A 128,427-nucleotide genomic window follows, 5' to 3' on the forward strand; every position below is an offset into this window, starting at 1 on the left:
CTTTCGGTAAAGTCACGTAGAAGGGAAATACAAAAATAAGAATAAAAATTCTCACGACGTTTCGATTGCAACACAAGCAATCATCACACGATGATATGAAGCCCTGCAGTCACGAAAGCTTTAAATCGAAAAGAGGAACTTCGATATATAAATAGTCTGGTAATATACATTAAACATTGGGACCCCACCTGAACAATTGCTGCCCCCCCTGAGCTGCTAATGTCGTCATTACGGCACCGGTTGCCACCTCTTCTTGGTTATTTCGGTAAAGTCACGTAGAATGGAAATAATTAAATAATAAAAATAAAACATAATAAAATAATTCTCACGAAGTTTTGGCCACAACGCAAGCAGCCGTCCTCAGGTGAAGAACAGGTCTGTCGAGAAGACAGAGTCAAGAGTCTGAGAGTCATTCAGACTCTGTCTTCTCGACAGACCTGTTCTTCACCTGAGGACGGCTGCTTGCGTTGTGGCCGAAACGTCGTGAGAATTATTTTATTATGTTTAATTTGCATTATTTTATTATTCCCATTCTACGTGACTTTACCGAAAGAACCAAGAAGATGAATCCCTGCAGTCACGAAAGCTTTAAATCGGTTGCCACCTGTCCCGGTTGGACCAGGCCCGGGATGAGCATCTTTGTACGCGAGGCAGGAATTGATTTCTACCGAGGCTTGGCGGTGGCATCGTGTTTAATTTTATGACATTTTATTCCACACTCAATAACACTGTTGCCCTTAAAGGAAATATATAATAGGCGACGTTTCGGACAATGACCCTTTTTCATAGCACATAAACACGTGATATATTTTTGCTGGACATTTGTGTATGTGTGGCAAGCGGGAAAAATATCTCGTTTGACTCATGAACTGTATGCAATTCCCATGGCAACGCTCCAGACATCGTCTACAAGCCCAGAGAAGATATCTCAATCGTCGGTACCCACCTTCAGTGGCATATCGTTAGTTGCTCCAATTTATTTACGTGGCCATTAAACAGTGAACGATGCCATATAAATTTGAAATTAGTGGGGTTATAAAGTAACTATTATTAGCCGTCTAAATAAATGCCTATTAAGCTTTGCTCCCTTAGGTGGCATCGATATTACTGGTAGGAACCTCCTGGTTACACCAGCCCACAGGGGATTATTGTGTCCGTCCGTCCGTCGTGCATCCAAAAATGGGAGGGGTGGGGTTGGGTGGAGAGCGGAGGGTGCGGAGGTGCTGGGTGGGGGGGTTGGGGAGGGGCTGGGTGGAGAGGGGAGGGTGGGGAGGGGATGGGTGGGGAGGGTGGGGCTGGGTGGGGGGGGGCTGGGTGGGGAGGGGCTGATCACCCCGTGGTGCCCTTATAAAACTCAACGTTTAACCTACTCATGCCGGCTTGTGCCCGCCCTCACAGTCGGCCATATTTGCGGAATACACCACGCCGCCGTTGGCCCTGGCCATTGACCGAGCAACCCAACGTTCCTACCAGCTTCCTCCGCAGGAGGAATGTGTTTGATATGGCCCGTGGACTACAACGAGACAGCACAGAGGGGAGTAAGAGGCGGGGGGGGGGGTGACATTTCTGCTTAGAACAACATAAATAAATATAATCAGTCAGTACATCTGTGACGAAAAATAAATATACACGTAAAAGACAAGTGTGTTTTACACGTCTCGTCAATCACCATACCAGTTTCTGGAAGTGCTGAATTCCTGCAACGCTGGGTCACTTTCGGGAAAAATAAAAGTGTAAACAGGTTACTTTGACAATGGATGAAGGAAGCCAGTCCAAAGATGATCGTGCGTGCGAAACACCGCGTTTCTTATTTTGGCGACAATGGAACCGATGCCATCAATTTAATCGACAATTCCTGTGAGAAATCAGCACGGGGGAATTTGAATGGAGAGTAAAAAAAAACGACCCCGTGAACTCAATCCGCAGGCTTTGGCACCATCCCTCTCTCTCACACACACACACGGACATTTTTCTCTGATACTCAACAAAGTGTACTTTGATGTTTCTCACTTTATAAAAAAAAAAAATGCAGTGCCACATTCAGTATATGCTTTTGTACATGACCATTGGCCTCTCCAGCTATTGATTGCCCTGCCATGACAACGCCGAGAGAGACGCACAACTATCACTCTACTGCAGAGCGGTACTGTCTCATTTGAAGCCCTGCAATTACTCGCCTACGCCTCTTCCGGCGAAAGTGGCTCCCCGCTCTAGAGGGTGTTTTGGACGACTCTTCCACGCCGAAGACGTGGGAGCGACCCACACATTACTCCACCATACGACCTACCGATCGACTAACTGTGGTGTCTCCCTGGGGTTGATAGAAATTTTGGGGGGAGGGGGGTTAATAAACTTACACGATTGTTTCGACTGCCGCGCCGGGCGATAGAACCGGCGACCTACAGCCACCACGTGCTACCGATTACACTGGTCAACAAAAAAAAACATTTTTTTCTGGCCTAGACTTTTGCGGCAGTTTTAGACTAATTTCAGGGTGCCGATTCCAAATCTGATCTCAGATTTGCTCTATCGCATCTCATTTTTATGCTATCGGCATACCCCATTTTCATTGATTTTACCCGAAATTAACTCTGTCACTTATGATTGCAAGTTGTTGCGAGTCAGTGACTGCTTTAGTGTTAAAATGTGGTGCTGTATTTTTAGGATAGTGTGTTTATAATATCATTTTATGTAGATATCCACATTTATTTAATATTTTTCTTCTGCAGTTTTTATTGAAAATGCAATATTTGATATCTCAAAAACCTGATGTGATAGACAAAAACTGATGCCAGATTTGGAATCAGCACCCCAAAATTACATTAAAACCGTTGGAATACCTTATGCCAGAAAAGTGTGTTGACAAGTGTTATACTACCACGGCATCCTATCTCCTATCTGTTCGCATGGAAAATGAGACGTGAAAGGGAATGAGTCTTACTTTCCACTTTTATGAAAGGCTTTTTTTGGAATGATTGAGGTGGCAGGGGCGTGCAGGGGGATGAGAATTGATGACCGCGATAGAGCGTAAGTAGGGGTGATGGAAGAGTAAGTGCATTTTGTTTTAAAAAATACTAAGATGGGTTTTCATTTTATTTATTTCTTACAAAATTTGGTATGCGCGACCAGCTGGAGACCATCACCATCTCGACACGTGGGCAAACTGAAAACCAAAATTCACAACCGCGATCTCGGTAGGTCGTTATTGCGATAATACGATTATCATCTTCTTGGTTCTTTCGGTAAAGTCACGTAGAATGGAAATAATAAAATAATAAAAATAAAACATAATAAAATAATTCTCACGACGTTTCGGCCACAACGCAAGCAGCCGTCCTCAGGTGAAGAACAGGTCTGTCGAGAAGACAGAGTCTGTCGTGAGAATTAATTTATCATGTTTTATTTTTATTATTTTATTATTTCCATTCTACGTGACTTTACCGAAAGAACCAAGAAGATGAATCCCTGCAGTCACGAACGTTTTAAGTCGAAATTTAATACGATTATCGTTTTGAGTCGGACAGCCTACCCCCTCCCCGCCCCCGCGTCTCTCGCCTGGCAGGAACTTGTTGAACGTGTCAGCAACACTTTCAATTGGCGAATGACGTCGTGTTTCCAGCGCGTTGCGCGGGCGTCCGTGGGATTCGCGTTCGGCGAGTGACCCCCACGCGAGATTGAGACCAGCAGTCGTAGCGAGCCCCCCCTGCACTTTCTGTTGCTTGCGGTGACAAAGCGGGATGGATCCATCGCAGCTTCAGGCGCGTTCTGAACTTCCATGTTGACTCAGCCGGGAGTAGAATGTACGGGGAGAGTCGTTGACAACCGGGGTTGCTTGTTGCCTTCAGCTCATGCCAGTGGCGAGCAATATAGATAAAGGATCACAGAGCTCGGGCAATTGTTGGCGCCGGCTCTAGCTATCCTTACGGCTCATCTGTGGTTTCGCAATGCCTCTGAATCATTCTCTATTTCTGAATCGTTCCCTATCCCTGAGAGTGAATGAAAACTGCGAATTACAAGTGAGCTCTATAGAGGGCCCTCTGCAGGCTATTTTGGCCTACGAATTCTTCTTTTATATTGTATACTAGGTTGTTGGGGGGGCTGCGGCGGCCCCGAACAACCACAGCCTGCGGCACCCCCAACAGACTGGTCAAGTAAATCCTTACGATCCACTCGCACAGCGTGCTGTGGGCTGTCATCCAGCAGTGGATTTTAAGCACCAAAAAAACTCGAGTACTAATGTAATGGACAGAGCACGGCTCTCCCCACCCAGTCCCTCCCCACCCTCCCCTCCCCACCCAGCCCCACCCAGCCCCTCCCCACCCTCCCAACCCAGCCCCACCCTCCCCACCCAGCCCCACCATCCCCACCCAGCCCCTCCCCACCCTCCCCTCCCCACCCACCCAGCCACTCCCTCCCCACTCAGCCCCTCCCTGCACGACGGACGGACGGACACAATAATCCCCTGTGAGCTGGTGGAACCAGTGGGTTCCTACCAGTATTATATATGCGTTTTGTTAAAGGCTTTTTCCCCCCACCAGCAGTGACGTGAGCAACAAAATAGCAGGGTCGAACCTTTACCTTTAATCCAAGCAATGACTACAATCATATTACAGCAGCAGAAAGCAAGTTTTGCTGGCTGGATCAATGCATGGATTCCTGCCTGACTGGCGTGCGGCCAATTGCGCTTGCGCGGTGGCGACGTCACTATATCCCGTGCAAATGCGAGGGATACGCTATCGTATAATATACAACAAACTATACATTCATATAATATACAACAAACTATACATTCAAAAACAAAAAAGTGTTCGCTCCATGGCTGGCTGGTGGGACGAGTGGGACGGAGGGACGGTCACGTCCGAAGCACCGCGCAGGGACGCTCATTAATCGTACTCGAAAGGGAACAATCAGTGAATGTACGAGACACAATATTGCTCCAGATTTGTGTGGCGGTCGTGGATGAAGGAACGTGTTGTGAATCTAGTATTGGCTATCAGCACATGTCGAGTTTTCCGTAGTTGCGTATTAAGTCGCGTTGCAGCAGGGGGGGGGGGGGGTTGGTGGTTCGTGATAATTGATTGGTATATTTATTTATTTAGCGGTGGAAGTTTGAAGACCGCGTCCGATTGCCCAAAATCCGAGCGGCAGCGGTTCTGAGTGCGACACCGCCGCGTTCTGCAAAATAATGAGAAGCTGCTGCCTTGCTCGGCTCGGAGCAAACTCTCACTCCTCACTCACTCATGCGAGCCTAACGCGAAATTTAATCTCGACTGAAATTGACTGATACCGTAAAACATATTTCTATTTTGTTTTAAATTGCTGCCCGTAAGAAGATGTTAACCCCCCCCCCCCCACCATTTTTTTTACACACTGATTTCGTGAATAGTTGAACAGTCTTGATTTAAAGCTTTCGTGACTGCAGGGATTCATAATCTTGGTTCTTTCGGTAAAGTCACGTAGAAGGGAAATAATAACAATCTAAAACAATTTTTATTGTTTTATATTTTTATAATATTTTTTTTCATTGTTTGATATTTTTATACCGAAAGAACCAATAATATAGTTAAACAATCGTGACACATTCCCCAGATAACAAGTCGCACCTTTCGACACGTGCTTGGAAGGAAACGCATGGGATGTGTGTGTGTGTCTGCACGCGTGTGTGTGTGTGTGACCAGATTTGGATAACCATGTTGACACTGGGCACAATATTTGTCATGATCACGTTTGCTGACCACATGCCCCAAAGAGGCAAAGTGTCCAGCAACTAACAGCACTGTTAGAATGTGTAACGCTTCGTGTGCGTCTTACTTTCCGGAGCGTCTCAAAAATCCGGAGAGATACGCTACCTTATTGGGAGCCACAGCTCCCTATTTCTGTACAAAAATTCTAATCAGTTTCAATAAAGAAACATAATAATACAAGTATAAAAAATAATCCGAGTATTATTATTTTTATTATTTGTTTCATAATACTCGTATTTTTAAAAAAAAAATATGTATGTTTTACACATTTACAAAGTCCGTGCAATGTTTCCCTTTGCAACTTCTCCACTTTTTCCGGTTAAACACAAATAAATTGTTTCTAGATTTTAAGCTTTCGTGACTGCAAGGAATCATATTCTTAGGTTTTTTCGGTAAAGTCACGTAGGTAAAACATCAAAATTAATGAAAATAAAATAAAACAAAAATCACGACGTTTCGGAGGCAACACAAGTCTCCGTCATCAGGTGGGACCGTCACAGCCGAATTAGCTGCATCAAGTGAGGCAATGATTCAAGAAGTAATCCCTTATAAGCAAGTTGAAGGGGGGAGGAGAAGGGGGGGGAGCTCATCAGAATGTGGTAGCCAATGGAAAAACAATGGACTACGGCTTGGACGAGGTTGCTGCTGTACACGCCAACACAATGGACAGAGAGGGGGGAGGGGAGGTCTGATACACATGATAGACAAAAGAACGAAAATGCCCATGTTTATACCAATGCTGGCTGAGCAATGAAATAAATTGTTGAAATTTGATTCGCTTACATCGATGGTTCTTAACCTTTACTGCAGCCTTGCACCCCTTTGGTTCTCAATCGTAAAGAAAATGTACAATGTTAATAAATACGTAGGGATTTGATGACACAAAGTAAGTTGTACTTACGTGCCCGTGCATAATCTGTGTTTCGATGATAGCCCTTCTAAAAAAAAGTCTGGCCACGTCTCGCACCCCCAGAAAAGGGCATCTCGTACCACCCCCCCCCCCCCAGGGGTGCGTGCACACCAGGTTAAGAACCGCTGGCTTTAATAAAGGTCCCTGACGGTCGATCAATGCAGTGGATGAATTTTGTAAAAACAAAAAAAGACTTGGAGGAGGATGGAGGAGGCGTGGGAGAGGCCTCGTTTGTTGGAGCCCAATGATTGGCGGGTGAGACGGTGGCGATGGTGGCACGCGCCCGCGTGTTCGAGAGAAAATCCCCGCGGAAGCGAATATCACAGAACAACTGTCGACCCCTTTCAAATGACACATTTTTCATCCGCTAATCGTCAACGCAGCCTTAAAAAGAAAAACAAATATATACTTGGAGATGTGTCTTCATACGAAGAAGTACCATTGCCTCAAACGTCACCGACTATATATATTTATTTTGACACCACAGTGTTGTTGACGAATGTGTTGTGATTATTATTTGTGCTAGTGCACCACTGCCAACGCAGCGGCATAAAGAAAATAATGCATCGCGACCACTAGGAGGTGCTGCTCTTTTCCATATGCCGTGCTGCACATTTTAGATTTTACGGCAGCGAAACTGATTAATTATGTCTACTGTATACGGGGTTTATTTCATTATTGAAGTCTAAAACTAAGCGAAAAATTAAAAGGATGTAGTTTTCAATGCAATATTTGGCGACTGTGCTAAGACTACTAACTCGCTTTATACACGCAAGAGCACGTGTGCCATAAGCAGGACGTCACAGAATGTGTCATTACCACCAATTACTTAGGCGCTTTTGTTTAACCGGTTACCCGTGAGAATAAACAAAACACACACCGGGTCAACGACTATCCAATGAACATCTAAAAACACCAGCAATTGTTACTTTAATGTGTGTGTTGAACAGCTGCATGAGCTATCAACAGCCGTCGCCCCATATTGTAAACTCTCGCAGTCTGCCTGCGTGGCCTTCAACGGAGTGTAATAAAGGTCGTGGAAGCGACTTCTGGAATCCGGTCTTTATTTGCCTTTCTTTACAACACTCCTTCACGCTGCTGACAGACAGCGTGAGAGGGATAGAGAGAGAGACGCGCGCAGCCACGTGGCTGCCTGGACCCCCGCTCCCGCGTGGCCTCTCCCTCCGTTCGTTCCAGTTCTGACCACGCGTTGTTCGTCTCCACCCCTATTTAATACCCGGGTCACGTGGTACCTTTCCACCAATCCTGGTTAACCTCTATAGAATCTTCCAGACTCCATCGTAGGCTCCCGGGACCACGCCCCTGACTCGTCTCCCCATTGGCTGTGGCTAAAGCCAGCAGAACCAATCCTCTACTTACAGATGTCACCTTCCCATTACGTCAGGGCCACGCCCCTAGGCTTCCCCCCATTGGCTATGGGCCAGGACCGGCAGAGCCAATCATCGTAACGAGTTGTGATCTGTCAGCGACCCGGATATATCCTCACATTACAGGAGGGATCGCACAACGACACGAACACTCCTCTCCTAATGCCCTCTCGTCGTGGCCATCAAAAACCTCGACATTGGGCAGTTAGCTCCCGAGCACATTGCTGCTGCCGTACGCAAGCAAAATAAGGATCTGTCAACCCCCTCCACCTTGTCCCCCGCCCCCCCCCCCCCCAATCTCTCCCTATCTGATCTATCTAACCCCACACCCCCTTCATGTGCCACTGGCTTTATGTCGGCCTCGTGATAATGCACATGATGTCTATAGACCTATTCATCGGATTCTGGGAATACTTATACGGGGCACCATAATAGAGGATTAGTATGGAAAGGCGTACCGCGTCGTCGAGTTGTAGTGTCTTACGCCGATAAATGCCTACCCCAAGCCAGCCAAGCAGTGCTCCGGAGTATATCGGGTGAGAAATGAAGCCCCCGAGTGTTAGAGAACGGTACGCGGAAGGGGATATCGCAGAGCCACTGCCAGCGTGAGACACGAACCAATTGAGCATCTCGGTACGCTTGCCTTGCGCTCGCCTCGTGGTAGTGCCTTACGCTGCTGATGCAAGTCCCGCAAAGTATCGAGTGAGAAATTGAAACCACGCGTGCCCCCCCCCACCCACCTCCCTGTAACACGAGAGGAAGAGTTGGTGGTGATCGCAGCGATCCGCAGCCAGGGGCTGGCTGTCCGTGCGGTTGCTTGTGCCACCGCACGGACAGCAAGTCTCGACGTGGAAGGGCGAATCGTTGTAAGCTGGTGAAGCTGTGAATCTGGGCTGGACCAAGCGCTGCAGCAAAAGCCCTCGCAAGGAGAAGCCCCGGATCGACCGGCGAGCCCCGCCGTGCACCTGCACGACAAATGTTTTGACGTCTCCTGATTTGTTTGCGAAACTCCCTCTCCTCCCCGCATCCCAACCTTATGGAGACTAAGGACCCCCACCCCCTCTCTCCCACACACCCCCCTCCCGCTGTAACGTTCTCCCAGTGGTGAGACAAATCTAATGACGGATGAGCCGAGTTCCGATCGCTCGGCGCACCTCCGGAAAGACCCGACACAGAAGATTCCTGGCTGCCCTCCTCAACCCCCATACATCGCATCCACGGCACACGAACGATGGCAGCAGTGGCTGACGGGAATACCTGATGATGATGATAATGATGATAATGATGATGATGATAATGATGATGATAATGATGATAATGATGCTAATGATGCTAATGATGATGATGATGATAATGATGATAATGATGATGATGATGATGCTAATGATGCTAATGATGATAATGATGATGATAATGATGATAATGATGATAATGATGATGATGATAATGATGATGATGATAATTATGATGATAATGATGATAATGATGATGATAATGACGATGATGATGTTGCACACATGTTAAATTGGGCATCCGACTGGACACCTGTGGAAAAGAGCTTTACAGCTCATCGGATTCCTCCAGCATGAATAAAATATTCTGATTGTGATCACTGAAAACAACAACAACAACAACAAAAGTCTCCGGCAGTGTGCGGCCGACTGTCGTCACCCAGAACAGAACCGTGGGACAGATGACTCACAAGAGAAGAAGCAGCAGGAGACGGAGGAGGAGGAGGCGGAATCATCACAGCGATGATTCACCACTCCGCGACTCCTGCCACAATTATCAGGCTCAGCAATCTCGATGCGCAATTATAAAGCCGCTCCTGCTGCTGCTGCTGGAACGTCAACATCAGTGTCTACGAGTCGCTCGCTTTGATCGATCGTTCCAACACCATCACGCAACACGTACCAGGGGGGGCGGCCAGGCAACAACGAGACTCAGGGCGGTGAGGTCACCACAGCGATTGTGTCAGGCGATGTCGACTTCGAGGTCACGTGGAGTTTTGGCGTGCACACATCACACACACACACCAAACAAACTAGGTAGGTGGCTAGCACCACGCCCGACCGCCTTTGTCTCCCCCCCCCATGCTTTCACACCGCACCAGCTACGAATGTTTAAGGGCGATTTGACCTCGGGGAGGCAGGGGGACCGGTGCAGATCATTATCTCTGAATTATCTTGTTGGTTCTTTCGGTAAAGTCACGTAGAATGGAAATAATAAAATAATAAAAATAAAACATAATAAAATAATTCTCACGACGTTTCGGCCACAACGCAAGCAGCCGTCCTCAGGTGAAGAACAGGTCTGTCGAGAAGACAGAGTCTGAATGAGACACCCCAGACTGTCTTCTCGACAGACCTGTTCTTCACCTGAGGACGGCTGCTTGCGTTGTGGCCGAAACGTCGTGAGAATTATTTAATGTTTTATTTTTATTATTTTATTATTTCCATTCTACGTGACTTTACCGAAAGAACCAAGAAGATAAATCCCTGCAGTCACGAAAGCTTTACATCGAAATCTCTGAATTACTGTTATTGGTCGTGAATCGAACTCGAATCGCCGGGTTCGTAGCGCGGTGCGCTAACCGTTGCGCCACCGCTCCCGACTAGCCACTGTACCGCAGTATATGCATACACACACAGTATATGCATGCACACACATACACTGTATACGCACACAGTGTGAGTTTTGATGATAGTGTGCTGATCTTTAAAGGTGCATTGAAAATGTTTTATACTCCTGCTGATACTCCTGCTGTTATGGAGTGACTCATGCTGCCAGCTCTATGGCTGCAAAGTTTGGTTGTACATGTCATGTATATCGTGTATTGTTAAATTTGAATCAGAGTTCCTATGATCACCGTTACATTGTTTTTATAGATTTATTTTGGTCATTTCGAAAACGTTTTGGTTTGGCCATATGTGTTTGTTGTAGTAGAGAGTTAGACTGATAACTTTAATCTAAATTGTCTTATAGTTGTTATTGTTTGACTTGCATTCCACTGGAATTTTTGCACACAGCATTGACATACGGTGCTTTTTCTGGAAGACTTTGCTGTTTTTTCCTAGATTTTTCTGTTGCATGTAGTCATTTTAAGATGTTTTCTTGTTTTTGTTTGTTGCGGTTGCACCCGATTCAAGAGCCGAATGGCTCGCAGGGAGGAGGTTGTGGTGGTGGCGTTGGTGGAGGAGGTGATGGTGGCGTTGGAAGAGGAGGAGGTGACGGTCGCGGAGCGTGGGTCGCGGAGACTTGAGGCATTTCTATTATTATTAATAATCAGCGCCCGCGAGCCGAGAGGTTCGAGCCAGCGGAGCGGAGGGGAGGGAGGTTACCGCCTCTCCTCCTCCTCCTACTCCACCTCGCGCAGAGAGAGAGAGAGCCCAGCGCGTGCGTTGCGTGCCTCTGTGCTTCCTCGACAAGGAGTCGTCGGAGTTGCAAGGCTTTTCACGTCTGCGGCGAGGCGAGTTTCGAATTCCCTCGGCGCGTTAAAGCGAGACGAGGGTCGCGTTTTATCGGCACCGCGGCGATGATTGGTCGAGCGATTGACGGCGGGCGATGTTTCGTTCAAATTGTTCTTCTGCGTCGGTGATGGACTGGGGCACGCTGGGATGATGCGACCGGTCGCCAGTGGCGGTGAACATTTTATTTGTCCGGGTCAACTCGTTGGAGAGTGTTAACACTTGTGGGCAAGTGCTCGAGTTAGGTATGTCTGCACGGCGTTGTTATTGTTTGCAAGTTTGTTATTGGGGAAGCGTTACGTACTACGGCTGTATGGTGCGAGGGATCATTTTATCGAACGGACACACACACTGCGCAAACATTTACCGTATTCTCCGGAGTAGAAGACGCACGTTTTAACCCCCCCCCCCGCGTGTTTTTAAAGTAAAACGTTTGATCGGGGGTGGGGGGGGGTGTGCGTCTTATAATCCGGTACACGTGTGACATGATTTGACACGTCACACGAGGACCGGGCACGAAGTTGCGTTGCTCATCTTACTTTGCGGGAGCGTCTTTTAATCCGGACTGTACGGTAGTTACGTGACATTTTAACACCCTCAATATGCATTTTACTGGAAATGCTCACGTAGAATTTGAGTAGACAGTACTGAGTAGTATATGTGTGTAAAAAAGTAAAAAAGAATTTAACAAAAAGTGATTTTTAATGATACGTGACGACGTGCGTGTTTTAGTGAGTAAAATGATAATGTTATAAAAAATAATAATAAATAAAGGTACGCAGAGAGAGAGAGAGAGAGTTAAGTTTACACATTTGTAATCCGATTTACCCCGCACCTCCGATTAGCACGCTTGGCTACGTACGGTGGCAAAGAAGTTCAGCACACGTACGGCGACGGAGATGAATGAACGCTCACGCAGCCCTTTGACAATCGACTGCCGGACGAAGGCATCCCCACACTAATCAAAGTGGTGAAGTATGGTTCTTTCGGTAAAGTCACTTTTTTCAAAACATTTCTTGCTTTGGTTTTCACACCCGATGATGATTGCTTGTGTTGCAATCGAAACGTCGTGTGAATTTTTTTATTTATTTTACTATTTCCCTTCTACGTGACTTTACCGAACGAACCAAGAAGAATATGAATCCTTGCAGTCACGAAAGCTTTACATCGAAATTTGGTGAAGTATGGTCAAAAAACCCTCCCTCGCAGCTGCTACCTCGTCAGGAGGCCTTCATCCAGCAGTGGATTGACAAACGCCTGTGAATTATTCCAAATGTATTATACTGCATGCACTCACTATATATATCATGCACAGAACAGTATATGCAGTGTACGTAATACATGTCTGTGCGTTTACCATCAGTGAAAAACGTACGCCTATAACAACGTAATGATCTATAATGATATCACGCGTATGTCTAATGTTGTAATGACATAGAGCCTTGACGTTCTGAAAAGCGAAGGTAAAAGTGCAGACCTGCAATTGTATAGAGGCCTCCACTACGAGAGAGAGAGAGAGTGAGCCCTAGACCGCCCCTCTAGAAGGGTAATTGGCCTACTCTTCCACGCGCTGTGAGACGCCTTGGGAGAGGTGTGAGTGACCCACGCTTAGCCTCGCCACACGGGACCTTCCGGGAGTATTTGCAATGGAATGAGTAAGCAGGCAAAGCGCAGACGTTGCTCTATATAATATGTCAGTTACAATACAATTGTATCTTGTCGGTTCTTTTGGTAAAGTCACGTAGAAGGGAAATAATAAAATAATAAAAATAAAACATAATAAAATAATTCTCACGACGTTTCGGAGGCAACACAAGCTTCCGTCTTCAGGTGGAACCTGAACAGCACGATAGCTGTACTTGATACAGCTTCCGTCTTCAGGTGGAACCGTCACAGCACGATAGCTGTACTTGATACAGCTTCCGTCTTCAGGTGGAACCGTCACAGCACGATAGCTGTACTTGATACAGCTTCCGTCTTCAGGTGGAACCGTCACAGCACGATAGCTGTACTTGATACAGATATCGTGCTGTGACGGTTCCACCTGAAGACGGAAGCGTGTGTTGCCTCCGAAACGTCGTGAGAATTATTTTATTATGTTTTATTTTTATTATTTTATTATTTCCCTTCTACGTGACTTTACCGAAAGAACCAAGAAGATGAATCCCTGCGGTCACGAAAGCTTTAAATCGAAATACAATTGTAGGTAACATAACACAACAGTTCAGGCCTGAAATGTCTCACGCTACTGCTGGGCGGTGTATGTACCCCATTATTGTACTCCGTCATTGTTGGGACATTGCATTCCACAATTGGGCTCGTTTACTCTTTTCATTAGTTGGTTTATGCAAGTGCTGTCGCGTGTTCATGCGTTAATTTTTTTTTCATCGTGTTCCCCTGACTTTCACTTCCCCGTGCGGTTAAACCGTTTCACTTTACAAACGTGGTCAAGCGCTAGTGTGTGTGTGTTGTGTGTGCTTAACCGGGTGAGAGCTCCTACCGCTCGGCTACGTACGGTGCGAAAGAAGTTCAGCATACATGCGCGTAGGACGTAGTCCACGTGTGCTTGAAGAGTGACCTCAGTGACCAAATAACGACGGACCGCTGTTGCTGAGCTACCATTTGTGGTCAGGTCGCTTCTAAAAAACAAAAATCAGTGAATACCTCGGTGAGCTTTGCCTGGTTCTTTCGGTAAAGTCACGTATAGGTAGAAAAAATAATAGATCACGACGTTTCGATCGCAACACAAGCAATCGTCATCAGGTGAGACAACCACAGCAAGAACACTGCTGAAGCAAAGAGTATGGATTCCGGCAGTCACGAAAGCTTCAAATCAAGATTAGGGTGGGGATGGTTTCGTTGTATTTGTACGTGTTTGGGTGATTTTTGTTCACCTTTCTTGTACTCTGCACGGCTATCATGTTGTTGTACTGTTTGTCGTTGTGACGTTCTTATCCCGCGTGCCCCATACTGGACACTGTGAATAACCATTCTGATTCTAATTCTGAACAATGCCGTGGCATCACGACCACCAACACTGGACTTAATCCAGAGGTCGCCGGTTCGATCTCCGGGTACGGCAGCTGAAACAATGGCACCAGTTTCTCATATGACTCCCCCCACCCCCCACCCGTGCCCCACCTCTCTTCACTCAGCAATACGAGGGGGGGGGGGGGTATAAGCCAGTGGTAAAGTGTGCACACTCTCTCACCTGCGTGGAAGAGTAGGCCAAAAACACTCGACCTTCTGTAGAGCGGGCTCTCTAGAGCTGCCTGTTCGATCCGATCTCCAGGCGTGCGAATTACAAGAGTCGGGCAGTTTTTAGTTTTTAAAAAAAATATCCCCTTCTTCGTCCAAGCAAGCAATCAAAACGGGTATTAACGGTAGGCGCCACAGAAGGTGAGATGTTAACTAAGGAGGTTCCATCCCGACCCTGACGCCTGCTGTATATGTGTGAGTTTGCGTGTCTCTCTCTCTTTCTCTCCCCGTGGATTTTTCTCCGTCTTCCGCTTTTTTCCCCCTCTACATTTAGGGAATCGAGCGTTTTTGAGTATTTGCCTGCTATGCATTTCCACGTGTTGACGATTAGCCACGTTCGTTGGGCTGTATCATTTGTGGTGGCCAGGTCGCTTCTGACAGAGAGCTACATAGCTCAGTGGGGCCTCACCTGGTAAAATAAAATAAAATGTTAATAAGTCGAATGCGGTGGGGTAAAGTGTGGGGTAACCAAACACAAACGAACCTCTTCCAAAACGTCTAGCGTAGAAGTGTCGGCCACAGATCCCTTCCAGGGGTGTGCTTCCTTTCGATATTAGAAGTGGTGGTGTGATCGAAGCAATTGAGCGAGCGTATAATTGCTATTACATTTAGCGGAAGGGAGAAATTGTAATGGGAGGGAGGGAGGGGGGAAAGGTTAAGTCCACTCGTTCGCTGCGCGCGGCTTGAGTCACATTGGAGCTTAACAATGGAGGAGCGGTGTGGGGGGAGGGGGGGGCGCATGCCGTGGATGTTCGCACTTAAAAAAATGTGTCGCCTCCAGAGGAGAGACGTGGATGCAGCGCTGTTGCGGCATTCCATTCGGGCTTTTGCCTTTACAAAACTAAACTGCCGATCAATGCGACAAAGGAGCACAACAACGGCCTTGCATTCCTTCGGGGGTCGGGGTGGGGGGGGGAGGCGAACCGTTGTGTTTGGTTCGAAATTACAATTCAGCAGCATTTTCACTCAACGCAGGCGAAATGCGGGCTCCTAATAATTCGCGTTACTTGAACGGTCTCCATCTGGAGACAGCGGCAGCCACGCCAAAATCCACCGCTGGATGAAGGCCTCATCAAGCAGTCGACATCTACTAATAGGGGGTTTCCCCTTTTTTCTGGCAACAGAACTGACACCTTTTGCAAGGAATCATGCTTGCATTAACCACAATACTTGCAGTCAAATGCAAACAAAAAACAATACTCTGATAATGTATGTCAAAGACAATGCATAAATTATCAGAGTATTGTTTTTTGTTTGCATTTGACTGCAAGTATTGTGGTTAATGTAAGCATGATTCCTTGCAAAAGGTGTCAGTTTTGTTGCCAGAAAAAAGGGGGAAAACCCTATTAGTATATTTTGGTACTGGCAAAGGAGGTCCCATCAGTCGACAACTCTCACGATTCCGCGCACGCAACGAATTGCACGCGGAGCGAACACCCAGCCGCCAAGCTCTCGAGATGTTAACTACCTCGCCTGGTATGCAGGAGGTCGTGGGTCCGATCCCGACCCTGACGCCTTTCGTATGTGGAGTTTTCGTGCCACTCTCCCCCGTGGTCGCGTGGATTTCTGCTGAAAATTTTCCCTCCGGGTTTTCCCCCTCCTCATTTAGAATCGATATGCGTTTAGAGTGATTGTCTGCTACCAATTTCCACGCGATGGGCCACTTTGTTGAGCTATCATTTGTGATAGCCAGATCGCGTCTGAAATGAGCTATATAGCTCAGTGGGCCTTACCTGGTGAAATAAAATAAAAATAAATAGTTTTAGTTTAGTTTTCCTGCCCAAGCCCGCATAATTATCTTAACAGTTTAAACGACACCGCTAGCCTGCGAGCGTTCTCTAATCCTCAACTCGTTCCTCGAATCAAAAGTATCGCCTCTGAGAAACCAGAATTACTATTGTTTACATTAGATATTAAACTGCAGTATTAGGTTTCGATTTAAAGCTTTCGTGACTGCAGGGATTCGTCTTCTTGGTTCTTTTGGTAAAGTCACGTAGAAGGGAAGTAATAAAATAATAAAAATAAAACATAATAAAATAATTCTCACGACGTTTCGGCCACAACGCATGCAGCCGTCCTCAGGTGAAGAACATGTCTGTCGATAATGTCTGTCGATAAGACAGAGTCAGACTCTGTCTTATCGACAGACATGTTCTTCACCTGAGGACGGCTGCTTGCGTTGTGGCCGAAACGTCGTGAGAATTATTTTATTATGTTTTATTTTTATTATTTTATTACTTCCCTTCTACGTGACTTTACCGAAAGAACCAAGAAGATGCAGTATTAGGCTTGCAGCGATTTCCCCTCTCTTAGTAGAATACAACATAGTAATACTTATATAAGCACATCGTTGATCTACAGCCCTTTGTCAATCCACTTTGCTGGATGAAGACCTCCGATCGCCGCGTCGGTCATGGGGGGCTATATTGAGTTATTTGACCATACTTCACCACGCTGGGCAGCGTCGTGCGTGACCGGCAATCCAACTCACATCACCGCGTGCAGTGCAATCCGCTGCTCGAGTTTGCATCACTGCACCACTGTTCGACGCCCCCCCCACCACCACCACCACCCCCTATTTAAATTCCCCGTGTTGGTTTCTCGCTGGACTTGTCAATTTAATTGATGCCATTGGTTGGATTGTCACCAAAGCAGGGACACCTTGTCCCGCACACACGCGACCGCCGTTGCAGTACTTACCTTCATCCTACTGTCAAAAGTAATCTTTATCCCACTGTCACAAGTAACTCGTTGATAGTTTTTCTTTTGCTGGAATTGACCCCAGTGCTGTAGACATAACGCACCGGCCTTGAGACTGAAGATAAGTATGTAAAGACAAACTTTTGTCTTTTACGTAGAGGCGTTGTGTAGTGTGTTTTAAAAAAAACACAACAACAGATGAAGCAGATGCAGTGTCTGATTCATCTTCTTGGTTCTTTCGGTAAAGTCACGTAGAAGGGAAATAATACAATAATAAAAAATAAAACATAATAAAATAATTTAGCGTCTTTCCGACAGACCTGTTCTTCACCTGAGGACGGCTGCTTGCGTTGTGACCGAAACGTCGTGAGAATTATTTTATTATGGTTTATTGTTATTATTTTATTATTTCCCTTCTACGTGACTTTACCGAAAGAACCAAGAAGATGAATCCCTGCAGTCACGAAAGCTTTAAATCTAAATTCAGTGTCTGATTGTTTAAGTTTTTCTAAAACTTAAATTTACACTTACTTAGATGCTACCATCCATTCCATGGGGGGGGGAGAGGGTAGAATTTATTGAGAACTGCCTTTTGTGTTCAGTTCCCGTTGTCCTTCACTCGCGCACGCCGGGAAACTAAAACCAACACGCGCCTGTTCGTGATGCACCGTGACCGTGGGGTTTAATCTCTCCTGCTACTCTGGCCGCGCCAAAAAACAATCGCCGGCGAAATTTACGACGATCGAGGGAAACTGCGGCAAAACTGAATGACAATTCGAGCAAAGTTGAAGTTTATTAACTGCTGAATGATTCTTTTTTTAAATCACGTGGTCTCTGCCATAAGTGTTCGCGAATCTCTCGCCTACAACATGAAGCAACAGTATTCAACAAACCTGTCTCTGCTGACGAAACCCTGAAGGTGGAAACCTGTCCAGAATTTGCCACCGTTAACACTGCAAACAAACACACATTGGCCCAGAAGGCGCAGAGGTCGAATTACACATTTCTTTTTGTTCACCGTTTTGTGCCAAAACAGACCGTGGAATAATATTGACTTTATTATAATTGCGTCAACAGCTTGCACTCAATACTCATCATACCTTTCATATTGTCTCATGTCTTGAGTTGGATTAGCGGCTACGGCTAACGTCAATGGCAAAGTGACACGCTAAACAGCGTGAAGTGTAGAGGCCTTCAAAGCTCATTGATAAAGACGATGAATTATCAATATGTTTAACGTCTGAAAGCTACCACTCACCCGCACCTCCGATTAACACGGTTGGCTACGTACGGCGCGAAAGAAGTTCGCCGTACATACATACAGCCGAGCGCGAGCAATATTTCCCCGCCACCCTCGCCATGGAATATTGTTCGGTGACGCCGTGCGTTTATTAGCCTTTGGATTGCATCTTCTCTTTCCAGACAGGGTCTGGCGTCCGGTCTGTCTTTCTACGGCGATCTATAGGCAATTTTCCCGAATGAAGTGCGCGCGGGCGCCACTCGCATTAGTTGAAATGTAAAGGCTCTGTATCGCGCGCCTTCCTGCGGCGTGTCAAATTGATTCTTCACGGTGTCCCGACTCATCACGGACACTCCGGGCTTCTCATCCGCCAAATCTCCTCCGCGTGATGGCTTCCCTTCCACGCGCACTTCTCATCCGCACACCCGCGAATCAAATTCCAACCCACATTCTCGCAGGCTGTAACCGAGGCCGCACGCGCGCACGCGCGCCACCCAGTTGACCTTTCATTTATTTGGCGACACTTTATGCTCATTGATTGGCCGATGTGTGACACGAATCGTCTGGAATGTTGCACCCAATTTTCGTCCGGTCTCAGAAGCTAGCTTCACCAGGCGACAGCCATCAGGCGACGGTCACAAATTTGGATGTCGCCTGCTGAGGCTAGTTGTAATTATTGGCGAAACGTCGTATGCTCAAATTGTAAATGTTGTGGATTTGCTCTCCAACACACCGATGGTGTTTCGATTTAAAGCTTTCGTGACTGCAGGGATTCATCTTCTTGGTTCTTTCGGTAAAGTCATGTAGAAGGAAAATAATAAAATAATAAAAATAAAACATAATAAAATAATTCTCACGACATTCAGACTCTGCCTTCTCGACAGACCTGTTCTCCACCTGAAGACGGCTGCTTGCGTTGTGGCCGAAACGTCGTGAGAATTATTTTATTATGTTTTATTTGTATTATTTTATTATTTTCCTTCTACGTGACTTTACCGAAAGAACCAAGAAGATGAACACCGATGGTGCTGTACTAGTAACGAATTGGCACGTTCTGTGCACATGAAAAACGTTACTAATTGGCTGTGTCAGGTGGTGGTGGGTTTAACGACACATTTATATATTTACGAGATCTAACAAAAACAATACCTGTATTACCCTTTATGGTACCGTAAAAGATAACGGGGGACAGTCCACTCCAAAGCTGTCCGTTACAGCTACTGGAAATAACGTTCATATTATTTGATTGTTAAGACCACTTTGCTTGTTTACCCAAGAAAGCCCCACGGAGTCTCACAACTCATGTTCAGCAGGGTCCTGTTGTCCTTCCCCCGTACCTCCCGATTGCCACGGTTGGTTACGTACGATGCGAAAGAAGTTCAACATACGCACAGGTGGCGAGATGTTAACTACCTCGTTTGGTCTACAAGAGGTCGTGGGTTTGATCCCCGTGGTCGCGTGGATTTTTCAACCAGGTCCTTCGGGTTTTCCCTCCACATTTAGAACATGCGCTTAGAGTCCTTAGCTGGAATAAATGTATACATGATAAGCTACTTCATTGGGCTATCATTCGTGGGCAGTTTGCTTCTGAAAAGGAGCTCTATAAGCTCACTGATCCTTACCTGGTAAAATAGAAATAGTTTATATTATTGGTTCTTTCGGTAAAGTCACGTAGAAGGGAAACAATAAAATAATATTTTTTTTTAATAACATAATATATTTTTTTATTTTATTGTTTCCCTTCTACGTGACTTTACCGAAAGAACCAAGAATATGAATCCCTGCAGTCACGAAAGCTTGAAATCAAAATAAATAGTTTAGCTCATAAATAGTTTAGTTTATTGTTGCTACGTGTAATATTTCAGCATTTGGATGGTTCTCCAACTGCAGTAACATTGTACGTTTATATAATATATGTTTGTTTTACTGTTTTTATTTGACTGAGCTACCTAGCTCTTTTTCAGAAGCGACCTGGCCACAAATGATCACCTCCGATGAGCACGGTTGGCTACTTACGGTGCGAACGAAGTTCAACACACGTGCATGTGTAGGGGTCTTACGGAGGAAATATGTGTCGAGCTGATATGTATGGGATCCTACGGGAAACTAGCACAGTGGGCGGGGCTACGTCAGTGCACGGGCAGGTGCCCTCTACGACGTCCGCGCTTCGGACGTTACGATCCCCCGGGGCCCCACCCCTCAGGGAGGGGGATGTATAAAAGGGGAATGTATTGGGGGGCTAGAGAGAGTTGGGTTAGCTAAGAAGAGAAGACGGAAGACGTCCGAGATAGAGCCCTGGTCTCCCCCTGGTACGCCGTCCTTGTCAGGACCGCGCAGGCTCGAGCCAGTGGCGTGGTACCAGGGCCAGAGCCAGTGTTGGTCTGGACTCTGAGTACCGGGCCCGACTGACCAGTGTCGGGCCAAGATAGCCTCCCCTAGTCCACGAGAGGAGGACTCTGAGGCAGGCTAGGGTTAGCTAGGAGGTGTGTCCTCAGATAGACGGGTGAGGGGGCCAATACCCCCTCAAGTGTGTATGTCACAACGTTTGCTGTAATAAACCTCAGTGTGCCTCAACCCCGGGTGTCGACCTGTATTCGACGGTACTACACATGCAAACGATCGCTCCGCGAAGTGGCTTATCACGCGGAAATGTATCGCAGACAAATGCTCTAAAAACGCATGTCGATTCTAAATGCGGAGGGAAAAATCCACGCGACCACGGGGGGAGAGAGAGAGAGAGAGACACACACGCAAACTCAAAATACGACGGCTTCAGGGTCGGGATCGAACCCACGTCCTGCTGCACTCCAGGCGAGGTAGTTAACATCTCCGAGCCACCGTGACTACGCATGGAAACTGGAGAACTCAATAGGAAGCCCATGCACAAAAGCAGGAGAACGCACAGAAAGGTGCCCAAATAGGGAATTGAACATGGGTCCCCTCTTGCCTCCGAGGCACGGGTGTGTTTTCCCACCGCTCCGCTCTGCCGCCCGTTGAGACGTTTTCATTGATGATCTGGCTGTAATGTCAAAGGGTAACTTGTATGTCACTCGATCATTAATAATGATCGTGAGAGTGGTGAGGCTCTGGCCACCCTACTTACCACAGTGTTTCATTTACTCTCGGGCTGGGCTACCTGATTATTTAAACACAGTAAATGATTACCGATAGTCACGTTCGAATTCCTCGCTCGTCAGATAACGTGAAAATAGTTGGCAAAAATAAGAAATTAAAAGTCTCACAACAATGCGCACGGCGGTGTGCGCGCGCGTGTGTGTGTGCGCGCTACGGACCTGGTGACCCGGGTTCGATTCCCGCTCACGGCCAACACCAGTGACGATTATCTGAACCGGTTCTGGGTCTCCCCTAGGTCTTCTCAGACTCAAATTAGTACCTGGTGCGGTGCGTAAAAACATCGCCACTAGGGAGCCAAAGGCGGCCGGGAGTGGTGCTGGCCACCCACACCCTCGCGTGCCGTTCTGGCCTTCATAGGTGCTCGCTAAGGGCACTTGCCTCAATAGTCTCTTAAGGCTATAGGGAGATCTTTTTGTGCCGCTGTACGGGAGGTGATGGGCGGGGGCTTGGTGCCATGTTGGGCACCACGAGCTTGCCGTCACGCTGGGCGTGGATCATGGGGCCGGGGGTTTCCCGCCTTCAGGAGGCAGGATATGGCGGTTGGTGAGGGACCCGGTTAACCGATCACTAAACAGGGGGTCAATTACAATTTCTCGGCGACGAATTGCCTTCACAGACGAATGCTCCCAGCTCTGTGACAGCGCTATAACGTCTCGTTGCCGCTTGAGGCTCTATTTGTAATTACGGTGCAATAAAACAAAAACTATATTCTACGTATTAAAAAAAAGGCGGGGGGGGGGTTAATTTCCACCGCGGGGGAGATAAGCACCACTTCAAATGCCCTTTTTGAGCAGGAAACCGCTGGCCTTTTCTTGAAAAATGTTTACTTTGCATTTTGCTATATATCCTGCGTACATTTTAAAACAGTGCCGGATGTATGTTACGTGTACGATTTATAGTTTTTTTGCTGCGGAATTGAAAACTGCCATTTGCTCCTTTATCCGAACATCCTGTCGACAGGTATAGTGAATAGGCAGCAGCAAAACACAGCAATAAGCGCGGTATGCAAAACCTTATCTCTGTGTGGATTCCGAATGCTCAGAACGGCTGTGATTCGGGGATAGAGAGCGGCTGGGCCTACCCAACTAAAGGGTAATAGAGGTTGTTTTGGGTTAGGTCGAGTAAATATATAAATGTGTCGTTCACCCGCCACCACCCGACATAGCCAACTAGTAAGGGTTGTCACGTAAGCAGAACGTGGCCAATTCGTCACTAGTACAGCACTAACCGGTGTGTTGGAGAGCCAAGCCACAACATTTACAATCTGAGTACGACGTTTCGCCAGTAATTGCACCTAGCTTCATCAGACGACAGCCACATTTTTTGGAGGAGTCCACCTGTTTCGTTCCTTATATAGATAGAGGCGTAGATGTGGTGACAACACTTCTACGCGATCTAACCCCAACATCACCTCTATAATGGATGATATTGGTCGCGAGAGCCTACGTGTTAAACCAACTCACTTTACACGTCTAATTTCGCCTACATTTGGCCAAGCGACCAGCTACAGTAATCGACAAAGTAGCATATTTGTTTTGTCATTGATAGATCTCAGAGCTGAGGCCGTCTGGTTAGTCGTTTCTCGGGATGCTGGATTGCCCGGGCATGCACCAGGCGTTTTAGCTTGGGGCTGCCCAAAGTTGGAGCAAATGGACGTCGTTGTGTGGCTGTTACCTCGCCGCATGCGTGGGTCGCCTCTGGCTTTCTCCTCTTTCCATACCCGGACGAAGCGAGGCAGCCACTCGTGTTCTTGGAATCGATCGAGCGCGCCCCCTATCCACTCGAGGGGGCTTTAGCGAGCAAACAGGGGACCCCGTAATTATTCAATCGCAGATCCCGTGGACGAGTGAACAGATGGCCCGACGCGATGGGCACTTGTGATTTTAAATGCAGCGAAATGCCCCTTGTGAGACTCGATGTGGTGGGGAGGGGGGGCTGAGGGTGGCTCCTATTAGACGCATTTATTCGTGCAAATTGCTCTGTCGTATCTGCGCAGTAAAGGTCAAGTAAACGCGCCTATGCGCGCTTACCCCTCTCCGTGTTCTTATCCGCACAAAGGATCAGATAATGGGAGGAGGAATTAGCGCTTCCACCCTGGGTGACTCACCTGTGGACAAGGCACGGACAATTCGACTACTTGAGCACCGCTTCCAAGTGACTCCTCTTATCCACGCATAAGCACGTAGAATAGGAAGGGATCGATATGGAAATGAAAGGGTTTCGTGTGGATTGATCGGGGGGCGGGGGTGTGCTGGGGCAATGGGAGTAGCGGATATTCGGGGGGGGGGGGAGGGGGGGAGCTCCTATAAGTGGAGTCTCCGGCGCACACACGAGGCCCTGGTGACGTGTTTTCGGGCTCCACCGCGTTTTGCTATTGGGCACGACACACGAGGGGTTCCGCTCCACGTTCCGGACCATCGTTCATTTCTCTCCCCAAAAACTCGTTGCCGGCGCGTGGAGAGAAACGTCGGACGCGACGGTGGAACGACGCGCGGTACAACAACAACAACAACCGCCATTCGCCACTAAGTGGCGGTGACGTCACCACGACGCTTGTGCCAGGCCAAGTGCACCTTGAGGCTGTCACGTGAAGTGTCGAACGCCCGCTGGCAGGAGGTCACGGGGCAGACCCAGCAGGTGCCACGGAGTCGACTGACCGAGATGACCGAGATGACTGGCTGACGCGCGGAACGACCCGGGACACACACACACTCACTCAACCGATCGGATGAGCGAGCGAGCAGTCGCACGCAACCGCGGTAACGCACGCGGTTGCTTCACTTTGCTTGGGTCCCGACTCGACGGGTTGGTTGGAACGATGAGGTCGGCACGTGCGCGGACGCCTGGTGGATTATTGCGCGCGCAGGATTGCGGGAGACGGCAGCGTTCGTCCAGAAGTCGATTGCTTGACCTTGGCTGATGTCCGATGATGGGGCGTGCAAGTGCCGAGTGCGTGGGTGATGTTAAGTTAGCCCAGCTGTGGCAGAGCGTGGGAGCGCGTCTAATGGCGACCTCGCAAGGGGTTTGATTCTCCCCATAAATTAAGGAAACCACACCGCTGAGACTTGGCGCGATTTTGGACGTGTACGACGAGGCATTTTCCACATGCTCCAAGCACATCTTTTTTTCATATTCAACTATTTTGACGAGATAAACTCTCCAGATGGAACACCTCCGAAGGTTGGCTACGTACGGTGCGAAAGACGTTCAACATACGTGCGCACATAACTCACCTTTGCAAGGGTGTTCAGACATACATTGTAACTGCATTTAAAGCTTAGATTTTTTTTTCAATGATCGTATTCTCTAGAATATAACATGCTCCGGAAAGTAAGACGCACCCCAGCACTTGTGCCCATTGTCAATAAAGTTCAACAAATCTGGACACACACGCACCCACCTACCAGATAATAAGTCACATCTAAGTTTAAATTAAAAATACAGGGGATTTAGAGGGGGTGCGTCATAATCTAGAGAATACTGTATATCCCAGTTTCGTTACCAGAGATTATATAATTAATTTCACTAAAATCTCGACTTAAAGCTTTCGTGACTGCAGGAATTCATATTCTCTGCGTCTTTCCGTAAAGTCACGTAGATGGGTTAAAAGAAAATAACCAAAAACTACGAGGTTTCGATCGCAACGCAAGCGATCGTCATCAGGAGGAAGAAAAAAAAAGGGTCGTAGTTTTTTGGTTATTTTCTTTTGTTATTTTCTTTGAACCGATCTACGTGACTTTAACGAAAGACCCAAATAATTTCATTTCAATTAATCATATTACTATAAAAAAATAGAATCTATGCCTCGAGTTTCCTGGCTGGCTGCTGGCTAGGCTCCTGTCCACCCCAACAATAACTCTGTAGTTGGTCGCTGCTTGCAGACCGTTGCCACCGCAACTAGCTGGGCAACTGGCTACGCGTATGATCTTTGATGGTGCATTGTCTTTGAGTTGTGCGCCTTTTGGCGTCATCTGGTCGAACCCATGTGAGACTAGGCTCTAAGGAAAGCTGTCTCGGGTGTGGACCAATCAATTTTAAGGACAGTGCATATATTATCAGAATTATGTTTTTTGTTTGCATTATGGCTGCAGGTATTGTGGTCTATGCAAACATGACTCCTTGTAAAAAGAAAGGTGTCAGTTTTGTTGCCAGATAGAAGGGTAAAAAAACAATTATTACACGTAGGATCTTTAGTGTAACGAATTAACGTTGAGTTGAAACGGCGGAAGAGGTGGGAGTAACGGATGCCGATGACAAGTACGGTTCATTTCAAATCACTCGAGCTTTTCAATTTGTGCTCACATGAATGTAATTCTTTTGCCAACATAGTCTTGAAATCCTAGTTACTATATGTATGTAAAAAAACCTTACAATACGTATTATATTGGCATTTTATTATGTAAAAAAGCAAACTACTTTGAGTGCTCCGCGTACAAAAGTTGTCAGAAGAACATGGAGATGATTGCTGTGCTATTTTACGTTGCAGAACCACGGGTTCTCTACGAGTAATAGTGCAAAAACAACAACAATTATTATTTATAATGATCTGTAAATTACTCAATTGGGATTACACGTAGCAACATGGCTCCCGACTGCAAAAAAAAAATACTTGGCAGGACTACTTATAAAGTACGTGACTTTTAACTCAGCGAGGCTTTTAATTCAGGAATGCTTTTGATTTCGTAACATTGCGTGTGCAGACGTTTGGAGAGTGGTGGCACCGTGGTAGTTTATATATTTTATTTTTGTATCAGGTCAGGCCCACTGAGCTTTTAGCTCTTCTTCAGAAGCGACCTGGCCACAAATGATAGCTCAACAAAGTGGATTATCGCGTGGCAACGTATAGCCGCAGCCACACACTCTAAACGCGTGACGTTGATTCTAAGTGTGGAGGGAAATACCGGAGGACCCGGAGAAAAATCCACGCGACCAGGGGGGGCGGGGGGGGGAGAGACAGCTTGATGCAATATTGGAAAATGAACAAGTGCAACAAAAAAGTTTTCAGCAAAATATAAAATACCTAGAGAACGGGATCGGACACGCGCGAGCTCATAGAGTATAACGAGTGGCCAGATCCCATCATCATCATCATCATTTGTGATGGTCGATACACTGCTGGATGAAAGGCTTCCTTCCCCAAACCGCCATCACCTCTCGTGACCCTGGGATGCATTTGCCCACAAACCGATCTCGTCGCTTCATCTCCACTCGGGACGCATTCCAATCCGTGGCTTTCCACTCCAGCTCATCGCTTCCGATGCTTGCGTTTGTAGTCTCTGGTATTGCTCGGGCTCAATGGCCGAGAAAGAGCGGCGGAGATGGGACAAGCACTGATACAGCGCCGCACACATACAAAGGGCATCATCATCTACAAAGGGGTTGGTGTCTTGTGGCGTCACGCATCAGGGAACTTCCTCGGCGGCGGGCGTAAATTATTATTGGTCCTTGCGGGCTCTTTAATAATGGATCAGAGCTTTTTTCTTCTTGGTTATTTCGGTAAAGTCACGTAGAAAGGAAATAATAAAATAGACGCTGTCTTTCCGACAGACCTGGACGGCTGCTTGCGTTGCGGCCGAAACGTCGTGAGAATTGTATTTTTTTTTAAATGTTTTATTTTTATTATTTTATTACTTCCCTTCTACGTGACTTTACCGAAAGAACCAAGAAGACGAATCCCTGCAGTCACGAAAGCTTTAAATCTAGAGCTAGCTTTGTTTTATAACATCAAAAGTACATTTGAAAAAGCCCCACCCCCCTCCTCCCACCACCCTCCTCCCACCACCACCTCACATCCTCTTTATCAGACCCGCATACAAAATTCTAACACGCACAAGATTTTCACATGTCTCGACCACAAACCTACTCTTCCAATCTAGATTGTAAACAAACCTCACTGTTCTGGCATGCTATTTGCATGAAGGACGCTGTATATAAAATCACGGTATTATTATTATTATGTATGTTGATTGCACACCTTCAGTCTCCCCGTGTCGCTGTTGTGAATCAGGAAATATTCCTTCGAAATCTCACCAATTTTTGTTACCTTTTAAGACCATGCGGTGATATTGACGTTGGCGTTTTCACACACGCACACGCAAAAACCCGAATCGTTTGTAAAAAAAAATTTGATTGCATAACCTATTCTTAGGTTTTTTCGGTAAAGTCACGTAGGTAAAACATCAAAATTAATAAAAAAATAAAATAAAATAAAAATCACGACGTTTCGGAGGCAACACAAGTCTCCGTCATCAGGTGGTGTTTTACCTACGTGACTTTACCGAAAAAACCTAAGAATATGAATCCTTGCAGTCACGAAAGCTTCAAATCTAGAATTAATTGCATAACCTCTTTTTCTCTGCATAGTGGAATTTGTTTTTATTGTAATAGCCTCCACTCCTATACGCAGGCTTTCACAAGCAATGTTGTGATTCATAAGTGGGTTATTTTTGGGTTATATTATCGTGGAGGTATGGTGTCAACATGCTTGCTTGCTTTTCAACACTCCGATTTGGCTGACAAAAACCAAATCAATTGGCACAAAAGTACTGATTACAATGTGATGATTGGGACGATATTGGTCGTGAAAGCTGACGTATAAAATGTAATGGCTTCCCCCCCCCACCCATGATGTGACAACTTAGTTTTAATTGCCTCTTTAAAGGTGGTGGAGTAAAACAACATTCCACTTGTACGGCACTCACACCCAAAATAAATTAATTATGAATCAATGGATGACGATGTTTTCTGCGCTTACCGAACGGTGAAAGTTTAACACGGAGGCTTTCGCGGGAATACTCAGATTGTGAATGTTGTGGATTTGCTCTCCAACACACCGGTGTGTTGTACTAGTGACGAATTGGCATGTTCTGTTTACGTGACAAACCTTACCAATTGGCTGTGTCGGGTGGTGGTGGGTTTGACGATACATGTATTTGTATTCAGATTGTGAATGTTGTGGATTTGCTCAACACACTGGTGTGTTGTACTAGTAACAAATTGGCACGTTCTGTTTACGTGACAATCCTTACCAATTGGCTGTGTCGGGTGGTGGCGGGTTTAACGACACATTCATATTTACGCGATCGAACCCAAAAAAAACCTATATTATGGAAGAATGATGAAATATTCCACGCAGTACAGAGGACGTTTTTTTTACGAGCGCAATTTTTTGTCGTCGCGTACCGTACCCGCATGGATTCTGTTCTTTTTGAGATAGCGCAAAAGGAACCCCGCCATGTAATTTGCAAGCTACGGGGGCTGCCTGACGCACGATGGTCGGCGAGGAAGCTCGCGAAGAGCTGAAGGACGAACCGACGTGTCCACGCGGAATATTAAAGAACGTCGAGCCGGCGAGCTTCGGGGGAGATACACGAGTTATTTCAGGTGACCCACGAAATGAGGACACGTCTGGGGTTTCCAGATACAGCTCTGTGTCGTCTGCGCGTGCGTTCGTGGCAACGGAGGCGCTGGAAATCTGGCGGTCCGTTTATGTCAGCATAATGTTGATTTTATTAAAGCAACCAAATACTAAAAATAAAACGCAGTTGCCGAGCACAGGGCTCAGAGGCCATGAACGTCAAACGGCTGTCGACAAACAGCACTGTATCGATGTTGTAATCGATCAAGAGTTGGCACGTTGCTTGGCTTTGAGCGAGGTTAGTGTTGTAGGAGCTCGGGGCGGGAGAGAGACGATGGGAGAGGGAATCCAAAGTGGAGCACTGGGAGCAGTGCGAGGGAAGAAGCAGAAAGACCCTCAGTGGTGTAGCCCGCAGTGTGGTGGTCTGTGGATGAGTGGGTGGGTGAGTGTGTGGGTGAGTGTGTGGGTGAGTATCTGGGTGAGAGTGTGAGTGTGTGTGTGGGTGTGTGTGTGTGGGTGAGTGTGTGGGTGAGTGTGTGTGTGAGTATACCCGACTGTGAGGGCGGGCACAAGCCGGCGTGAGTAGGTTAAACGTTGAGTTTTATAAGGGCACCCCGGGGTGACCAGCCCCTCCCCTCCCTCCCCACCCTCCCCACCCAGCCTCTCCCCACCCTCCCCACCCAGCCCCTCCTTCCCCACCCAGCCCTTCCCTGCACGACGGACACAATAATCCCCTGTGGGCTGGTGTAACTAGGAGGTTCCTACCAGTAACAAACGCTCAATATTGCGCATGAAGCATGGGGAGACGCGTGCTTGGAATTATTCTGGTAGACGGATCGGAGAACCTATGCAAGTTCGGGATAACATATCGACTGCTGGGGCAGGACAAGTCAGTGGTCGGTGGTCGAGGCTGACAGTAGATTGGCAGCCAAAGGAGGGAACACGCCAGAAAGGATGCCCACCACGGAGATGGAGCGAAGGAATCTTCGAATGTGCACGTGATCGATGGCTTGCTGCATCGCAAGAGCGCGAGAGATGGAGAGGCTTGCGGAGGCCTTCATCCAGCAGTGGATCGATCACAGCCGCCTTGTTAAATAATAGGTGCACTTTTAAGTAACGGAGTAGCTAACAGGGCAAACATTTAAAATTGTGCATGTGCACCTTCTGTTAAGCGCAAACATTTTATTTCATCAGCACAGTTGTGATGTTACACTTAGCTATGAATGCTTTGTGCATTCAGTGAACAATCTTCTATCCTAGATTTGAAGTTTCCGTGACTGCAAGGATTCATACTCTTTGGTTTTTTCGGTAAAGTCACGTAGGTAAGAAAAAAAAAATATATATATACGATGTGGAAGTGGCAGGGGTTGTTAGCAGGAGGAGTGAAATTAACGAACAACATTCTTAAGCAACGCACCGTATGCACATTGACCCATGGGACACACATTTTGAATTACATCCGTGTACATGAAATCGAGTGTCAGTTCACAAGAGCATCACACGTTTCGCTCTGTGCTGTCTTTTGCCTCTTTTGGGTTTGACACAGCTGTGAAATATACTGCCCTTGCGATGTGTTCCTACAGATTGAGGGATAAAACGACCCCACGAGTTGGTAGTAGAGCTGAAGGATTTGGGGAAAATATCTAATTGCGATTTCTCTGACAGATATTGCGATTTCATTTGCGATTACATTTTTTAAAGTCAAGCTTCAGTTCAATATTCACTGTGTAATGGATTTAAAACATGTGATGGAGCATTACCACATGATACCATCAACATATGAACTGCTCTATATATTCTAATGCAAGGATGAGAACTTAAAAGATATGAATTGCTTCCAACGTGTATTTATTAAAATGTTTTCATTGAAAAAGAACAATTGCTAAGTTAAATAAATTAAGTTATAATACAAAATAAAACAATTACAATAAGAAAGTAACAGGACTTTTCAAATCGCAAAAAAATCGCAGCCTTTACGATTTGCTAATCGCATTTTTTCAAATTGCGATTTCGTTTTGAAAACGATTAATCGTTCAGCCCCAGTTGGTAGCACTCCCGAGGCATCGCCTTGCCTCGCGATGCTATTCCTCTAAATCCTAGGGACGAGATATGTGGCTCCACGAAAGGCTGTCACTGCCAAAGGCATCGCCAATAACCACGACACCACAAGCTGCTTTGCCGGATTTCCGTGGAGTCTATCAGCAAAGCACACGGCGTCCGCACATTTCATCGCGCAACTGACATACGGCCGCATTAGCAGGATGCAAATAAAGCACTACATTCAATTGCTAAGGTCAGGCTATCAGGGATATCGCTTGCTACAATTAGCCTCGTTAAAATAAAAAGCAACCGGCGCGCACAGGCAGATGCCACGGAGATGAGAACAGACACAGCAGGGCAAGCCGGCTTCACTCACGTGGATGATGCACGGCCACTCGACTGGAAATAGCGTACGTGGCCTTAGTGCGGATGCTAATGGAAAGCAATTAATACGTTCACAATAGGGAAGTCGTGGGGAAGGAATGTAATGGATGGAAACACACGGCCACTCAATTAACTTAGTCCCACATTCTCAAACGGACATCTCGATCGCGGTCGATATTACAATAATCTACAAAGACACACGCTTCTTGCCGTTAACATATATATGTTAAATTATCACAAGTTTATTACCGTTCTTCTTTCAGAGTTATGCGCACACAAATTCTGTCGAGTGTACGGATTCCATGAGAATGGAATGCGCCCTTCTGCCTTTTGAGACCGGCCCTAATTGGAAGCGACTCCCGTGGTCTGTCTTGTCAAAATGTGTAAATAGTTCACAGACGGATGACGATCTTGGTAAAACTAGGACAGGTGGCAACGCTTCTTTGAAACGATCGCAGTCACCTTATTCTCTACTGCGGAGACTCTAGACGTGTGAGACAATGCCAATTTAGCCATGCTGTTTGCTGCATTGGCAGTGGTGCACAACTCACTGTGAATGGAACAGCAGCAAAACAACTCAACACATTGATGAATAACACTGTGGCCTTAATAGATGTGTTTTGTTTTTAAATAGGCAACGTTTTGGCCAACGGGCCACCTTCACAGCACACGGAGGACCATTTCCCGAAACGTCACCTTTCATACATTTTTTAGGGTTACAGTGTTACTGGCGAATGAGTCAGGGCGTGTGATGGGTGACTCATCTTCCCAGCGGTTCCATGCATTGCCACAATCAAGGGCCCTAATTATTTTCTAGAATCATGTTTTTTTTTATATATGTACTTGTGGTGAACCTACAGGGGTCACGTTAACCCATGACAGATAACATAATAATATAAAGTATCACACTCTGTCAATCCGCTGTTGGATGAAGGCCTCCTCAATGCTATGTGGTGGTCATGGGGCTTGCTTTTTTGTACCAAACTTCACCATTCTTTGGCACGTGTCGTGAAGGGTACTGCAAGATCCGACCATGTCCGTCGAGTGCTCGCTGAGATGCATTGGCTTCCAGTTTGCCCAACGAATACATTACAAGGTGGCATGGATACCGTGCAGGATAAATATACCTTGTCGATCACATCAAGAAGCACACATCATCACGCAAACTCCAGTCATCCTCGCCCGTGGCTTTTTAACCAGCGAACAAAGACGGTCACCGCGAAGCGTTCCTGTCAGATGCGCTTTTGCGGCCGTCTGGAACGCTCTTCCTTCCGATATTAGGACGCCACTGGAGCTGTGCACTTTTAAATCTAAATTGAAAACTACATTTCTTAAGAATTGCATTTTTGTGTTTAGTTTCGTTGCCCCTTCCTCCGCACCTCTTTATTGGCACGGTTGGCTACGTACGGTGCGAATGAACTTCAACATGCATATATGCCACACTGGTTAGCGCGAGTTGTTGAAGCAAGATGGTGGGGGGGGGGGGCGGTACGGGTGGTGCAGGGTGACAGATATCACTGTGCAGCTGACGTGAGCGCTAGAAGGGCCTCCCCTACCATGCATATTGCTGCCAATTTATATGTTCAGAATGGCCGTAATTGCTCCACTGTGGCAGTCATTATCTTTTTCTTCTCTCAAGGACAGAAAGTACACATCCCACAAATTCTCAATAAATTGAATATTGTAAAGCATTCTAATAATTCATGTGCAAATGACCGCACGCATTGTCAAAGAAAGGGTGGCAGTGTTTGGTTATCAAATGTCCCCAGGCATGCTGATTGCTGTAACTGTTGTTTAATAAAGGAGACGTGAAGAGAATTCTGTCAACTGCTTTTTACGAATGACTCCTGGTGCGCAAAGAGGTATCGTGGGTTCGACCCTCGACCCTGACGATGCCTGTTGTTGTATATTTGGAGTATCGTGTGTTCTCTTTCTCTCTCTCCTTGCGACGGTCCCGTGATTTTCTTCTCCTCCGGTTTTTTGTCTCCCCCCCCCTCTTCCACATTTAGAAACAACATGCGCCTTTGATTACACAGGTCAACACACTTTTTCTGGCATAAGGTATTTCAACGGTTTTAAGGTAATTTTGGGGTGCTGATTCCAAATCTGGCATCAGTTTTTTTGTCTCACATTAAGTTTTTGAGATATCAAATATTGCATTTTCAATAAAACTGCAGAAGAAAAATATTAAATAAATGCGGATATCTACATAAAATGATATTATAAACACACTATCCTAAAAATACAGCACCATATTTTAACACTAAAGCAGTCACTGACTCGCAACAACTTGCAATCATAAGTGACAGAGTTAATTTCGGGTAAAATCAATGAAAATGGGGTATGCCGATAGCATACAAAGGAGATGTGTTAGAGCAAATCCGAGATCAGATTTGGAACCAGCACCCTGAATTTAGTCTAAAACAGCTGCAAAAGTCCAGGCCAGAAAAAAAATGCTTTTTTTGTTGACCAGTGTTATTTGGCTCCTGCTATACATTCCCACGTGCGACGATGATGAGATGAGCCACTGTGACGAGCGATCACGTGGTGGCCACTTCGCCTCTGAAACAAGAGCCAATGGCTCAGTGGGGCTTTAATACCTGGTACTGGTAGGAACCTCCTGGTTACACCAGCCCACAGGGGATTATTGTGTCTGTCGTGCAGGGAAGGGCTGGGTGGGGAGGGAGGAGCTGGGTGGGGAGGGGAGGCTGGGGAGGGGCTGGGTGGGGAGGATGGGGAGGGGTGGGGCTGGGTGGGGGGTGGGAGGGGTGGGGCTGGGTGGGGAGGGGCTGGTCACCCCGTGGTGCCCTTATAAAACTCAACGTTTCACCTACTCACGCCGGCTTGTGCCCGCCCTCACAGTCGGCCATATTTGCGGAATACACCACGCCGCCGTTGACCCTGGCCATTGACCGAGCAACCCAACGTTCCTACCAGCTCCCTCCGCAGGAATGTGTTAAGTAAAACAGTTGTAGTTTTACAAAGTCAAAAGTCACGGCTGCTCGTACATAATGAATGTTATAGAGTTCGTGTGTGTGGATTTTCATGTTTTGTTTTCGATGACAGGGAATGTATACAATCCACAGGAGGAGAAAACATGACTATAATGAACCAATTGAAGACTAAATGTATATATATATAAAAAAACAGTTACCGTATTCTCATGATTATCAGACACTTTTTCCCACTTTCATTTTAAAGTAAAAGTTGGTGGGTGCTTCTGATACACACGGTAGGCATGTGCTTTCGTGTGTGCGTGTGCACAGTATCTGACCAGATTTGTATAACTTCATGAACACCAGGAATATATTTGGGGTGCAGTGTTAATGTTCGGAGGGTCTTGTAATCGTCAAGAATACGGTACTCAAATATGAATACGGTACTCTTTAGGGGGCTCACCTCTGCCATGTATGGGCTGCGTTTCTCAACGTGCGATCCTCGCAACCAGTTTGAATCTAGGCAGGATTCGTTATCGATGATTTTCTTCACAGTCTTAGTCGAGTCGAGAACAACCTGCAGGGAATGCCTTCAGCTTCACGATGGGGGGGGGAGGGGGGAAGTGAACGTGATTTTGTAAAAAAGAAAAAAATTCACACATTCGTCGCTCACATTTTGGATACTGGTAGTTTACTTATCTTGGTAGTTTATGTATGTATGTTGATCTTCTTTCGCACCGTACGTAGCCAATCATATTATTGTATTTGCAAGCACGTTACGACTTTGGGCATGTACTCATTTGAAATGCAACAAAAATTCGGACCAAATATTCGATAAACACTCTTTTGTCCTCATTTACCAGGTGTTTTCTAGACGACGCTGACAAAAGACGGGTCGCAAACGGCGAAGCCGCGGCGCCTGCGTGAACGTTCGTGGTGGAGTAGGCAAACCAACGGACTTGACCCCCGCGTGAGAAGATCCACGACTTGTCGCCACGAGCAGCTGGCCGCCTGAGGACGGCGAAGCGACGGAATTGAGCAACGTTTTGAAAGAGGCCCCCTTCAAAGTCCTGCAAGAAGAGAGAGCGCAGCGGAAACCGCTTTAAAACAAACACGCGTCCTGCGCGAAGGGTCATACCGCCGCGACAGCGGAATTTATCGGGTGAATTCAAGACCAAAATCGAGCAGGTGAAGTCTACTTGCCATTCATTGCAATTTCTTTTTTTCCTTTACGAAACCCGAGTCTAGAATCACTTACGGGTTGACCTTTGACAGATGCGATGCTTTGTCCCTCCCGAGTGCACAGGCGCATTCGCATTTTCCGTGGATGAATCGCAGCACAGCTGTTGAGCACGAGGCAATGCGAGAGATCGTGATTCACCGAATTCACAGGCACAAGCCAGTTTATGTTCGTTGATGGGACCAAACGTAAATGGTGAAGTCAAGAGGTTATCATTGTAAATTTATTTCATGCCATCACACCTTATCACCATCACCCGCTTCCATTTGCTAGGCCGCATATTCGCTGTAAAGTCGACACACGACCATCAAGGTCTGCTCTTGCAGGAAGTCACAATCTGGCTTTAGGACTTCAGCTGTCACACCATGGGTCAGACACACCTTCTCTCCCCTAGGGAGGGTTGTGGCATGGATACCGTGCAGGATAAATAAAAACTAAGCTTTTTTTTATTTTACCAGGTAAAGCCCACTGAGCTATATAGCTCGTTTTGAGAGACCACATGACCAACAAATGATAGTTCAACGAAGTGGCTTATCATCAAGTGGAAATTTATAGCAGCCTAATACTCTAAATATTTCATGTGCGCGGAGAATATCAATGCCATGTTGCAGCGGCAAAACACTCGAATGCGCAACGTGAAACGAACGCCTTTCCAACACCGCGTGGACTGGAGTCGTGGACACGTGACCTCTCTGTACATTCGTGACCTGGCGTGGGAAACGCAGAGACCGGTGGTCTCAGGCCACCAAGGTTGAGGCCTACCACCATGGGCCTCCACCTTGGTCACCAACCTCTCGGTGCGGCTCCGGTGACTGTCTTGGTGAGCTGCCCTCTCCCACCCCACCCTGGTGACATGCATCGCTGCCCCTTAGCCTGGCTACGTCTTTCGAGGTTTCCTGCCACGTTTGAGTCCGAACCTCCCAGTTGCTCCTCCGCACCTTCCATGCAGGGTGAGAAGAGAGGGGAGAGGCAGGCGGGGGCGAGTCGAAGGGGGTAAAGGCAACGTACAGCCACGAGCTGTGAAAACAACATTCTTGTCCTTGCCATGTCTCACCGGGACATTTTTTTACGTCACTTTTGGCTGGAGGGACCAGTGGCAGATCCAAGTTGTGAGGGGAGGGGGGGGCGATTTCCACTTGAAATCCATAAAATTGATATGTTATTGATATTCACCAGAGAAAATGTGTTCAATGTTTTAAAAAAAAGATTTATATAAAATGTAGAGCCCTAATTAAATTATAATTTTGGGACCCCGTTGCCAAGTTTCTAGATCCGCCTCCGGTGGGGGCCTTACATTGAGCTGCCTAGCTCCTCAAAATTGGGAACAAATTGTTACAAACTCCGATGCCACAATTATCATCGCTAGACGGGAGTTGATGGACAGAGCTTGGCGATCTAGTCGCCATCATCATCATCATTGGGCGCGGCTAGTCGGTGAGGGGGTTTCCCACCTTCAGGATGGAGGATGTGCGGCCAGTCCAGCAATTTTAAAGGGGCCCCGAGCAATCGACCCCCCCCCCCTCTCCCCCCCAAAAAAGTAGTCGATGACAATTTATAGTCAAACAATCGACTTAATCGACGAATGATAGAAAATAATTGCAAACCCCTCCCCCCCCTCCCCCGGCCCCTTGTCTTCCCTCAGTATGCTCGTAACCTCTTCCCCTTCCCTCTTTCCCCCAGTAAAAATGTCGAATTTGGGCCAACGTTGGCATTGCGGTGAGAACCGTTGGACGAACGTCGGCAAAACTATTGGCCCAACAACGTAACCACGTTTACTGGGAGCAATCCCAGGCCATAACGAAATCAAATGACTGTTGCATTTTGCCTCTGCACGTATCTGCAAACCTAACTCTCTCCACTTGCACACATGTTGCCTCTTCGCAGTTGGGCTGTGAGAGGGAGGATATATATTTATATTTTTATGTTTTTAAGAATTCTTGAATGTGATCGCAAACAACAACAAAAACCCCGCAACAATCGTAAGATATTTCGGGAGGGCCAGTGGACAAGGGCTCCCACCAGCAAGCTAAGTCAACAAGGGCATGGCAGCAGGAATACGGGCGATTGATTATTCCTGGTTCTTCAGAAAAAAAGGTCGATAGCACGGAGGAGCGGAGTGTGTATTAACACCGAGATGGTCCACCCCATTTCTGCGAGCCACGGGAAACTAAGGGACAAGCGTTGAAACGACACGTGCGCAAAAATATCAACACGTCCGTCAATAGCACAGTGGCCGTAATGGAAACAATATATATATACACCAGGTGACATTTAAGGGCAACGACCTTTGTTCATAGCACGTAAAATCATGTATGTGCTATAATTTATGTGCTGTGGACAATTGCCAAATACATTCTCTATGGAATAACTTTGTTGTCTATACAGTAGAGATCTTCACAAATCCGACAGCAATAATAAATTAATTATTAATCTCGCATACTGTCACACATCTCTTCCCCCCCACCCATCCGCCTCAATGCTGCAACCCTCCGGGAAAACGGTCGCCTGCCCCTTCATCAGGACGCCAATAACATCCCTCATCATCGCTTGAAGTCACGGCAAGCCCCCTTTGGATCCATGCGTTTTAACCTTCAACAATGCGAGTTCAACACCCCGATGAAGCTTGGAGAGATGAATGGAGTTCAAAATAACTCACAAATTCATTGTGAGAGACCCAGTGCAGAAAATCCTTGGGTTTGATCTTCCACGAATCTCATGGTCCACTCTAAATCGCATCCACCGCATAAACCTTGCCACAAAATGAAATTCTCTCCAGTGTGTGACTTTGGTCATGCAGAACAGACCGTACAACGTATAACGACGCAATGCCCCGATCCACAACTACAAAAGAGACATCACGGGCGATACACTCCACTGCTCCTGACGCGCTTATCTGGCTTGACCACCTGAATGTGACATTGTAGTTGTTGCTTGCGTCTACATCGGCAATATGAAAGATGATGACTTGTTGTGCCTTCGCTTGTTTCCAAAGTAGAGTAAAGCATTCTCCCTTGCTTAAGCAGTTTGCACTATTTTTTTTTATCATTTTGTCCAGTAAACTATTTGCGTGCGATGGTGTAAACTTACCTTCTTTAGACGTCCACACATGTAACCTTTTCATATACATTCCGCCCTGTGCATAAGTCCCCTGTGTATCGCATGAACGACGTGCCGCGCTCATGCGTTGATTTTTTTTTTTTAAATATCGTTCACATGCACGACGCCCGCCGAATGCGCACGTGGCTTGATTATGCCTCATCCGGAAATAACAAATATTTACGCATTTTGTTGTTGTCCTTTTGCAGACATTCTGGGTATGCAAAGTCGTCAAAATGAAGTTCCATGAAACCGAGGTGATTTTTCCGGAAGCTCCGTTGACACCGACACGGAGACGATGCCGAACGGTGATCGCGATCCACCGGGCGTGAGCGAGCGTGGCCCCCGATATTTCTTGAGCGGAGGACGTTGAAGCACATCTGCCGGCGCCGATGGACCTCATCACACATGGGGCTCAATATCAGCAAGATGTGGTTACTGTTGCTCGCTTCTGCCATGCCGGTGGGTCTCCAGCATCCCACACTAGGCATGTACTGATTCACACCCACCCGGTGTCAAAATTCGACCGATTAGCATTTCAAAAGAAGAGCTGTACGAAATACCGGCTCACGGGCTGGGCCAAATCTGGCCTGCCAAATCATTTTAATCCAGCCGGCGGCATCACTAAGACTAACTGACAACAGCCTGGATTAAATCTGAGATTAAATGAGTTCAAAGTGGTCTCAGCCCCCCGTGGACTTCACACTCTTTCCTCATTATACACAGGGGGTGAGAGCTAGACCAAAGTGCGGATCACATCGTTACTCATTCTGTTTTGCAATTAATATTAGTTTAGCACTGTGTCGCACCCCATTCTGAAACAAAGTTACGCTCCATAGCTACATTAGCTCCTGTAGCACTCGCAAACCGAACTGCAGCTCCGACCCCCGACGCACCTCATAGAATTCAATGTCAAGCAGTCGGGTTGACCGATGAGCCAGCACTCATCAATCGACTCTGGTCACTCGCTCGCCGGCGGTCAGTCGCCTTCCTTATCGCTCTTCTATCGCCGTGGCCACGGTGACTGTCCCCATTGACTCCTCCAACCGTGTTGAGGACTCGGCTCACCAGACCGGCTGCTTCCACCACCGCTCTGTTCCACCGCCTTGTTCCACCACCGTAGTGCAGGTCACAAAGGCTCTTTGGGGACTTTTATTTTCCCCTCGCATTGCTCGGCTTTGGAATTCCCTCTCGATCGACTCTCTTTTCCCAACCTTTGCTCAAATAAAAAAAACGTATTGACTCTTCTCTTTACACATTTATAGTGCCGCTTGGTATTTTGGGCCTTTGAAACCCTTGCTCAAAAACCATGATAAAAAAAAAATCTAAATTACTGTGATACAATTTGGCAGACAAGTGTAAATCTTGATTTAAAGCTTTCGTGACTGCAGGGATTCATATTCTTGGTTCTTTCGGTAAAGTCACATAAAAGGGAAACAAAATAATAAAAATATAAAATAATAGAATTCTCACAACGTTTCGATTGCAACACAAGCAATCATCATCAGGTGTGAAAACCACAGTAAGAAAATTTGAAAAAAATTCGCGTTTTGTGCTGTAAGCGATGAACTGTTATATTCTCGTAAATTGAAGCAGCCCACGGCAGAATGTTTTGTCTTGAGATTTAGTCTTGAATGTGGAGTTGCCATCTCTGGGGTACAAAAAATTGGGGACGTATCAAGGGAAGAGGACTCTGAATGACAGACGAGGGGAGTGGTACGTCTCGAGTGGTACGTATATTATTACGTATGCTACCGACAAATAAAAGGGGATTTTTAACGTCTGTGGAAGACTTACATTACAGATGTCCTCGTGTGGCTACTTCAACAAGAGGATGATCCCGAGAAAACCAGGACAGGTGGCAACCTCTTTGTCGATTGCGGAGAACATAGATGTGTGAGAAGTGACTCATCCTCTTGGCGGTTCTATGAATTGTCCCGTTTAAGCCCCGCGATTCACCTGTAAGGGACAAAGATGGGTCATGTTAACCCATTACAGATAACATAATAATATAGGCATTGTGACGCGGTGGCATTTAGACACAATATAAATATTAATTGTAACGCATTGTACTTACGGCTGGAAATGGGAAGATATTGCTGGGGGGAACTCATGAATGATTCCCCCCACCCACACTAGATCTGAGGAGGAGGAAGAGCTTTGCTCCATCTGTGGGTATCTGATCATGCCTGTGGGTCTCTGTGTGTATGTGGGTATCTGTGTCTATCTGTGGGTCTCTGTGCGTGTCTGTGGGACTCGATGTTAGTCGAGAGGCCTATCTGTGAGTCAAATAAATAAACACATGAATCCTTGATTTCTTTCAGAACGCAGTCACTGGGTTAAAATTGTCATTCCCACCACGGCACCCTGGGGCGCACTGGCCCATTTCCACCACTGATTGTACTGTATTGTGTTCTGCTTCGTCGTTTTGTCAGGGAACAAACAGCAAAATACTCATGGACACCTACACAAAATGGATGCTCTACAGCATGGAGTGCAAAAACAAAATGGAGGTTCAGCCGCATCCGGATGGTAAGGAGCTTTGCAATGTAATCTTGAAGTGTAAATGCATTCGGGATGATAATCCCTAATTTTGAATTCATCCAAAAGAAAAAAACAATCCTAAAATACGAGTGATAACTACAGATTCAGTTGCCGGAGTTTGGAGTGCAGGATGTAGTTAAGTACAAATGTTATATAAACATTCGGTGAGCCCTGGGCCATTCTGGGTAATACATGATGTAACTAATTGAATAAACATATGTTCTTCCTGCCAAGGGTTATTATGCTAATCCATCGGCATTGGTTCAAGCAAGAAAATCCTGGGACAGCTTCGAACTCCTGGGCCTAAATATCGACGTGGCCTAAGCGGCAGCGCGTTCACCACTTTTTCACAGAGGTTCGCGGTTCGAATCCAGAGGTCCCCCTGGTTAATGCGGCCGGTGTATTAACCAGGGCGACTGCTCGTGTATTTTTCGTGAGAAAAAAGAACACGACTACGCGCCGTCTGCTTCACAGTGGACGTTAAAGATCCTGTAATGTCATTCACAAGAGTTCCGGCGTCACAGTCCGAAATCACTCTCCACAAATTACTCAATTGGGATTATACATAGCAATCGCTATGCCCTACTGCGAAAAAAATACTTGACCGGATCCTCCTGAAAATGAGACTTGGGAAACACGTGTGACGACAAAAATAATGAAATAAAAATAGCAGTCAGGATTGCTAAACAAATATTGCTGGCTTACCAGATGGTATTGATAAGAGCACTCCAGATTGGGCCACTAAACCAGTAGTATTGCCATGATGTAGGCTTTCTCCCAGGGCCACAAAAATACTTTGGAGGCCTGCGGCAAGATTCTTGTTGAGGCCTCTTTGTGGCCCTCTCAGCCCTTTATAAAGCCCCCTTGGGCCGTTGTGAGACCCCCTCAGATTTGAGCCCTCACCCACCCCTCCCCCTCCCCCTCAGCCACCACCCCTCACCCCTCATCTCTCTCTCTGCAGCTCTGCTTCCCATGTCTGCACGAAGTGTTGGCAAACCTGTTCTGGTTTTTCCAGGATAATACTCTTGTTGAGGTAGCTCTTCTGGGAAATCTGTAAGTCTCACAGAGACATTGCAAGTCTTGTTTTTTTGTCAGTTTCATTATAATAATACATATATATATACCATTGAAGACAATGTTTTTTTACATGAAGTTCTCCCTTCTTCTGATATTGTGTGATATTCCTATTCCCAGGGTATGTCTCAGTTTGGTTTGTATTCGGTACTCCCCTACGGATTCTACAAGGCTTGACCAATCTTTTTCATCGTACGGCTGATGTAGAGCAACAACTATAATATTTTTTTACGTTGAGGTGGTTGAGGCAAGATAATTACGGTCAGGTGTAGCAGAGTGGGTGCATCGCTGCCGTGATGATGATGCCTCCTCCTCCGTCGTGTTTGTGTTTCGAGCAGAGACTCGTTTTATGTTCCGTGGTTCCGTACCGGGTGGTGATCACAGTCGCGCACTGGAGATTATTATTGTTATTTTATTCCATTTGTGCGTCATTACGTAACAATGATTTGCACAGTTGGCTACATAAGGTGCGAAATAAGTTCAACATCATACATAATACAAGTATCCATATCTGCTACCATGGATTTTGCGGGTGCTGTTTAGGGTTGACCAACATATCGGCGGCAGTCTTGTCTTGCGTAGCCGCCCGGTAAACAGTTACACGTGCTTTTATCTCCCGTTCCTCTCTCTCTGTGCCACTGTGTGCAGCAGGCCTCTTCTGCAATCGCTCATTCGACCAGTATGCATGCTGGCCAGACGGGCAGCCCGATTCTCTGGTCAACGTGTCCTGTCCCCCATTCATGCCTTGGTTTGAAAAAGGTAAACAATATTGGGTAGGCGTTTGCATGTGCACGCGCGCATTAAGTGTAATCGTAATTACAATCGTAATTGTATTTCCGACTCGCTGGAGCCTTTTACAGCAGCCTCCCTCAAAGTGCTTTAAAAAGCCAATGGATATGGTCAAATCAATATGCGTGTCAAACGAACATAATCAAATAATCCAGGAATATACAGTGTAAGCAAAGACAAGCGAAGGAGCGGGTATGGAAGAAGCTGGCGTGGCCTCGTTGGCATGGGCCCTCGTGCAGACAATGAGATGGGGGTCCCTGTCAAATTGTCCCCCCTTTTCCAAAGCCCAGCGCCTCTGGCCCGAGGGGCTTCGGTGCAGTTGCAGTGCCTGTACACTACTCGATAGCTACGCCACCGATAGCAGGGGAATGTAGTGAGCCAGTAGTACAGCAACGGAGGTAGTAACTGTTGCCCTGCAGTTGTTCCATCACAGCTGTGCCAAGCACCTGAAGCCTGTGACACGCGACAACACGAGCCGCAACTCCAGCAAAAAGGTCGGAATCTGAGACGGGGGCAGGAATAAAAGTGAATTACGATTGATCGACATCACGTTGCAGATAGGGGACAGGTCGTCGGCAGAGGATGAGAGGAAGATCTTCAAAAGCCTGGACTTTGAATGAGGGCAGCGCAGACAGCTGGAGAGAGAACTTTGTAGACCGTGGGGGAAGCTACAGAGAAGGTAAAACTTTCCCAATTTGCCAGAAGGCCCGCACTGATTGAGCGTGGGGCACGTGAGGGAGAGCAGAGCAAGACGAGAGAACGAGAGAGATGGGGGAGGAAGGAATCAGCGAGTCCACACGGAGAATCGTTACAGCAACACCGCTCTGCGTTTCCCAGGGCTTCGTTGCAGCCGGAAGCAGCCCGGGACGCCGTTCTGGGAATAATTTCGGCACCCAGCCGCACACCATGTCACTTTATTTATAATAGAAACATAGGGCAAAGTGATATTGGCGATTTGCACGGTTGGCTAGAACATACATCCGTACGTACGTACATATCTTGCACTCCACTGCTAGTGCCTAACACGGATAAGCCCAACGGCAGGTGAGCCTATGGCAGCATTCTGGGAAGAATCAAGTGAGAAATGAAGGCCCTGGTGTTACCCGGTGTGGCCGGCAGTGCGAGGCGGGCTGGCGTTCCGGAGGTGCGGCGCGGACGGGCAGTGGGTGTTAGACGGGGATGACCTGCCCTGGAGGGACATCTCGCAGTGCCAGGACGAGTCGCCCAAAGACGTAAGACACTTCCCACGCTCCGCCGCGGCTGGCCTAGCTCGCTTCACGCTAGGCCTCAGCAAGGCAAGGTAACGTAGAAGGGAAGTAATAAAATAATAAAAATAAAACATAATAAAGTAATGTAATAATAGAATATAATAAAAAATATTTTAGTTATTTTATTACTTCCCTTCTACGTGACTTTACCGAAAGAACCAAGAAGATGAATCCCTGCAGTCGAAAGGTAAGGTAGATTTCGATTGAAAGCTTTCGTGACTGCAGGGATTCATCTTCTTGGCTCTTTCGGTAAAATCACGTAGAAGGGGAATAATAAAATAATAAAAATAAAACGTAATCAAATAATTCTCACGACGTTTCGGCCACAACGCAAGCAGCCGTCCTCAGGTGAAGAACAGGTATGTCGGGAAGACAGACTCTGTCTTCCCGGCTGCTTGCGTTGTGGCCGAAACGTCGTGAGAATGATTTTATTATGTTTTATTTTTATTATTTTATTATTTCCATTCTACGTGACTTTACCGAAAGAAACAAGAAGAAGGTAAGGTAATTTACCCGTTTTACCGACATGCCAAGGGGTAAGGGTAAAAGGTAGGGCAAAGGTAAGCTCGTTGCTTTTTACCTTTTACCTTACCTGCTAAAGGGTAAAAGGTAGGGTAGAGTGATTGTATTGTGGTAAGGTTAAAGGTAGGGTAAAGGTAGGCTCGTTGTTTTTACACTTTTATCTTACCTTGCCGAGGCCTACTTCACGCACCACCACGCCGGAGTGGGTGAATGTGAGTCGGCCTCGATGCTCAGAGGCCAAATCACCGACAGCAGTCTAGGTCAGCGGGCTGACAAGCCCCACTCCACTGATCGCCACTGTCGTTGCTTGATTGGCTTTTGACGGAATCTGGGTCTGAATCGCACACATCTTTGTGGAGAATGGGAGACCGGTAATTACATTTGCTATTTGATGGCTCTGATATTGTACCTACTGTGTGCGGGGGAATATATATAAAAAGCCTGATCAATTAATCTGGAACATAATTTCAATCAAAATGACACTCGTTAAATGTAATCTTAAAAGTGTTTCTGCTCAGATTAACAACCAGTTCATCCTGTGGATGTAACCATCCATACCTCTCAGACAGCCAGCAAAACTTTTAATCTTATATAAAGCCGTGTCTCTATCCAACTTTCTCTTCCCTTCTCTGTACTATACACCCAAATGTATCTCGTGTTCTTACTTTGTCTCCATTTCTATCCCTCTACGAACTCTCCCTCTATAACCCTCTCCTCCCTCCACTGTACGCCACCCACTTCTCTCCCCCTATACCTCTCCATGTGTGTGTCTCTCTTACTCACCCTCGCTCTCCTTATTCCCACCTCTCCCTTTCCCGTCTCCATCTCTCTTGTCGCTCCATAATCCTCCCGCTGCTTGTTGCTTTTCCTTTCCCTACTCTTCGTGTTGCCCCAGTCGGGAATCTGGGTAGGAATCCAGCCAGAAAACCTTTTTCTAAGATGGTATGATGTTTCTTCTCGCACATGATGAGGCTTGACAAAACGTACTAAAACATTTTTGGTTCAGTTCAATAACCATTCAAAGCTCCGAAAGCAACAGATGCCTTGCGTCAAGACGCAAAACGTGTCAAAGATTCTGTTGAAATGGATGGGAAAGTGTCATTCACAAGGAGGGCTGCGTTTGGACAGGAGAGCAACATTCAAACCCTTACATGGGTGGCTTCATTAGTGTCAACCAGCACGAGCATTAACGCGCTGGCGTCCTTTAAACGAGGCAACACTTGAGGTTGCCATGGGTCAATTTAGAACAAAAACATCGTCGCTTCGTTTTGGGATTTAACGTCGTCATTGCTGCTGCGCTTGCCATCAATTTCTTCTCGTGACCATTTGCGCTCCCTGTCTCCGCTACCATCACTCTTCTTCTTCTTGACGTTTTTGCTGACATCTGGGCGGCAGCATGTATGTTAAGGTGGCCTATATGGGCATCCTGTAAACACGCGGCGGCTTCAACGCAGACTCACCTCCGATTAGCACGGTTGGCCGCGTACAGTGCAAAAGAAGTTCAACATACACACATTTCTACATGCGAAAGCCGGGTTCATATTCTTGGTTCTTTCGGTAAAGTCACGTAGAAGGGAAATAATAAAATAATAAAAATATAAAACAATCAAATGAAAGCCGGGTTGTTAAGAATGCCCGATTGCCTTCTTCTTGTGAGATCCGGACATCGTCATCGTCATCATCGGCCATTCTCAGCATTCTCAGTCCACCACCAGATGAAAGCCCCTCCAACCGGCTGCCGTCTCTCGTGAACCCACGATGTAACGATAACGATCATCATCTACCTCGCACACGAGCTGATTCCATCGCTCCATCTCCCCGCTGTGTGTGTGTGTGCATGCGTGTTGAACTTCTTTCGCGCCGCATGTAGCCAGCCCTGCCAATCACGGTGAGTGGGCGCAGTGAGCGCCGCTCGCAGCCAGGAGGGACCCTGGCTTCGAGTAGCGACTCGGGTGCCGTTCTGCGTGGAGTTTTGTACATTCCCCCCCCCACCCCCCCCCCCCCCCCGCTGTTAGGCAGGGATTTCATCCGCGTTCTCTGGTTTCCTAGCATAGCTAAATATAATAATGATAGTAATACACGAAAACAGAAACCCATACACTGTAACCCATCTTGGGACATAAATCCCAATGCTGAAAAATGTCCCTGCAAATTTCTCAAGTGGGATTACACGAATAGCAGCACGACCGCCCCCTTTACAACTACTACAGCAACAAACAAAAAACAAACTGGCAGGACCCTCCCGTCAAAGAGCCCTTGAGACTCGCTGAGACTTTCCCGTGGCGAACGAGCGTGCGAACGCGACGACGGCGTGGTGACTCGCGCGACGGCCACTGCGGGTTTCAGAACGGAACGCGGAGGCTGCTCGAGGGCTTCAAGAAGATGTACACGGTCGGCTACTCGCTCTCGCTCGCCGCCCTCGTGCTCGCACTCGCCACCTTCCTGATGTTCAGGTGGGTCCCTCGCGCGGTGCACGGGGTGGGGGGGGGTCTGTCTGTCTCACGGAAATCCGGTCGCATCCCCACCAAACTCAATGACATGGGCGGCACAGGTTACGGAATAATGTTCGCCGGCTGGCTGGCTGCGTAAAGCGAGCGATACATTGTTGTAAATAAATGCACAGCATTTGTCCCCTTTCCAATTTCTCAAATTTATACTGTTTTTGAGCAAAGGCGTTCCCTCTTCTCTCTATTTTTCTTGGGCAGGAGGCTGCACTGCACCCGCAACTACATCCACATGAACCTGTTTGGATCGTTCATCCTTCGAGCCATGTCCATCCTGGTTAAAGATGCCCTCCTGGAGACGCACTGGGAGGTGGACCCGAGCAACGCCACCGAATGGGGAGCTTTCCTGAGTGCAGAGGTGCGCGCGTGTGTGTGTGTGTGTTTGCGTGCATGAGTGTGTGAGTGTGTGCATGAGTGTGTGTGCACTGCAGGGGGAGTGATAGTGTTGCGATTAACTGAACTGGGCGTGGGTCAACCCCTAGATCGACTCAGCCTCAAATGAGTACCTGGTGCAGTGTGTAAACTTCGCCACTGGGGAGACAAAGGAGGCCGGGTGTGGTGCTGACCACCCACCTCCTCGTGTGCTGTGCGGGCCTTCAGAGGTGCTATTCGCTAACAGCACTTGCCCCAACAGTCTGTTAAGGTTATACGGCGGATCTTTGTCTTTGTGCACTGTGTATGTTCTGGGCCTTCCCTAGGCCGCCACAGGTCCTTTGTCTTTGTTGCGTGTATGTGTGAGTCACTGCCACCTCTTCAAAGGTGTCTGGCCGAGCGTGGAAGAATAGACCAAAATATCCTCTGAAGCGGTGCGAAAGAAGTTGAACACGCATTACGTTCACACATGCGGTTGTTGAAAACGCCCGACTGCCATCTTCCGTGGGATCTGGACATCATCATCGTTGTCATTATCAGCCACGCTCAATCCACCGCTGGATGAAGGCCCCTCCAAGCCGTCGCCGTCTCTAGCGAACCCACGACGGAAGAGGAATAGCAGTACTCCGGCCGGCACTCGCACACGAGCTGATTTCATCGCTCCCTCTCCACCCGTGCATGTACGTATGCGCGTTGAACTTCTTTCGCACCGCACGTAACCAACCGTGCTAATCAGAGGTGCGGGCGGAGGGCAACGGTGGACGGCCTCATCCCTCTGCCCGTCATTGTTCTCCACGGCGCGTCTAAGACTCCAGCTGCGGTCGCCTCTGACCTGTTATAAATAGAAAACAAACGAAGAACATGGTATTCTTTTTTTCACGAGCAGCGAGATGAATGAACAAAGACGTCCCTGCGATCGGAGTGCAGCGTGCGCGTATCCTGCCACCGCGCGTGTGGCTATCGCTTTCTTCGCGCTTTTGCGAGTCGATGCACGACGTATCAAATCCGGCGGAGCGAAAGGTCAACTGTCTAAAGCTCTCGGAGGCGGTGCGTTGCGAGCATCTCGCTAATTAGGCAACCCCCTTCGCTTTGGCCATCGATGTTAATGTTTTGTGGCACAGCTGCAGGCGCCGTTTATTTTTTTGCCATGATCCAGTTGCGAGACCCTGAAACAATGGATAATACTAATGAAGGACAACAAACGGAACACGAAAAGCGGCTCTAAAGAAATTAGTTTTAAATCTCAATTTGAAAGTGCATAACTCCAGTGGCTTCCTAATATCAAAAGAGCGTTCCGGACGGCCGCAGAAGTGCATCTGAGAGCACGCGCTGCGGTGACCGACGTTGTTCGACCACAAGATGCTGCGAGGATGACCGACTCTTTATACCAGTGGACAAAAACATAACGACAAAAACATAACGACTAAACGTTTAATGTCTTCTGCTTTCATCACCGATTCCACGAGAATTGAGCCGGCCATTTTCGTGGGACAGATCAGAGTAGAAACGAAACTAAACTATTTTTTATTTTACCACCCAAGGCCCACTGAGCTATATAGCTTTTTTCAGAAGTGACCTGGCCACGAATGATAGCCCAATTAAGTGGCTTATCACGTGGAAATGTACAGCAGCCAAACACTCTAAACGCATGTTTCTAAATTTGGAGGAAAAAACCCTGAGGACCTGGAGAAAAATCCACACGACCACGGGGAGTGACGTGAAAACTCCAAATATGCAGGTCGGGATCGATCCCACGACCTTCCGCATACCAGGTGAGGCAATTAACATCTCGCCACGGTGGCGACAGAACAGAACCAGCACAACGATGGGCAGGCACGACGCGGCCAGCAAGACCGCCACTCTCATTATCCCCCCTCGTGCCGGGACAGGTGCCACGTGAAGTCGTTGAAGGGTCACGGGCAAGAGGTCACGAGCCCCCGTGGGTGTGGTGGCTTCAAAATGTTGTCTTTCATTGCTTACTTGTTTGTTGCGGTTGCACCCGATTCAAGAGCCGAATGGCTCACAGGGCTATACCTAATAAATGAACTTGAACTTGAACGAGACCAAAAAAAAACCTGGATGCAGCAGCAGGCTTGGCGGACAGCGGAGGGCAGCGAAGACAAATCCATCGCTGTTCGGCACCAGCGCGGTGAAGTATGGTCAAATAACCCCCATGTCCCTCGCAGCATGGGGAGCCCCTCATAAAGGGCCGCGCATGTACACGCGCAACAAAGGGGCATTTGTGGTGCGCCGCGCAATCAAGCGGCCGAGCAGTGATTTGAGCGTAACAAGCGAGGCCTGGAGCTTTTTGACACGCGCGTTAAATCAATTTCCAGGTATCAGACCTTGCGTCGCCCCCGCGCTGCTTGTGGCCCACACGCGCACGTCCTCCGCAAATTAGTTGAAGCAGACACCACTTAGCGCTGCATGTCGACGATTGGAGGAGGTGGGGGGGGGGAGCCACTTGCGTTTCCCTGCGCAGATCAGAGAGAACCTGACGAGGCGTGGGGTCACGTTAACCAGCTGGCCATCGAACAAGGACAGTCACCGCTTTCAGACGCGCTTCTGCGGCGCACTAGGAACGCTCTTCCTGCCAATATTAGTAAGCCACCGGAGGTTTTCCGCTTTTAAATCGCCTAAATTGACAAGCTCATTTCTTTGGAACTGCTTTTTGCGTTTCGTTTGTTGCCCTTGCCCCGCACCGCCAGTTCGCACCGTTGGCTATGTACGGTGAAGATGAAGTTCATTATACATAGATACTTGAGAAGTTGAACGTGCATACGTACAGCGGCGGAAGGTGCAGTGCACGCGCGGCGAACAGAACAGATGCCTCTACGATCGCCATCCGTCAGAGCCATGTTCAAGTTTATTTTGTCTCACCAGGTTGGGAGCTCAAGGCCCAGGATATTGTCTCCTGTGCAACAGTTGCCTGGCCTACCAAGGTGATAAAAGCAAAAGGAAAGATTTGAACAAAAACGACCGTAATTAATGTTTGTTTTGGGTTACATCGTGTAAATATGAATGCGTCGTTTATATTTTACGCGATCTAACCCAAAAAAAACCCTCTATTATGAATAATACTGGTCACGAAAGCCTGCGATAAAAAAACAACAACAACTGTATCACGCTAGAATCGCAAATTGTACAAACGTAATTCGCTGTTGCGCCACAGAAAATAAATCGGGAATTACATTGCCGGCACGTCCACTGCGGAGATGGAGCGATAAAATCAGCTCGTGCGCAGTTGCTGGGTGGATCGTTGCATCGCAGGATCACAAGAGGTGGCAGCGGCTTGGGGAGGCCTTCATCCAGCAGTGGATTGGCCGTGGCTGATGATCGATCATCCCGTGCGACACTCCTTTCCTAGCGGGTTTTCTTTTTTCACCAGTAACATTTCATCGTTACGGCAGGGAACCCGGAGGAAACCCATTCAGAGCAGGGGGAGGGAGAGAACTAAATACAAACAAACTCAACGCACCATTGGAACCTCATTTGCCAGTAAATAATATGATAATTGTTTTTGTACTCTTCTATCTGGCAACAAAACTGACACCTTTTTTATTTTTTTTACAAGGAGTCATGTTTGCATAGACCACAATACCTGCAGTCATAATGCAAACAAAAAACACAACTCTGATAATGTACGCCTTTTGGCGTCATCTGGTCCAACCCATGTGAGACTAGACTCTAAGGAAAGCTGTCTCGGGTGTGGACCAATCAACTTCAAGGACAGTGCATACATTATCAGAGTTATGTTTTTTGTTTGCATTATGACTGCAGGTATTGTGGTCTATGCAAACATGACTCCTTGTAAAAAAAAAAGGTGTCAGTTTTGTTGCCAGATAGAAGGGTAAAAAACCAATTATTAAACTCAACACAGACAGGGACCCGAGTTAGGGAGTCGAGCCCCAAGGCCTTGTCACTGCACCAGGTACTCACTGTGCTGCCCTGCCGCCACATGTAACCGATAGTCGATGTCGCAGGGCTGTGGTGTATGCATACTCTTAGTTTTTTCGGTAAAGTCACGTAGGTAAAATATAAAATTAAAATTAATAAAAATAAAATAATATTTTTATTTGTATTAATTTTTATTTCATTTTTTACCTACGTGACTTGACCGAAAAAACTAAGAGTATGAATCCTTGCAGTCACGAAAGCTTCAAATCTAGAAATATGGTGTATGCGTTTGAACCATTATAAAGCATTCGGTATATTTTTCCAAGACACAGCCACCAAGAGCCCCCTGGGTTAATCTCACAGCCGTGGCTGTGAACGCAACGGCCCACGCCCTGACCAGCCGTTATCAGTGCGACCAGCAGTCACCGAGCCCTGCTGACCCCGAGTGGAGGATTCGAGTAGGCAGGGATTGGTTGCGTAAAGCAACCACGACGGTTTGGTGCAGATAAAAAACAACAACAACACAAATTGCCTTGTGCAGAGAGCCCGCCGTTCAATCATGAGAATTGACTCCAAAAAAACCACGCTGGAAATGAGAGCAGCAACCCGCACGTATCTGTGTGCGTGCGCATCGATCATCGCTGCACCTGCGCTATGATTGCGGTGACACGAGCTCGTTTTCTAGGCCATGCCGTGTTGCTTCAGTGGCAATTAGAAGCCCGAACCCTCCAGCTTGGCAGGCTGTGGCTCGCGTCACCATTGGCACCGGGGGAGACAAAGGCGGACGGGAACGCCGTGCTGGCCGCCCCACCCTCTCGCGCCGCATGCCAGCATTCATGCGCCCTTGCCCCAGCAGTGTGTAAAGGTTAAACGGTGACCCAGTGATGTTTTTACATCGATACTTCAATACGTCATTCATCATCGACAACAAAGTATCGGTTTGTCTTACATTCCCACCCGACCCCCCACCCCCCACCTCATGTCAAAACTCTAAAGGTCTGGCATCGGGAGTTTTATTCGGGGAAGTTGATAAGGGAATTTGTAACATTGATACGTTAAAATGTACAGGCTTTTATCATCGTGGGGATTGTTCGACCATTCTTCACCACATTGGTCAATGCGGCTTGGTGACGGTGGGGGGGGGGGGGGCAAGGCCGGCTCGTACAGCACTCCCCATGCCGATGTTAGCCGTGGCTGGGGATCGAACTCAGGCCACCACCGTGCTCGAAGAGCAGCGTGGCAGCTCTCGCACGCTGACAACTCCGCACTCCAGCGCCAACACCATTTCGCGTAACGTATTGACGCGTCCGCAGTGTACTCTCTCGCGCCGCTGTATTATGCTGTATTCGAGCTGTCGGGTAGGCAACCTGCGACAGAGAGGGCACACGTCAATTTACTCTAGAAAGTGAATTGTCACGGCCTCTGGTGTCCCCATTGTAAGCGAGCGCATGCTCTGATTTCGCTCCTCGGTATCGCTGGACGGAGGTGGGATTTGACCCGCTGAAACCCTGGCCCTAATCACTATTGACTTTTCATCTGTCCCACACACTGCACAGTGTGTGTGTGTGTGTATATATATCTGGGGTTTACAAGGGCAGCCTTTGCTCAAAATCCTCAAATTGAGAAATTGTAAAGGGGACAAATGCTGCGCATTTATTTATAACATTGTATCGCTCGCTTTACACAGCCAGCCAGCCGGCCGGCGAAGACTATTCCGTGAGAAAATAATATCTCGCGTAACCTCTGCCGCCCATCTCATCGAGTTTGGTGGGGATGCGACCGGATTTCCGTGAGACGGACAGAGCAAACGCGTGGATTTGGGAAGAGACGCGAGTGAATGACCCGATAAGAAACTGTGATGGAGAAGTACGTTGTCGGCTTCGGGCAGCAGCTTCGTCGCTCGAAGGGAACGATGGACGAAGGGCAGCCGAGGCAGCGGGACGCGTTGAGCCGCGGCGACCCGAGTTCAACTCCCGCTTAACGACCCAACACCGGGGACGATGATCTGAGCCGGTGGTGGGTCGACCCCAGATCGACTCAAATGAGTGCCTGTTATAGGGCAATTATACTGGTAAGGAACCCACCGGTTCCACCAGCCCACAGGGGATTATTGTGTCCGTCCGTCCGTTGTGCAGGGAGGGGCTGGGTGGGGAGGGGAGGGGCTGGGTGGGGTGGGGAGTGTGGGGAGGGGCTGGGTGGGGAGGGTGGGGCTGGGTGGGGAGGGGCTGGGTGGGGGGTGGGAGGGGTGGGGCTGGGTGGGGAGGGGCTGGTCACCCCGTGGTGCCCTTATAAAACTCAACGTTTAACCTACTCACACCGGCTTGTGCCCGCCCTCACAGTCGGACATATTTGCGGAATACACCACGCCGCCGTTGACCCTGGCCATTTGACCGAGCAACCCAACGTTCCTACCAGCTCCCTCCGCAGCAGGAATGTGTTAAGAAGCCCAAGGCGGCTTGGCGTGGTGCTGCCCTCCCACGCAAACCCCCCCACGCTACCCACCGCGTCCCTTACCCGCACTTGCCCCAACAATGTGTTAAGACTCTCCGGGGTGGGGTGGTGGGAATCTTTACCTTATTATTAGGTTTTTTCGGTAAAGTCACGTAGGTAAAAAATTAAAATTAATAAAAGTAAAATAAAAATAAAAATCACGACGTTTCTGAGGCAACACAAGCTATCGTGCTGTGACTGTTCCACATGAAGACGGAAGCTTGCGTTGCCTCCGAAACGTCGTGATTTTAATTTTTTATTTTACTTTCATTAATTTTTATTTTTTACCTACGTGACTTTACCGAAAAAAACCTAAGAATATGAATCCTTGCAGTCACGAAAGCTTCAAATCTAGAATCTTTACCTTCTGTGCGTTGCCCTTGCCCCCCGCGCGCGCGCTCTCTCTCGCCAGGCGGCCGTGAGTTGCCGCACGGCGCAGGTGCTCATGCAGTACTGCATCGTGGCCAACTACTGCTGGCTGCTCGTCGAGGGTCTCTACCTGCACACGCTGCTCTCGGTCACGGTCTTCTCCGAGGAGGCCCACTTCCGCCTCTACCTGCTCATCGGCTGGGGTGAGCATCGTGCGTCTTCTTCCTGCTCCTCCTCCTCCTCTTCTTCTTGTATAATGTACTATATGTGTAATGTTCAACAATGAAATCAAGCATGGCTACTTTTTTTTTGGCATGCTAATCGGTTGCGTCGATCGCCCGACCGGGTTGCAACTTTTGGAGCGGTTTTTGACGGATCGAACCCCGGGACCGCCGAACAATATCGGAAGCCGGATAATCGATTATCAACTTTATTTGTTGTTTTGGGCAGTAGAGGGCAGTGCAGAAAGCACGTGGCGGGATGTGTACCGCAGCGGAGGGATCTACGCGTGGGTACTGTTTCGTGGTCAGTGTTAGACACCTTTGCCGCAGACCAAACCTTGGACATATTTCTCGTGCCAGCGTTGGTCTATAATGAATCACTGCGCAGTATTATGTCATGAAGTTTTAAGTGTTCAAGCTGCAATAAAGTTTCAACGCGGCAACGCCGGTACCAGATGTCGGCTCAAATTAATTCCTGCCACCCGAACACAAATGCCAATTCCCAGTCTGTCTGGGTCAGGGTATATATATATATTTACACACACGCGTCAAAACCGCTCCTGAGCAACCACGGGTGTTTTGGCTTTACTCTGTGAGTTTCCAAAATCGCACTTGTATTCTGTACACCGGTGATGTTCATTGCATGGCCCGCGGGCCACTGGCGGCCTCTGGTAGCCTTTAGTGCGGTCCCCGACAATGCACAAATCCAAACACCCCCCACACCCATCATTATTGTGCTGTCAAACCCCCCAATGGTTTCAAATGGTGTGGCGGCCCTAACGTTGATGTCTTATCAGCGAAAGTGCCCCCCCCCCCCTCTGAAAATTATGTATGTTGAACTTATTTTGCACCGTACGTAGCCAACCGTGCGAATCGAAGGTGCCGAACACAACACTGATGTACACCAAAGGAGGGTTGTAGCAGTGTGCTCGCCGAATGTATAATGCATCGCCTATTGAGGTTAGAGATGGACGCGATTTGTTTATTCGAGCAATAGGTAGAGGTCACCTGTCGGAAGAGGTGGAGTCACAAGGGCCCGTTGAGAAGTAACAGAAGATTTTGAGAATCTAACTCCCGGGTCCGTGTTTTCTTAAGATACCTTTGCTGTTGATGAGGTGCGCAAAGAGGGGAGGAGGGGGGGAGGGGATAAGCGAGGAACCGGTGTTTTTAAGAAAAAAGCGCAATTGAGGACACTCTACCAAATCACTATTAAATATCGCCTTGCTTTACAACGAAAACAAGTCATCGCTCGCCGACCTCAACACTATACAGCGACGCACGGCTCACCGCGGGCCGTAGAACAAAACCTAAAAAGGAGGGGAATTCTCGACCGTGGCCGCGGCCTTTCCAGAACGGACGGCTGAGGGACGACGGGAAATCGTTCCCTTCTAAACGTGTGCATGCCCGCCGCCGCCGCCGCCGTCGCTGCGCGTGTCCCTTGGCACGCCGGGAGGGATGGAACGGGGCGACCGAACTTGCTGGTTTTTGTGACCTGCCTGTGAGGGACACCCGCGGCTGTTTAATTCTCCGGCCACGGGCCCAAGTTTACAGCAGACCGACGGGGCCAGTTGTCAAACGCACCTGACGGATTGTACACAGCGCAGCGCGCAAAGGGAAACTAATTGTGTGCTCCTTAGAAGCGTGCGCGCGCGCGCGTCCGAGTGTGTCATTCGTCACCTGTAATTGCTTACGCTTTCTGCACGCGCGCAGTTGCGCGCGTTGATGTACGCTCAACGGTGTTTATGACCGCGATGCGGGGGCATATTCATAGTGTGGCAGACTTTACAGCCCCTCTCTGTCTGTGCTCTGTTTGGTTAAGGTACATCCACGCGCCATGTCGGGTTTGGTGGTTATTTGACCATACTTCACCGCACTGGTCAAGCGCAGGTCGGCGAAGGAGGGGAGGGGAGGGGAGGCCCAGGGCCCGTTGAGATATCACTCGCCGCTGATGTTAGCCGCGGCCGGAGATCGAACTCGAGTTGGAGTGCTGTACGGTATGCCAACCACTGCACGTACCGCTGATCTTTCTGCACAGGTAGCAAAAAGACAAAAGGTAAAGGTGCAGCCCTGCAATGCCTTGCTGGCTCCACTGCTGGCTGAATGGCCTCCACTCGAGGGAGCTCGAAAGTGCTCCCTCTCCAACGCATGTCCGCCTCCTCTTTCAAACTGAGCAGACTTGTTGGCAGAGGTCAGAGTACCCACACTGCTTAACACGTAGGCTTTCGCGACCAATATTGTTCATAATCAACGATTTTTGGGTTTAGATCGCGTTATTTATAAATGTGTCGTAACCCTCCACCACCCGACACGGCCAATCAGTAAAAAAAAGTGTCACGTTGACAAAAGACAAATAGTTCACTGCTTTAGCCCACCGGTGTGTTGAAGCGTGAAACCACAACATTTACAATTTTTACAACACACCGGTGGGCTAAAGCAGTGAACTATTTGTCTTTTGTCAACGTGACACTTTTTTTACTGATTGGCCGTGTCGGGTGGTGGAGGGTTACGACACATTTATAAATAACGCGATCTAAACCCAAAAATCGTTGATTATACCCACACTGCACCCCACCGCGTCGAATGAGGTGCGGTGTACCGGTCCATACTGCTGCTTGGGCGGTAGAGACGGTGCAGGGTTCGGTGTGCGTGTGTGCGGGTGCGCTTTAAGCAACATTACCATTGTTAAATTTCGATTTAAAGCTTTCGTGACTGCAGGGATTCCTCTTCTTGGTTCTTTCGGTAAAGTCACGTAGAATGGAAAAAATAAAATAATACAAATAAAACATAATAAAATAATTCTCACGACGTTTCGGCCACAAAGCAAGCAAGCAGCCGTCCTCAGACCTGTTCTTCACCTGAGGACAGCTGCTTGCGTTGTGGCCGAAACGTCGTGAGAATTATTTGATTATGTTTTATTTTTACCGAAAGAACCAAGAAGATTACCATTGTTTAAACTGACACAGCTGGAGATTCGAACCGGCAGCCACCACCTGGACTGCAAGTCCCATCCGATGTGCTAACCGTTACGCCACGGCAGCGTATGCGTGTTGCGGTGTCGCCGCGCTTATCATACGCTTGCGATGCGTTCAGATGAATGTTGGTTTTCCCACTCCGTTGAGCATCAGATGGCACTCCGTCTCTTGTGGTGCAGCGGTTAGAAATGCCTCGTCCCTGTGCGGCACATCCAATGTGGTATCCTCGTTGTGTCGACACCGGAGAGACGACGGGCCAAGGCGACCCACCCACTACGAGCCACGCAACGCTCGCTTCAGTGCTAATCTTCTAGATCGTTCTTGTACTTGGCCTTAAATTGGTTCCTTGTGTGAAGTGTATACATCAGCACTGGGGATGCAAAGGTGGGCAGGCATGGCACTGACCACACTACCCCCTCACGTGCCATTCCGGACTTAATAGGTGCTCGCTAACTGCACTTGCCCCAAAAGTATGTTGAGGCTATACGGGGGATCTTTGTCTTTGCACCTGTATGTATGTACCGTGCTTGTACATGTATGTGTGATGACTCTCGAACAACTTCTGTCTTTTTGCTTGATTTATTAGGGCATGTCGTGCAGACAACATCCACTCATATCCCACAGTGCTCAACTAAGGCTAGCATACAGCACTTGGGCTAGAATCACAACAGATACTTTGGATAGGACAGCACCCAAGGGGCCGTCCATAAATGACGTCACGCACCTGGGGGGGGGGGTCAGAAATTTGTGACGATGTGTGACGAGAGGGGGGGGGGTGAGAAATGTGACGTCACATCAAAATGCGCAACTTTAAATAAACATAGACAACGCGTTCTACTTAATGAAATAGACTTTTTAATACAAAATTTCTCCTACAACATCAGAGTGCAGCGCCACATTAAATACGCACTACAATGACAATAGTTTAAAGCGATTTTAAGCATGTTTTATTTTCAAAATGGAAATGTGGTTTTGGGGGGGGTAGAGCTTTATGACGTCATATTTGAGGGGGGGGGGGTCTGACTTTTTGTGACGCCGGCATGGCCCCGCCCCCCCTGGCCACGCCCTCTTTCCCCGAACTGTCTCAGCCAATCACGAACATCCCCCCGTGGTCCCCTGCTGCAATTATCTCTGGTGACCACCTGGCCGCGCACTGTCCCTACATTATGTGTGTATGTGTGTGTGTGGGGAGCGGTACTGTAGCGGTGAGTGTGTTGCGCTATGAAACTCGGGAAGCCGAGTTCGATTGCCACTCACAGCCAACACCAGTGACGAGTATCCGAACAGGTCCTGGGCCTCCCCTAGGTCGACTCAGCCTCAAATAAGTACCTGGTGTGGTGTGTAAACATCACCACTGGGGAGACAAAGGCGGCTAGGCGTGGTGCTGGTCACCCAGCCACCCCCTTGCGTGCTGTTCCGATCTTATATAGGTGGTCACTAACAGCACTTGCCACAACAGACTGTTAAGGCTGTACGGGGTGTCTTTGTCTTTTGCGTGTGTGCAAATATTAATGAATGTTTGGTATATATACATTCATCACTTTAGCTTTACTAAATCAGTGGGGTAGGAGAGTTAATTGTTTTTATACGTGAATATTTATTGGAACCGTTGTTGTTATTTCGGTGAAATAAAAAAACACCTCAGAATTATTATCTCGCGGATGCACACACAGCCCAAAATAGGAGGCAGTTCAACAGCCCTCCTCCTCGTCGAGGCAGAATATGTTACGGAGCATTTGGCCGAGTGTGCCCAGAAAGTGGCAAAGCTACACACACACAGGAGTTATTTGGCCGCAGGTCTTGCGACTCAATCACAGACTCCCGAGTTTAGAATAAACAAACTCCCCGCCACCGCCCCAAAATAGAATAAAGAATTGTTTTTGGAAACGTTTTTAAATATTTTTTTTGAAATAATCGGTGTTAATGGCTTTATATGGCAGTTTCATTAGGCCGTGTGACTCACGGTGTTATAATGAAAAGCCAGCTGTTCACTCTTGGATGTGGATGGTATTTTCCGTCTTCTCTGGATTACGAGACACACTTTTTTCTCACCCTGTATATTAGAGCAAAAAAATAATTGGGCTGCGGTCTTATAATCCAGTAGTTTTATGTGTGTGTGTGTCTGTCCACATTTAAATAACTTTATCGACGCTTGACACAAGTTTGATGTGCGTCGTACTTTGCGGAGAGTCTTATAATCTGGAGAAAACGATAGTAGTGGTCTAACGAGTCATAGATTCATTGATATCTGTTATCCCCCCCCCCCCCCCTTGCTTCAACAACTCACACTGACCAGCCGGGTATGTATGTATGTGTGTTGAACTTCTTTCGCACCGTACGTAACCAACCGTGCTAATCGGAGGTGCGGGGGAAGGACAACTTAACACGAAAAGCAGTCCTGAAGAAATTAGTTTTAAATCTAGATTTTACAAGTGCTTAGCTCTCAGTGGCTTCCAAATATCGGAAGGAAGAGTGTTCCGGACGTGCTGCAAAAGCGCATCTGAAAGGGGGCGATGCGGTGACCTCCTTGGTTCGATGGCGAGCCGAAAGCCACCGCAGCTGCGACGGTGACCGCAGTTCGCCTGATGATGGTTTATGCTACTTGGTGACGAGATCAGAGAGAGGTGTTTTAAAATCCTTTATATTAAGTTCACTTGCTTGCTTGCTTGCGCGCTTACGACCGTGCAAATCTTTCGGTCGTTTTTTAACCCACTTCCCGTGATCCAATCGAGCTGACATTTTGCACACAGACTCGTTGTGCGTGACAATTTATTTTCGTGGAAAAAAACTTTCCATAACTTTACACTTTTTAGGAATTTTTTTTAAATATTTAATTACCAATTGCTTAATGGTGGCAGGCAATCATCTGACCCATAGGTGGCAGCCATCGCAAGCCAGAGGACGAGAGGACTTTAGCCGCCATATAAAGGATTTATAGTGAAAAACTGAGTTTTTACGGGTTAATTTTTTTGTGGTTCATTTGTGGCAAGCAATTTGCGTGTAATGAGCGCGACCTCGTATAACGCATTCGTTACGAGGTCAGCCGGAAGCCAATGGCTGTCTCTTCCACACGGCACACGGCGGTTTGTGGCGAGGACGTGTCGGCGAGAGGGGCCGGAGCTTATTTTTGTGTTTGCCAGGCCCCGTCGTTGCTCCGCCGATTAGTTATTTGCAAACGCAGCTGCGAAAGCGTTCAACGAGGTGGAGTCGTGTGGAAAGTGCTGTGATTTTTGCCAAAAATTGTTCTGTGTCATGGGAAGCCTGCTTTTTTCAAGATACATTTTACACGTGGCCTCACCGGTTTGGGAATGTACTCTCACCAGAGCCTACAGTTTGTTAAATGTCTCCCGCTGTTCAATCTTGGTACGGATTATTTTTCTTTACAATTTGAAATGAATGCTTTATCACTGTTTTGAGACACTTCATATATATTACAAATTGGGTGTGCTCTGTTTCAATTGCCACCAACAACATCCCGCATATGTATGACGATGATTACATCGGCAGTGGGTGATCATAGCCGAGGTGATGATGATGATGATGATGATGACGATGATCAGAATTTTTATTAATTTGTCCCCATCACCATTTTCCACCTCCCTCTGCCAAAAATCAAGACACTGCAAATGCGCGTCTATATACAGGGCGGTGCGTTTCATAGTTATCCCAAGCTGCTTAAATAGCACGTGTGTGTGTGTCGGCGGCTTCGTCGAAATTTGAAGAAAAAAGAACTGTAACCGCGCAAAATAACTTCATTTTGGATAACCGTCGGAAACATCGCCACCTACTGGCAGACGAACATCCCCTTTCAGGCCGGCGCCGCATTCACCGTGTGCCACACAGGGGACAGCAGCCATCAGGATGACAAAAGCTGCGTTCGCATCAGTACCGGATTATCCTCGTAGCAAAAGTAGCTACACATGTAGTAGCTACGGGCCCCACACTTTCAAGGGCCCCGCACTAAATGCTTTCAAGCTATCAATTTCGGCTCAGTGATTCCGCACTTGCTCTATTACTATAGTACTATACCGCCTTCAATTTTTATTATCTGGCTGTATTGCAAATAAAAAAATACAATTACTTTACTGTGCAAGCAAAAAAATGTGTGTTTTAATATTTACGTGTTTTTAGGGCCCCTTTATCACATATGCTACAGGACTCGCACTCGCTTAATCCGGCACTGGCTTGCATATATATACGTTACGCTTCTGGGCGCAATAGAAATGCGAGTTGTTGTTTCGGTCCAAACCAGAGTCTTACTTCGAGAGGTTTACTGCTCGACTGGTGATTTAGGAGGCACTGGCGAATGCTGATCGCAGTTGCAATGTGGATTCACATGAACTCATTACAAACAACGTGAATTAAAAAAGGAGTCTATAATGCTTAAGACTCGATATTAATCAGTGAATATATGCATTATCAGACCCCTCGTAAGAATGTACGCGTGTGCACGAACAGAAAGATCCCCCTATAGCCTGAACAGACTGTTGGGGCAAGCGCTGTTAGCGAGCGCCTATGAAAGCCGGCACGGCACACGAGATGGTGAGCAGCCAGCACTATGCGCGACCGCCTTTGTATCCCTCGTGGCGATGTTTACACACCGCACCAGGTACTCGTTTGAGGCTGAGTCGACCTAGGGGAGGCCCAGTATCAGTTCAGATAGTCGTCACCGATGTTGGCCGTGAGCGGGAATTGAACGCGGTTCACCGGGTTCGTAGCGCATTGTGCTCACGATTACACGACTACTGCACACACGGCGCACTCAGCTGACTAATCTTGACATATCAACTTTGTATATATAGTGTAAGATTATACTTCGCGTTTCTAAGAGGTGGCGATGGGCGTGATTTGCACTTACGATACTAACAGGGGGGGGGGGGGGGAGATGGGAGGCGATGACATCGGGATGAAGGGTTCAGTGAGTACACCCTGAGTTGTTGTAGAGAAGCACATTGTGGTATAATAAGATATACTTGTTCCTTGGCAAACGAGGCCACTTACTATTCATTCACCAGTCGAGGGTGTACTTGAGTAAAAGGTAAAGGTGCAGCCCTGCATTGCTTGCTTGCTCACGTAACAAAACACCACATTTTACCAGGTAAGGCACACTAAACTATATGACTCTTCTTCTGGTTCTTTCGGTAAAGTCACGTAGAATTGAAATAATAAAATAATAAAAATAAAACATAATAAAATAATTCTCAATATTTCTCACGACGTTTCGGCCACAACGCAAGAGACTGTCTCCTCGACAGACCTGTTCTCCACCTGAGGACGGCTACTTGCGTTGTGGCCGAAACGTCGTGAGAATGATTTTATTATGTTTTAATTTAATTATTATTTTATTATTTCAATTCTACGTGACTTTACCGAAAGAACCAAGAAGATGAATCCCTGCAGTCACGAAAGCTTTAAATCGAAATATATGACTCTTCTTTTCAGAAACGACCTGGCCACATATGATAGCTCAACGAAATGGTTTATTAGGTGGATACGTATAGCAGCCAAATTCTCTATTCTTAATGTGGAGGGGAACAACTAGAGGATCCGAAGACAAATCTACGAGACCACGGGGATAGAGACATGCAAACTCCGGGATCGAACCCACGACCTCCTGGAAACCAGGCGAGGTAGTTAACATCTCGCCACCATACATAGCCAACCATTATACTGGTCACCCCGTGGTGCCCTTATAAAACTCAACGTTTAACCTACTCACGCCGGCTTGTGCCCGCCCTCACAGTCGGCCATATTTGCGGAATACACCACGCCGCCGTTGACCCTGGCCATTGACCGAGCAACCCAACGTTCCTACCAGCTCCCTCCGCAGGAATGTGTTAATAGTAGGTGCGGGGGAAAGGACAAAAAACTGAACACAAAAAGCAGTTCTACAAAAAATTCGTTTGCAATATAGATTTAAAAGTGCATAGCCTCCAGTGGCTTCCTGCCAAGGGAAGGGCCTTCCGCTACAAGCTATCTATAGAAGGTAATTTTGGCCTACTCCTCCACACACGATGTACTTACAAAATAATCAGCAGACTACCTGCTGGATCTCGTCACTGTTTCGAAGAACAAATGTGACCTAAGGTCTTCGCTCATTTAACAGCTTCACATTCCTTATTGCCGTACAAATACTGGAGGGAAGGGCCTTTGCTGTTGATGCCCCCAGGGTCTGGAATGCTATCGTCAATAAACTGCAACTTGGATCGCTACCTGTGAGATCTTCACTCAAAACTGCTCTAGAGGAGTTGTACACCCCTAGCTGCCAGTGCTATTCAGAATGGCCTGAAATCAAATGTATCGTTTTGGATGACCGCTGCAAAGTACGATCTTGAGTTTTGATTATAGTGTGCTTATTTTTAAAGGTGTATTGAAAAATGTTGATCCTGCTACTGATGCTCCTGCTGTTATGGAGTGACTCATGCTGCCAGCTATGGCTGCAAAGTTTGGTCGTAAATGTTATGTATATCGTTTATTGTTAAATTTGAATCATAGTTCCTATGATCACTGTTACATTGTTTTTATAGCTTTATTTTGTTGATTTTGAAAACGTTTTGGTTTAGCCATGTGTTTGTTTGTTTGTTGTAGTACAGAGTTAGCCAGTAACTTTAATCTAATTTGTCTTATTGTTTGACTTGCATCCCACTGGGATTTTTGCACACAGCGCTGAAATAGTGTGTTTTTTCTGGAAGACTTTGCTGTTTTTTTACTGGATTTTTATGTTGCGTGTAGTCACTTTAAGATGTTTCCTGTTTGTTGCGGTTGCATGGCTCACAGGGCTTAACCTAATAAATGAAACTGAAAAACTTAAACTGAAAAACATGGCCTGCCGATCGACTTAACTGTTGCGCTCCCATTTATACTGCTGGGTGGACAGAGGTGGGACCAATTTAAGAAACTCGGCCCATTGTTTCGGTCTGCTAACCATTACGTTATGGCAGAATCCCAAATGTACGTACGTACATAACGTCAGTCGCAAGCTGCCTCTCATTTATTTACTGTCGAACTGACCTAGCAGGCGGACAGTCCTGCGGAGTCTTGCTTTTACGAGCAGTTCAACTGAACTCTGTGTTTGGTTAGGAGATCGGGATAACGAAAAGGAGACCTTGCTTCATCAAACAATGGCAATACATATGTGCGTTCGTGTGTTGAGTTTAATTTCCCTCCATTGCCAACAAAAATATGGCTCTTCTTTTCTGCAGGCACGCCAGTGATCTTCGTAACGCCTTGGGTCGCCATGAAATTCCTGAGAGAAAACAGCGAGTGAGTATGACATAAAATGCTTCGTGTAAAAAAAAAAGAAATCCCCCCGTAGTACTAAAAATCTATTGGCAGTAACTTCTGTTTAATATTAGAGAGCTTGCGGCGTGAGTAATGGTTCATCTCGAAGGCGGCAGTAAATTATATTGACTTATTATTTTATTTTATTGTTCATGGAAATCCTTTTCTATTTAAGGCAAGTTAACTTTTGCAGTGCAAGATTGCGTAGTTTATTCTCTCGTGGCTCATTTTATTTGCCGGTTGGATGTCGGGACACATTTTTTAAACGGTTATGTTTTTATAGACGAAGTTCATGAAGCCTGTCTTCGCCGGGTAAAAGTTTTCAATTGATATAATAAGTAATCTGATATGATTTAATTTTTTAACAATTTTTATCTACGATCCCACACTAACTCGTCCAAAAATTTGTATTTTTCCGCCAAAAAAATGAAATTGTTGACGACTTGATTCAACTTCTTATATTTGAAGACGTACCCATCGGAAAACCGCTCAATTTAAAGATTCCATTTTTTTAATCGAATTTTTCAGATTTGAACATCGTTCAAACCCGCTTGAATCCGAAATATTTAAAAACAATAGAAGAATGAACAATGGTTCTCGCTTTAATTTTAATTTCAATGTAATGCTCTATCAAAGGAAACCTCTGCAATGTTACATTTTGAATGGTTTCTGAATGACACTCACAAACATTCTAGATTTGAAGCTTTCGTGACTGCAAGGATTCATACTCTTAGTTCTTTCGGTAAAGTCACGTAGGTAAAAAATGAAACTAAAATTAATATAATAAAACAATAAAATCACGAGGTTTGGAGGCAACACAAGTCTCCGTCATCACATGTTAATGGGCCACTTAAAATCGAGATTTGGAGGCCTTAAAATGAAAAGTCTCGGATTTTCGAATTGTTCCTGATATTTGTGTTCTAAAAGCTACCTTTGTACCAACATTCAGCTTTCTACCTTGTCGGGAAGTACCCTAGAGGTTTTTGAGACATATAGATTAAGGTCCATAATACAGGTTTTTTAAATTAGATCGCGTAAATATAAATGCGCCGTTAAACCCGCCACCACCCGACACAGCCAATTCGTGAGGTTTGTAATGTAGACAGAACATGCCAATTCGTTTCTAGTGCAGTGGCATCAAATGAGTCTCTGAAGCGCCTAGCGCTGGGGATTGGTAGAACGGGGTTATGGGGAGCAGCCCGGTCTAACCAGTGGGACACGTGGGCGAGGCCCGGAGCCTTCTGGGGGATCCGGAAGGGTGCGTGGCCGTGGGCAGAGCCTGGCCACACTGGGGAGGATAAAAGGCGAGCTCCGACTCAGAGTCAGGGCTGCTTCCATCTGGAGTGGAACTCCAGATATACAAACATAGACATAACTTCAACCGTGATGATGGGTACAAATTGAGCAATCATTGGAAAGATGTTATTAACCATGTAGAAAAGATTTAACTACGCATATTTGTACCATCTAATTTGACAGGTACTGGTCTATTTTACCGATTTGCTGACATCCCCAGCGTTTAACAGCGCTGCTATTTTGGTTTTGGCAGCTAACATCGGCCGTACCCCCTGTGAGGTTCCTCATTTGTTCCTTCCCTTCTAGCCCCGCCCATCTTCCCCTTCTAGCCACGCCCACATTCCCTTCTAGCCCCGCCCCCCCACCCCCCCAGTCCCTGACTGCCACATTTAGATAAGCCCCTCCCACCTCCCCTTAACCGGTATTTAAGATCTTGTCTTTTGGATTTCTCTTCACTTGATACAGTAAATTTAGCTGTGACGGTCCCACCTGAAGACGGAGACTTGTGTTGCCTCCGAAACGTCGTGATTTATTATTATTTTATTTTATTATAATTTTTTTACCCACGCGACTTTACCGAAAAAAACCCTAAGAGTATGAATCCTTGCAGTCACGAAAGTTTCAAATCGAGAATGGAGTGGAACTCGTCGTGCTGCCATCGTCATGGTCTTGACCTCTTCGAAGCTGTCCTGACCCGGTGTGTAGTGATCCCCGATGGATGTGAAGGTCGCAATAAACAAGAGAGAGAGAGTGCCTCCTACAAGTGTCTCTGAGTTAGTACACTACACTAGTACAGCACACCGGTGTGTTAGAGAGCAAATCCACAACATTTACAATCTGAGTACGACGTTTAAACTAACAGATTAAGGTATCTTATTATATCGATAATACACGTATAGTATATATCTTGTGGAACAAATACGCTGATGCAATTCACCAGATGCATTTTTTTTTGGGGGCTTACAAAGTGTCCCATCGCGTCAAACGAGCGCCGTGAAATTCGAGACGGGTCGCCGCTGCGTGAAGCGGCGATAACAAAATAAATCTCTAAATGGTCATGATTGTGACATCGTTAAGTGCCGGTGCCCAACGAATACGTCCCAGCAAATAAAATCACGACAATTACATTCGTAGCAAAAGATGATCTATATCTAAATATAAAAATGGAAAAATTTGTGTCAGCGAAGAATGATGGATTTTTGTTTTTACCAAATATAAATAATGCTGCAACTCAAGTTGATTTTTCCAAGGTGTGTCAATGCCAATAGATTGTGAAATGTGTGAGAGAGCCGTGTGCACTCGTTGCGTTGTTTCAGCGCATTTGTGAAAAGGGCAAAATCTATCATTTTGTAGTGTGACACATTTTTCGTGAAATAAAATCTCTCAAAGTCATCATCATCTCACGTGGCTTCTATTCTTTCACTGCCATTCCATCACCAGTCCTATCCTTCTGCCATGAGTCCTGCGCAAGCTCACTTAGTTTTCTTGGAAGTCGACACGATGCCTCTGTACAACTCGAGTGCCTATTTATGTCTATCGGTGTCATTCACGACACACAGCTCACGATGCTAATTTGTGTCCGGTACGTTTCGCCGATTGATCCCACCTTCTTCGTCACAATGTCCATGTCTCTGATCCGCGTGTCACAGCAGGTGGTACGGCACAGTATATTCACGATTCTCTAATAGCAGTGCATCATCGCCTTATGTTGGGGAATGGTCCGTGGAAGAAGATATCATAGAACTCATTCTGAAAGCTTTGACCTCTTATCCATGCCTATGGGGATAGCACCTTCCACCTGCCCTGCTATATATATATTATAAGAAAATTATATATTCAGTTCTGAAATTGACCAAGCTTCAAGTTTATTTTGTTTAACCAGATGAGAACTCAACAGTATCGTGTCACGTGCAAGAGTCACCTGGGGCTTTAGTGGGAAGTGGAGGCAGTGTGTGTCACCCAATGAGTGAGTGACAAAGGAAGAGCTACGGCAACATTTGCCACCTGTGTGTTATCAGGTTGGTTAACGCTGCCTGTGTGTCGATTGCCTGCGCTGTGCAGGTGTTGGAGCCAGAACAACAACTTGAGTTACTGGTGGATCATACGTTCCGCCATTCTCTTGGCCAACGTGGTAAGCATCAGGGTAGACTTAATTGAGGTATTCTATCAGAAAATGACGCATGTAAAACGAGCGGTTCAGGTTATGAAAACATTTTAATTAACTCAGAGCTTAATATAATGCTGCCCAAGAGAATGCCATCATCCGATTCACCGCGTTAACACTTCCCTGCATACTATGAACACTAATCATTTCCGTGATGAGACGTATCGAAATTAATCCCACTAAACTCGATATATTTTAACGTCGCAGATGTTTTTAATTTGTTCTGATTTGCATTTGACATAATTCTGATGGTTAAAGTGATTTATAAAGGGAACACTAAACTTCACGATTTCAAACTGATGTTTAGTCTTTGGTTTGAAACTATGATTCTCAACTTTGTAGCTTTAAAATTCTACAATCCATCGCTTGCGTGGTGTGTAAGTTTTCTGGAGCGTAGAAGTATGCCTGGCATAAATGAGTTTCTGACCAGATGAGATTTCTGATATTTTAAAATCCAGTGCCGAGAATTAATTTTCCCGATTAACTTTTCTCCACTGCACTTGTTGATTTTACCAGATGAGGGGTCACCGCGTGTCTACGAAGGGATTTCGCATGAAAAATTCAATTTGCCCTCATCATAAAGATCACTGTGTATCAGCAGGATTAAAGGAAATGTGATCAGGAACAGCTAAAGGCAAAGCAACGCGATGTGTATACATTTGACAAATGTACAGCACATTGTAGATGTTTCGTTCGGTACCTGGTGGGTGCTGCCATGCTGTGACGGTCAGTGCCACGTGACCAGCAATGCAGAGGTCGCCGGTTGAATTCCATCTCCCGGTGCGACGGTTGAAATAGATAAGGCCAAGATGATTAAATCAACCTCACCGGCAGGCCACCCTGCCGTACCAAATGGTCATACCGCAGTGTGTCAGTCGGCAGGTCGTGTGTGGTAGGGCAGAGTGTGGGTAACTGGCACTTCTTCCATGATGTCTGGTTAGTACGAAAGAGTCGGGGGGCTCTCTAGAGCTCGCTGTAGTGGTGGCTCCTTCCGGCAGCAGTGGCCGTGAGCAGGCAATTGCAGGGCTGCACCTTGACCCTTGCTTGTTTTCTAATAGGAGATTTTGTTGTGTTATTTCAGATAAACTTTGTGATTTTCATAAGAATTCTCAAGATTCTCATCTCCAAGCTGAGGGCGCATCAGATGGGGTATACCGACTACAAATTTCGGTATGTGTGAATGTTAAATGCTGCGCGCGCACACACATACACAGTGCGTACATTATTTGCCAACCCAATTCAAATTCAAGATTCAATAAATGACGCTCGGTTCTAGATAAAAAAATTTTAATCACCGCTTTAATCGCTCGTCAAATATATGAATTTGAAACACAAATTTAACGTCGTCTTTTGAAATATAATTACGCTTCACGTGAAGCGGTGAACTTTTTTCCTGCTGCTGTCAGTATCCCACGAAATGGAGATCACATGGCTCTCGGGTTCAGAAATTGAAAACCGTGCCAGTAACGATTCACCCTCTATCCCGATTCGATGAATTTCAAGATTCAGTTTTGCGATTTTACTCAATCGTCGATTATTATTTTTATGATAATATTTTTCTAACGCGATGACTGCAGGGGTCATAGCTGTAACATTTATTTGATAACGTAATTTTTTTTTCGATTAATCGATTAAAAGTATAATCGATTAGGTCGATCACACAGGGCCACTTTAAAACAAATTATTGCGGCAGCCCCTACAAAGGCACGCCTAGCGTGACGTGCCTGGTGATGCCGATGACATCACCAAGCCCCACCCATGACCTCCCGTCTAGCAACACACACAGAAACAGAATTGAAACTTTTTTTTCCCCTGGGTCCTCCGTAATTTTTTTCCCTCCACGTTCAGCAACACGCGTTTAGAATATTTGACTGCTGTACATTTCCACACGATGAGCCACTTCGTCGAGCTATTTCTGGCCAGTTCGCTTCTACAAAAAGAGCTATACAGCTCAGTGGGCCTTACCTGGTCAAATATACATTTTTAAAAGTTTACTTGAAGTGGATCCCGTCCGCCCGCAGTGGCAAGAGCAAGCAACTGCAGGGGTGTGCCTTTTACCTTCGAACAATCGATGAAACCTAACGCATCGTAACATCGTCTTCACACGCCCCTTGGTGCCCGTGCCCTGCGTTGAGGTTGGCCAAGTCGACGCTCACCCTCATCCCGCTGCTGGGCATCCACGAAGTGGTGGTGGCGCTCATCACCGACGAGCAGGCCCGGGGAGCTCTGCGGATACTCCGGCTCTTTTACCTGCTCTTCCTCAACTCCTTCCAGGTGAACGCCGACTCGCACGGGAGCTGCGGCCGGACACGCTGGAAAATTGGCACCTGGGACAAGCTGCAATCCTTGCACACACCCCCCCCTCCCCCCACCGCAATGTCACGGGGCGATCGCGCAAGCCGCTGGGAGATTACTTCTCGGGAAAGGAGTGATGTTTTTTATATAAAATTGTGGGTGAATGACTTGAACTAACCCCCATAGTGCCGCTCCTCCCCCCTCCCCCACCCCACCGGCAAATCCACAAACGGTCCACCAGAGCCACCCGGCCACGCTGATTCTGAAACAACCGACGGCGTCTGTTTCGTGGCGCCTCGATAATCTCGCGCGGTGGGGGGGGGGGGGTTGGGTGGGGGAGTTTGGGGGGGGGGGCACGACCGCATCGCGCGCGCCACTGAGCCACGCCGCCAGAGGTCAACTCGTTAACCGGAGCAACAGCACTGGGGCCGCCGCCGCCGCGGTACAAACAAAAAAAACAGCGAGACAATTTCCTCCGCCCGGCGACCTTCCCGCAGGAGTTGCCCACCGAGGCGGCGGTGGTCTCGATTTTACGCCCCCTTCGAGGTGAAACATTCGCCGACGGCTCGAGAGGCGGAGAGTTTTTTTTCCTCGCCGGAATGAGAATTCTCACGGCGACCTCGACGAGCCGAGTTCATTTCCCAGCCCGGAGTGCATTACCGGCGGTCAATCGGCTCCTTCCCGCACAAGGGGTGATGCGTCTGTTTGCGAGTGATAGCCCAGCTGGTCTTAAAAGAAGCCCGCATACTCCGTTCACCCGCTGGCAGTTGGACTGACAACAGCGGGGGGAGGGCCGGTGCTGATTGCCTGGCCATAACAGTTGATCGCTAAGGGCATGCGTACTAGCAGCTTTAAAAGGAGGGTAACGTTGGTAATTGCACGCGTGTTTGTGCCCGCGTTGTTGCACCGTGAAAACATTTGATTGCTATTCCACTCAGCACTGCGGTGGGTCGGCTTGACATCAACCGCCACTCCGATTCAAGCACCCATTTTTCTGTCCTCACCGACAAACAATAAGGAAACTCGATAATTGTTTTTTTACCCTTCTATCTGGCAACAAAACTGACACCTTTTTACAAGGAGTCATGTTTGCATAGACCACAATACCTGCAGTCATAATGCAAACAAAAAACATAACTCTGTATGCACTGTCCTTGAAGTTGATTGGTCCACACCCGAGACAGCTTTCTTTAGAGCCTAGTCTCACATGGTGTTGGACCAGATGACGCCAAAAGGCGCACAACTCAAAGACAATGCGTAAAAAGGTGTCAGTTTTGTTGCCAGATAGAAGGGTAAAAAAACTATTATCATATTTTGTACTGGCAAATGAGGTTCCAATGGAATAAAGAAACTCGTTGATAATAATAATAATATACAACAAAGACTCTGCGACTTAAATAACACCGTGATGTTTTTTTTGTTCTTCGTTTTTGCGGGGGCTGCAGGGTCTTCTCGTGGCCATTCTGTACTGCTTCGTCACAAGAGAGGTACATGTCGATGGTCAAGCGCTGGCACTGGCTGGGCAATGGGCCGATAGATGCGTGGGGTCTATTGTTGGTAATTACCGGTGAGAGTGATCAAAATATGGAGTCTCGTGTTGTTACTGTTGTTACTATTAATTTTAATTTTATTTTTTTACCTACGTGACTTTACCGAAAAAACTAAGAGTATGAATCTTTGCAGTCACGAAAGCTTCAAATCTAGAATTGTTGTTACTAGCTTGTACGAGTAATGGATGTATGGGCTCTATACTGCTCGTGTTGGGGCTAGGGTTGTTGCGATATGATTTCTACGATACATTGTGTAATATAATATCAACAATAATGATAAAGTCTGTTTTGCAAATTAGCGTTACGTCGTGATTGTTGCTGCTCATTAAATTTTCCACGGCATTTTATTCCCTGATATATAATTATCCAAAGCAATCGACAACGCGGTGATTATACGAATCGGTCATTTTTGTAATTCGTGTGATTGTTACGTTATTTTTGGTTTAACACGCGGGTAGGCTTTCGCGATCAATATCATCCACAATCCCGTTTTTTTTGGGTTAGATCACGTGACGAATTGGCACGTTCTGTTTACTTGACGAACCTTACTAATTGGCCGTGTCGAGTGGTGGCGTGTTTAACGACACATTCATTTATTTACGCGATCTCACCCAAAAAAAAAACACCTGTATTACGTCCGTTATTTTTGCTTGCTGTGACCGAGAGAATGCACATTGTACAAAAGAATCTTCGTCGTTGTGGGGAATATTAATAAAATAGGCAGCCAATGCATTTCATTCAAATCCTCATCCCTTCACGTAAAGCGAAAAAATTGTGTTTTTTTTCTTTCACAAATCCCATTGGCCAACACAGCCTCCTGCAGCATTTCAGCAGCGTTGGTATCGACGCAAGCAAAACTCCGTACCGGCTCCGACATTCACTGTCTCATCATAAGTGTGTATATCGTGTGCTTGTACGCCGGTACTGTATATCATGAAATACGACACCGTGGCAACCATAGCTTGGGCCTCAGTGCGCTACGGACCTGGTGACCTGGGTTAGGATTGCCATCCATGGCCAACCATCGATGGCGAGTGGCGTCTGGACCGATCCTGGGACCCCCCCTGCCTCGTCATTGTCGTCAACACACACGTTGATTTAGAGGGGTCAAACGTGGTCAAACTTTCATCCAGCTGTAGATCCGCAGATGCGGATTTTTTTTTCTTTTCCTCTGCCATTCCTCCTCTGTGGATACCAATAACGCCTCCACGATGTGGTTCTTTTTTAAATCCTTTATATTAAGTTCGCTTGCTTGCTTACGACCGTGCAAATCTTTCGGTCGTTTTTTAACCCACTTCCCGTGATCCAATCGAGCTGACATTTTCCACACAGACTCGTTGTGCGTGACAATGAATGTTCGTGAAAAAAAATTCCAAAATTTTACACTTTTTAGGACAAAAATATTATATTTAATTACCAATTGCTTAATGGTGCAATGCAATCATCTGACCCATAGGTGGCAGCCATCTCAAGCCAGAGGACGAGAGGACTCTAGCCGCCACGCATATAAAGGATTTATAGTGAAAAACTTTGTTTTACGGGTTAATTTTTTCTGGTTGTACTGTGTGCCGAACGGCCACGCGGTACAACGCGAAAACACCTTGGAGGTCTCCGACAGCGCAGACGTGACAAACCTTCGCGGAGTTAAAAAAAACCTATAATTTCTATTCGCCTGTCTGGGGGAACAATTGAAAAAAAGCGTCGAAAAGGGAGCAATTTAAAAAAAGTGATGCCCTGAGAATTTGACTTCCATGACACTTGGATGTCTCTGCCTTAGAGCACAGAGAGAGAGAGAGGGGGCAGAGCATTTACGGTGGTTGGAGATTTATAGGACACCGGAGATAGGTTTGGGACGATTCAAGTCGTCTGCATCTAAACTTAAACTAAAAACCAAACTATGTTTTATTTAACCAGGTAGTATGGTCCACTGAACTACATAGCTCTTTGTCAGAAGCGACCTGACCACAAATGATAGCTCAACAAAGTAGCTTATCACGTGGAAATGTATGGCCACCAAATTTTATAAACGCATGTTGATTCGAAATATAGAGGGAAAAACCGGAGGACCTGGAGAAAAATCCACACAACCACGGAGAGAGAGATACGCAGACTCCAAATATGCAGCAGGCGTCAGGGTCGGGATTGAACCCACGACCTCCTGTATACCAGGTGAGACAGTTAACATCTCCTAGCCACCGTGATGATGATGATGAGAGATAGAGAGACACGCAGACTCCAAATATGCAGCAGGCGTCAGTGTCGGGATTGAACACACGACATCCTGTATACCAGGTGAGACAGTTAACATCTCCTAGCCACCGTGATGATGATGATGATGAGAGAGAGAGAGAGAGACACGCAGACTCCAAATATGCGTCAGGGTCGGGATTGAACCCACGACCTCCTGTACACCAGGCGAGGTAGATAACATCTCCTAGCCACCGTGATGATGATGATGAGAGAGAGAGAGAGACACGCAAACTCCAAATATGCAGCAGGCGTCAGGGTCGGGATTGAACCCACGACCTCCTGTACACCAGGCGAGACGGTTAACATCTCGCCACCACGGCGTCTTCGCAGGTTCAGGCCGAAGTCCGCAAGCGCTGGCACCGGTGGCGGCTGGGCCAAGACCTGCAAGGGCGCCACATGTACATCAGTGTCACGCGCCTGCGCCCCTCCATCGGCCGCGCAGGCAACGGCGACGCCGGCGAGAAGCGGGACGACGGCTCGGCACCCTTCGGTGCGGGGCCGGAGGCGGCGGCGGCGGCGTTCCGCACGGACCGCGAGGAGTCCGCGAGGCCACGCGACGCCCCCTTCTCCAGAAGCGACCGGGTGCCACGGGGACGACTCGGCGGATATCTGAGCAGGGATGAGTCGGGGAGTGGGACGGCGGAGACGTCGGGGGAAGCAGCGGCTGGAGGTGGATTTTTGCCTCTGAGGCAGGCGGTCTGCGGGCGCGCTTTCCTCGACGAGCGGAAGACGGAGAGCGATTCCGGGGGGACTCTCACTGACGGCGACCTCGCGCCGGCGCTGGTGACGGAAACGCGGCCGTAGTGACCCCCTTTGTGTCGAGGTTCACGTTGACCGATCGATTCAAGAAACGTATTCACGCGCACTCATTCGATTACTTCACTTCAAGAGGACCGTTTGGATGCTGGACCCTTTGGCGTTCTAGGTCCTCTGGGCCCTGTGCTCAGCAGCGGTGATTTAAAACAAAGATATTTTTTTCGTCCGTGATTATTAAGTTATAAAGGGGGTATCCTTAAAAACGTTGATTTCAAAGGGTACTCAAGATTTTAAGCGGCGAGATTCGCAAGAGGTGACAGTCACCAGTTTTTTTATAAGGCAAACGAAGACGATGAAATGAGAAAAAAACCTCAACTTCTGCCGCTACATCAAAGTGGTCTCCGGTCACCTGAACAAGAGTTATGAACATTTATTGCGAAACCTCCCGCGATACGGACGCTCTTAGAACAGGTCGGGTTGATATACTGAGCGAGAGAGAGAGAGCACTCCAGAGAATACGAGCTCCGAAACAGCAGCAACCAGTGGAAACTGATCTTAACAGAACAATGTACAGATACTCCTTTACTTATGAACATTCGACTTACGAACTTTCAGAGATACCGAAAAAACTTGTCCGTATGTCCAGTAGGGCTGAACGATTAATTGATTTCAAATCGAAATGGCAATTTGAAACAATGCGATTAGCAAATCGCAAAGGCTGCGATTTTTTTTGCGATTTGAAAAGTCCTTGTACGTTCTTATTGGAATTGTTTTTATTTTGTATTATAACTTTATTTATTTAACTTAACAATCGTTCTATGTTTGATTGTTCTATTTCAATTAAAACATTGTAATGACTACATGTTTGAAGCAATTAATATTTTTTAAGTTCTCATCCTTGCATTAGAATATATAGAGCAGTTCATATTTTGATGGTATCATGTGATAATGCTCCATCACATGTTTTAAATCTATTACACAGTGAATATTGAACTGAAGCTTGACTTCAAGAAATGTTATCGCAAATCAAATCGCAATATCTGTCAGAAAAATCTCAATTACATATTTTCCCCAAATCGTTCAGCCCTAATGTCCAGTTGACTGTACGGACCGAGAGTCGTAAGTTCAACCGCGGAGCAATAAATGGCGGTGGTTGTTTGCTGTCATTACCCAGCATTCCCAGCATATTCTACCTGGACCGCAGCCAGTGTCTGTTGTCGTGTTGTCACTGTGCGGTTCACTATGACGTTCTCTGTGCTTTTCACGAACACGATGCTCTCGCCTGTTACAAGTTGATTTATGAAGAGAAGAAGAGAGCAACTGTGCAGACATCTCTTGGTCAGTTTTTCAAGAGAGTAAAGAGGAAACACGAGCACCAAAGGGAATTGGCATCTACATCTGCAGAAAGCGAAGAACCAGTGGCATCTGCATCTGTAGAACGTGAAGAACCAGTGGCATCTGCATCTGTAGAACGTGAAGAACCAGTGGCATCTGCATCTGTAGAACGTGAAGTACCAGTGGCATCTACATCTGCAGAACTGAAGAACCAGTGGCATCTGCATCTGTAGAACGTGAAGAACCAGTGGCATCTGCATCTGTAGAACGTGAAGAACCAGTGGCATCTACATATGCAGAACTGAAGAACCAGTGGCATCTACATCTGCAGAACGCGAATAACCAGTGGCATCTGCATCTGTAGAACGTGAAGAACCAGTGGCATCTACATCTGCAGAACTGAAGAACCAGTGGCATCTACATCTGCAGAACGCGAAGAACCAGTGGCATCTGCATCTGCAGATCGTGAAGAACCAGTGGCATCTACATCTGTAGAACGTGAAGAACCAGAGGCATCTACATCGACAGGAGATTATACAACTTTTAAAGCCATTCCCCATGTTTAGTGTACATGCCGTACAACATGTTTGTAAATCGACAGGAGTAAAGTTGGACTTATGAACAAATCGACTTACGAACAGACCTCTGGAACCTAATTCGTACGTAAGTGGAGGAGTCCCTGTAAATAGCTTTTACCGTATCCTCCAGATCACAAGACGACCTGCAAAGTTAGACGCACACCCTAAACGTGTGCGCGATGTCAATAGTTCCACACAAATCGGGTGTCACACACCCACACATAGATTCCTACCGGATTTATTATCAGATGCACAACCAACTTTTGCTTTAAAATACGTGGGAGGGGGGGGGGAGGCTGGAATAAGTGCATCTTATAAGACGGTGTAATTGTTTTTGCGTTTAGCTGCTAGAGGACGGAGTGAATAGGTTTGTGATTGTGACCGACACAGCTTGCTTCAGTGAGCAGCACCTCCTGCGTTGTTGCCTTGCCGGTGCGCGTTGTTGTGTTGCTGGTGCGTGTTGTTGTGTTGCTGGTGCATATTATTTATTTTTTCTAAGTGTATTCGTGTAATGTGCCGTGTGAGTTTGGTAATTATAATATTGGAAGGCATTCATGACATCCGGATTTAAACACAAGACCAGGCCTGCACTGGGTGTATTGCCGGTTTAGCAGTGAACTGTTGTTGTGTTTTATATCAATGTGGAGGTCCGTACACCGGTGTTACGTGAGGCTTTGGCATGCCACCGTGAGATGCCGTGGCACACTCTCCGATCCATATTTTGTATCCACTTACTCACTCGGGTTGCCGCGACAGCATCTCCACGATGAGATATTAAATTTGACGTTCATCACGATGTCAGTTTGCTGTGACGTTTTTATATCACGTTATTTACATCATAATTAAGTGGTTTAATGTTTCCCTAAGGGCGACTTTAGCGTTATTAAAAAGTAATTCAACTGCGTTTCACCCAACATCAGCCTGATATAAGCCTTTAAATGATTGAAACTTTTACAATTTGTAACGCATGTAACGCACGTGAGGTCGGAACAACGATGTTATTTAAGCGCCGTTCATTTAATGGCTTACGCCAATTTCTATTTTTAATAACTATTACTATCGTAAATGTTAATTATTGTTATTCCATCTTCAAATAAGACACGATTCTTAAATAGAGATGCTCAACGGTAATGACGATGTAACGATTTGAAGTTTTCGTGACTGCAAGGATCCATACTCTTTGGTTCTCTCGGTAAAGTCACGTGGGTGAAAATAAAAAAAATATAATAAAAAATATAATAAAAATAATAAATTTTTTGAATAAAAATGAAAACAACTAAATTAAATCACGACGTTTCGGGCGTAACACAAGCGTCCGCCATCACGTGGGGACAACCACAGCGAATAAACAATCGCTGTAGTATGGCGAAGGGATGGCTGTGACGAGGGATTATACACCTGGGTGGCAGCGAGAGGTAGGGACAGAGGGCAGGGGGGAGGAGCCACGTGACTTTACCGAAAGAACCAAAGAGTAGCGACGTAACGATGTCGTGCAAAACGGACGAGACGATCGATGGCCGTGGTTCTTTGTATCGTTTTGTGATTCGTCATTGGCGTTATCGATCCGTCCCGGATGAACTCCACGCAGCCGCGGGGCCGTGGCAGGGAGCAGGGAGACGGCAGTCAAAATCGACGTCTCCAGCTCCTAAGCAGCCGAAGTTTACGGCGAGGTCAACCTCATTTATTTCGAGCTGGGGGACGCCTTTCAACGATTCACAAAGACTCTCTCTTTTCTTTTTTGCGTGGAGGAGGAGGGGTCTTGCGTTCGATTGTTTGGCCAGTTCCTTGTTTTGACGGAGTGTTTTTTTAGCATGCATGTACAGTATATCTTTTGTACGGATATGTACGTCGAACTTCTTTCGCACCGTGCGTAGCCAGCCCGTGCTAATCGGAGGCGCGGGGGAAAACCTCCGGAGGAAATCCTCCCGGAGAAAACCCAAGCATAGCGAGGGGACACTGCTTGAGCTTAGAGCAGAGGTGGGGAACGTCCGGCCCGCGGGCCGTATGAGGCCCGCGAAATAATTTGGTGTGACCCTGCCAAGGCAACCGCAGGCGGGACTCGAAATTCAATAAATCTAGGAGCAAACCTGGAAAAGCAGTTGCGAGTAGCAACATCATCAATACCGGCTAACATCACACGCCTCGCCAAAGAGAAGCAGTTCCAGCCATCGCATTAGGGGCGAGTTAATGAAATGTTTGACCAAATATAACAGGCTGATTTTAAGTTGATAATTGTGTATGACCCGTGAATGATGTTATAAATATAACAAATGGCCCTTGGCAGAAAAAAAGGTTCCCCACCCCTGATTTAGAGGATCGCCACGGTGACGCGATGTTGACTACCTCGCCTGGTATAGAGGATGGTTGTTGGTTCGATTCCGACCCTGCCGCCTGTCTTTTTGGAGTTTGCGTGTTCGCGTGGATTTTTCTCCGGGTCCTCCGGTTTTTTTTCCGTCCACGTTTAGAATCGAAAAGGCGTTCAGAGTATTTGGCTCCTGCTATAGATGTCCACGTGATGATGAGCCACTTCGTTGAGCTGTAATTTGTGGGCACGTTGCTCCTGAAAGAGAGCCACGTAGCTCAGTGGGCCTTACCTTGTAAAAAAAAATGTTTCAATTTACTAATAACGCTCGCAGCAAAACGTGTCAAACCTAATGGCAGCTGGGATAACACACACACACACACAGGTTAGCACAGGGGTCAGCGACCTTCCGGACTGCTACGTGACGTAACGTATGCATGCGTGTTCATAAGACAGGGGGGGGGGCTATTTTGGGGGTTAGATCGCGATAATATAAATGTGTCGTTAAACCCTCCAACACCCGACACAGCCAATTCGTAAGGTTTGTCACGTACAGACAGAATGTGGCAATTCGTTACTAGTTCAACACACCGGTGTGTTGGTAAGTGGGTGTCGTGGGTTTTACTCTCCAACACACCGGTTAGTGCTGTACTAAGTAAAGAATTGGCGTGGTTTTGTTTACTTGACAAACCTTACTAGTTGGCTGTGTCGGGTGGTGGCGGGTTTAACGACACATTTATATTTACGTGATCTAACCCAAAAAAAAACCTCCATTATGGATAATATTGGTCCCAAAAGCCTACGTACATGCATCGCGGCTCTCGAAATATTGAGTTTTGTACCGAATTTGGAAGAGAAAAAAATGGTTCTTCTTGTTACTTTTTGGGTGTCGATCCCTTGGGTTAGCACAAGTTGATTCGCAACCCCGTTGACTCCTGGACTGCCACCGACCCAGCAGGTTTGGGATGTTCACATACACCGCATGCACAAATCCATGCAAGCTCAGCTGCGATGCACAATAATACAGGCGTGTGCCTCGCTACACCCAAATGTATATATGCAATATTTTTATTCGCCTGGTGCCACGTTTGATATTGTCATGAACTCATTGCGAGCCCAGATCGGCATGGAACGGATCTGCTTGCACGCTTAACAACCGTTTCTAAATGCGCTGTTTGACCTCGGATGGAGGGACCCTCTGATGGCAGGTGTCCCCGTGGTGGTACAAGATGCGTACGGTCAACCTAACTGCAAATTGGACATTGAGTCTGACCAGTAGAGGGATGATGTTGCAAATTTTTAATTTTTTCATTTGATGTAGAGAATTTTTGCGACAATTATTTTTCCAAATCTGTAAAATTTCCACCGTGGACAGTCCCGTTACACTCGGGCCCATATTTTTAAGAACGTGTTGGGGATCTTTAACGTCCACAGTGATTCATAACGATAACGTGGATCAGAATCAGTATTTATACTGGAGGAATCCGACGAGCTATAAAGTTATTTTCACAAATGTCCAGTCGGGACGTGCAAGAAGGTTACAACAACAAACAGTACAAGAGGATGGATAATCGAGTTTTTTTTTTCGGTTAGATCGCGTAAATATATAAATGTGGCGGGTTTTAACGACACATTTATATATTTACACGATCTGACCCCCCCCAAAAAAACCCTCTAATATGGATGATTTTGGTCGCGAAAGCCTCCTCCGTGTTAAACTGAAAAACACCGTGGATTTGTGCGACGTCTAAATGTGACCGCATCTCCAAAACGCTCGTAGAGAAACGGCAACGCAAACGCACACACATTGTGCCGCTGTGGGAACAAACACAACAAAGAAAAATATAATTCAGAATAATTCACCCACCACCAGCACCCACCACGCTCTTAAAATATCGAAGCAGTCAGTGACTGCGCCCAGGAGGTCAGGCAAGGGGCCTCAAAGGCAACGCTGGGATCAAGGCCAGCAACAGAGGGGAAATTAAAAATGAACAGAACGAAAGACGTGAATAAAAAAACATCTTATATATATGTACACGTACATTAATGGAGGGAATACGAAAGAGAAATGTGTTTGGAATTGGGTATCGGAAACACTTGAGCGGAGTTTAACTAACCGCCTCAACCAAAGCGGAGGTGTGGGGAGTGGGACGAGGCTCAGTTAAGGGCGCAGCCCTGAAACTGCTTCCTCACGCCACTGCTGATGGAAGGGCCTCCACTCTTTTGGCCTACTCTTCCACCACGGCTCGACATCTTTCGAGAGATGCGGCAGTTGCTCACACGTTGCTCCACCGCGCACGGCTTGCCGAACAGCGCTGTACCGCAATCATCATTTTTAATAATAATATACTATTATTATAATAATATACTATTATTATTTTTCACCGCGAGACACATTTCATCTGTGGAATGACAGATTGTGGACATGTAACAGAATTGTACGTGGCAGGTAACAGGGTGTATATTCTACATTCCCTCCGTTGGCAGGTAGTAATGGGAATGCCTGAACTAAGTTCAGTACAATTGACATGGGGGGTGGGGGGGTGCTATTTTCATCCCGAGTGACAGACAACCCAGGGCTTGAACCCATCACCTCACACTTGCCGGCTCAGTACATTGACATGGGCCTTAATAACCCATGCAGGCAGGCATAGGGCAGAGCCGAAGCATTGGCGGATGGTATTGCCTCGTATTTTTTTGCAATCTCGTAAGGTTACAGTAACAATACTTTAGTCGTGCAAACAATCTCGCAGAGTATTGGTTATCATTTTTTTAGCACGATGCTTTTGTATACATTTCGTTGAAACGTTTATATATATTGAGTTGCGCCGTGTTGAGTAAAATATTGAATTGTTTGTTGTTGTTGTTTGTGAATTGCAAGTGCCATTATCTGTTGAGAACTCACGTGGAAGCTGTTGTGCCGTATGTACAGTACTGTGCTTTCTTGAAAATAAATCCCGTTAAGTTATTGCAAACATATATCCCGTGTGCGTGCGTGGTTGATAATTATTGCGGTTTGCGTGTAACTAAGCTGGGTGACTGGCTACACGGGATTTTTCTGTGCAACAAACAAAAATTGAGTTGAAATGGAGAAAGAAAGAGGTTCGGAAGACACGTGTGGAATGCAAGGCCGAAACTATAATATATTAAAATATGCTCAAAATGTGGCCCCCCTCCAATATATTGCTATCAAAATATTGAAAAATAATAATTGCTCTGCTATGTAAATAAAAACAACAATTTGCTAAACCTTGGCCACAATATCTGGACTTGTCTTCATATAACAATGCATAGATTTCTGTTTAAAGCTTTCGTGACTGCAGGGATTCATCTTCTTGGTTCTTTCGGTAAAGTCACGTAGAAGGGAAGTAATAAAATAATAAAAATAAAACATAATAAAACATATTTTATTATGTTTTATTTTTTAAATAAATAAAAACATAATAAAACATATTTTATTATGTTTTATTTTTATTATTTTATTACTTCCCTTCTACGTGACTTTACCGAAAGAACCAAGAAGAACAATGCATAGATTTCTGTTTATATGATTGTGGTTATGGTTGTACTTTATTAATCCCTAAGCTCTGCCATTACATAGAATGAAACAAGAAAAGGTAAAGAAGAAAAAAACAGAGCAATGTAAAACAACACACTACTAGACATTATTGTAAAAAATAAAGTAAAACATCTATCGCATGTGTTAGTGATTTTCTGTAATATTTTAGGCAGGAAATTAGTTTTCAAATTTAGATTTTTTTTCTGGGGGGGGGGGGGGGCGGCCCCCCCAATGTTGACTCCATGGCTACGGCCTTGGTGGAATAACAGACAGCAACATCGAAGATGTTGTAGTAACGGTTACAGAACACTTACACGGTTCATTTAAAATGTCTCGAACGTTTCAATTCGCGCTCCGATTAACGTCATTCTGTCACGAGAATATTCATTAAATACGAGAGGATACATAACAGAAATATTTGTAAAAACCTCACAATAAATATTGATCTTGGCATTTAATTTCGTACAAAAAGATGATTTACATTTTTTTACTGCTTCGAGTACAGAAGTGTGAGAAGAGTATGGAATGTGACTGCTGTGGCCTGTTTTCCGTTGCAGAGCAACGGGGTCCTCTGCGAGAGTGACAAAAATAATTTCACCTTGCAACGCGCCGTCGCATCCACAGCAGACGATTATTTCACTCTCGTGGAGGGAGCGAGAGAGAGAGAGGGGGAGACAATTATTCACAAGAGGCACGAGCAGGAACCGCGGATAAGCGCGAAGGCGGTTATCCTTCGGCGGTGAGCTGCCGCCAAATCCCCCACCAAGCTCTGTGGTCCTCTATATGTCAAGGTGTTATCGGCCGATTAACCCTTTCCCGTTCCGAGACGACTGCAAGTTGCAGGGTAGGTTTTCGGAACGCACAAGCGGTTCAGCGCTAACTCTGTTTAGAGAGGCGTAGCGCCGTTGTTTTTAAAAGACATTTACTCCTTGCAGAGAACTGTATCGACATGACCGCGCTCTACGATAGCTGGCGCCAGACTGTGCCACACGCCCTCCCGCATGGCCTTGTGGGAGCCTCGGTAAGTGTTCCGACCTGAAGACGTACCGATGACGTACACGTGCGTCCACGTACGTCATCGGTACAGTACGTCATTGGCATGGGAAAGGGTTAACCCATTCCGATGATGGATTGAGCATGTGGGAGAACAGCGGAGCAGCCGGAGAAAACCCACGCATTGCGAAGGGACAACTCTCTATCTCACACAGACGGGAGACCACGTGTGCCATATCATATCAGCTGCTCGTGGTGGCTCCTCCTCGAAACCCATCGGAAGGCAGTTTCACGACATCTGCGTGGGATCCGCCAACCCTCGCTGCCTCCACAGTGCTGGATTACGGGCCACGCGCATAGCCACCACTTTCCGCTTCGTGACAGCGGCACGGTCAAAACCGGTGAAGAGTTCGTTCGCTTAAATGTTCTTTTCATAATATTGGTGTGGAAAGCCAAGAGGCTGATGGATTCAAATATATTTCCATTTATATTGTGTAACATGTATGCTTATATTGGCGTTTAATATAGATGACTTTTGCGCAGGGCTTAATAGTAGTTGTTCAATTTTGTAATATTATTTTGTCCAAATATAATCCAATCGTGTTGGCATCAAGTCACGAGGTGAAGGCATTTGCATCCAGAACGACGGCCACTGTCGGTGTGTCGCACTATCTTGGAGAGCAGCTCAAGCGGTCTAACACGGAATTCAGGGGTATTTTTTTGGGGTGAGATCGCGTAAAAATATGCGTCGTTAAACCCGCCACCACCAACCAACTAGTGAGGGTTGTCACGTAAACAGAACGTGCCAATTCGTCACTAGTACAGCACTAACCGGTTGTGTGTTGGAGAGCGAAGCCACAACATTACTTCGCTATGCAATATATTTACGTGTTCTTTTTAGGACCATAACATATGCCACAGGCCCCGCACTAGCTTAAGCCGGCACTGATTACAGGCTCGGCTATTTATAGGGTAATCAACACACATTATGCACGCGCATGATGCATGTGCAGCATGCACGTACATCCTTCCGTTGTGTTTTTTGTGCACTAAATCGCAATACCTGTTCTAGTCTGCTCGCAAGTTAATCACCACCGACATACGCAGTTCTAAACAGTGTTACACATTGTAGTAGGTTTTTACCCTTTTAAACTGGTACAAAACTGACACCTTTATTCAAGGCATCATGTTTGCAATAACCACAACACAAGTAGTCAAAAAAGCAAACAAAAAGAAGCAACTCTGATAATGATAATATGCACTGTCCTTGAAGTTGATTGGCCCACACCCGAGACGGCTTTCTTTAGAGCCTAGTCCCCATTGGTGTTGGACCAGATGACACCAGAAGGCGTACAACTCAAACACAGTGCAATATCAGAGTATTGAGAGCTCGGGGTAAGAATTTACACTATGAGATCTCTTTTACCAGTGGCAAAATATAGTAGTAGGTTTTTACCCTTTTAAACTGGTACAAAACTGACACCTTTATTCAAGGCATCATGTTTGCAATAACCACAACACAAGTAGTCAAAAAAGCAAACAAAAAGAAGCAACTCTGATAATGATAATAATATGCACTGTCTTTGAAGTTGATTGGTCCACACCCGAGACGGCTTTCTTTAGAGCCTAGTCCCCATTGGTGTTGGACCAGATGACACCAGAAGGCGTACAACTCAAACACAGTGCAATATCAGAGTATTGAGAGCTCGGGGTAAGCATTTACACTATGAGATCTCTTTTACCAGTGGCAAAATATAGTAGTAGGTTTTTACCCTTTTAAACTGTTACACATTGCTGTTCAAGAAGATGACGTCACGGAACTATTCAATAGACCCTCTTTATCTAACGCTCGGGTCACATCTCGTCATGCCGTGGCAAACAAAAATGATTTCTCGGGGCTGAGATGATCGATCTCAAGTGGGAAAAAAAAATTACCCAGACTTAATGTGATAGGCGGGTTTTGTGTGCACGTGCAATCAGTTGCGATGCGGTGGGGAGTGGTGGTGTAGCGGTTAGCGCGCTGCGCTACCGAACCCGGCTACCCGAGTTCGATTCCCGCTCACGGCCAACACCGGTGGCGATTTTTTGAACCGGTCCTGGGCCTCCCCTAGGTCGACTAAAGCCTCAAATGAGTAACTGGTGCAGTGTGTAAACATCGCCATTAGGGAGACAAAGGCGGCCGGGCGTGGTGTTGACCACCCACCTCCTCGTGTGCTGTGCCGTCCTTCATAGGTGCTCGCTAACAGCACTTGCCCCAACAATCTGTTGAAGGTTATACGGGGGAGCTTTATCTTTATTTGTCATTTGTGATGGGGCTGTGATCATCACCTCTCTGTCTTGGCAAACGCGGTTTGTTCACAGGCAGCTGCACGCATTTGAAGCCAGGATTCGTGGCCCAAAAGGCAGAAAACATCGCGTTACTTTATTTATTTTAACACTGGCATTAAAACATTGTAATTGTTCTTCTTGATTCTTTCGGTAAAGTCACGTAGAAGGGAAGTAATAAAATAATAAAAATAAAACATAATAAAATAATATAATAATGTAATATAATAAATAATATTATTTTTGTATTATGCTTTATTTTATTACTTCCCTTCTACGTGACTTTACCGAAAGAACCAAGAAGATGAATCCCTGCAGTCACGAAAGCTTTAAATCGAAATTGTAATTGTTTATTCTCCAAGTTGATATTTGACCTAATATCATTATTGACGTCTATTTTTCTTCTTCCGTTGCAGATGACGTTTAAAAATGGAAAGAAAAGTGGCGAAAGACAAACGAGTTCAATTATTTTCTACGTATGCTAAAGAAGGCAGCACGTGCCGATCAGATACTGAGGGCTTTAATATGTTGCGCCTTGACAGAAATATTGCATTTTCACCTGTCGGAAAAGTGATCATGCCTTTTAACGGTCATGGAAACCAGTTTGAACGTTCGTTAAAATAAATGAAATAACCCTATGTGATTTGTCAAAATAAATATAATAACCCGACGTGTCCTTACTTTTGGGCCACCCTGTATTTGGGAAAATAACAGGTGGGTTGCAAATACCACGGAGGTGAAGATTTATCTTCCTATAGCTCTGAATAAAAGCAATTATTAAGTCCAGTCCAGCGACAGCGTATTTCTACTGGAATGCATTCAACGTATCATTCTGAAATTGGTTTAACACTTCGGCTTTCGCGGCCAATTTTATTCATAATAAAGGTTTTTTGGGTTCGATTGCGTGAGTATAAATGTGTTCTAACCCGCCAACACCCGACACAGCCAGTGAGGGTTGTCACGTAAACATTTAGTTACTACTTCAGCCCACCGGTGTGTTGGAAAGTAAATCCAGAACATTTACAATTTGAGTACAACGGGTGGTGGAGGGATACGACACGTTTATTTTTACGCGATCTAACCCTCAAAACCTTTATTATGAATCTGAATTTGGCCTACAAATCTGAGAGAGAAAGAAAAAACAATTTCACGTGGCCTAGTTATAAAGCACTAAAGTGTAGGACAAAATAAGAGAAATAAAAATATGGTTTGCCAGAAGGTTCCTAACATCTCAGTGCTTTGGCACGGGATGACGCTTTTTGTTCAAATTGTACAATCATGCGCTGTCTCAAACACCGCGCATCGCTTCTGCGATAGACACACCTGGGAATCAATATCAGGGCCGCTCGCTCACTCGCTCGCACGCCGCCAAACGTTTGTCAGCCGTGGCTATTGAGGCCATCTGAAAGATCATCGTCTACAATAGGCTACTCGCAGACAATCAACGGGCTGTCAACGGACTATATGCACACTGACACGAAGTGTGACAAAATTAAACCTTTCGTGCGGCGGAAAGCCATCGCGTGAAATCGCACGTGGTCGCATATTTGCCTTGGCCCTTTCTCCCACTGTCATTATCTAGACACGATGAGTGATGGGTGCGATGGGAAGTTGAAATAAAAGGGACATCGTATTAACCCGTGTAGATCGTGAGCCCCAGTGTTGGACCGCCACCAACATTGGATTGTTTTCTTGCTCAGGGAGGCCTCAACTGAGTCCCAAGACTCGTTTGCAAGGAGGATGACGTCATGGGTTGATTGATCAGCCACGGGAATTTCGTAGTAGGGGGCGATGCTGCCGTGTATTTTCTCGATTTAAAAGCTCAAATATGTTTGCTCTGGTGGGGTTCTAAGCCTGAAGGCAGGATTTTTAGTTTTAAATATTCTCGAGGAATTTTGGTAAAGGTGCAGCCCTGCAACGTGTTCCTCATGTCACTGCTGGCAGAAGTGTCTCCACTCGAGGGAGCTCCAGACAGCCGCTATAGTTTTGGCTTGCTGCTCATCGCTAGACGGTTAAAAATGTAGCTGAGATTCAAACTTCTCAATTTCGAGTTCCACTGTTCAATGTAGTAGCTGTATAATTGAACACATTTTAATTGAATCCTTTCAAAGTCACCCATTTGTCACCTGTGTTATTTCTGATCACAAACTTCTGCCCGGTGTACACTAAAGTTGAACTCAATACGGAAATGGAAAAGTGAAGTCTCAGTTTTCAGGGATCAAACCCTCCTCTCGCTTTCAATCTTTCGGTGCAAAAGTCAACAGCTGAGATTCTCTTTCGAATCTCTTCAGGTTTTTAACTTGCTCAGGATCCGCCTTGTTCCACGCATATTTGGCTCTCCATGTGCCTCTGTGACTAATGCATCGTTTTAAACCGGTAAATATTTGGGGAATCGTTTTTAAACTTGCAGCACTTTCGTTGAACAGGCGCATTCATAGAACCAGGAGGCACGACCTTCAAAACAATAAAACTAGAATTTTGAGAGGCACCCACATATATATGGTATAAGATTTTTATTCTTGCGTATGATGGCAATACGTGCTGGAGCCGAATGCCAATATCGAGGTCCGCTGGCCGTGACAAGGGGGCTTCAGGAGAGGGTCCGCGTGTTGTTTTTTTTTCCGGTGCGTCTCCCACGTTGATGGAGCGCAGACGACGGCGGGTGACTAAAGTGGCCGTGGGGTCCATCGTTTGGGTCACGTGGCCGCAGTCGCGCGCGCCACTGCGGCCACGTGTTCGCGATGATCCATCCACGGAGGAGAAGAGCGCATCGGCCTCTTGATGCTCCGATGCGGTGCATGGCTGGACGTCTGTGAACGACTGAACGACCGGACCTCTGTGGAAAAAATAGAGCTTTGTGGCTCATCGGATTCCTCTCAAGTAGAAATAAATATTCAGGTTCTCGTCACGCCACCGAGGGTCTTCGAGGAGGGATGCCAAAGCCAGGAGGTGCGATCGTGGTGTGGTGCTCGATTGAGGCGGTGATTCCGTGCGTCCGCGCTGTTCCACTCCGTTCCTCTGCGTGTTTCGAGGACGAAAATGTACAATGCAGAGCGTGACAGCGAGGAGAATGGGGATATGAAGAGTGAAGTGGGTGGTGATAGTGGCGGATAAGATGTGAGGCTCGTTGCATCGGGCAGCGCAGAGCGAAACGTTGGTGACATTTGCGAGGCGATTCGAAGTGGACTTTCAGTTTTACGTGCTCCACAGATTTCGTCACGTTTTCGCTTTTCTCTCACAAAGTTTCCATATACATTTCTCGTAAATGTCGACCGTCATGTCTACTTTTCGGAAAAATTAGGGTCGTTTAACATCCCACAAAGGAATGACATCTACCGCGGTGTCATGGTCGGCACACTAGGACCCTGCAATCCAGACGGTCCCCGGTTCGATCTTGCTGGCGTGGGTGCTTGAAATGTTTGGGCACGTTTCTTAAATCCCTCCCGCTGCCACCCGGCCGCGTGTGGTGGGAGGTAAAGTGTGGGTTGTTTGTTTGTTGTTGTTTATTAAGTCTGTTGAGCCACCTGGCCAGGATTGGGCAAAAAAACTTGGCCCATTTTAGATTTTAAGTTTTCGTAACTGCAAGGATCCATACTCTTTGTTTTTTTTCGGTAAAGTCACGTAGGTGAAAACTAAATAAAATAAAAATAAATAAAAACTCTAAACTAAATTTATATTTTTATTTTATTTAGTTTTCACCTACGTGACTTTACCGAAAAAAAACAAAGAGTATGGAAACTTGGCCCACGTTTTGTTTAGTTCCGTTTACCCAGGCAACCGGAGAACACATACGAACTCTGATGCGTGTCAGGGGTTCGCTTTGTCCCTCACATTAGGAATCGAGGGTGCATTTAATTGATACAATTTTCATCTTAATTGTAAACTACTGAAAATAACTTATTAAAGGTTTGGGAGGTGCGTTTTCTGCCCACCCCCACCACCCCATGCTCACACCTCTTTCAGGATGTCTGTCCCGGTGGGGAGGGCTTTCTTCAACTAATTGAGGCCCTCCAACCTGCTGTGCAATTATCCCCATTGCGAGGCGCGATGACTTCATTGGGCTCGCTCGAGGAGAGAGGCTCCAGAGGTTCCAAGCATCGTGCATGCCACGCCAGGCCTTGATGACCCCCTCGCCTCCCTCCCCCCCTCCCTCCCTCCCCCCGCGCGATGCCTCCTTCTTGCCGTCTCCTAGCGTCGCCTCAATCGCAGTCGAGGCGTCGCTGGTGAGCGATATCTGAAATCGAACACAATTCACGCAGCAACGCAATGCGCGCTCTCTATCACGCCCGCGCCGTCGCTATTGATTCACACGGCACGTCATCTCTGGAAGATGCAGAATAAACCGCATTTGCCAAGATAGAGAGTTGATGGTATCAGCCCCATCGCAAATGACAAATAAAGACAAAGATCCCCCGTATAACATTTAACAGATTGTTGGGGAAAGTGCTGTTAGGGGCCGTCCATAAATGACGTCACGCACCTAGGGGTGGGGGTCAGACATTTGTGACGATGTGTGACGAGGGGGGGGGGTTGAGAAATGTGACATCACATCAAAATGCGCAACTTTTTTGGCGGGGGGGGGGGGGGCAGAGCTTTGTGACGTCATATTTGAGGGGGGGGTCTGACTTTTTATGCTGCCGTATGACGATTGGGGTGGGGGGGGTCAAAAATCGTCCAAAATCGCGTGACGTCATTTATGGACGGCCCCTTAGACTGCAGGAGTCATCCGATGAGCTCCGGCGCCCTCTTTCACAGATCTCCGGAAGGAGGCGCGTTAAAAACTTACGCGTGCACGTGCCGTACTGATGCACGTTGAACTTCTTTCGCACCGTACGTAGCCAACCGTGCTAATTGGAGGTTTAGCACGCTTGGCAAAAGATCGTAGGGGTGAGCGTCACGCTCTATTCATGGACTGGCGGCAAGTCAAGTGAATGATTACAACCAGAATGAGCAATGGCCTAATCGAGAGACAATGCTGCGTTGATATCTTGAAATTGACTCACGCGAATAAGAGTTTTGCACAGCAGTGTGTGTGGGTGTGTTTACGTGCTGATAACTGTTAAAACTAGAGCCCCCAGCAGCCCCTCCCCTTTTGGGCTGGCACAGTGCCCCCCCCCCCCCTCTGGGGGTCCGAGGTACGTGCAGATGGACCCTGTCCACCACTGCTGGTAAGTGTGGCCCACCTATGGCACTACAAAACTATTTTAAAAAAAAATTCGATTTAAAGCTTTCGTGACTGCAGGGATTCATCGTCTTGGTTCTTTCGGTAAAGTCACGTAGAATGGAAATAATAAAATAATAAAATAATAAAAATAAAACATAATAAAATAATTCTCGCGACGTTTCGGCCACAACGCAAGCAGCCGTCCTCAGCGTCTGAATGAAACACAGGAACATGTAACACTTTACATGTTCCTTTGCTGCCCATCCTACACGTGCGTGTCCACATAGTGGCAGTTTCCTTCTCACCGCTGCCTGCATCGTCAAGTCTTCTTCTACGTCGTGCGACCTTTATCTTCTACGTTGGTCACTCTTCGGTGTAAATAAGGTGAGTGTAAATCACGTTAAAATTAACAACAGCAAAACTTCAAATATGCTGCAAATCAACCAATTGTTGGCCAATCTTCCGATAATTTGGAATAATTATTTTCTGAATTTACATGAAACTAAACAACGATCAACTGTATTCGTATCTCGAGCGCTCGTGCCGTCTCAATCATCACGGTTGCTTCACCATACTTCACCACGCTGGTCAGTGCGGTTTGGCAAATGAGGGAGGGACCTCGGCCAGGCTAGGTTCAAATATCACGCTCCACTGATGTTGACCCTGGCTGGGTAATGAAACTCGGGTCACCGGGTCTATGTCGCCTTGTGTACACCACACTGTGAGCTTTTAACTCGTGAGAGAATTTATTTTCACTGTGCGCACGTTTCTATCGGTGCGATGTTTCCATGAACGGAAAAAAAAATAATCGCCGAGAAACGCCATATATTGTACAGGGTGCTTCAAAAAAAGTTTGAACACTTATATGGGACTATCGTTTTTAATGGAAAAAAGAACGGATAATACATTCTAGATTTGAAGTTTTCGTGACTGCAAGGATTCATACTCTTTGTTTTTTTTGGTTAAGTCACGTGGGTAAAAAATTTAAATAAATTAACTCACGACGTTTCGGAAGCAACACAAGCCTCCGTCATCAGGTGTAACTGCTCCAGTAAAATTGCTGGAGCAGTTTTATTTTTATTATTTTATTACTTCCCTTCTACGTGACTTTACCGAAAGAACCAAGAAGATGAATCCCTGCAGTCACGAAAGCTTTATATCGAAATTTAACAAATGTAATGTTAATAGCTTCAAAAAGTGAAAGAGTCTCACACTTGTTCGCCATCGTTGTCAACGCGTGCCTGGAATCTTCTCCAGATGGTCTCCAGAGAGCCCGGAGACGGTACATTTATTGTGGTTATTGTTGCAAATCCTCAGAAGTGTTCAAAAATTTTTTTAAGCACCCTGTATTTTGTGACGAACGCCTCACCATTGAAGCAGCCTCTCCCTTGTGATGACTGTAATTTAGAGGGATCTGTCATGCGAATCTTACTTCATTTCAGCGCATTCACTGTCTCCAAATTGCATTTCCTTGACAAAATGATCAAGGACGTACACACAGTACCGTATTGCTTGGATTATAGAACGCACTGCAAAGTAGGATGCACCCCATGGTTGCAACCGGCGCCAACAAAGTTGTACAAATTTGGTATCACACACACTCACAACCACCGGATTATAAGACGCATCCTCAACTTAACTTTTTGTAAAATAAATACAGGGTGAAGGGGGCGGGAGTAGCGGTGCGTCTTATAGTCTGGAGAATACGGCAACGTTTTGGGTCGTGTTCAGGCAGTAGAATATAACTTTTTGAAGGTAGTAAAACATTTCCTCAATTCATCTCATCGAATTTCAAAACAACCCACTCATCCACTGGGACAAACTCCAACTGAACAGCACCAAGCCGGGGACTTGGGAGGAGCCTGCCCGGGGGCCTCTCACTCGGGTGAGGCAGACAATGCTGCTTGCGTTGTGGCCGAAACGTCGTGAGAATTATTTTATTATGTTTTATTTTTTATTATTTTATTACTTCCCTTCTACGTGACTTTACCGAAATAACCAAGAAGACAATGTCTAGTCGATACCTTTCCACCTTCTCCACTAGCTCCCCCCCCCCCCGCCGCAGTGACGTGACATTCCACATCCCAATATCTACGTGTTCGTCGGCAGGGTCTAGTCCCTCCGAGACTCATCCATCTCCCTGCCCCTGCACTGATATCGCACTCCAGCCCTTCGCCCTTCGTCCTGCGGATGGTGGGGCCCACAGGACGACGCCACGTAGCCATTTCGGGCTGAGCCCGACCGGGTTACGTGGGGGGTCACCCCCAGGCCTGGCTTCAGCGGGTGTGTCTCGGTATACCTTGTCTGGGCGAGGTTCTCCGATTTGTGTACACATACATAGCACTTTTTTTAAAGGAAAAAATAAAATTTTCGATTTAAAGCTTTCGTGACTGCAGGGATTCATATTCTTATATATAATATATACAGTAAAACCTCCTTATTTCGGTATTTGACCATTTCTCATTGAGGATAATTCGGCACGGATGCGCTTTGGGCATATATAGTGTGAATAAATCGCCACGAGCCGAATTGTCGTACCGAATGTCCCAACTTCGGCATAGCACGTGGAGTGACGTCACGCGCCGCCACGAGCAAAGCGCGACTCAGCAAGGTGGCGGCGTGCGTGACGAGTGCAGACCTGTCGCTTTGGACTTTACCTTATTAATGCACTCACTCTGTGCAAGCCAACCATTCTCAGAAATGTCTTCTACACCTACATCAAGAGGTAATGGAAAGGGACTGAAGTGTAAATCCCCTTAGTCTGGGCAGATAAATCAAAAATTTTGGGGAGAATTGATGCGGGGTGGGTGTCGATGCGTATGGCGTGTGAAGAGTTTGTAAACAAAACTTTATTGGGGCAGGAGGCACTGGGGAGTACCGTTGTACACAATGCGGAATATTGGTTAATTCGGCAAGGCCAGAGCCCCACGTGTGTCGAATTGACAAGGGTTTACTGCGTAACAAAGCGAATTCGAAACCCGTGCATGACCTGATCCGTTCACTTCCTCTTTGCCAATGTCAGACTTCTTCAGAGCCCACACATCCAATTAGCAGCCGGACCTAACCCCTCACACAGCCTCCGAGATGTGACTGAAATCGCGCGGCGAGATGCCACGGCTGCAGTACAAATCGTACCCGGGTTAAGTACGGACTTGGCGTGCCAGCCTCTCGCCGAAACCACCCACGATTACCAGCTCGGCGTATACCATCATTAAGCCCCCTCTATGAGCACTTACAGAGATAATTTGCTGCCTTATCCGCTGTTCGTAATTCGTACTACTAATTGCCCCCTTTTGTAAATCGTCGCGGTGGAATCTTTGTGAAGCCAAATTTAAATATATATCTATGCACAGCATGATAAATTAGGGTGGGAATTGTCTGTAACATCAATAAGGAGCACCGAAGCGTTCGATTCGAATAAAGTATCACGGTTGTGCGTAATTCAACAACAAAGAAACAATCCTGATCATACAACGCACTTTGAAAAATAAGGAAACCGCCCGTACACCCTGGAGATTATACAATTATATAATTACATGTGATTGTTGATGGTTGTTAGGCAATACGACGCATTCTGTACATCCTGACACATTCTGCACACGTGACACACTCTGCGCACGTGACACACTCTGATCACGTGACACACTCTGCGCACGTGAATCGAGCCGATGTCACGGAATTAGCGACGAAATGTGTCGAGATATTTTTTATTTATTTTACTTTCGTCCGCATTTATCTTGGCATAGATAGATAGACAGGCGTTGGTGTTGCACGCGTGATGCACACCGTGTCAACCAACCCGTATTCTTGTAACAGGGAAATTGAGTTTTGAGGTCCATACTGCGTACAGCCGTTCCGATACGGACAACAACAAAAAGTTTGTGTCGATTTGTTGGCGTTTTTCGCTTGTGATGGGACTTTGTCGGATGAACGTTGCGATTTAGAAGAGGCACGGGGGTGACCAATCAGGTGTGAATTATTCTGCAGCAAGGTAGGGCACTGATAAAGGGGGTGACAGGTTTGGTGATGCCGCAGATCCGTGAAAATCCATCCATGCAAGGCACCGCCCGCCCTTCTCCGTTCCTCTGCTAGAATGCCAAGGAGCCATTCGCCTCCACGACGACGTTTCAACCGCATCGGTGGTCCCTGTCGCTGGATCACACCTTGTTGGACTGCAGCTCTCTTCGAGTACACACAAGTCTAACCTCCCCCCCCCCACCACTACTCCTCTAAGCACAATGCCCCCATTTTTTGTTTCTCCTAAAAAGTATTTTATTCTTTCTTGAAACGATTCTTTCTTCACGAGCAAAGAGGATGCGCAACGGGGGGGTTGACACCAGCACAACACACATTGCGGATGAACAACGCAATGGGAACCCGTCTAAACTGGCACGTTTCAATAAACTCTTTCAATAAACCCACTGCTGTCTTCCTAAGCTCTGATACCCCTGTAGGAAAAACATGGATGGGGGGGGTGAAAGGGGGGGGGGGCCTAAATGCCGTCATGCATGCTGTTGAGAATCAATGTCCACTGGATGGAGAGGTAGTGAAGGGGTTCCACGTCTGGTGATAAGCTTCCTCCCTGCCCCTTAGTGTGGCACTTCGATTGCTTCAGAGCGGCAATTGTTGACAATTTATTGGTCCATTCCTACAGTGTTGGGGGAGCCAGTGCCCCCACTTAATGCGTGCGGCGTTGTGTTGGTTGAGACCAGGGGTGGCCGATAGGTCATGAGCAAACTCAAACACTTAGAGGGGCCCCGATAATCCTGGGCTCACCCTTCCCCTCCCCCCCGCCCCTACCAGCAACCCTCACTGACCAGCGTGGTGAAGTATGGTCAAACAACCCCAATGACCAGCGTGGTGAAGTATGGTCAAACAACCCCAATGACCAGCGTGGTGAAGTATGGTCAAACAACCCCAATGACCAGCATAGCACGTGCAGGCTTTTACTGAACAGCACCTTCTTCTTGGTTCTTTCGGTAAAGTCACGTAGAAGGGAAGTAATAAAATAATAAAGCATAATAAAATAATTATTATATTATTTTATTATATTATATTATTATATTATTTTATTTTATTATGTTTTATTGTTATTATTTTATTACTTCCCTTCTACGTGACTTTACCGAAAGAACCAAGAAGATGAATCCCTGCAGTCACGAAAGCTTTAAATCGAAATTTGAACAGCACCTTGGGAAAAGGTATATTCGTAATAATAGTAGAGGGTGCTTCAAAAAAATGTAAACACTTATATGGGACTATCATTTTTAATGGAAAAAGAACGGATATTACACTCTTCTTGGTTCTTTCGGCGGTAAAGTCACGTAGAAGGAAAATAATAAAATAATAAAAATACAACATAATCAAATAAAAATTCTCACGACGTTTCGGCCACAACACAAGCAGCCATCCTCAGGTGAAGAACCAGGGCTGTCGGAAAGACAGCGTCCCAATGAACACCGCCAAGCTTGGCAGCGTATATTTAAGCTGAATCGGGGGGAGGAGAGCGCCTTGACAAAGGAGTGTACACATCAATAGACTGTAACATGACAACAAATGTGATCTTCTTGGTTCTTTCGGTAAAGTCACGTAGAAGGGAAATAATAAAATAATAAAAATAAAACATAATAAAATAATTCTCACGACGTTTTGGCCACAACGCAAATATATAGGACGGCTGCTTGCGTTTTGACCGAAACGTCGTGAGAATTATTTTATTATGTTTTATTTTTATTATTTTATTATTTCCCTTCTACGCGACTTTACCGAAAGAACCAAGAACATGAATCCCTGCAGTCACGAAAGCTTTAAATCGAAACAAATGTGATGTTAGTAGCTTCAAAAAGTCAAAGAATCTCCACGTGTTCGCCGTCATTGTCAACACGTGCCTGGAATCTTCCCCAGGTGGCCTTCAGAGCCCGGATGCATATTTCTCGTGGTATTCATACTCTTAGATCTTTCGGTAAAGTCACGTAGGTAAAAAATGAAATTAAAATTAATAAAAAATAAAATAAAAATCACGACGTGTCGGAGGCAACACAAGTCTCCGTCATCAGGCGGGACCGTCACAGCCAGATTTGCTGCATCAAGTGAGGCAGGGATTCAAGATGCAAGCTCTTGTTGCAAATTCTCAGAAGTGTTTCAACAATTTTCAAGCACCCTGTATTATTATTATTAGTATTATTCTCATGAATAGACTCCTCCTACAGATCCTCATCACGGTGCGCTCGTTGTTACGGACATCTATTGAACGCCGAACTAGACATTGTACAAATGCTGCGCTCTGGTGTCTCTATGGAGGTAGAGCAGTTTACGTTTTTGATTCTCTTGGGAGGGAGGCTTCGAAAAAAATTCTGATCTCAGATTTCCGAAATAATAATAAGAGCACGTATGCTTTGGCGACCAATATAATCTATAATAGAGGTGTTTTTGGGGGGGTTAGATCGCGTAAATATATAAATGTGTCGTTAAACCCGCCACCACCCGACACAGCCAACTAGTAAGGGTTGTCACGTAAACAGAACGTGGCCAATTCGTCACTAGCACAGCACACCCGGTGTGTTGGAGAGAGAGCCAAGATCTAACCGAAAAAAACCTCTATTATGAATAATACGAGCATTAACGGCCAGGCAATGATTCATCTCACCTTGGCAATTCGATTCTTTTTAAATCGAATTCGTTTTTTTGTGTGTGTTGTCACTGCCTCGTTTGAACCACAACCATTGGGGGGGGGGGTGGGGTGGTGGTGGGGGTGGTGTGCGCAGGGTGGTGTCGCGGTTAGCGCTCTGCGCAACGAACCCCACCACCCCCGTGCGATTCCCGCTCACGGCCAACACCGGTGACGATCGTCTGAATCGGTCCTGGGCCTCTCCTAGGTCGACTCAGCCTCAAATGAGTACCTGATGCGATGCGTAAACATCGCCACTGGGGAGACAAAGGCGGCCGGGCGTGGTGTTGGCCACCCACCCCCTCGTGTGCCGTGCTGTTACTGCTGCAGCTGTTGCTGCTGTTACTGCTGCAGCTGCTGTTACTGCTGCAGCTGTAGCTGCTGTTATTGCTGCAGCTGCTGTTACTTCTGCAGCTGTAGCTGCTGTTATTGCTGCAGCTGCTGTCACTGCTGCAGCTGTAGCTGATGTTACTGCTGCAGCTGCTGTTACTGCTGCAGCTGTAGCTGCTGTTATTGCTGCAGCTGCTGTTACTTCTGCAGCTGTAGCTGCTGTTATTGCTGCAGCTGCTGTCACTGCTGCAGCTGTAGCTGCTGTTACTGCTGCAGCTGCTGTTACTGCTGCAACTGTAGCTGCTGTTACTGCTGCAGTTGCTGTTACTGCTGCAGCTGTAGCTGCTGTTATTGCTGCAGCTGCTGTTACTGCTGCAGCTGCTGTTACTGCTGTCGCTGTAGCTGCTGTTATTGCTGTAGCTGCTGTTACTGCTGCAGCTGTAGCTGCTGTTATTGCTGCAGCTGCTGTTACTGCTGCAGCTGCTGTTACTGCTGTCGCTGTAGCTGCTGTTACTGCTGCAGCTGCTGTTACTGCTGCAGCTGTAGCTGCTGTTATTGCTGCAGCTGCTGTTATTGCTGTAGCTGCTGTTACTGCTGTCGCTGTAGCTGCTGTTATTGCTGTAGCTGCTGTTACTGCTGCAGCTGTAGCTGCTGTTATTGCTGTAGCTGCTGTTACTGCTGCAGCTGTAGCTGCTGTTATTGCTGCAGCTGCTGTTATTGCTGCAGCTGCTGTTACTGCTGCAGCTGCTGTTACTGCTGTCGCTGTAGCTGCTGTTACTGCTGCAGTTGCTGTTACTGCTGCAGCTGTAGCTGCTGTTATTGCTGCAGCTGCTGTTACTGCTGCAGCTGCTGTTACTGCTGTCGCTGTAGCTGCTGTTATTGCTGTAGCTGCTGTTACTGCTGCAGCTGTTGTTACTGCTGCAGCTGTAGCTGCTGTTACTGCTGCAGCTGTAGCTGCTGTTACTGCTGCAGATGCTGTTACTGCTGCAGCTGTTGCTGCTGATGCCGCTGTAGCTGCTGTTGCTGCTGATGCCGCTGTAGCTGCTGTTACTGCTGCAGCTGTAGCTGCTGTTACTGCTGTAGCTGCTGTTACTGCTGCAGCTGTAGCTGCTGTTACTGTTGCAGCTGCTGTTACTGCTGCAGCTGCTGCAGCTGATGCTGCCGCTGGCTGTTGAACGCGACCCGCTCGTCAAGGCCCCCAGTGTCCGTGACGCACGCCCCGCGCTGTGTGCCGTGCGTAATGGCCAGGACGGGCATGAACTGTTTGCTTTCCACTTAGCGAAGTGTTTTTAGTTCCGCTTACCCACCAACAGTAAATCCCTTTATTTGTTACACTATCAGCTCCTAATACGACGCGGGCAGATGGCAGATTTTGAGAGAGAGAGAGAGGGGGAGAGAAAAACACGTTTATGTAAGTAATGATGCGTTCTTACCTGTAACCGTCGTTCCGTGTGCCACATGTTGCCTTGTGGCAGCTTGGCTCAAACTCTCCCAAGCTCACCTGGCAGCGCTTCATATCGAGCGAGTGTTGCAGTGAGCTAGTGGGCTAGTGAGCTAGTGACTAATTGTAGCAGTGAGATAGTGGCAATGGTTCCCATCCACCCTAAATGAGCCCAGGACCCTGCCACCACGACTTTACGGCCTATGATTAGATTACATTACTATTATAATTTTTTTGTTTGAATTTTCTTACCTTCATCGTCAGCAGTCATGGTCATTCGACTGCTGGATAGATAAAATGTGCACAGAATGAGAAGATGTTTGGCAAATGTGAGGTTGGATTGAGCAATGCCCTGTTTAATGGAAAAGCAAGCGACTGGTAAAAATCTACAATTGTTTGACTTGTAATGATGCTTTCATTTTCTACAGCAGCAATTAATGCCAACAGCATTCCAATTTTACGCGTTAAAACATTCATCAGTAGCCACCCTATGGACTATGCACTGCAACAAACGGAACACACTCGCCAAGAACACTATCGCAGCCTTCAAAAGGCAAAATATATAACAGGCAACGTTTTCGGGCAAAGGCCCTCCTTCAAAGCGCACGTATAGAGAAGCCAGAGAGACGGAGTGAGTGAGAGACGGCGACTGCGATTTATACCATGGGACCTGATGGGAAACACATTCCTCCTGCGGAGGAGCTGGTAGGAACGTTGGGTTGCTCGGTCAATGGCCAGGGTCAACGGCGGCGTGGTGTATTCCGCAAATATGGCCGATTGTGAGGGCGGGCACAAGCTGGCGTGAGTAGGTTAAACGTTGAGTTTTATAAGGGCACCACGGGGTGACCAGCCCCTCCCCACCCAGCCCCACCCCTCCCACCCCCCACCCAGCCCCATCCTCCCCACCTAGCCCCACCCTCCCCACCCTCCCCACCCAGCCCCATCCTTCCCACCCAGCCCCTCCCCACCCTCCCCACCCAGCCCCTCCCCACCCTCCCCTCTCCACCCAGCCCCACCCCTCCCATTTTTGGATGCACGACGGACGGACGGACACAAAAATTCCCTGTGGGCTGGTGTAACAAGGAGGTTCCTACCAGTATTAAATTCGATACAATAGTTTTCTGATGACCAACCGTTACATCGGCGTAACGAGAATAGCTTCACTAACATTGGCTACTGAGTAAAAAATCGTCCAATAATCCAAAATGCGTTACAGTCATTCCCCCATTTTCGTCTCCTCCTTTTTACGTCGTTTTGCAAATACGTCGTCGCTTTATTAATGCCACGACCCGATTTGCGTCGTCTCAACCCCACACACTCACGTCCGCCCTCTCTCGTTGTCCGCCGCATCCCACAGCCGTCGCCTCCACCACCCACCCTGTAGATTGACTTCGTTTCGCAAGTACGTCGTCGCTTACTTAGCACCGTTAACCCGATTTGCGTCGTCTCAACCCCCCACACTCACGTCGCTCACAGCGCCGTCCGCCCTCTCTCGTTGTTCCGTGGCCTCCACCACCCAGCCTGTAGATGGCTTTGACTTTTCGTAGTTGTCGATATTCGTCGACGCACCTTTTCACGAACGCATCCCCGACATAAGCTGGGGTATTTACTGAACTACAGTGTGGCCTCGTTATACGCGAGGGATACGTTCTGGAGGTGCTCGTGAAAAGCAAATTTGGCGGATGATGATATTGGCCAACAAAAACGGATCTTTTATATCATCACTTTATCTCATCACTTTATTTCTCTCTCTCTCTCTTTCAATGCAGACGTGGAGAGTCCAAGACGCGATTTTCGCGGAGAGACAAAATAGCGGATAGCAAGTCGCGTGAATAACGAGGGAATACTGTCCTAAAACAAACGTACGAAATGTTTATTTAAACGTACAATTATAAAATGTCGCCTGGAGCATCGGCACAGGATCCGCGATGTCAGAATCGGAATCTTTATTGAGGCTGCAGGAGGAATCCGATGAGCTATGAAGCTCTTTGTTTTACCATTGATGCCCATAATGTGTGGCGGGTCAGCACGTGACAACAGCGAACAACGATGGGAGCGCAATGATAAGCAAGTCAGTAAATATAAACAGAGGCAATGGTAAGCAAGTCACTAAATATAAACAAGTAAACAACAACAATCTATTAGTCCGATTTATGAAGCTTGGGCAAGGCAGCAAAACCAACAGCAACAACAGCAAAATAGTCCCAGACCACACCGAGAAAACACCGCACCAGCAATAGTCCCTCAATATTCTAGATTTGAAGCTTTCGTGACTGCAAGGATTCATATTCTTAGGTTTTTTCGGTAAAGTCACGTAGGTAAAAAAATTAAATTAATAAAAGTATTTTATTTTTATTTTACGTTTATAAATTTTAATTTTTTACCTACGTGACTTTACCGAAAAAAACCTAAGAATATGAGTCCCTCAATACAATGGCACATTCACATTGATCACTGCAGCAGCAGCAGCAGTCGCAGTAGTTGGTGGTGGTGGCCGTTGACCCGGTAGCATCGTCGAGAGGTGTGGAGGATGAGGGGGGGGGGAAGTGACGGGGGGCAGCGCGCGTGCCTTGACACGTGGACGCACACACGTGGATGCCCCCCCCCCCACCGGGTGTGGCCCTCTACGACATCCGCTGCTCGCGTGAAGTCAAAAACGCGGAAAATCCAGTCGAGTGTTTGCGCTTGCCCAGTCGAGCGCACTGCGAGAGAAAGTGGTGGTGGTGGTGGGTGGTGGTGGTGGTGGTGGCGGAGGTGGTGGTGGTGCATATTTGGAGTCTGCGTATCTCTCTCTCTCATCATCATCATCATCACGGTGGCTAGGAAATGTTAACTACCTCGCGTGGTATACAGGCGATCGTGGGTTCGATCCCGATCCGGATGCCTGCTGCTGTATATTTGTAGTTTGCGGTGTCTCTCTGTCTCATCATCATCATTATCATCATCACGGTGGCTAGGAGATGTTAACTACCTCGCCTGGTATACAGGCCATCGTGGGTTCGATCCCGACCCTGACGCCTGCTGCTGTATATTTGGAGTTTGCGGTGTCTCTCTCTCATCATCATAATTATCATCATCACGGTGGCTAGGAGATGTTAACTACCTCGCCTGGTATACAGTCGATCGTGGGTGCGATCCAGACCCTGACGCCTGCCTGTTGTATATTTGGAGTTCGCGTGTTTCTTTCCCCGTGGTCGCGTTGCTTTTTATCCGGGTCCTCTGGTTTTTCTCTCCACATTTAGAAAACATGCGTTGAGAGTATTTGGCTGCTATACATTTCCACATGATAAGCCACTTCTTTGAGTCTATCATTTGTGGCCAGGTCGCTTCTGAAAAAACATCTCAGTGGGGCATTACCTGGTAAAATGAAAATAGTTTTGTTTAAATAGCTTCGTTCTGAGTCCTAACGTGTCCAAAAGCCGGCCAACACCATCGAGCAGTGGATAGGCAATTGCTGATCACGCCGAAGTTGCGTGTCTCAAGGCTGCCTGACAAGTGGCACTGATTGCATCAACAGTGACTGAATATTCAGTGGCATCAGCACTTCGCTTGCCATTTCAGGAGAGTCGGAGGGGAGACAAATCACCGAGGGCGTTTTCGTGCAAGCGAACATTTTAGGCGAAAAAAAACGAAAAACCCACGTGCTCCCCCCCAAAAAAATATTTTTTTTGCTCACAACAAACATCTTTGCAAACTTAAACGCAATCGTAAAAAAAATGCAACAATAGCAACACATTTTGCTTAATGTTACAAGAATTATGGGTTGTTCGCAAAAACCATTGGAGCTGCTCGGAATTCTATTAAGTTCCCCGTGATTTAAAAGCAGGTGATGAGTGCATGTTGAGGCCAGGGGTCACTTTTCTCAAGGGTTACCTGGGTCAGTTAAATGCAAATAACTAGAAATCAGAGCTCGTGATGAATGGGACACATACGCGCGCGCGTGGGTGTGTGTGTGTGTGTTTAGGGTGGGGAGCGGTAGTGTAGCGGTTTGCGCGCTGCGCTACGAACCTGGCGACTCGGGTTCGATTCCCGTTTAAGGCCAGCACCGGTGACGATTATCTGAACCGGTCCTGGGCCTCGTCCCCTAGGTCGAATCAGCCTCAAATGAGTACCTGGCGCGATGTGTAAACATCGCCACTAGGGAGACAAGGGCGGCCGGGCGTGGTGCTGGCCACCCACCACCTGCCGTGCCGGCCTTCATAGGTGCTCGCTAACAGCACTTGCCCCTACCGTCTGCTAAGCCTATATGGGGGATCTTTGTTTTTATTTTTGTTTTGTATTGTGGGGAGTGGTAGTGTCGTGGTTAGCGCGCCGCGCTGTGAACCCGGCGACCCGAGTTCGATTCCCGCTCATGGCCAACACCGGTGACAATTGCCTGAACCGGTCCTGGGCCTCCTCCCCTAGGTCGACTCAGCCGCAAATGAGTACCTGGTGCGGTGTGGTGACGGCCACCACACCCCATCGTGTGCCGTGCCGGCCTTCATGGGTGCCACTCGCTAACAGCACTTGCCCCAAACAGTCTGTTACAGGCTACACGGGGGATCTTTGTCTGTGTGTGATAGTGTGGTGCTGCTCGCTAAAAGCATTTGCCCAAAACAGTCTGTTACAGGCTACACGGGGGATCTTTGTCTTTGGCGTAGGATGGCGGAATGGCACGTCGCAGGCACGAGCACTTGGTGACCAAGGAGAGGAGACCAGAGCAGTGTGGGGAAACATGTCAGAGACAAGTTCATTTATTATGGGTAGCCCTGTGAGCCATTCGGATCTTGAATCGGGTGCAACCGCAACAAAAAAAACATGAACAAAAAATATCTTAAAGTGAATATGTGACTAAGTGCAAATAGAAATCCAAGAAAAGACGGCAAAACATTGCAGAAAAAAATCACCGTACACCAACACTGTGTGCAAAAATCCCAGTGGGATGCAAGTCAAACAACAACAACAACCATAAGACAACTTAGATTAAGGCCATCAGTCTAACTCCGTACTACAACAAACAAACATGGCTAAACCAAATATACTTTTCGAAATCACCAAAATAAAGCCATGAAAGCAATGAAACAGAGACAACATCGGCGGTCCGGGATTATGGACTTGTGCGACAACTGGTAGGAATCTAGCAGTAGGAGGAGGAAGGAAGCGATGACAATTTTTTCCTTGCGGCCACTCTCTTCTCAGATCAGTGGAAACCGCGACTCGTGGCTTATCGGTTGCTGGGGAGCTCCGGCCTCTTCATTGCCCCACAAACCCCCCCCCGCCCCCCCGCCCCCCCCGAACGCTCTTTGTTGATTCTCACAATTTTCACCGCCTGTTTTCAAATATTTGCACCGATTCGGTCTGCCCAGCCCTTACCCACACACACACGCACACAAGTATGTGTGTGTGTTTTACATCACACACGCACACACGCCCTCCACTGCTACCGATAAAACACACAGACTCACAAGTGTGTGTGTTAACCAAGAAATAAGTGTGTGCGTGTGCGTGTGTGACGGGTGGATTTTTATTCGGGCGTGCTGCTGGCAAACCCCCCCCACCCCCCCACTTCGTGTGTTCCGTGCTGGTCTTCATCGGTGCCACTCGCTAACAGCCTCTTGGCCACAATCGTCTCGGCAGGCTGCACGGGGGATCTTTGGGTCTTTGGGTGGATCTCATGGTCACGCTGTCACCCTGCCTTCCTGTGGCGGTCCGCGACATCTGCACGTCACCTGAAGCTCGGGCTCAAAGTGCCTGCAACGTCATCCGGAACGACAAGTTGCTTGAATATTGAGAGAGATAAATAACAATTAGATTTAAAAATATATATATAGAGTATCTTGGTGAAAAGCGCAGCGTCTCCACAGTGGTGGTAACAGGTAAACGCGAATGTGCTTCTTGTTTTATTTTTGATATATCTGACTGCTGTCTTTGTCTGGGTGTCATCAAGTGTTTTGGTTACGGTGCACAAAGCGTTCTCCGTGTCCTCTGTGCGTGCGCTATGAGCCGCCGTGGTGTGCTGGAGACCAAAAAAAAAGGCATGGAATAGACCAGGAGAGACTGTTCACAAACAATCTCTACGGTGGCAAGCATGTTTAGTCAGTCAGCTGCTTCTTTGATTGACCGACGCGTGTGTATTCGTAAATTAGCGCAATTTACAGCAATGTAATATAAGAAAACATTTCGTCAAATCACTCGCGACGACGACACGCAATGTGACACGCGTGTTTTGTGGAACTGTGTTTCTATTTATCACCACATTTGCTGAGCACAGGCCCAAAGAACTCAAAAACGTAAATGTCCCAACGTTGGAAGAGTGAACGAGTTTCTTGAATTAACCAAAGGTTGTCATTGTAAGAGCTTGGGGGAAAGGGAACTACGACAGGGCGGTACAGAGTAGAGCAGTGAGTGGGAAGCAGAAATAGAAGCGTCGTGACCTGCAGTGCGGTGGTTGAGTGAGTGGGTGGGTGGTTGAGTGAGTGGGTGGTTGGGCGAGGGTGTGAGTGAATGGGTGGTTGGGTGAGTGGGTGAGGGTGTGAGTGAGTGGGTGGGTGGTTGGGTGAGTGGGTTGGTGGTTGAGTGAGTGCGTTGGTGGTTGAGTGAGTGGGTGGTTAGGTGAGTGGGTGAGTGAGTGGGTTGGTGGTTGAGTGAGTGGTTGGTTATGTGAGTGAGTGGGTGGTTGAGTGAGTGGGGGGTTAGGTGAGTGAATTGTTGAGTGAGTGATTGAGTGGCTGGCTGTGTGAGTCAGTGGTTGAGGGAGTGGGTTGGTGGTTGAGTGAGTGGGTTGGTGGTTGAGTGAGTGGGTGATTGAGTGAGTGGGTGGTTGAAAGGGGAGGCGAGAAGACCTAAGAGCAGACGATGGGATGCTCTTGAGCATATCTATCGGCTATCTGCTAGTCTCTGGTTCTCTCTGTTAGTCTATGGATCTATATGCGAGTATATGAGTCTCTGAGTGATTCTATGGAACTCACTGTGTCAGTCTATGGGTATCTGAGTGAGTCTATGGGTCTCCGTGAGTCTTAGAGGTGGGATGAGACTGTCAGTGCCGATATTGGAGGTGGTCCCTGCGGCGTATCTCCTGTGCAGCAGCTGCGGGATCTGTCGGATGGGTAGAGGACATTGGTAAGGTTGCTGGTCGTGGGGAGCGGTGGCACAGTGGTTAGCGCGCTGCGCTATAAACCCGGCGACCCAAGTTCGATTCCCGCTTATGGCCAACACCAGTGACAATTATCTGAACTCAGTCCTGGGCCTTCCCTAGGTCGACTCAGCCTCATATTAGTACCCGGTGTGATGTGTAAAAATCGCCACTGGGGAGCCAAAGGCGGTCAGGCGTGGTGCTGGCCACCCACCCCCTCGTGTGCCGTGCCGGCCTTTGTAGGTGCTTGCTAACAGCACTTGCCCCAGCAGTCTGTTCAGGCTACACGGGGGATCTTTGTCTTTGGTGGCATCATCGACTTTGGCCACGATTATGTCTTGACCTTTTTGTTGTGTAACCTTCGTGAATAAGTCGTGTTCGCATTATTTCTCCCCACATGAATGTCGCCAAATGTCAGCGCACTCCACCATTACGATGGCACGGTTCACTCATTCAGACACACAAACCTCGGGCCGTGTAATATGATGATGATAATAAAAATAAAGAATTACAACTTAATACGTGGCAGGTTTATTTATAACTAATAGTATTCGTAAAGTCACGTCGAAGGGAAATAATAAAAATAAAACATAAAATAATTCTCACGACGTTTCGGCCACAACGCAAGCAGCCGTCCTCAGGTGAAGAACAGGTCTGTCGGAAAGACAGCGTCTGAAATTCAGACGCTGTCTTTCCGACAGACCTTCACCTGAGGACGGCTGCGTGAATTCAGACGCTGTCTTTCCGACAGACCTGTTCTTCACCTGAGGACGGCTGCTTGCGTTGTGGCCGAAACGTCGTGAGAATTATTTAATGTTTTATTTTTATTGTTTTATTATTTCCCTTCTACGTGACTTTACCGAAAGAACCAAGATGACGAATCCCTGCAGTCACGAAAGCTTTAAATCGAAAAATTATTCGTAAAATAAATGTTTTGGGTTAGACCACATTTGTGTCGTGAAGCCCTCCACAAACCCAACACGGCCAAACATTCAGTTGTCACGCGTGTTAATAAAAACAAGAATGGTAATGCTCAGAATAAAGGTGTGTTTTTTTTGGGGTTAGATCGCATAAGTCGAAATGCGTCGTTAACCCGCCACCAACCGACACAGCCGACCGGTAAGGTTTGTCACTTAAAATTTCCACGTTTTGTTTACGTGACAATTAAAGTTACTGTGAATAATATTGGTCGTGAAAGCCGACGTGGGGGAAACCAATAGTCATGCTCTCTCTGTCGAAACGCGCTATGTAAGGTCGTGACCAAATGACCTCGTTCACGAGGGCAGAGCAGCATGCTATCAACCCTCACCAATTGCCTGTCACGTGTTCAGTGAAAGGTACAGGCGCTGCCATGCAACTGTTCTTTTCACATCGCTGCTGGTGAAAGGGGCCTCCACAGGGGGTTGTGGGTGTGATCCCAACCCTGACACCTGCTGTGTATTTGGAGTTTGCGTCTCTCTCTCCCCGTGGTCGCGTCGATTTTTCTCCCGGTCCTCCAGTTTTCCCCTCCACATTTAGTATCAACATCACGCGTTTAGAGTATTTGGCTGCTATAGATTACCACGATAAGCCACCTTCGTTGAGCTATAATTTGTGATAACCAGGTGGATTCTGAAATAGAGCTACATAGCTCAGTGGGCCTTACCTGGTAAAATAAAATATATATAGTTTAGTAGTAGTTTCATAGTTTTAGTCAAATAGGCATCGGTCGTCAATATGGGGCGCCGTTGCTCGGGGAGTGTTTCCCAATCACGCACAATAACTTGGGAATGCTTTACGATCTTGGCCACAATTGACCCCGAATATGACATTGTGATGACAACGTGACGCGGTTTTTGTTCCGAACGAGCCTCGCTTAACACGGAGTGTGCACGTGTGTTGCGCCGGCCGCGAAGGTGCTGAGCCAATCACAGCGGCGTACGACAGGGGCAGCAACATGGCTGCCAGCGTGATCCACCAATCAGGGAGCGGGGAGGCGAATCTCTTCGTTCAGTCACTCGACGACCACGAGATGGAGACCGCTCGAGACAGCGACGACTTCGAAGACGACGACCAGTTCGATGATGAGATGCTGCTGGACGACGACACCGACTATGGTAACGGCTGTGGTAACGATGGTAACGACTATGGTAACGGCTGTGGTAACGATGGTAACGACTATGGTAACGAGGGCAATGAGGGACGGCGGGGAGGACGAACATCTCCCGGGGGCTCCGGGAGATGCGAGTCAGCCGGATGGTGACTGACCGATTGCCGAGTAGAATTGACACAGCCAACGACAACAACAACAACAGACCTGAAAGCGTTCGTCAATAACATCGTGGCCTTAAATGAAAAAGTAAATGTTTATATATTTAACATGCGACGTTTCGGGCAATGGGTCCTACTTTATAGCCTATGAAGGGGTCTTCATGACAACCCAAAGTGCAGCTGTGGCATGATATAAACAATGTATCGTTAAAAAAATGCATATTATGTACAGCGCTCTGTAATCCGTGGATAAAAATCGCTATATATGTCCAATGGTGGCAAGATGTTAACTACCTCGCCTGGTATACAGGAGGGCGTGGGTTCGATCCCGACCCGGATGCCTGCTGCTGCAGGCCTGCAGTAGCATCGCCCAATAAATTGTTTCGTTTTATTTCTCAATATATTTTTCGCGTGATTTCATTACCTTTCCTATACTTTGCACTCCTATCGTATTTTGTTGCATTGTCCGTTGTTGTCACGTGCTGACCCCGTGCCCCGACTGGACATGTGCGAAAAAAGAGCTTCACAGCTCTTCGGATTTCTCCGGTATTAAATCATTTATTCTGATTCCGATAAACTCATCCGATCTAAAAAAAAAACCTGACCGCTCGTCTCGCAGTCCATCCGGTGATGGGGGGCATGGAGGAGGAACAGGAGCAGGGGGATGATGACGACGAGGAGGAGGAGGATGAGGATGCAGAGGGGACACAACCGCGCCAGCTGCTGCGCTTCGCCGAGACCGTGAGCTCCGACATCCAGCGTTTGTTCGGCCGCCGGGGAGCCGAGGGTGAGGGCCACGCGACCGGCTGGAGCGGCTCGCCCGGGACCTACCGCGACCGATTCGCGAGCGGCAAGTCCGGCAGGGAGCTGTACTACGCCGACCTCCTGCGGCTGGCCGAGGGAGGAGACTCGTGGTGGCGCTGTTCCTCAGCCTCCACCTCCTCTCACTCGCCGGGAGCGGTGGGCAACGCGAGCCGCCGCATCTCGTCGAGTAAGGAGACGGGCTCGTGGTTTTTACCGTCATCCAAGGGGGACACCCCCCCCCCCCCCCCAATTTTCAAATATGCTCAAAATGTCCCCCCCCCCCGCAATATATTGCAATACAAAATAATTGCTATGCTATGTAAATAAAAAAAAATTGCTAAACCTTGGCCACAATATCTCGATCCCCCCCTCGATCCCCCCCTCGATTCCCCCCCTCGCCCCCCCCCCCTCGATCCCCCCCTCGCCCCCCCCCCTCGCCCCCCCCCTCGCCCCCCCCTCGATCCCCCCCTCACCCCCCCCTCGGTCCCCCCCTCGCCCCCCCCTCGATCCCCCCCTCACCCCCCCCCCCTCGATCCCCCCCTCGATCCCCCCCCTCGCCACCCCTCCTTCCCCTCGCCCCCCCCCCCTCGGCCCCCCCTCCTTCTCCCCTCGCCCCCCCCCTCGCCACCCCCCTCGGTCCCCGCGTGCAGCCACAGCCGGAGCGGCGCGCGGCCGCCACGAGGAGCGGCCGCTGGGCCCTCTGAGCGAGCTCTTCTCGGGCAGCGCGAGGCCCTTCGCGGCGGGCGCGCGGCTGTGGAGCGCGCACCCAGCAGCCGTGCCCATGCTCAAGCGCCGCCTGCCGTCGTCGTTCTTCACAGGTCTCGCTCGGGCGCCCACCCCAGTCACTAACATTTTATATTTTTTTTTATTTCACCAGGTGCTAAGCCCCACTGAGCTATATAGATATTTTTATTTTCAGAAAGCGGACCTGGGTATCACGAATGATAGCTCAATGAAGTGGATGAGTGGGTGAGCGAGTGGGTGAGTGTGTGGATGAGTGGGTGAGCGGGTGGATGAGAGAACGAGAAGATGTGCGAGTGGGTGAGTGAGTGAGCGGGTGAGTGGATGAGTGGGTGAGCGAGTGGGCGAGTGGATGAGTGAATGAGAGGATGAGCGAGTTGTTGAGTGAGTGAGCGGTTGAGTGGATGAGTGGGTGAGCGAGTGGGTGAGTGGGCGAGTGGATGAGTGAATGAGAGGATGAGGGAGTGGGTGAGTGAGTGAGCGGGCCAGTGGATGAGTGCGTGAACGAGTGGATGAGTGCAGCTGAATGGTTAAATCCCATTCAAACTAAATCTCCAATAGTTTATCTTCAATGACCATAAAAAAAAATCAGAATTTTAAAGACCGCAATGTTTTGTGATACTGTGATGGCACTGGTGCACGAGCACAATAAGTACAAACGGAACACATTTGTCCGTATCACTGCCCTATGAGGACAACACATTTATCATTAATGGACAAAGGGAGGCCTTCGTCCAACATTGGATTGACCATCGCTGATGATGATAATCATTCCTAATTGCGAGCACGTTGTTGTTGTTGTCGTTGTCGTCTCTTCCGATGGACAGAGCCCACAACGGTGACGTCGGCTTGCGGTGGAGAAACGCGAGCGCACGCTGCGGCCGCTGGCGCTCTCGGCAACGCAGCCGATGCTGCTGCTGCCGCCGCTACCGGTGATCTTCTCAACATCGAAGGCGACGATTGCAACCTCGGCCACAGTAGCGCCGGTTACTGCGGCGCTGATGGCGGCGGTGGTGATGTTGGGAGCGCGGGTGCCGGTCTCGCCGGTACGAGCAGCGCTGCTCGCGGGCTCAGCGGCGGCGGCGGCGGCACGGGCATCATTGCCACGTGCACACCGGATTTCAGCGACCTGCTGGCCACGTGGGCCAACGAGGAGGAGGCGGAGGCGGAGTGCAGCGGCGAGGAAGAAGGCCCATCCCTGGGGGCAGGACCCACGCTGGGACACGCAACCCCGGACGCTCACCTCGCCGTGTCGTGCCAAGCGGCCACGTTCATCATGAGCCACGGCTGAGCGTCCGGCACCACTGCTGGGCGATTTGCTCTCGCACCTGTAATAAGATTATGTGTGTGTGTGTACGTATCCGTTTACGTGTCGTTGCTTGCAGCTCTACGACCTGTTGGTGTTGTGATCACGATGAAGAGCGCGCGCAGGTTGATTTTGTTTTGGCGCCGCAGTTGAAACAATTCCCCGCAATAATTATTTAAAGTATCACCCACCGCCTCTGTGTGCAAGCCAGCCGTATACATCGGTGCGATGCGGTTAAGTCGATCGGTAGCTCGCGTTCGGTGGGGGTAAAATGTGGGTACTAGCACGACACCTGCCCAGCGTGGAAGAGTAGGCCAAACACCCTCTAGAGTAGTGGGGGGAGGGGAGGAGGGGGTTACTCTTAGAGAATGTTACCTTTGTTTCCAGCAGTGGCAGCATTAATCTTTTTCTTCTCATTATTATCATAAAGAGAAACGTGTTTTCTTAGCCTTGGAAAAAAAAATCGCCATGGGGCTTTCTGCAGATAACAGTGAACAAAGGATGGCTTAACACAGCCTCACTTTGAGTCCGGGAGCAGGCGGCGTGCTTGCAATGAACACACACACACGCCCGCACGCACACCGCAACGTCACCACCGGCCCTGACATCTCCCGCAAACATTTAGAAACGCCCACAGCACCTTTTGAACGCTGATACGTTGTTCACACACACACACAACCCATGCATCTATTTGACGTCCGGGGAAGTTAATTTGCGTTGGCGTTCAGCAAGTCCCCTGACGCCTGCCGAAGATACATTGAACGGCAAAAATAAGTAATATTTAAAAAACTTTTTTTTTAAACACGCTTTTTATGAAATGTACTAGTAATGGCAGAACTCCACGACTCCAGGATGGCCCCGAAGCTTGCCATAACGTAAGGGACCGTGGGCAATTACAGCCAACGTCAGTTGACCGTGGACAATTAGACCCAAGCCGAAACATAACTTATATAAAATAATGTTGAAAATATATATTTCGTATTTTAATTAAATAATATAGTATTGTCATCAGTATGACAAAAGTATACCAAGTTTGCAGTCGATACCACATTGGGAAATGGGTTAAAATTTAGTTACAAGATTTGAGGATACGACAACATACAGAGTTAAATAAAAGCGTGTAAAATGTTTTAAAATATATTTTAAAATGTGTATGATAGCATATCGTGTTGTCATCAGTATGACATAAGTATACCAAGTTTACAGTCGATAGCACATTGGGAAGTGGGTTAAAATTGAGTTACAAGATTTTTTAAGGATACGACAACAGACGGAGTGAGTAAAATAAAAGCGTGTAATGAAAGTGTCCACGTGGAGAGACAGATACGAAAAGGGGACGGATTGTCTGCTTCTTTTATTTTGTTACTGATGAGTTTGAGATATCAGCAGCAGCAGCCAGGGCTTTCGTACTTCGGGTCACGGCGTGAGAAGAGAGGCGCTCTGCCTAGTTTGTTGTTCTTCGCCCGCACCTCCCATGTGCACGGTTGGCTACGTGCGGTGCAAAGGAAGTTCAACGGAGTATGTACATACGTGGAGGGGGAGTGCGCATTGCACGAGACTCGTGCGGCCCAATGGGAGGCGATGCCAGGATAATTATTTTGCTTTGCAGCGCTCCAGTGATCTGCCGAAGGATGCTCACACAATCACGGACGACACGAGCGAGTCCCGTTGGAGTTGAGAATTGGCAGCAGGGATACATCATTCATCACCACCACCGCCACTCATCACCCGAGCAAATCAATGGTTTTTCACGATTCGATTAAAGCTCACAATTCTTGTTTTCGATTATCACACTCGGACACACATGAGCTTCAGAATTGATACTCGCTGGGCTACAGGAGGATTGCATCCCGTTTCATTTGAATCGTAACTGACTGCCTTGTTTCTCGGCCACACATGTATAACACGGTCTGAACTATAAACTAGACATTTTTGTTTTACCAAGTAAGGCCCACTGAGCTATATAGCGCCTTTTCATACGCGACGTGGCCACAGATGACAGCTAAACGAAGCGGTTTGTCATTTGGATATTTATAGCAGCCAGATAATCTCCACGCTTGACGCCGATTCTAAATGCGGAGGGGGAAAATCCACGCGCCCACGGGGAGAGAGAGAGAGAAACACTCAGACTCCAAATACACAGCAGGCGTCGGCAGCGAACCCACGACCTCCTTCATACCAGGCAAGGGAGTTAAATACAGCTATCGTATTGATACAGCTATCGTGCTGTGACGGTTCCACCTGAAGACGGAAGCTTGTGTTGTCTCCGAAACGTCGTGATTTTTATTTTATTTTTTATTTTACTTTTATTTATTATTCTTTTTTACCTACGTGACTTTACCGAAAAAACCTAAGAATATGAATCATTGCAGTCACGAAAGCTTCAAATTTAGAATTAAGGGAGTTAAAATCTCGCAACCGTAGCGCGGTCACCCCCCCCAGCCCCCCTTTTTTTCTTTCTCTCCAACTCTGCCTATCCCCACCAGCCCCCCTGCTGCCCCCGTCTCCACCACCGTCTCCCTTTCTGAACTCCGCACTTTGGAGGTCGCAGCGATTTGAGCTAAAACGTCGCCGTCCTGTCGATGAGCTTCATAGCTCATCGGATTTCTCCAGTGTGAATAAATATTCTGATGCTGACCTCATTCCGACTGCGGGTCGGCCTTTTTCATGAAACTGTGCGCACGGCGAGTTGGGCATTGATCGATGAGCGAACGTCCTTGGAGGGAGCGAGGGGGAGGAGAGCGGTGGGTGGGGGGTTACACACTGCGATGAGAGCTTTGTTTAACAAGTTTGTCATTAACACTGCCTTATAAGGAAACAATTACGTAAGTTACAAAACATACAAAGCGGGGAACTTACGAAATTAGAATGGGACATCGTCCAAAGCGTCGCTTATTATACAGGGCGCTTAAATGTTTTTTTTTAAATCGCAGGCAAGGGGCTAACGTCGAGTGAACTTTCAGTTGAATTCGATTTTCATCCGCAGTTTTTTATTCGTACGTGAAGTACAGCACAGCAAATCGCGCACGCGCACAAACACGTGAAATACACATTCTTAGGTTTTTTCGGTAAAGTCACGTAGGTAAAACATTAAAATTAATAAAAATAAAATAAAAATCACGACGTTTCGGAGGCAACACAAGCTTCCGTCTTCAGGTGGAACCGTCACAGCCACGACAGCTGTATCAAGTCGTGGCTGTGACGGTTCCACCTGAAGACGGAAGCTTGTGTTGCCTCCGAAACGTCGTGATTTTTATTTTATTTTACTTTTATGAATTTTAATGTTTTACCTACGTGACTTTACCGAAAAAACCTAAGAATATGAATCCTTGCAGTCACGAAAGCTTCAAATCTAGAACGTGAAATACACATTCACACGCCGCTATGGCGAGATGTTAACTACCTCTCCTCGTACACAAGATGCCGTGGGTTCGATCCCGACCCTGATGCCTGCTGCTGTATATTTGGAGTTTGCGTGTCTCTCTCCTCGTGGTCGCGTAGATTTTTCTCCGGGTCCTCCGGGTTTCCCTCCCGACCACATTGAGAATGAACATCACGCGTTTAGGGTATTTTGCTGATGTACATTTCCACGCGATAAGCCACTTCGTTCAGCTATTCTTTACGATGGCCAGATCGCTTCTGCAAAAAAAAAAACTGTATGGCTCAGTGGGCCTTACCTGGTGAAATAAAACTCGTTCAGTTTTAAATATGTATATACATATACATAATAGGGGACGTTTCGGGGCAATAGACCTTCTTCAAAGCAGAGATAGAGTGGACCGGCCGGAGATGTTGAGTGAATAATAGTTGGGCGAAACTTGAGTTATTGCACAGTGGGGGGGTCCCCGTTAGACATTCGAATGTTGACAATGTTTTCGGACGAACAGCCCTGAATTGACACGCGAACAGTTACCCATGACTTAGATGCCGAGTAACAACAGCCTGATACCGAGTATCACAGCCTGAATTAAAAAAAATAAGCACATACTCTACCTGTGCGTGTGTGTGTGCATAGACTCACTTGTAGTAATATGATCGTGTTGTCTCAGAGGTAAGGGTATAACGCTTCCTGCACCAGCCAACACGACTGCTAAATACTTCGGCAATAGTGTTGTGTGTGTGTGTGAGTTAGATCTCTTTTGTACTTGAGAAACAAATGTGGATTTTCTAGTTCGGTCGCGTGCTCCTGTCCCTGGTGACAGTGACCTCACGCTTAATGTCGGCGGATAGTTTTTTTTTCTGAAAGCTATCTTTAGATTGTTTTGGAGGCGTTTGTTAATGGGAAGCTGTGGGTAGGCGTTGCAATACGCTCCCTCAAAATTAGTTTTGGACGTACCATGTACTGTACGTTGAACTTTTTTTGCACCGTACGTAGCCACCCGCGCTCATAGGAGGTGCGGGGGGAGGATAACCACACCAAACACACAAACAAGCAGTTCCAAAGAAATTAGTTTTCAATCTCGACTTAAAAAGTTCATGGCTACCAGTGGCTTCCTAACGTCGGAAGGAAGAGCGTTCCAGACGGCCGCATTTCCTCTTCTTGACGTGATCTGTGGTTAGGGCACCGCGCTACGAATCCGTGCGACCGGGGCTCGATTCCCGCTCACGACAAACATCGTTGACGAAAGTTCGAACCGCCTCTGGGCACCCCCTAGGTCGACTCAGCCGTAATTGAGTACTGGGGAGACAAAGGCGGTCGGGCGTAGGAGTTGCTGGCCACCCACCCCGTGGTGTGTCGTGCCAGCTTGATAGACGCTACTCGCTCACAAAACTTTCCCCCAATAGTCTGTCAACATCTCCATGCGGGATCATTGTCTTTGTTATATTTTTTTATACTTTTATTGACATCGGGCACGAGTTTTGGGGTGTGTTTTACTTTCCAGAGCATGTTTTGATCCGGAGAATGCGGTAGTAGGCAAGTGTGTCCATTGTAGTTTATTAGCGAAAGTGGAGTTACATGCATGTCGACACAGTGCACAGGGCCCAACATCAATCATCAAGATCAAAACGTACGTTCACAAAAACGAAATGAACACCTTCGTCAATAACACTTCCTTAAAATAACAAAAAAAAACATGTATAATAGTCTGCGTTTTCTGCCAATGACCCTCATTCATGTGGCGTTGCTGATGGTTGGGAAAGCATTAAAAAAACACAATGGCTTATTCCGCAATGTCCTGTATCGCCCACTCTTGCACATTTACACCACCTTTTGAGCGCGATGGAGGGGTGGGGGGGTCACCAACCCATCCGAGAAGTATCCAGCCTCAAAACCATGCTTAGCTGCCAAGATTTGACGATATCGGGTGCGTTCCAGGTCACTGTGCATTGTGCCCTTATGCAAATTATTTGGTGAACACTGCTGCTGCCTAAGCCGAGCTATGGCCCACTCACTGGGCTTGCATAGCTCTGTTTTCAGAAGCTACCTGGCCACAAATGATCGCCAAATAAAGTTGCTTCTCGCGCGTACATTTCTAGCAGCCAAATGCTCTGAACGCACGTTGATTCTAAAATGTGGAGGGGAAAAACCGGAGGACCCGGGCAAAAATTCACGCGACCACGGGGAGAGAGAGAGAGAGAGACACGCAAACTCCAAAATACACAGCAGGCGTTAGGGTCGGGATCGAATACACGACCTCATGTATACCAGGCGAGGTAGTTAACATCTCCTAGCCACCGCTGCTGCGTTGTCAGCGGCGGATAAGCACAATTAACAACAACAGCAACAACGCTGACGCCTTAAAAGGGGAACAATATAAAATAGATGACGTTTCGGGCAATGACCCTAATTCATAGCACGTAAAATCTAATACGCATTCAACGTATTTATCTGCTCTGAAGAAGGGCCATTTCCCGAAGCGTTGCTTATTATAATTTTGTTCCATTCAAGGCTTAAGTGTTATTGACGAACGAACGTTTTTTGTTATATTGATATTGTGTTTGTCTACTGGTACTGTAGCAATATAAGCAACAGAGACAAAGTGTCCCCGTATAGATCCCCCGGCATTCGAGGGGGGGGGGGGTGAGTGGCGAGAACCACGCCCGGCCGCCTTTGTCTTCCCAGTGGCGATGTTAACACACCGCTCCAGGTACCCATTTGAGGCTGAGTCGACCTACGGGGAAGCCCATGACCGGTTCAGATAATTATCACCACTGATGTTGCCCCGTAAGCCGGATACTAAACGTGGTTTCGCCGGGTTCATAGTGCAGTGCGCGCTCCGCCAACTACGCTGTGGCTCCCCACGTGCACGTTTCAAATGCCTTGCACGCGTACCACGTGGCGTGAGTTACCTGCGATGGAATGGGCCACTGACGCTTCTGAAGAATTCAACTTCCTTGTCGAATACGAGCTGTCACGCGCTCACGCACATTCCTACCTGCGTTCCACACGCGCACGTACCTCGGATGCTTCCCCTATAAACACGCGCGCGCCTATACAGTGTAACTACTTACCTGTCCACGTAGTGTACTTTAACGTTAACGCGCTAATCTGACTGCCTAGAAGACTTGCACTTACAAACTCACCTGCTTCGAACTTGTCTGCCTAACACACCTACACTCACACACACTCACCTGTGTGTTTAACACACCTACACTCGCACACACTCACCTGCCTCTCTAACGCACCTACACTCACACACACTCACCTGCCTCTCTAACACACCTACACTCACACACACTCACCTGCCTCTCTAACACACCTACATTCACACACACTCACCTGCCTCTCTAACACACCTACATTCACACACACTCACCTGTGTGTTTAACACACCTACACTCGCACACACTCACCTGCCTCTCTAACACACCTACACTCACACACACTGACCTGCCTCTCTAACACACCTACACTCACACACACTCACCTGCCTCTCTAACACACCTACATTCACACACACTCACCTGCCTCTCTAACACACCTACATTCACACACACTCACCTGTGTGTTTAACACACCTACACTCGCACACACTCACCTGCCTCTCTAACACACCTACACTCACACACACTCACCTGCCTCTCTAACACACCTACACTCACACACACTCACCTGCCTCTCTAACACACCTACATTCACACACCCTCACCTGCCTCTCTAACACACCTACATTCACACACACTCACCTGCCTCTCTAACACACCTACACTCACACACACTCACCTGCCTCTCTAACACGCCTACATTCACACACACTCACCTGTATCTCTAACAACAACCGCCATTCGCCACTAAGTGGCGGTGACGTCACCACGACGCTTGTGCCAGGCCATGTGCACCCTGAGGCCACGTGAAGTGTCGAACGCCCGCTGGCAGGAGGTCACGGGGCAGACCCAGCAGGTGCCACGGGTCGACTGACCGAGATGACCGAGATGACTGGCTGATGCACCACCTGTGCCCCCTACTGTGCCAACTTGCTGTGCTTTAGCCACCCGGCGCTCCGCTCGTTGTTGTGAGCGTCGCTCCTCCGCCCTCCGTTGTTGTTGGAGGGCGACTGCCTCCAACTGCCCAGTAGCGTCCTTCACGAGCCTCCTCCACTGAGGCCGATCTTGACACCGCTGGTACCAGTCATCGGCAAGTCCACTCAGCTCCACGTCCTCCTGTACCACATCACTCCATCTCTTCTCTAGCCCGTGCCGCGCCCGTTTAGCCCCCTCGATCCGGCCGAACAAAAGCTGTTTAGGCATGCGGTGGCTGGGCATGCGGGCTACATGACCCAGCCAACGCAGCCTTGCCTGCCGGAGGAGCTCACTGATGGGACTTTGCCCAGATCTTTCAAGGACTTGTGAGCTCCTCACACAATCCAGCCTGGTTAAACCCAGGATGGATCGTAGGCAGGCCAGCCTAAATGTTTCCAACCGGCGAAGATGCTCCACTAGGGGGGTCCACGTTTCGCAAGCGTAGAGAAGGGAGGGAATGACCGTGGCCGAGAAGACCTGAAGCTTCGTGCGGAGCGACAGACCAGGTAGCTTCCACACAGCGTTACGCAACCGATGAAAAGATATTGCCGCTCGACTGATTCGGAGTGAGACCTCTGCTGATAAACTGGAGCCGGTCATAAGCACACTGCCCAGGTATGGGAAACTCTCCACTCTCTCAACAACTACCCCATCACCGATTGGGAGTTGTGGGGGTGGAGTGCCCGATGGTACAAAATACCCAGGCAGGTGCTTAGTTTTGGTGGGGCTGATGGTAAGGCCCCACCTCTTAGTGGCACGCTCCAGTCTCAGCAGCAGCGTCTCCAACTCCTCTTCTGAATGAGCAGCTATTACCAAATCATCGGCATACATAACGTGGTTGACCAATAGGGAGCCATCCCTTGATCGCACCCGGGCGTCGATCAGCCTCCCATTATATCTGTACCAAATGGTAATTCCCCCGGTACAGCCATTGAAGGCTTCACGAACTACGCAGTCGAAATAGATGTTAAATAATGTGGGAGCCAGAGGACATCCCTGTCGCACCCCAAGGTGTACAGGGAAAGGCTCCGACTCCCGGCCACGTAGTTTTACCCGGGCCCGCTCACCATCATGAAGGTCCTTAATGATCGTGAGCAGAGGGTCAGGGACTCCGAAAGCACGAAGAACAACCCAGAGCCCAGTCCTACTGATGGTATCATAGGCCTTGACCAGGTCAATAAAGCAGAGATGTAGGTCTTTTTGGAATTCCCTACACCTCTGCTGTAGCAGACGGACAGAAAATATGGCATCTGTGCAGGACCGCCCTTTCCTGAAACCACATTGGGGCTCCGCAAGCCTCTCCTCAGCATGCCTAGCAAGGCGATGTTGAATAATCCTTGCCAGGACCTTACCCGGCACACTGAGGAGTGAGATGCCCCTGTAGTTGTTACAGTCGGTACGGTCCCCCTTCTTAAAGAGGGGGACCACCAGGGCATCCTTCCAGTCCTGCGGAACCCGTCCAGTGGTCCAGACTGTTGTTATGATGTCATATAGGGCAGTCTGTGCACAAACGCCACCCTCCCTCAGCATTTCGCCTGGGAGATCATCTCTGCCCGGTGCCTTCCCTGGTCTCAGACTCCGGATCGCCCTCAGTACTTCCTCAACAGCCGGTACCTCAGCCAGCCACTCACAGGGGGTGACCTCTTCCAATATTTGAGGCACCGCAGCCTCAGCAGGGTTATCCCCACTTTGTGCCATGATGTTTTCCTGGCTGAGAGATTTTCCCTCCCCCAGGACCTCACAGAAATGCTCAGCAAATCTGCAAACCTGTTCCTGGGGGTCGGAGATTGGATCACCGTTTTTTCCTCTAATGATGGTAATAGGTGTGGCGCTACAGGTTACTTTTTTGATGGAGTTAAATAGTGATTTGTGATCACTATTTAACTCCATCCGGCAAAACAACCTCCTACCTCCTCGCGGTGCCGGACGGGCAACACTGTCGTGGGCAGTGCTGTGGGGGGAGGGCCAATGCCCATTGGCCTCTCCCCTCATGGCGTCTGTGACCACCACAGTGGCTAAACGGGGGCTCTGGACGGGTGCGAGGGGCTGGTAACCCCTCCACCTTCAATTAACCACCACTAAACTACGAAGTAAACATAAACCTGTAATTAATAAGCTTGTGCCGGAGGCCCCGGGGGGTCAGGCTTTTATGACGTCTCCTGGCCAAACCCCATTTGGCGGAGCCAGGAGATTGAATTTTCACCCTCGGGGCTCCTCCAGAAACAACGAAAAACCATTGCGGATGGCCACGTGGAATGTTCGAACGCTCACTGCGGAGGAGAGGCTGCCACTCCTCTGTCGGGAGCTGGACCGGTACCGCCTGGATCTCTGTATCACTAACACACCTACATTCACACACACTCACCTGCCTCTCTAACACACCTACACTCACACACACTCACCTGCCTCTCTAACACGCCTACATTCACACACACTCACCTGTATCTCTAACACACCTACACTCACACAATATTACTTGCCTTCCTATCACACTCCCTCTTGCGTATGTATGTTGAACCTCTTTTGCACCGTAAGTAACCAGCTGTGCTTCTACTACCTGCCTACCTAACACACACACTCACACATTTAACACTAACACACACACACACATTTAACACTAACACACACATTTAACACTAACATACTCACACATTTAACACTAACACACACACTTTAACTAAAGCTACCACACACCTGCCTGCCTAACACACACGCACACACACACACGCCTGACACACGCAACTCTCTCTACGTAACTACCGCCACACACACGCGTTTAATATATGCACACACCTGCCTGCCGAGCAGCACACAACAATATAAGGAAGGGCTCATTCACTTCCGTATGAAGACCACCCTTACCCAAGCACACACACACTCAGAGACAGGTACGCACACTCAGACACAGGTACGCACACACACTCAGACACACGCACGCACACTCACACACAGGTACGCGCACACACACACGCGCACACACGCACACAGGTACGCGCACACACACACGCGCACAGGTGTGTCGACGTTCTACCTGCCCTCACCTGGTGCGTAACATCTACGCAACAGGTGTCTGCTCGGAATCCAAGCGGGGGTCTGCTCGCAATCCCGGCTACGGGGGGTGGGAGGGGGGTGGTGATGGATTCAGGAGACGAGACGATGGAAGGCTGGTTGGAAAAGCGACGCGACAAATTTGTAAGTTCGACTTTGTCCGCGAGAAGCACACAGCTCAACAACACGACGTGAAGTCCTGGGGGGGGGGGGGGGTTGCCACCTGACCGGGCTAAATCCGTATTAAACCCGGGCAGGTGGTAGACCCCAGACCCGGACAGGTGGCAATGGACCGTCCGGGTTTAGCAGTCGTCTGCCTCTGCCGAACGCACAAACACATTTATACAAACCCGAGCGGTCGGAGAATTGTTATCGGAGTTCGCGTGGCACGAATTGGTTTGTACTGATATCTGCTGCCGGTCGGTATTGTGTTGGACTTCATGGCAGTAGACTGCAGAGTTCTCATAGACTTCTTGGTGCCGACCGGCTTTAGTCTGCGCAACAGGTGGGTAAACCCTCGCCCAACCACCCCATCCACTCACTCACCCATTCACACACTCACTCACGCACCCATCCACTCACTCACCCATTCACACACTCACCCATTCACACACTTACTCACTCACTCACCCATTCACACACTCACTCACTCACCCATTCACACACTCGCTCACCCATTCACACTCACTCACTCACTCACCCATTCATACACTCACTCAACCATTCACACACTCACTCACCCATTCACTCACACACTCACTCACCCACCCATTCACACACTCACTCAACCATTCACACACTCACTCACACACTCACTCACTCACCCATTCACGCACTCACTCACTCACCCATTCACACACTCACTCGCTCAACCCACACACTCGCTCAATCCATTCACCCACTTACTCATTCAATCATTCACACACTCACTCACCCATTCACACACTCTCTCGCTCAACCCACTCACTCATCCATTCACAAACTCACTCCCTCAACCCATTAATACACTCACTCACTCATCCATTCACACACTCACTCATCCATTCACACACTCACTCACCCACCCATTCACACACTCACTCAACCATTCACACACTCACTCACACACTCACTCACTCACCCATTCACGCACTCACTCACTCACCCATTCACACACTCACTCGCTCAACCCACACACTCGCTCAATCCATTCACCCACTTACTCATTCACCCATTCACACACTCACTCACTCACCCACTCACTCACTCACCCATTCACACACTCACCCATTCACTCACTCACCCATTCACACACTCACTCGCTCAACCCACTCACTCATCTATTCACACACTCACTCACCCATTCACACACTCACTGACTCACCCATTCATACACTCACTCACTCATCTATGCACTCACTCACCCATTCACACACTCACTCACCCATTCACACACTCACTCACTCAACCCATTCACACACTCACTTACTCAACCCACTCACTCACTCGCTCAACCCACTCACTCACTCATCCATTCACACACTCACTCATTCACCTGGACAGTCCGACAATTGTCATTGTATCTATCGCGTGACCGGTGTGCATTTCGCGAATTGATTTGTGCCGAGGTCTGGTGCTGGTTTGTGTGTTGAACGTGACCGCGGTGTCCTCTGGCTTCGGTCTGTAGCAAAGGTGGCTCTATATCCTAGCATCCAGTCGCACAAACGAGCTATTAAATAGACACTAACATGCCGATATAACCTCGTGCCACGGCAGATCTTTCGCCTACTTCAGCAGTTTATTTTCTTGCTGTGGTTGTCCCACCTGATGACGATTGCTTGTGTTGCGATCGAAACGTCGTGATCTATTGTTTTTCTACCTACGTGACTTTACCGAAAGAACCATAAGAACATCCATACCTGTCAACCCCTTAGCAGTGCCTCCGACCTTATTACAGACCAATTCAGACCGTATTGGCCACCCCGTGCCCCCTTATAAACCTCAACGTTCATCCTACAAAGTCCCATCACAAGGGAGAAAACAAACAAATAGACAACAACAAATTTATTTTGCCCGCATTGAAACGGCTGTACGCCGTATGGACCTGATAACCCAATTTCCCTGTACATAGGATGGATTTTTTCATTTATATATTTACAATAATGTCTAATAGTGTATTGTATTACATTGTTGTGTTTTTTTCTTTTTACCTTTTCTTGTTTCATTGTATGGAATGGCAGAGATTAGGGATTAATAAAGCACAACCATAACCACAATCATATAAACAGAAATCTATTTTATAGCAAAGTATTTGGGGGGTGGGGGGGGACATTTTGATGGTGTACGGTGCCTTTTTTCTGCAATATTTTGCTGTCTTTTCTTGGATTTTCTGTTTGCACATAGTCACAGAGTCACTTTAAGATGTTTTCTTGTTCATGTTTTTGTTTTCTGTTTGTTGCGGTTGCACCCGATTCAAGAGCCGAATGGCTCACAGGGCTTTACCTAATAAATGAAAACTGAAACTCTCCATGCACCCCCCTCAACCCTCCGGCTCCCCCCACCCACCCACCCTCCGGCTCCCCCCACCCACCCACCCGCGTTGTTCATGTTTTTGTTTTTTGTTTGTTGCGGTTGCGCCCGATTCAAGAGCCGAATGGCTCACAGGGCTTTACCTAATAAATGAAAACTGAAACTCTCCATGCCCCCCCCCCTCAACCCTCCGGCTCCCCCCACCCACCCACCCGCCCCCCTGCCCCCCCCCCCACCCCCCTGCCCCCCCCACCCCCCTGCCCCCCCCGTGTGCCCACAGAGCTTCCTCTGGAGGAGGTATTGGTTCCAGCTGAAGGGCGGCAAACTCTGTTACTTCAAAAGCCGCGACTGCACCACCGTGAGTTGCCTTGCAAGCATTGTTTATAATAATTATTATTATGCTGTGACACGAATTTTTGGTTCATGGGTAGTAAGTGTTCTTTTCTAATTACTTATTCCTATAAAGTATAGAAAATGGCTATTATTATTATTATTATTCCCCACAAACTTTGCTTTTGTGACCAGGACTTTATGTGAAGGAATTACACAAATGCACACCACGTTGTCTCATTGAAAATAGCTACATTTCAAAATATCACTGTCCTGGTCACAAAAGCAATGTTTGTGGGGAATAAGAGCCATTTTATGTACTTTTGAGGCATGAGCAATTAGAAAATAACACTTACTACATTAAGTGTATAACCAGATTAAATGCGATATTTGTTGTTGTTGTTAGTGCCGGAATAAGCGAGCGCGGGGCCTGTAGCATATGTTACAAAGGGGCCCTATATTAAAACAAACGCACACAAATATGAAAACACAACATTTAAACTTGCATAGTAAAGTAATTGCATTTTTTTTCATTTGCTACACAGCCAGATAAAATCGCTAAACTTAAAACACCCAGCCGTTCGTAAAAGTTGAAGGCGGTATAGTACTATAGTAATAGAGCAAGTGCAGAATCACCGAACCGGAATTGATAGCTTGAAAGCATTTAACGCGGGGCCCTTGAAAGTGCGGGGCCCGTAGCATACGTAGTAGCTACACATACGTAGTAGCTACACATATGTAGTAGCTACACATATGTAGTAGCTACTACTTATGCTACGAGGATAATCCGGCACTGGTTGCGTTTAGTCATTGTTGACCGGGCAGATACAATCAACTCACTGCTCCCCCCCCTCCCCCCATTGAGAACCCCGTTTAATCACACCTCTTCCGAGACGTCCGGTTAGCGTGGAAGAGTAGGCCAAATGCCCTCTTTCTCCTGTGAAGCCCCTTCCGCCAGCAGCGGTGAGAGCGAGCAATTTGCGGGCCTGCTCCTTTGGCCATTCGTGTGTCGTTGCGGGCCTTCTTCATCGGTGCTCGATAACAGCACTTGCCCCAGCAGTCTGTTTAGCCTTTACGGGGGATCTTTGTCTTTGGTTTGTTGTGGGTGAGGGTACCTGGCGAGGTCCGGTGTCGCGACTCGCATCGCCTGCCCACGAGGAGTAAAATAAGCAACTTTATCTGGCTGGGATGCTAATACTGTGGGAGCATGTTGTTTTTAGTTGTGTTTGCATGTTATCCACAAGTAGGTGTGGTTAATGCAGACACGATTCCTTGCGTGTTTGGTGTTTTCACGTCTCAGCACCGCCTGTTTTATTTGCCAGAGAGGGTAAAACCAATTATTACGTTGTCATTCTCCTCCCCGTGTCTCCCTTGCGATGTGTTTCAGCCTCGCGGCGTCATAAACGTGAACAAGGTGAGTACTGGGTCACGCGTGCTGTGGGTCACGTGTACTGTGTGACGTGTACTGTCAGGTGTGCTGTCACGTGTCCTGTAACGAACTGTGGTTCACGCGTACTGTGGGTTACGTGTATTGTCAGGCGTACTGTGGTTCACGCGTACTGTATCACGTGTACTGTCACGCATACTGTGGGTCACGTGTACTGTGGGTCAAACACGGATGAGGTGGTGGCGCAGACGTGACACCCTCAAAACCCACCGATCTGCGAGGCCGCCAGGAGGTGACAGCACAGCAAGTGGGTTCCAGAACCCACCCCCGTGCCGGACCATAATGCAAAACTCTCGCTTATGGAATTGGCCAAACATCACAGGGCAGGACCCTCCTGAAAGTCTCCAGACTCAAGTCTCGCGCCACGGTGGCTAGGAGATGTTAACTACCTCGCCGGGTATGCAGGAGGTCGTCGGTTCGATAACCGACCCCGATGCCTGCTGCTGTATATTTGTAGTTTGCGTGTATTTCTCTCTCTCCGTGGGTTTTCCCCACCACATTTAGAATCGATGTGCGTTTAGAGTATGTGGCTAATGTTATGCACTTCCACGCGAAAAGCCACTTCGTTGGGATATCATCGTGGCCAGGGCCAGGGCGCTTCTGACAAAGAGCTATACAGCTCAGCGGGCCTTACCTGGTCAAGTAAAAATAGTTGAGTCAGTTAATAGTTAAGTGACGTTTTCTTGAATCAGGGGCATTGTTAGTATCTCCTTCACGGCATGACGTTGAATATGTGATCATACACATGCCCTCCCTGTAGTAATGCAATAACATCCATCGGCCAAATCTCCTCTGGTTTTCTTGCATGGAAAAAAAAGATAATTACCCTCAGGCAATACACGTCCCGCTGCTTTAAACGACCGAAAACATAGTCCGGCATCAACGTGTTACGCGATGCGATATTTTTCTTTCAGATAAAAACCATCGGAGAGGCGACTTCAACGGGCAAAAACTTTTCGTTTGTGCTCTTTGAGGAGAAAACGGTCATCTTGGTGAATACCGCAACACTGCACTTCACATCGGCTTATCGTGTGGCCAACGTAAAGACGCAGCCCTGCAATTCCTTGCCAACGTCACTGCTGGCGAAACGGATTCCACTTTCAGGGAGCACCAGACAAGGCAATGCAATGCATTGTTCAACTCCTTTGGGCAATCAGCACATGCTGCGCGCATTTGCCTTTAAAGCTCACGGCGTTTTCAGTTTCGCAGGAAAATTCA

The 128,427-nt window shown here is 47.5% G+C and overlaps 1 protein-coding gene across 1 annotated transcript; it reads left to right on the forward strand.

Moving 5' to 3' along the window:
* Nucleotides 1-11,373: 11,373 nt before the first annotated feature.
* LOC144940914 (glucagon receptor-like) lies at nt 11,374-76,436 on the forward strand. Its single transcript, XM_078867419.1, has 15 exons — nt 11,374-11,511; nt 35,423-35,747; nt 39,105-39,357; nt 41,331-41,427; nt 43,162-43,272; nt 44,422-44,534; nt 47,439-47,545; nt 47,798-47,954; nt 54,768-54,927; nt 65,120-65,180; nt 68,556-68,625; nt 69,740-69,828; nt 70,794-70,932; nt 72,399-72,440; nt 75,084-76,436. Exons 3-15 carry the CDS (start codon nt 39,304-39,306, stop codon nt 75,555-75,557), a joined length of 1,674 nt encoding a protein of 557 aa, XP_078723545.1. The 5' UTR covers nt 11,374-11,511; nt 35,423-35,747; nt 39,105-39,303; the 3' UTR covers nt 75,558-76,436.
* Nucleotides 76,437-128,427: the final 51,991 nt, after the last annotated feature.

The sequence above is a fragment of the Lampetra fluviatilis genome, chromosome 23, assembly GCF_964198595.1.
Source record: "Lampetra fluviatilis chromosome 23, kcLamFluv1.1, whole genome shotgun sequence".
NCBI lineage: Eukaryota > Metazoa > Chordata > Hyperoartia > Petromyzontiformes > Petromyzontidae > Lampetra > Lampetra fluviatilis.

Bases quoted from the DNA above. Each gene is read 5' to 3' on its own strand.
- LOC144940914 (XM_078867419.1), top strand. From the start codon at position 39,304: ATGGGGCTCAATATCAGCAAGATGTGGTTACTGTTGCTCGCTTCTGCC. The intron at 39,358-41,330 runs GTGGGTCTCCAG...TCGTTTTGTCAG, and splicing joins TGCTCGCTTCTGCCATGCCG to GGAACAAACAGCAAAATACT. The intron at 41,428-43,161 runs GTAAGGAGCTTT...CACTGTGTGCAG, and splicing joins GGTTCAGCCGCATCCGGATG to CAGGCCTCTTCTGCAATCGC.